This window comes from Prionailurus viverrinus, chromosome C1 (genome assembly GCF_022837055.1).
Source record: "Prionailurus viverrinus isolate Anna chromosome C1, UM_Priviv_1.0, whole genome shotgun sequence".
In the NCBI taxonomy this organism is placed as follows: Eukaryota; Metazoa; Chordata; class Mammalia; order Carnivora; family Felidae; genus Prionailurus; species Prionailurus viverrinus.
In genome coordinates, this window is record NC_062568.1 from 196,650,155 (window position 1) to 196,779,856 (window position 129,702).

The 129,702-nt window shown below is 50.9% G+C and overlaps 2 protein-coding genes, 1 non-coding gene and 1 pseudogene across 7 annotated transcripts; all 4 read left to right on the forward strand.

Moving 5' to 3' along the window:
• The first annotated feature begins 8,707 nt into the window (after positions 1 to 8,707).
• Positions 8,708 to 45,030, forward strand: IL22RA1 (interleukin 22 receptor subunit alpha 1). 4 transcript variants are annotated; one of them, XR_007155153.1, is made up of 8 exons: positions 8,708 to 8,983; positions 12,317 to 12,449; positions 13,367 to 13,545; positions 15,206 to 15,381; positions 19,685 to 19,823; positions 23,894 to 24,015; positions 25,021 to 28,539; positions 45,021 to 45,030. XR_007155153.1 is itself a non-coding variant. In XM_047873366.1 (7 exons), the coding sequence occupies exons 1-7, from the start codon at positions 8,941 to 8,943 to the stop codon at positions 25,972 to 25,974; spliced, it is 1,746 nt and encodes a 581-aa protein (XP_047729322.1). In that variant the 5' UTR covers positions 8,708 to 8,940; the 3' UTR covers positions 25,975 to 29,006. The 4 variants fall into 4 exon arrangements, 2 of the variants coding, with proteins under 2 accessions (XP_047729322.1, XP_047729323.1); XR_007155154.1 differs by lacking the exon at positions 45,021 to 45,030 and having other exon boundaries at positions 25,021 to 26,084; positions 26,779 to 29,006; XM_047873366.1 differs by lacking the exon at positions 45,021 to 45,030 and having other exon boundaries at positions 25,021 to 29,006.
• MYOM3 (myomesin 3) lies at positions 31,618 to 80,192 on the forward strand. Of its 2 annotated transcripts, XM_047873365.1 has the most exons (37): positions 31,618 to 31,782; positions 35,383 to 35,564; positions 36,376 to 36,456; positions 37,038 to 37,197; positions 37,944 to 38,101; positions 42,240 to 42,335; positions 43,952 to 44,040; positions 46,026 to 46,070; positions 46,531 to 46,671; positions 47,836 to 47,997; positions 48,651 to 48,792; positions 49,351 to 49,550; positions 50,471 to 50,524; positions 50,909 to 51,036; positions 53,680 to 53,863; positions 55,268 to 55,442; positions 58,785 to 58,906; positions 59,313 to 59,500; positions 59,761 to 59,887; positions 60,905 to 61,083; positions 64,031 to 64,145; positions 65,136 to 65,292; positions 65,959 to 66,068; positions 67,300 to 67,344; positions 68,275 to 68,411; positions 70,515 to 70,659; positions 70,773 to 70,832; positions 71,244 to 71,311; positions 72,104 to 72,214; positions 73,966 to 74,053; positions 74,588 to 74,626; positions 74,884 to 74,992; positions 76,154 to 76,317; positions 76,551 to 76,587; positions 76,777 to 76,799; positions 77,529 to 77,584; positions 78,773 to 80,192. In XM_047873365.1, exons 2-37 carry the CDS (start codon positions 35,401 to 35,403, stop codon positions 79,064 to 79,066), a joined length of 4,353 nt encoding a protein of 1,450 aa, XP_047729321.1. In that variant the 5' UTR covers positions 31,618 to 31,782; positions 35,383 to 35,400; the 3' UTR covers positions 79,067 to 80,192. The 2 variants fall into 2 exon arrangements, with proteins under 2 accessions (XP_047729321.1, XP_047729320.1); XM_047873364.1 differs by lacking the exons at positions 31,618 to 31,782; positions 35,383 to 35,564; positions 36,376 to 36,456; ... (1 more) ...; positions 37,944 to 38,101; positions 42,240 to 42,335 and adding an exon at positions 42,714 to 42,744.
• Positions 62,488 to 62,594, forward strand: LOC125174240 (U6 spliceosomal RNA). Its single transcript, XR_007155356.1, has one exon. It is a non-coding gene; the product is annotated as a U6 spliceosomal RNA (small nuclear RNA).
• A 42,610-nt stretch (positions 80,193 to 122,802) lies between the features above and the next one.
• Positions 122,803 to 123,918, forward strand: LOC125171785 (RNA transcription, translation and transport factor protein-like; annotated as a pseudogene).
• Positions 123,919 to 129,702: the final 5,784 nt, after the last annotated feature.

Below are 129,702 nucleotides of genomic sequence, written 5' to 3' on the forward strand. Positions count from 1 at the left end.
GCATCTTTGTAGCCATTTCACCCACACAAGCTTGTTGTTCTGAAGGCAACAAGAAGGCACGACATTAAATGAAAGATCCGGAAAAGGGAATCTGGTCTAGGGGTTCTCCAACCACGCTCCCAAACAGTCTTGGGTTTCATGGGCGGAGGCTGCCAGGGACTACTGGACCCCCACGACAGCCAGAGCAGTCTCCCAGTGTCCCGCTCCACCCCATGGCCTTCCGTGTGAGGCTGCGCTCGGTGGGGAGGGGGCTCCCCTGCTAAAGAAAAAGTTAGCACACTGCTTGTTTGATTGAATACCTGTCTTTTGTTTCAAACGAAGAAATGTGCTCTTACTATAGATGAGCTCTTTGGTCTCTGGCCAGCTGGGCCAACCCCTGGGCCCTTGGCCGCGTCAGTCTCAGCAAGGATTTCCGAGGGGCACTAAACTGGCAAGAGGCCTTCACCACTGCTGGGGCTCCCACATACGTGCACATGCACGCACCCACACGTATGCATTTCTGCAGGAGTTAGGGCTTGTCCACATCCCTGAGCACAGAGGAGGGAAAACACACTGAAAGCCACAGAGCTAGGGAAGGCTGTGGCTCAGGGCCAAGTCTTTAGGAAAATGCCCAGACGGTTGCTAACTGACATTCTTTCTGAGGCCCAGCTGCTTCATGGAGGTAACTTCAAAAAACCAAAAGCCATCATCAGTATTGTCTTGGGCTTCTGAGAAGGAACCATCCGATCCCTTTCCTTAAACCTTGCTGTTGTGTGTGCGCGCGCGTGTGTGTTTTTAAGCCTTGTTATTTTTTCAAGCATTGTTTTCCAAGTTTCGTTTCTGAGATAGGCCGAGCTTTTTTAGTAATTCTCAGTGCCAGCTCTTTTAGAGTCATTAAGTCATCAACAAAAAGCCATAGGAAGCGTTAGGAGAGAGCATGATGTTCAGTATAATAATTTGTTGGGCATGCTCAGCACTCAACTGTTTACAGAGCCCTCATGTACAGGGCGGCCAGGAAGTACATAGCGTAAGCCCCAGGGCCGCGGCCTCGGTTGAAGGTTACGGGGGAGATGCCTTATGCTAAAGCCACATTGTAATTCTTTATTTTTTTAAGTGAATAAAAATTTGTTAAATAATTGTTTAAAATTTTATTTGGAAGAGAGAGAGAGAGAGAGTGCAAGCAGGGGAGAGGGGTGGAGGGAGAGGGAGAATCTTAAGCAGGCTCCCTGCTTCACACAGAGTCTGACGCAGGGCTCCATGCCAAGACCCTGGGATCGTGACCTGAGCCAAAATCAAGGATTGCATGCTTAACTGAGCCGCCCAGGTGCCCCAACATTGTAATTCTTTAGCGCACTGAGATTATGTATTGTACCTAGGTGTTTGTATCTATTTCTAATGTTCTAGGTTTATATCACATTTAAATAATCCCCTAATGGTCTTTGGTATCTGTTTTTAGAGAAAATGGCAGGGTTGAATGGAGATGTACTGCTATTATTTCTCAAAGGGTCCTCACCACTCATCCCACAAGGATCTTGGGTTGGGGTCCCCAGCAGCTGCCCCAGACACTGGAATTTGGGAATAAGAGGCAGTTCTGGGATTCCAGAAAGCACCAAGAGGGGAGTGGGAAGCCAGGCAGGGAAGGAAAGCAGCCTGTTCAGGTACATAACCAGATAGGTCACTGTTCTGGGCAGTTGGGACTCAGTCCCCCTGGAGGGCTTTGGGAGTTCAGTATGGAACTCTGCAGATTTGTTCTGCAGGAACAGGACCTGGGAATGTATTCACCATGCCCATCAACCCTATACAGAGGGCCACTCTCTCCCACAAGTCATAGACATGTGCAGTTGGAAGCCATCAAGCTGAGTGCATGAGAAAGGTGAGTGCCGTGGGGCGGGGGCAGGACACTCACACCGCTAGCTACAGTCAGGCCCAAGCTGTGGGCACCACCCTGACATCACACCCTATTGCAACAGTGGTCCGTGGAAGGATACAGAACATCGTCTGTGGCTGGCCTTGCAAACCCGAACTCATTCCAGTAGATCTCTGCCGAGGAGAAGCTCCCAGCTTCCAGTGACTGTCCCAAGGCCACCTGGTAACTGGCCAGCACGGTACCTGCAGATGGTCACGATTTACCGGTGCCAGGGCAGGTGCTAGACCCACGCTGAGCTGATCCAACAAGTCCCTTTCTGGGGAATTCAGAAGTCTTGGCTGCCTGGGTGTAGAACATGTAAATTCCAACCTGCGATGGCCCTGTTTCCCTCTCCAAGGAGCAGGAAAGCACCGTGTGCAGAAGAAACAAGAATGAGGCATCCAGGTGAGCTGCCGAGATGAGAAGTTATAAACCCTGGCTCCCGTCCATCCCCGGAGCCCAGCTGCAGCCCTGTCCCTAGCTTTCTGGCATCGGAGTTTTAAACCATCTCCCCGGGCTGCCTGTTTCCTGTAACCAGATATCCTCACCAATTCGCAAAGAGACTGTGCATATTACAGCTTGTGGTCCGGTTGCAGCAGCTATCCCCTTGAATGGATGTACAGTAGATCCTTTCCAGACAACAGGGCAGAACTTTCTCTCTGAGTGATCCTGATCACCTCCCACTCTGCCTTCTGACACCAGGCCTTTGGAGGGTCTCTTGACCTGTTTGCTGCCCATCATGTGGACAGAGGTGGGTTCGCAGGGCTGCTGAATTGCACGGGTTCTTGGAGCTGGGAGAGGGAGTGGTTAGGGTACCGCGTGTCGCATCCCAAGAAGTCCTTTAGGGAAGGGAGTTTTCCTCCTGGCACCAGCACCTGGCATGGGGTGCAAGTTTGGTTTTGAATCAATTAATGAAGGAATGAACGAGGGCACTGATCTATGAATTGGAGTCGGTAAAGGGCTGGCCTTGACTGGCTTACATATAAGACAGCCAGAGATCGTGCATTAGGTGACACCATCCCAGATCCCAAATTCCTGTCCCACGTGAATAACCGTCCTTCCTCAACCCAGCATCTGCTCCGAGGGGCGATCGGTGCTGCTCGGTGAGTGAATGGCGAGGAAAGGAACAGAAGTGGGAGACCAGACAGTACCTTTGTCCCCTAACTGTAACTTCTCATTTCCCGTCATTGAGGACTTGATCGATGGCTGTTAGCTTCCAGCTTCCTTGAGTGTATTCACTGTGTGCGCAAAGTGGGGCTAACGTGATGAGAGTTGGGGGGTTAAAAAAAAAAGACCAGAAATTGTATCTAAATGAGCGAGTCGGTTCCATGAGTCAATTACTCAAGACATACTGGTTGGCCCCAGGACCCATTCCAGCCCAGGCAGCCCCACCCCTTGGCACTTGATGACACAGAATGAGAGGTTTGGGAAAATCATCAGCAGGAGGTGGGAGGCCTCTCTCCAGGCGTCAGTGCCTCCCTCCACGGTGAGTCCCATCCATTCGCGCCAATCATACTCCCCGCTGTAAGCCCCGGCTTCTCAGGGCGCTACGTGGACATCTCAGCAGCCAGATTCCAAGGGGGGCTCAGGCACCCCCATGCCTATCTCTGAGCTCCAGGCTCTGTCACGGAATACCATCCCACCCACCCCCAGCCCCGCAAATAACTGCAGTCCAGCTGCAATGCCTAATTTGTAGAATGCAATGCCCTTGCTCCCCCTGTCCCTGAATTTTGGCTTCAGGAGCTATGGGCAACTCAGACCCTGAGGGAATGTGTATCACTCCAGCCATCCCCATGCCCACACGCCCAGGGGTCCAGGTTTTTGTAAAGGTTTTTAAAGGACTTCCCTTGGTCTTTGCTTCCTCTTTCTGCAACAGAGGAGACACGTGAGAGCCCCTCCTCAGAAACGGTCTACAGACCTACCTGCACACCTCAGGTTCAGAGCTGCGATTCGAACTGGGGTCTGTCTGCCCAAAGCCCACATTCTGTTCACTTCCTGGCTCCCATGGCATGTGTGAAACTGGTCCCCCAGTTCTAGCTTGAGACACAGGTCTTGGTTTTTGGGTTTTTTTTTTTGAATTTTTTTCCGTCAGCTTTATTACATTATAATCTACATTAGTAAAATTCACTTGTTAAAGTGTACAATACTACGAGGTTTTTTTTCAATATATGAAATTTATTGTCAAATTGGTTTCCATACAACACCCAGTGCTCATCCCAAAAGGGGCCCTCCTCAATACCCATCACCCACCCTCCCCTCCCTCCCACCCCCCATCAACCCTCAGTTTGTTCTCCGTTTTTAAGAGTCTCTTATGCTTTGGCTCTCTCCCACTCTAACCTCTTTTTTTTTTTTTCCTTCCCCTCCCCCATGGGTTCCTGTTAAGTTTCTCAGGATCCACATAAGAGTGAAAACATATGGTATCTGTCTTTCTCTGTATGGCTTATTTCACTTAGCATCACACTCTCCAGTTCCATCCACGTTGCTACAAAGGGCCATATTTCATTCTTTCTCATTGCCACGTAGTACTCCATTGTGTATATAAACCACAATTTCTTTATCCATTCATCAACTGATGGACATTTAGGCTCTTTCCATCATTTGGCTATTGTTGAGAGTGCTGCTATAAACATTGGGGTACAAGTGGCCCTATGCATCGGTACTCCCGTATCCCTTGGGTAAATTCCTAGCAGTGTTATTGCTGGGTCATAGGGTAGGTCTATTTTTAATTTTCTGAGGAACCTCCACACTGTTTTCCAGAGTGGCTGCACCAATTTGCATTCCCACCAACAGCGCAAGAGGGTTCCCGTTTCTCCGCATCCTCGCCAGCATCTATAGTCTCCTGATTTGTTCATTTTGGCCACTCTGACTGGCGTGAGCTGATATCTGAGTGTGGTTTTGATTTGTATTTCCCTGACAAGGAGCGACATTGAGCATCTTTTCATGTGCCTGTTGGCCATCCGGATGTCTTCTTTAGAGAAGTGTCTATTCATGTTTTCTGCCCATTTCTTCACTGGGTTATTTGTTTTTCAGGTGTGGAGTTTGGTGAGCCCTTTATAGATTTTGGATACTAGCCCTTTGTCCGATATGTCATTTGCAAATATCTTTTCCCATTCCGTTGGTTGCCTTTTAGTTTTGTTGGTTGTTTCCTTTGCTGTGCAGAAGCTTTTTATCTTCATAAGGTCCCAGTAATTCACTTTTGCTTTTAATTCCCTTGCCTTTGGGGATGTGTCGAGTAAGAGATTGCTACGGCTGAGGTCAGAGAGGTCTTTTACACAGATCTTGTTTTTATGCAGAAGCATGGTCTTCTAAGCAGGTAATGAGCTTCAAGAATGCCTCACCCCGAGAGACAGCTGAAATTATAAGCAGAGTCAATAAACACTGGGCTGAATGTGTGCGTGTGTCACTGACAGTAGCCATGAACGGAATTCTGGGGTTTCCAACCCCTTAATGACATAGAAACGGGGGCCATTCAAATTCCAAGAGCTCTTAGAGGCCTTCTGGGCCAAGCCTCCTCACTGACAGAGAAACTGAGGCCCGGAGAGGGGACAAGGCCCACTAAGGTCACCTAGAGTCAGGCGCAAGGTTGGGACCAGACCCAGGCTCCCGACCTGGGACACTAAGTCAATGTCCCCAGTCGACACAGCTGAGACTTGGAGCCACGGACTGCAAAGTGAATCTGATTCTCAGGCTTTTCTCTAAGAAGAGGCTTGGGGGTAGGTCACCAGGGCTTTGCACCTGCCTCGTTCTTCCCCGCCATGAAAGATCAGGGACCCCCTTCAAGCTCTCTGACTGCTGAGTCATCAACCAAGGGAACAGCACTCCCCCCTCCCCCAGCCCTCTGCCCTCTGGTGCTCTTGCTTCTGCAGAACTGGTTCCGGCATCCCTGGGTGTTGAAAGAAGGGACGGAAGCACGGAAGCAGGCACGTCACATTCCTGAGTATTTGTCATTTTAAGATGTGCTTTTTTTTTTTTCATTGAGAAAATATTACCGGCTATTTCCTCTCGGCTGATCCACTGAGAGATCAAGGGGAGCAAATTACACCTTTTGTCCCCACAGTTGGCAACAGCAGGAAACTAATCCTACAGTGTGATATACATGAGGACGGGTGAGATTCAGGAGGCCAGGGGAGCACAACTGGGGCTCCTAACCCAACCTGGTGAGAGGCTCACACAGGGAAGGCTTCCTGGAGGAAAAGAATTTGAGAAGAGGTCTGAAGAATGAGCCAGAATTAGGAAAAAAGGGGGGTGGGAAGTGTATTCCAGGCAGCAGCACAGCTTGGATAAAGGCTCAGAGGCAAGACGATGCAAGGTGCATTGGAGAAATTTATTAGAAAGCAAACGAATGCGTTTTTCTGGCAAGCTGAACCAGAGAGAACCAGCAGGGTGAATCTGCTGCTATAAAGGTCAATTTAGGGGCGCCTGGGTGGCTCAGTTGGTTAAGTGTCCGATGTCGGCTCAGGTCAGGGTCTCATGGGTTCGTGGGTTCAAGCCCCGCGTCGGGCTCTGTGCTGATAACTCAGTGCCTGGAGTCTGCTTTACATTCTGTGTCTCCCTCTTTCTCTGACCCTCCCTGGCACTCTCTGTCTCTCTCTCTCAAAAATAAATAAACATTAATTTTTTTTAAAGGCCAATTTAATGTTGGATAGTTGCTCTATACTCAGCCACGTGGAAGATCTCTTTGCATTCAGAATGTTTTCTCCCTCACTGGGAAGACAAGAGCCATTGAATTTTAAAGACCAAAGAATGGAATTATAATGAAATATCTACCAGTGGTCACAGCCATTCACTGAATACCGCCAGCAACCAAGAGCAGCCCATCCTAAAATCAGCCACACCGCCGTACTAAAAGCTATTTCCTTAAATCAAAAGAATTTGTCTCCTTAATATGTGTTCCCACTTCCCCTCCCCACCCCCGTTTTCCTGTTACATAAAAGGAGACTCTTATTCACACAACAGGTTAGGGTTAGGGTTACAGTTAGGGTTTTTCAAAGATGGTGCTAATGTCTCACCTTGCCCTGACCTGAGTTGTCCTTTCCAGTCTTTTTTTTTTTTTTTAATGTTTATTCTTTTTTGAGAGAGAGAGCATGAGCAGGGGAGGGGCAGAGAGAGAGGGAGACACAGAATCCAAAGCAGGCTCCAGGCTCTGAGCTGTCAGCACAGAGCCCGACATGGGACTCAAGCCCATGAACCATGAGATCGTGACCAAAGTCTGACGTTTGACCAACTGAGCCACCCAGGTGCCCCTTGTCCTTTCCAGTCTTAAACAGGAGCACACCTGAAGAATAACACTGGACAATGCCAATGCTCAGAATCAGAGCCCTAAAGGGACCGTTAAAGTGAGCCTGTGGTTGGGGTGCCTGGGTGGCTCAGTCGGTTAAGCATCTGACTCATGACTTCGGTTCTGGTCATAATATCACAGTTTATGGGTTCGAGCCCCATGTCGGGCTCTGCGCTTGGGATTCTCTCTCTCTCTCTCTCTCTCTCTCTGCTCCTCCCTCTCTCTCTCTTCAAATAAATAAATAATTTTTTTTTTTTTAAAGTGAACCTGCTGGGGGCTAAACTTGTCAAGAGCATCTTGCAGGAGAGGAAACCATCCCAGCTGGCTTTGAAGAAGAGGGAGTCTGGCTAAGAGAGAGGAAAGGGAATTGCAGGAGGTGGGTACAGCCTAGCTCAACGCATTTCTTTAATGTCTTTTTGTTTTGCTCAGTAGCCTTGCTTTTCCTTAATATAAAAAAATATATATATATATCTTGCCTATAAGCACTTTAGGAAGTGCAGATAAGCAAAGGAAAGAGAATAAGAATCACCTGTAATTCTATTCCCACCCAGAGATAATTCCATTAATATTTCCCTATTACAATCAGATCATTTAAGACTTTCTCCCCCTCTCTGTGTGCATTTGTTTTAACCAGGCTTGTGTCGTACATAGTATAGGCCATGCTCGCTCTCATTTGACAAAATATGGGGAATCTTCGGCCACCAAACATTTTCTCCAGCACCATTCACATGCGAGGTTGTGCTCAGCTTGCGTTTTCGGACGTATCATTATTCATTTAGAAAACCCTCTACTGTGGGGCATATGGAGGCTCTTCCTCTTTCTTTCTTTCTTTTTTACTATTTCCTATTAGAAATGAAGTCTAGATAGTCCCACATTCTTGTATTGCTGAGATTTGGCTATTTTGGCAAATAAACTTTACCAAAGACTCAAAGCTGATAGAAAGGAAACAATTCTAACAATTGTTTTCAAGAAAAACTTAAATACAGATTGCTGGGTATCACAGCCTACGACATCCAAAAGCCATAGGCTTCTGGATGCTTCCACTGGCTGCCTTAGGAGCCAGCTCTCCTGCTCTGGGCCTCGGCCTGCTGCTGTGTGGCCGGGGAGAGCCAAACTCTTCCCAGGAGCACAGATCTCTGATCAGGTCCACCCTGAACAGCGTCCAGGTCCCTCCAGCCTCCCTGAGGCCCAGCAACAAGGAGAAAATGGTTTCCTCTGTCTCCTCCTCCAAGGAGTCACGGCTTTTCCTTTGCCACCAGGAACATTCTGAAACATATTTCCTGTTCCCTTCCTTGTCTGCTCCAGTGATTGTCCTCAGGATAAATTCCTGAGAAGGAAATTTCTGGGACAAAAGTTACCCGCATGTTGCAGGTTTTTGAGACACAGTGCCAAATTGCTGTCCGATGGGGCTGCGTGTCATGGATTATTTTTGCCTTTTTTTTTTTTTTTTTTTTTTTGGTCTCTTAGCTTCCTGATAAAGCACTGAACAGCCTGGGTTGATTCAGCCACCAGACCAGATAAACAAGCTGGCCTGTCGCTATTACTGTTCTCTGCAACTAGGAAAGGAACTCCCTAGGATCCCGCCCAGGACCTGGAATTCTGAAGCTTACAGACCAGACACCTTTGCACCTCGCTCCCCCTGCTCTGGCCCCACCCTCCCATCTTTCCCCACCCCTGCACCTGGGTGGAGCCCGATGCCAAGGCGGCAAAGCCTCTCAGTCTTCCAACCGTGCTCTGCCCAGAGCGGAGGCCAAAAGAGGGCCCTGAGCCCGGCCCCATGAGGACGCTACTGACCATCCTGGCCGCGGGATCCCTGGCCGGTGAGTGCCCATCACCCTGTGGTCAGATCCCCCCCCCCCACCTCCCCCGACACCCGGGAGGGTTGATCGGGGTCTTTTCCCCCATCCCAGCCAGTTTCGGTTTCCTCTCCACTAGGGCTGAACTGGATGATAAGTTTCCCTGGAGAACTGGGGGAAACCTCAGGGTACTGGGGAGAGGATGCGAGGGCCCCTCAGACCCTGGGTTCTTCTGGAGACTCAACTAACCTCTAAACTCAGGGATGCAGCCGGCTGTCTGAACTGGGGGTGCCGGATCCCCTCACCTCAGTGGTTAGAGAATTGGCCCGAGGGAGGCAGACCTCCTTGGACCACTCGAATCATTCTGATAGCTGTATGGTCCCTTCCTCTGCTTCTGGCTTTCACTGGCCCAACAAGGGGAGGTGGGTGAACAACAGAGGGACAAAACTCGAGTGCGGCCATGTTTCCCTCCTCACCTCTGGGGCTGGGGGGCTCTTCCGGTCCCTCTCTCTAGATCCCAGAGAGCGCTTTGTCCCACAACGTCCAGGCCTGCCGCGTTAACGGGTCTTAAAACACCCTTTGACAACAGAACTAGCAGGCATGGTTTCCAAACCCAATAAAATCGGTTTCTTGATTTACCGTTATAGAGAAATTTCAAACAGATGCGTGAGATCCCAGATTGTGTCTCTGCTCCAGGAGAGGGGTAGTACAATTCAGGGAACTTTCCCAGGAAGTGAATGCATAGTGCTGACTGAAGAGCGGGAGGGAGGGTCCCTGCAGGGCCCTTTCTGGCTCAAGTGCAGGATAAAGCCCATAAAGAGCCGGGGGCTTCCCAGCCCCCTCTGCTGCTGTCGCCTGTCCCCTGCGTAAGCTGGTGGGATCCACAGTGCTTCCTGCTGCCGCCTGGGCCCCTCCAGTCTGTCCAACTCCGGCATCAAGATGGGTATTCCCAACACGCTGCGCCCTTGATGAGTGAGGAAGACTTGTTGCCTCCCCCGAAGACTCCATTCTGATTGGAAGTCTTACAAGCTCCGGACCCTTTCAGATGGGGACCGAAGGGAAACAGTCTTAGGAGTTGTTCAGAGCCAAGAAGGTTCTCCGGGACCCAGGTCTCCTCTGCCCTAGCATTCTGAGGCTGATTCCAGAATATTTTGAATTGTTTTTGTTTGTTCGTTTTTCCTTAGCTTCCGACTTGTTGACATAGAATTGTTTTTCCAAGCAAACGTGGGAACTTCCTTTTCTAGAGGCTACTGGTCTGTCAGTTTCTAGACAACACATGGGTGTCCAGGATTTCACAATGTAGACTTTCACCCAGGAAGTGCAGACACAACACAGGTTGGGGAACACATGATGGAGCTGAGGAGAAAAAGAAATGAGTGAGGTAGGAGGAGAGGAGAGATCCTGTTAGCCCTCAATCCCCCCTAAAAGAAGAATCCAGGCAAGGTCCATCCTCCTCATTTCTGGAAGCCAACTTCAGTTCCCTCCTGAAAAATGGTGCCAACCTCCTCCCAGCCTGGGCCCCTCACCTCCCAAGCAAGTCTCAGCCTCAGCCACCAGGCTCCCCCCCAACCCAACTAGCCCACCAGCATACTGACCCCAGCCAGCAACCTTTCCACTGTAGCCCCTAACGAGGGGTGGCTTAGACACCCCAGACAGACCCTGACCTTCTCTCAAATCCACCCTCGCTCTCTCCTTTACCAGCTTGCCCTACCTTTACCACCCCACCAGAAGCCACCATTCAGTTCTGACTTCAAATTGGACTCCCTCCCTCAACTTAAGACCCAGCCCTGAATCCAGGATCGCTCACTCCCTCCAGAACAGAGCCCAATTCTGCCCAGACTCAGATCCAAACAAGATGTCAGCCACACCTTGGGGCCCAATAGCATAGCCGCCACATTGGCTAGAAGCAGTAAGACACCCCCCTGCACCCCCAGACCCCTAGGCCTTGTTCTGAGAGCTCCAAGAAACCTGGAACACAAAGATCTCTATAGCTGCTGGGACTGACCAACCCAGGTTCAAAGAGGAATGCGTCCTTAGACCTTGCCAGTGGATGCACAGCAGGGTCAGGTTTGTCCTAACCCTCTTTCCCACCCTCTCAGGTGCCTCCTAAGCCCATGGACCCCTCTTGCAGAAATATCGTATGTAGACTCAGAGTGGGGACTAAATAACGACCCACTCCTTGGGCCTGTTGTGGTCATGGTCACGTCCAGGGTGGGTGGAGGCACACACACATCAAAGACACATATGTACACAAGGCCCCAAGGCCTTGGCGCAAGTGGGTCCGCACCTGTTTATTTCCCACCCCGGCCAACCAGGCCCTTCTGAGCACGCTCAGAGCCAGCTGTCAGTTCCGGCTCCCATTTTCCTGCGCCCCTCTTCCTTTCCACAGACCAAGCGTGGAGGGCTGAGGGAAGAGCTTTGGAAGTGAAGGCTCTCATTTATAGTAGACGTTGCTTCAGGGGCGGTGGTCCCTCCCTGGTCCTCTTCTCGGGGCTCTGGCCCTTTGCTGTCCCCTCCTTGCCCTCCTGTATCCCCCCATGACCAGTCTAGCACTCTGATGAGTTCTGCAGGCTCTGTCATATACTAACTGTGACCCTGAGCAAAGAAACGTCTCTGAGAGGCGCCTGGGTGGCTCAGGCAGTTAAGCGACTGACTCCTGATTTCGGCTCAGGTCACGATGTCACAGTTCGTGAGCTCGAGCCCCGCATCGGGCTCTGGGCTGACGGCCCGGAGCCTGGAGCCCGCTTCGGATTCTGTGTCTCCCTCTGTCTGCCCCTCTGGGGCTTGCACTCTGTCTCTCGCACTGTCTCGAAAATAAATAAACATTATGGGGCGCCTGGGTGGCGCAGTCGGTTAAGTGTCCGACTTCAGCTCAGGTCACGAACTCGCGGTCCGCGAGTTCGAGCCCCACGTCGGGCTCTGGGCTGATGGCTCGGAGCCTGGAGCCTGTTTCCGATTCTGTGTCTCCCTCTCTCTCTGCCCCTCCCCTGTTCATGCTCTGTCTCTCTCTGTCCCAAAAATAAATAAACGTTGAAAAAAAATTTAAAAAAAAAAAAAAAAGAAAAGAAATAAACATTAAAAAAATTTTTTAAATAAAATAAAAGGGCGAATTTTATGGGATGTGAAGAATGAAAATAGTAAATATAATAATATATCATGAATACTGAATATAATCATAAATAATAATAACAACAATAAAGGTAGCTCAGTAAAGAATAGAAAAAGAAGTCAAGGAGAGCGGGGATGGTCCGTTGCAGAGTCTCTGGTGAGTAGGACCCCTCATCGGACGGCTTGTTGGGAGGCTGGAGGCAGGGTCCTCCTGCCCATCTCCTCACACTGCTCCCCCGCTTCCTGCAGCTCACGTGGCTGAGGGCACCTCGGATCTTCTTCAACACGTAAAATTCCAGTCCAGCAACTTCGAAAACATCCTGACGTGGGACAGCAGGCCGGAGAGCGCCCCAGACACGGTCTACAGTGTTGAGTATAAAAAGTAGGCTTCCCTCTCCACATGACCTCTTTTGATTCTGCTCTGAAACCGACCCTTCCGAGAAAATCCCCCTGTGCGGTATGTCCCCACCCCCCCACCCGATGTTATACAGCCTGCACCACCGCCCGCCAGATAGAGCTTTGCTCCTTTGTGGTTTCTTTTGCAAAGGGAGAATATGGTGATGGTTAAAATTCCAGGCTCCGGGGTCAGACTGGCCGGCTCTCGCCTTTATAACCCTGGGCGATGGGCACCAAGCCTGTGTCCCATCCGTAAAGTGAGAGGACCTTCATCATCGGATTGTTAGGTAGATTAATTAAGATAGACCCATGAACACTCGTGCCTGGAAAATAATAAGCTACCAATAGTTGTTTTATTCTCATCAGTGAGACTAGCTCAACAGAAAGTCATGCCCACCCCCTCGAGCCCGTGCCCTCATTCCTGCCCGTCTCCCTTCCCATGCAGGGGAGGAGGTTGACGTGGGCTCAGGGGTCTGCAAACCCGGGTTCCGTTGCTGGTCCTGCCACTTTATCCCGCGGCAAGTCACTTCCCCTCTCTGTGCCTCAGATCCCTCATCTGTCAAACAGGGATAACAGTGCCTTCCTCAAAGGCTTTTGGTGACGACGAGCCCAGAATATGAACTCAGGCTGGCTGAGTTCAAATCCCGGCTCCCCAGGCGTAAGCTCCAAACACCTGCCCAGATATTGCCTCTTTAAGCCTCAGCTTCCTTATTCGAAAAGGCGGGAGGATGATATATGAACCTCACGGGATCACCGTGAGGACTCACAGATCATCCGCATAAGGGGCCTGGGACACAGATATGCGAAGTAAATACTAGATATCGTTATCATTATTAATAAACCACGGGCCCAGTGCCAGGCCCGCTCATTGAACGTGTGCCCCGGTCCCTCCCTCGCCTCCAGGTACGGAGAGAGAGAGTGGCTGGCAAAGGAGGGCTGCCAACGGATCACCCGGAAATCCTGCAACCTGACCTTGGAGACGGGCAACCCCATGGAGCACTACTATGCCCGCGTAACTGCTATCAGCGCTGGAGGCTCGTCGGCCACCAAGATGACCGACCGGTTCAGCTCCCTGTATCACAGTGAGTGGGCTCCCCTCACTGCAGGGAAGGGGAGGGGGACGGCCCAGGAGGGCTCTGGGGGCCGTTAGAGACGTGGCTTTTAAGGAAGGTAGCCGCAACTACAGAGCATCCCATGTGCACTGTTCATCTTCCTCCAGCTCCATCCCGACCTCCCGAGGTCAGTCGCCTTCACCTCGCCTCTTGACTACAACCAAGGCCTCCTAACACAGCGCCCTACTCTGGCCTGGACTCTTTTCCGGTCCTCAGTCTTGGTCTCTGCCTCAATATCACCTCCTAAGTGGGCGTCCCCGCTCACGGCCCCAGTGACCTCATTTCACTACATGGCCACCTGTTATTCTCTGCCACAGTCAACTGTTCATTGTCTCGACAGCTCATGTCACCATTTGCTTACGTGTATAGCATCTGCCTTCCCCAGTGAAACACGGACTCCATGTGGAGGCGTGGAATCCCCTGTATTCTCGGTCCTTCGCATAGGGCCTGGCACGTGGGAATTAATACATAACTGATGAATGAATGAATGAATGAATGGAGTAGGAGTTGCCAAACTCCCCACACAAGTTAAGCAGGTGGTGATGTTCACTTACTGACTTAACAGCCGTGTGGCTGTCCAAGAAAATTAAAAAGTAAAATTAAACAAGTTATTTTTTCTTGGCTTGTCCAATTAATACATATTTAACTGCAGAAAATCTGGAAAATATAGAAATCCACAAACAAAAATGAAAGTAGCCCAAAAGAATCTGAACACTTAAACATAACCATAGTTGCTAGGGACTCTCTCTACTCTTTCGTAACCTGGTTGGTAGGTGTTTTTCAAAGAATGCTATCAGGAACGTTTGCCCGTGTTGTTAAGCATTTTTCCACGACGTGGACATCTCATGGCTGCAAAATGATCTATTCGATGGAGGTAGTCTTCGTTTACTTCCCTCATTCCCTTTTTGAGGATTTTTAACTCAGTTTTTTATAAACAAAACTGAAGCTCACATTCTTCTAGTTCAGATGTTTTTGATCTTGGTGGGTCAATGGACCCTTGAGGGATTTTTATAAGTTAGCTTCAGGAGGAGTAGGGTTCATGAATCCCTAAAATCGAGCGGAAAATATTTGTATCTGTAGGTACATTTTGGGGAAGAGAAGTTCCATAGCGTTCATCAAATTCTTAAAGAGGTCTGTAAACCCCTAAGGGTTATTTGGTTATTGGGAAAATTTTGTCTTGAACGAGATTGAAGTCTTAGGTCTGGCCTTTGAGGCCGAATCAATAATTTCAGGCCCCCCAAACATTATTTAGGTTATGTAGTTGAGCCATCAGTCCCCAAAGCTGTCATAGCCAGTAGACTTAGGGAAGGGTGCTCTGGCCAGACTCGAGGTGGGGATTGAGAAGGCAGGGTAAGGTCATGGTTAATCTAGGGGGCCACTGCCCCTCTCCCTGGGTGCTTCCCACTCACCCCTGGGCACCCTTTTGCCAACCTCAACCCCAAACACCAGTTGCTTGCAGAACTTTTGTCTTCTCATGAGTTTGTGTAGCTGATGCTTTCAGAGCATAGCTGGGGGTGGGGGTGGGAGGAGAAGGGAAGCAGTCAGTCCCGTCCCAGGGTCCGGGGCAGTCTCAGACACTACTGGCTGGTTCTAGCCCTTTCTTTTTTGCGTTTCCTTCTCCCCTTTCTAGCTACCATCAAACCACCCAATGTGACCTGTATCCCCAAGGTGAGATCCATCCAGATGATTGTCCATCCCACCACCACGCCTATCCACACAGGGGATGGTCACCGGCTAACCCTGGAGGACATCTTCCCCGACCTGTCCTACCACTTAGAGCTCCAGGTCAACCACACCTACCAGATGGTAAGTGTATATGTCTCCCTGGTCCTTCCCTGCCTTGGAAACTCATTTCCCTCTCAATTAGATCTGCATCGCTTTAAGTAGAAAGGAGATGTGTTTTCTATATATATGTATTTTTTAGCATTCTCTGAAACACAGCCCTCCTTCTTGTAGATCACATACACAATAGCACTAAAGTCTCTGACAAGTCCTGCAAAGCCAAGTCTTCAGTTTTAATTCATTGAATACAACTTCTCTCAAATCTCTTGACCAGAGAAGCTCTTTTTACTTTGCATTATTTTTTTTTAACTTTATCTTTTGCCTAATGCCTTATAAAATCCTGGAGAGCAACCTCTATTAACATCTTCAGGTGTCCGCTTTGGAAAATGCTGGAATCTATTTCCACTGCTGCAGTTCTTTTTGCTGGTTCTCCTCTATTTTCAGTAACTGGATACAGGCAGTGTCTTAAGATCACTAACAAGGAAAGGTGGAAAGCAAGGGTACAAAGGGTCAAATCGCATACAAGGTATTTCTTTTATATCCAGGAAACACGTGTTATTTTCTCCCAGCAGGTGCCACGAGTCCATAATTCCATTGAATGACTATTGTTGCACCCAAGATGTTTATAACCTAGTAGATGAAGAAGGAGCAAAAACAAGAATTCAGATAGTTATAGAAAGAGGAAAATAAGGGTATCGTGTGTGGTGGAGCAGGGGTGGAGAGGGGAGGGGGGAAATGGCAGCTCAAAGAGTTCTGGAAAAACTCCCAGAACTTTCTGGTGCCAGTGCCAATTTCTGAGACGTGCCAAGTAATGCATGCTTCTGATGTCCCTTAGTCTTTACCATAACTTTAGGAGGTAGGTGCTATTATCTCCATTTTCTGAACGAGGAAACAGAGGCTCAGAGAGGTTCAGGCACTCGCTCAAGATTGTTCAGCAAATAATAGCAGAGTCAAGATTCCTATCCAGCTCTGTTCAGAGCCCACATTTTCCCTTCACTGGCCTAGGCTGCCCCACCATGACCGGAGACAGAAGCAAGAAAACTTAAAGCCCTACTGACAAGCACCAAATAGTCTGGTTTGGCTGGAGCGCGGGGGCTGTTTCTCAAAACGTGGCCCCCAATCGATGGCATCAGACTCTCCTGCAGTATTTATTTAAAACGCAGCCTCCTTCCAATCTACTCACTGAAATTCTGTACTTGCCTGTCTGGGATCTGAATTTTCAGTGAACGACCCAAGTGCTTCTTACCCACCCTGAAGCGGGACAACCACTGAGGTAGACGAGCCACGGGAGGTAAACCTGGGTGGTGGACAGAGAAGTTCTATTTATTTTCACAGTCAGGGGAGCAGTTAGAGATTACTGAGCAGGAAGAGTCCTTATCACGCTCCTTGTGGGGAGATATTTGGGTTTTTACTGAATATCTTACAACTTAATTCAGTTTGTGGCCAGAGAACATACTCTGTGTGTTTGCGGTCCCTTTAAATGTATGGAAACTTGTTTTCTGGCTCAGCATATGGCCCATCTGGGTGAGTGATCCATGTGTGCTTGAAAAGAATGTCTATCTTACCATTGCTTGATAGAGCGCTCTATAAATATATCAGATAAAGGCGGCTGATAGTGTTACATGCTGTATGTCTTTCCTGATTGGGGAAGGTCTACTGTTCTTTTAATTGCTGAGAGTATTCAAATCTCCACCCAGGGGTGCCTGGGTGGCTCAGTGAGTTAAGCGTCCAACTTTGGCTCAGGTCAGGCTTTCGTGGTTCATGAGTTCGAGCCCCGCGTCGGGCCCTGTGCTGACAGTTCAGAGCCTAGGGCCTGTTTTGGATTCTGTGTCTCCCTCCCTCTCTGTTCCTCCCCTGCTCATGCTCTGTCTGTCTGTCTCTCTCAAAAATAAATAAAGATTCTAAAAATATTTTTTTTAATAAACAAAAAAATAAAACCTCCACCCATTTGTCTATTTCCCCTTTAACTCTGTGCAATCTGGCCAGGCATTGTGTGCATGAAACTCCGTTATCAAACACATACACAGTTCTGATCGTTACGGCCTCATTGGGGCCTAAATTGACCCTTTTATCATGAAATGTCATTTTCTCCCCAGTATGATTCTTTGTATTGAAGTCTTCTTCACCTGTTACTCATATAGCCTCTCCAGCTTTCTTATACTTAATCTCCCTCGTATATCCTTTTACCTCCATTTATTGTCAATTTCACTGTCTCATATTTAAAGTACATCTCTTGAAGACAGCATTCTGACCATCTTGGCCCTTTTCCTTGAGATATAATTCACATACCATAAAATCATTCCTTTTAAAGTGTACAACTCAATGGCTTTTAATACATGCAAAAAGTTGTGTGACCATCACGCTAATTCTCCTTATCCTATTGATCTGTTTTTGAGTTCTCTGGCTCTTTTGTCACCTCCCATCTGCTATTAAGAACACTCAAGTGCGATTCTTATTTCAAATATTGTATTTTTCAGTTCTAAAGTTTCCAATTTTCATAGTTTCTATTCTGATGAGACTTCCTAGTCACTCAGTTTTAGCACATTTTCTTTCACTTCCTTGAGCGTATTTCTACCAGCTGCTTGAAAATCATTGTCTGTTAATGCCAGATTTGAGTCATCTTGGAGGAGGGCACCACTGATTGTCTTTTCTCCTGAGTATGGATCACATTTTCTCTTACTCTGCCTGCCTAACAATTTTAGAATGTATCCTGGATGTTGTGAATGGTATACTGGGGGGGGGGGGGGCTCTGGATTCTGTTCTTTTCTTCCAAAGAGTAATTGACTTGTTCTGTTTTATTTTAGCAGGCAGGTAATTTGGCTGGGCTTCAAACTCCAAAATGTCAGTCCCATTCTTTGACCTTTACCTGGACTGCTTGGAGTTTATCCTACTCACTTTAGGGGCCAGCCGGGGATTTGGGCCAGGTTTACACTCAGAACTTGGGCCTCCTGCCTCTCTATGGACCAGTCCTCTCTGCGGTCTCTCCCCTCACTTTTAGTTGTTCTGATTGCCCAGAACTCTCTCATATTATTATTCAAACCAGTAAGATTACAAGGTTTCTATTTAGGTTTAAACCACACCGCAAGCTAAAAGACATTTTTTTTTTTAATTTTTTTTTTCAACGTTTATTTATTTTTGGGACAGAGAGAGACAGAGCATGAATGGGGGAGGGGCAGAGAGAGAGGGAGACACAGAATCGGAAACAGGCCCCAGGCTCTGAGCCATCAGCCCAGAGCCTGACGCGGGGCTCGAACTCACAGACTGCGAGATCATGACCCGGGTGAAGTCGGATGCTTAACCGACTGCGCCACCCAGGCGCCCCAAAAAGACATTTTAAAAAATGACAAATCCACCTAATGCCTTTCCCTTTCTGCTTTCTCCAGTATCTGCCTGCTTTTGCTTATTCTCTAATGCCTACAGGTGGTTTTTATTTTGGCCAGAGTTTACAGTTGATGCTTTAGGGAGGGTTAGTCCAAAGAAGCTATAAATTACTGGGAGCAAAAAGAAGAGAGATCGAATATGAAAGTGAATGAGATGGGGCGCCTGGGTGGCTCAGTCGGTTAAGCGTCCGACTTCGGCTCAGGTCATGATCTCCCGGTCTGTGAGTACAGCCCGCGTCGGGCTCTGTGCCGATAGCGGCAGTAAAAAAAATCTGGGGAAGGAGGAATCTTGGGCCTTGGCAACCTGCTGGACTTGTATCACACGATATTTAACGTGTGCAATTTCAACCGTATGAGTTGCACAAAACAGTGAGTTGTAAAATCCGTTTGTATACTCCTTCACACACTTACACGCCCCTCCAAAAATAAACATAAAAATAACCCTAAACCCTGGCCTCCACATGCCTGCAAAGGGGAAGATGTAGCTGAAAGGCAAAGAACGAAGAAGAAAATTCTTAGCTTTTGAGGCCCAATTAAGGCAGAAGCAATGAGGAAGGCATAAGAGAGGGACGGATATTCAAGGGTTTTTGATACTTGACAAAGAAGGAGGAAGAGGAGGAGGAGAAAAACTCGGAGAAGGGGAGATAATGGTGATGTTGGTGGAGGCGGTGATGGTAACAGCAGCTAGCCTAAAGAGAGTGCTTCATGGGCAGACCCTGTTCTAGTGAAAGCACGTGTTGCTCGGTGACCGATTGGGTTTGCAGATAAAGCAGAGGGTAAGGGAATAGGAATGGAGCATTGCGGACCAACCACCAGCTTTTGGTGTGGGTAGCTGGTGGACCATACTGAGTGCAATAACCCAGGCAGAGGGGTGCACAGGCTTGCTTGGGCCCCATACGGAGACTAGTGTGTAAAAGGGGTCACTCTGCGTTCTCTATCAAATTCAGCACCTTGGAGGCAAGCAGAGGGAATACGAGTTCATTGGCCTGACCCCCGACACAGAGTTCCTTGGAGCCATCAGGATTTTTGTTCCAGCCTTGGTCAGAGAGAGCGACCCCTACATGTGCCGAGTGAAGACCTTGCCAGGTAAGTCCAACTGGAGCCAGAGGGAGGTGGGACTCCTGAATTCGAATCTTGACTCTGTGCTTTCTTCCCTCTAACCAAGGTGAGGTCTGGTGGCCCACCAAAAACTACAGAAGGATTATTAGCGTATTGCCAAAGTCAATGTTTGTTTATCCATCATTGAGTTAGCTGATGGGCTGTTATTAAACGTGTTTAATCCCTACCCTCCAACCTGCTGGATATCCTCTCTCTGATCAGCGTTGTATATACCCTGGCAAATCCACCGTAATATTAACCCAGGTGAGATATACTGGGAAATAATCTGCAGAAGGGAAAGCAGAGATGATAAAAAGTTCCCTCAGTATCTTCCAAAGTCCAAGAACAGTAACAGTGATAAGAACTAGCATTTCTTTTCTTTTCTTTTTTAATTTTTTTTTTTTTTTTTTTTTGAAAGACAGAGAGAGACAGAGCACAAGTGAGGAAGGGGCAGAGAGAAGGAGACACAGAATCCGAAGCAGGCTCCAGGCTCTGAGCTGTCAGCACAGAGCCCGATGCGGGGCTCGAACCCACAAACCATGAGATCATGACCTGAGCTGAAGTCGGACGCCTAACTGACAGAGCCACCCAGGCACCCCAAGAACTAGCTATTCTGCAGTGCTAGCCAGGGACCAGGAACCACTAACCACAATCCTCATGAGCTACCTATGAGACAGGTACGATTATCACCCTGTCTTACTGAAGACACTAAAGTTCAGAGTGGTTAAGTAACCTGCACAAGGGCACACAGGCGGTGAGGGATAGAACAAAGCTGAATTCAGGAGACCATGTTCTCATCACCACGCTACTATAGAAATCGTTTTGAGTCATTGGCTCAGGGAGATGGTGCAAGTTGAGAAGATGAAAGTGATAGGAGTGGGTCGGATGGATTTGGAAAAAGAGTCTCCTCCTTAGTCATCAGGTTCAGATTCACGATGTCAGTAGGTGATTTCTGTGCTAATGAGGAGGCGAGGCAGCTGCCAGAGGCTGGGCCGTGGGGCATGCCTGTAGCCGGGTAGAATCATCCTCGGGGAAGCTCTCCTCCCCGGTGTTGTTCAGAAACTCAACTCACCAGTCGCCCCAAGAATGCACAAGAGACTGATTGCCTCCACCCAAGTCCCAGTGCATTAGTTTTCGGGGGAAAAGATGCCTGGTCGAAAGGCCAGCGCTGGCCACTTGCGCGGGGCAAGCCTTTCCTGGGGAAGGGCCACGGGGACACCAGAATAGAACTTGGCAAGAGCAGAGCTGGAAAAGGAAACCGACTGTACAGGCACCAAGCTGGGAGCATGTATATGATTTGTGACTCTTTCCCCTGGATGGACTAGACACATGTCCCCCATTCCTGGTCTACCCCAGCCCCACCCCACTTTCTGCCAATGTGCAGCCCCCTCTATCCTTATTCTTCTATTGGCTTGTCCTTACACGGTCTAGCTCATGATGTGATACCTTTTATTTTTTTTCTAAGACCGTAGATACTTTTACGTAAGTCACATTTCTTATTGCCTATTTCTTCCTGACATCTAGAAGTCACCTTATCCTTCAAAATTAAGTATATCAACAACAATTCCCGCCATTTATTAAGTACCCACTCCATTGCCAAGCACTATGTGAAATGCTTTACATGCATTATCCCATTTAATCTTTATAACAATCTTGCGGGTTGGGTAGCCTCACCCCCATTTCACAGAGGCGGAACTCTGGCTCAGAGAGGCTAAGCAACTTACCAGCAACTGCACAGCTGGTCAGTTCATCTAATCTTGAAGCCTGGGCTCTAACCAGCACTTTGCAATTTTGTTTTTGGCTAGGCCTCTCTACTGCACATTTATGTCTCTTATTTCCATTTCAGAGTGATATGTCCTGCCCTTGACCCCGTATCACGCAGTCTGTCTTATCGCAGAGTCCAGAATTTCCACTTTACTTCTCAGGATGTCTGGGAGGGTCACAGAGCAACATCTGAGCATCTTGATGCTGGAAAGGACTCTAGGGGTCATTTCACCCCATATCCAATTTTTACAGATGGGGAAACTAAGGCATCCTTGTGTAGTGCCTATGAGGAGAGCTTTGTAGTTGAACATGACAATCCTGGTTCTCCACCGAGCAGCTGTGTGCCCTTGGCCAAGTCACTTAGCCTTTCTGAGACTCAGCTTCATTATCCCTAAGAAAGGAGCATCTCTGGCCCTCAATGTTTGGTAGGATGTCATAGGCAGAGCACCCACACCTTGCATATAGTAAGAGTTCAGTAATTGCTGGCTCTTATTCTTAATAAATAGACCAGAGGGGCTCCTGGGTGGCTCAGTCAGTTAAGCGTCCGACTTCAGCTCAGGTCATGATCTCACAGTCCGTCAGTTCGAGCCCCGCGTTGGGCTCTGTGCTGACAGCTCAGAGCCTGGAGCCGGCTCTGGATTCTGTGTCTCCCTCTCTCTCTGCCCCTCCCCTACTCATGCTCTGTCTCTCAAAAATGAGTAAGTGTGAAAAAAAATTTTTTTAATAAAAATAAAAATAAATAGTAGACCAGAGAGGGTCATGCAGCAGAGAGAAGGATTCTCAGCATGTCAGTGGCTGAGCCAGACCTCTAACACCCCGCATTCCAGAGCACCAAGAGGAATACCGTGTGACAGGGGACAGGGTTATCACTGAGGTGGGAAGCTGACCCAGAGAGGTCAACAGTCAGAGCTGGGGAAGGGCGAGAAGTGGGCTAGAAGTGGAGGCTCCAGAGATTCCCAGGGTTCACAGCAATTGTCAAGGTCACTGACAGCTGGCAATCAGCATCCCACCACATGGGGGGAATGGAAGGAGGGTGGCCTGGAGGGTCAAAACCCCTGGAGAACACAAATCACCAGTTTTCGCAAAACCCCAACTATTGCTTTCTTACCACGCCCCCTACCGGTCCCACCTGGGCTGGTGACAGGAAGTGTGTCAGGCCAAGAACTGGCAGCATCAGTCTCAAAGATGCGGGACCACTGGGAGAAGGCTCTACATTAAAGCCCTTAGTCGTCCTTCTCTTTCCCTTTTAGAAAGGGCGGTGCCCTCCCGGGCTCCCTCCTGAGCAAGAGCTTCCCAAACACCCAGCCCATTACCTTTGTAGGGAGGCACAGAGGACAGGCCCCTCCCATTGCCACTTCCCCCCACACAACCCCCTCTGCCTCTGCCCCCAGGCCCCTGCTAGGGAGGTAGGGCTGTCCTCAGACCCAGGCAACAGAGGTCACTTTAGAAGGCTCTGCTCCGGCCATACTCTGGCCATGACCCTCCCCACAAGGTGAAGAGTCCTTAGGTCCAAATGCACAGATTCTCCCCCGGAGCCTGTGACCTCCTAGACCACACTCTGAGTACCTGGGACCCCAAAATTCCCTGTACAAATGCCCTGAGCGAGCCTGTGTCCAGTCTAGCGGATCTGTTCCTTGCGTCCTTCCTCCCAAGAGGAGACGCTGTTGATGTGCAGACCCTTAGCCCAAAGGATGGCCGTTTGTTTGTGGCTATTTGTTTGGGGGGGGGGGGGGCACATGGATGAGCTTGGCTGTGTGGGCTGGGGAGTCCACATCCATGTGCACAAGGCCCCTGCCAGAGAGGGATAGAGCCAGGGTGGGTCAGGGGCAGGCTCTCCCTGCACCCCCACATTTCAGCGGGGACTCCCAAGGAATCTAAGAATCCAAAATTCAAACCTAGCCTTCCAGGTTGTTATGTATTTTTTTAATTTTTTTTTTATTTGAGAGAGAGAGGGAGAGAGAGAGAGAGAGAGAGAGAGAGAGAATCCCAAGCAGGCTCTGCGCTGAGCCAGGTTGTTATGAAAAATATATTCGTCGGGGTGGGAGCATACAACATATTTTACTGTCAGAATGATTTATAAATTCTGGATACTTAGGCATCTAGTATGTGGCCCCCTTCTTGTGCTCTTGACCCTGCCCTGCACACGTTGGGAGTAGGAGAGACCTTCCCAAGCCTGGCCCAAGAGGGCAGGGCAGGGAAAGCACCCAGCCTGCAGTGTCCACATGGGATCCGGCCCAGACCAGATCCCAGCCTCAGTCTTCCTGCTCTGGCCCCTTTGCCACCACCCCCCCCAGATCGGACGTGGACATACTCCTTCTCGGGCGCCTTCCTGTTCTCCATGGGCTTCCTCGTCGCAGGGCTCTGCTACCTGAGCTACAGATATGTCACCAAGCCACCTCCGCCTCCCAACTCCCTGGTGAGCAGTTGCGCCTGGGGCCGGAAGGAGGGGTCCGGGGGGACCCCAAAGCAGCAGGGGCATGGGCCCAGGGACCCCTGGCTCTCCCTGAAGGGGAGGGAGAAGCACATAGTGCAGAAAATTAGACTTCCTTTCTCTTCTCCAACCCAAAGCCGACAAAGACATGGCCCAGCAGGGTGTATTGGAGAAGGGTTGGCGACGGGGGACAGTGGGCTTGGTAAAGAAAACCCACGTGACTTGAAAGCATCCACGTCCAGGCAGGTAACCTAGGAGAGCAGGCAGCTACAAGGGGCTGACAGCAGGTGGGCACTCGGGGGAGCCCTGGAGCTCACGTCCTGTCAAAATGGGCCTCCCTGGAATCCGGGCCAGTGTAGCCAGGGCTTCTAGGCCCTATGTAAGCCCCCCAAGTCACGCCCCAATATGGCGGCCAGCACCGGCTGTCTGTTAAAGCCACAGGGCCTGCTGCAGAGGCCCGACCTGACGGGTCTGGGGCTCTAGGAGCCGGCTCTCGTTTATGCAAGGGACAGAGGAGTTGAGGGCATTTCACAATGTCAAAGCCCAGATGAGCCATTTCCTGTAGAATTCCCCTGCCTCCCCTTCTCCCCCAACCTTTTGCACCCGGCCCCCTATATCAGGCCCTTGGGGACTCGTGAGTGACGAACAGTGTGGGCCACCACCTCGAGAGCATACCCCCAAGGTAACCCCCAATGTGAGCTACCTACTTCCTCGAGAAAGCACAGCCCCTCTCTCTTTCCTTCAGATAGCCTAGACTTTAGAAGTGGCCCTCCACTAAAGCCTGAACTGGGAGCCCTGTTCCTTCACAGAGGCCCAGCATTCAGAGAATTCTCTGGAAAGCCAAGGGGGTGTGCGGCACGTGCATTTTGAAAAGTGCCCCAGGTGGTCTACCCCATCCCCTCTGCCTCTCCTTGGAGGACCCCAACCATCCACGGCACCCTCAGGGAGCTGAGAACGTGCCCTAACGGGTAGACTGTTGTCCCTGCACAGAACGTCCAGCGAGTCCTGACCTTCCAGCCTCTGCGGTTCATCCAGGAGCACGTGCTGATCCCTGTCTTCGACCTGAGCAGCCCCGGCAGTCTGGCCCAGCCCGTACAGTACTCTCAAGTCAAGGTCTCCGGGCCCAGGGAGCCCCCGGGAGCCCCACCACTGCACAGCCTGTCTGAGATCACCTACCTCGGGCAGCCAGACATTTCCGTCCTCCGGCCCTCTGGAGTGCCGCCTCACCAGGCACTCTCCCCACTGTCCTGTGCGCCCCAGGCTTCCCCGGAAGTTAGGCCCCCACCCTATGCACCTCAAGTAACCCCCGAAGCTAAACCTCCATCATACACGGCGCAGGCCATCTCTGAGGTCCAGCCTCCCTCCTACACTCCTCAGACCACTCCAGACAGCTGGCCTTCTTCCTATGGGATGTGTGTAGAAGGTTCTGGCAAAGACTCCCCACCTGTGACACTCTGTAGTCCCAAACACCTCAGGCCTAAAGGTCAGCTCCAGAAAGAGGCACCAGCTGGAAGGTATATCCCCGATGGCCTTTCTCTGCAAGGGATGACCTCCTTGGATATGGGGGACCCCCAGGAAGCAAATTCCTTCCACCAGCATCTGGGAGTTCACACGGACAGAGTACCTGACCCCAGTGTGCTACACAGAGGGGAACTAGGGACACCGTCGTACCTGAAGGGCCAGCTCCCCCTCCTCTCCTCTGTCCAGATCGAGGGCCACCCTGTGTCCCTCCCTTTGAACACTCCTTCCCTCCCCTGTTCCCCCACAGACCAGGAACCAAGTCCCTGGGGCCTGCTGGAGTCCCTCGTGTGTCCCAAGGACGAGGAGCCTGTATCTGAGACTGAGGCCCAGAGCCCGGCCCCTCAGGCATCAGACCTGAAGCAGCCCACAGAACTGGACTCTCTCTTCAGAGACCTGGCCCTGACCGTGCAGTGGGAGGCCTGAGCGGAGAACAGGGCGGGCCTGGGGCTTCCTCCCTGTCCCCGCCCTACCTCCCATCACTGGCTGTCACTCCCACACCCGACCATGCTGCACACTATGCAGCCCGGCCGCAGGTGAGTGCCCTTGAAAGAACCGAAGGAAAGAAGGACACGGGGCCCCTGCCATGGGTGAGCTATGGTTGGAGCAAAACCATGATAAGGACTGCAGCGGGGGAGTTCTGGGTATGCATCGTATGCAAATGAGCATGTGCAAGCAGAGCCCTGAGGGGAGAAGCAGTGTGGGGAGTTAACGCAGGAGGCTTCACGGAGATCCGGCGCCCCCCTCTCCTAAGATGCTGGACACCAAGTTCCCCATCCCGTTCCTGGCCAGATTCGTAAACGAGTTGGACAGAGAGTGAGGTCTCTACTTCCTCTGTGGTTCCCCTATCCTGAGAAACTGAGTCTGGGAAGGACGCCTCATAGCAGGCTGGGCAGAACCAGAACAACCTGCACTCTGCCAAGGTCGAGGTGGCGCGAGGGAGGGGCGCGGCCCGGGGCTCATTCCAACCCGGCTACTGCCTGAAATCACACCATCTCAATTTCATCCCCCTGCCGGGGGGCTTCCCCCCTCCCCTGGAATGCAGGTCCCAGGGCGGGAGGACACACACAAGCCTTTCCTGCCGGCGGCGGACGATGAGGGTTCAGACCCTGTCTTGAGAGCAGGGTTTGTAAGGAACACGGGGTCATGTGGCCCCTGAAGTAGACACAACAACAAAGTGCACTTACTTGACAGCTTTGGAAACTTAGCTCATCTGGGTTCAAATTCCAGCCTTACCACTTACCGGCTGTCTGACTTCAAGCAAATGAATCACTACTCGAAACCTCAGTTTCTTCATCTGTAAGGTGGAGATAATAACACCTACTTCACGGCGGTGTGGCGAGGATGAAATTAATTAACGAAATGTCTATAAAGTACTTAATTGTGCCTGGCACATGCACAGTGCCCAGGAAATGTCCTGTTGTGATGTTTTACAGTAAGTGACCCTCCCCCCCTCCCCCTCCCCCCCCCCCCCCCCCCCCCCCGCCCCCAGGATGTGGCTTCACGCTGGGCATTTTCTCGTGGGCTCACATCACCCTGATCTTCTCAGGATTGCTCTGGGCCAGGCCAGAGGGGCTGGGCTATCTGGGGGAGGTGGAAGGAAACAGGGTCTGAAGACAAAGGTTCCCTTCTGGCTGAGGTTGTAGGAGGAAGTTGTTTAAGGGTGGGAGTGCCGTTCCCAGAGGACAGCTCACCAGAGGCGGTGAACATCTCTCTTCCTGCTCCTAAGTAAGGAAAGGGCTCCTTGCTCATGCCTCAGGGGGCTGGCACGTCCTTTGTCCCATTTCCCTCTCAGATGAGCCCTGTGATAAGATAACCGAGGCCCAGAGAGAAGGGACTCGGGGAGGGGCACCATGACTTAGCTGGAGCTCAAACCTAGTGCTTTTCATCCTCATCACGAGAAGGAACTTTCCACGCTGGTTTGGATGCTCAGAGATGAGACTCACGGGGATTAAAGAAGGGGGCCCCAATGGGGTCCTTAAGGGGTCAGGACCTGTCATCACCCTCCTGTCCCGAAGCCCGTTCTGAATATTTCTGAAAAACAGGGCCAAAGTCGGGTTGCCTGAGCATGACCTTCCCGAATATAGTGTCCTCTCTGCTCTGTACCCAGATATGTCTCCCCTCCTCTTCCTCACCCCCCCCCCCCACAACACAGCACCAGGTGCTGGTGCTATTATCTGTTTGTAATTAATACTTAACATCTTCGGGGTCACTGGTCTAGACCTAATATCTCCATAACAGAAGGGTGGGCCACCCTCCTGATGACCCCAGCCCGCTCTCTCAGCAGCCGCTGAGGCGGCCCCAATGACTGTTCCCCTCCCCCCACACTGCAAACAAGTCTGCTTTCTGTCCCTTGAGGTGAACCTGGCCAAAGGTTGACTCTCTTCACCTTGTTCAGTAATGAGAAACAGTTTGACTGTTCTCACCAGGTAAGAGGGTTGAGGAGTCACAGAGATGATGTTTTTAGGCCCTAAACACCTCTTCTGACTCACCGGGCTGCGAAGGTCTCTAAGCAACTCAGGGTGACAGACAGATGTCCCAACTACTCCCTGACTCTCGGAGGGTGGTGTCTGAGTGCCTGAGGAGAGAGATGAATGGCTCTGAGCCCTGTGACCCTCCTCAGGACGCCCTGTCCCCACTGAGGGACAGGCACCAGGTCTCTGGTCTCCCAAGCAGGCAGCCCAGACCTGCAGATAGGGCTGGAAGCAGCTAGAAGGCAGAGTGTCTGAGGCCCCCTGGAGCTGGGATGAGGCACTGGCATCCCTGAGTGTCCTAGGCCCTGACCCCATTACCAGGACTCCCCATAGCCTGGCCCCATCTAGCCCAGTGTTCACAGCAGAGCCCGGCCCAGGAGTAAACACAGCTTCCCCGGCCCCACCCCAGCCCTGCTAAATCCACCGCTCCTGGGGCATCTGTATTTCTAATAAACACCTTCGGCGATTCCTCTCGGGCAGGTGGAGGGAACAATGCCCTCACACCACCAGTTTCCCTGTCCACAGCCTCAAATCACCTCCCTGGAGTCACCCATCCCCTGGGTGGGGGTGGGGGTCCAGGCTACTCGGGTAGCACATGCACCTGTGAAGTCCGCAGACCTCTGGCCTCTCAAGGCCCCCGGCCCCAGGAACATACAGGGGTTGCCTGAGTCTCCTACCCAGAGAATAGGGCCCCTGGGACTGGACCCCTCTGGGGTCCCCGAGGCTGGATCCCTCTGCGCCCCTCCCAGGTCCGAGTGTCAGCCTGAACAAGGATGTTATGACCACATGTCAGGGCCAAGGCTTGTCCCCTGTCGCTGTCCCCACCCCAGCTTCCAGAAAGTGGGACAGAGACAGGAATGGCCTCACCTGCTGTTGCTGGTGGGTCACAGCCCTGAGACCCTAGCCCCCTGCTCAGCCCCTGGGGCTGCTTGAGCCCGTTTTCCTTTCTCACTCCAAGGAGGAAGCGGCATAAGGAAGATACGCTTAGACCGAAAGTATGACAAGAACAGTACCTGGAATTAACCGGGGGGGGGGGGGGGGGGGGGGGGAGGAGAACAACAGAGGGAGGGATGGGAGACAAGCAGGCAGAAAGGAGGTGGTGAGAGAAAGCATGGGGCCAGACAGCACTCTGCTTGGCCACCAGGTGAAGCCATCCCCCCAAAAACCACAGTTTGGCTGTGGTCTGAAAAAGTGCTATGGAAGTTCAGGGTGGCTGCTGGGCGCATTTAAACAACTGTCCTTAATGTTCATACATCCGGAGAACGCAAAAAAAGGGGGAGGATGAGAAGGAAAGGAGAGAAGGGGGCACTGGCCGCCAGCCAGGTACTTTATCGGGCAATGTATGCATTTTAACCTCGTTTGACTCTTACAATCATTCTGCAGGATAACTATTGCCCAGAGAGGAGGCCAGGGTTCCTCCGTGACTGAGTGCAGGTGCCAGAGGTCGGGATTTAAACCAAGGTTTAGGGGCGCCTGGGGGGCTCAGTCGGTTAAGCGTCTGATTTCGGCTCAGGTCATGATCTCACAGCTTGTGAGTTCGAGCCCCGCGTCGGGCTCTGTGCTGACAGCTCGGAGCCTGGAGCCTGCTTCCGATTCTGTGTCTCCCTCTCTCTCTACCCCTCTCCTGCTCATGCTCTGTCTCTCTCTCTCTCTCAAAAATAAATAAACGTTTTTTAAAATAATAAACAAGCAAACAAACCCAGGTTTATGTAATTCCAAGCCTCACCTCTGCTCAGCCTTGTGACCTGCGGGGTTGGCTGTGTGCACTTCACGGCACATCCGGCTCTCCCTGAGGTGACATCCCCGCGAGGGGTGAGGGCATCACTGGGGTGAATGGGAATCCCACACACGGAAGGAGGGTGAGCTCCCACATTCCGACTGCTGTGGAGTTACCAGTGGAGTTCCTGTTTCACAGGCCTCTGTGGGTGCCAGTCACCGTGCTGCCGGCTCCACCTTCCCTACCGGAACCTTCTCAGTCACACTGCAAGGCCAGCATAGTTGACGCCACTGTATGGGTAACAGAACCAGAATGGTTAATTGACTTCCCTAAGGTCCTACAGCCACCTGGTCCACAGGCTGCCTTGGGGGGAAGGGGGTTCCAGGAGCAGTTTAAATGCCTGTCTCCTGCTGGCCTAGAAGCCCACACCGCCCCTGCTCTACGTCCAATTCACTCTCGCACCTCACGGAGAATGTATACATGTGGGTCTTGGGAAGGCCGTCTGAGGTTGACTGAGTACAAGATGGAAGAGAGCCACCAAATGTTCTCCCCGCAAAAGATGCTTTTAACACTGCAGCCAGGGAGGAAGGGGGGACACAGGCATACTTAGGAAGGGGTTTTCAATGTTTTTATTTTTGAAGGAGAGAGAGACAGAGCATGAGCAGGGGAGGAGCAGAGAGAGAGGGAGACATAGAATTTTGAAGCAGGCTCCAGGCTCCGAGCTGTCAGCACAGAGCCCGACGCGGGGCTCGAACTCACGGACCGCGAGATCGTGACCTGAGCCGAAGTCGGCTGCTTAACCGACTGAGCCACCCAGGCCCCCCTCAATGTTTTTATTTTTGAAGGAGAGAGAGACAGAGCATGAGCAGGGGAGGAACAGAGAGAGAGGGAGACATAGAATTTTGAAGCAGGCTCCAGGCTCCGAGCTGTCAGCACAGAGTCCGACGTGGGGCTCGAACTCATAGACTGCGAGATCATGACCTGAGCTGAAGTCGGATGCTTAACCAACTGAGCCACCCAGGTGCCCCCACCCTGCCCTGAGGTCCCAGGAGGAAGCCGGGGTGAGAAACTGTGCCCTCTGGACCGGAGCCGGCACCCGCTTCCTCAAACCTACTTAACCCCTGAGACCTGGCTCGGGTGTACCTTCCCGATTCACCCCCTGCTCTAACTGCCTGTCTCCCCGCCTAGATTAAATTTCCCTCCCATTCCTTCACATCATGGGTGTTGTTCCCTTCTGCCTGGCGAAGGGTGGGTGTGAATGAACGTGGGGGAAAGAACCGAGGTACGGGAGGGGTGTGCCAAAGGCTGGAAAGACGGGTCCTGTCGTGGCCACTCTGGAAGCCTGAGAGACGCGGACGGTGCAGGAAGAGGTAGCTTCCCCCTCCCCTCCCTCCCGGGCCTTGCCCCATCCCCGCTGACCGTGGCTGGGCAGGGCCGGGCCAGTAGCTGCTGGCATGAGAGGCCACATGCCTCCATTCCGGCCAGTGATAACGTACAAGCTCGAAACACCCGCTTCAGGTCACATTCCTTCCACTGTCTTCATGACTGGTGTCCAGTCTCACCGTGTCCACTTTCCCCAGGGGGATCAGATCGGAGAAGCTGGGGGTCTTCCCCCAGTCGGAGGCACCAGTCGGAGCCCCCAGCAGCCCCACCCCTTATCTGCTTTTCCCGTGACCAGGCCAGAGCTGTTAACTTCTTTCTACCGCACTTAGGGGGTGGGGGCTAGAACCGGGCAGAAGGGATCACGCAGAGGGCAGGAGCTGTGTGCGGAGGCTGGGGTGGGGGTGGGGACAGCTCCACCTGTTGCTGCCGCCTGAGCAGCGCTGGCCTGATGGGACGGCCCCTCCTCTCTGTGCCCCCCCCCCATAGTTCCCATCCATTGTCATCAACTGTCTCAGCACTGCTATATTTAAGGCCCATGCAGGCTCCAGGATCACATTCTTCTTCCAGTCCCCGCTGAGCCCAGGGCAAGAAGGAACCGAGGTCCCTCTCATCCTCTGGAATCTTCTCGCCAGAGACGCCTAAGTGGGCACAGCTGCTTCTGTGAGTTACCTCCAGGGATCAGAGGTGGGGAGGGACGCCTTCAGAAAGTAAGACCCTCAGCTTTCCATTAGCAAGTGGGGTGTGTGTGTGTGTGTGTGTGTGTGTGTTGGGAAAGGACCCTGGAGGATTTGGAAAGTACACACGTACTTAGGCAGCACCCCGAGTAAAAATGAGAGGGGATTCTGGAGACCCCTGCCCCCTCTCACTGTCCTGCGTGGCCCTCGGTCCTCTGGCCTGAGCCCTCTGTGACGTGAAAGCTGTAAAAGACACCGTCGCGGGGGCCTGACAAGTGGAAGGGGCCGGGCGCGCTGGCAGGTCCCGCGAAGCCGGAGCAGCACTGGCGGAGGCCTGCTTGGCCCACCGGGCGGGCAGGGAAAGGGAGTAAGCCCTCAAGGCCCGAATTTCAGGGCCAGGAGGGCACGCGTCCAGCCTGGGCTCACTGGCAGGAGCCCGAGGCCCAGACAGGGAAGGGGTGGCCCCAGCTACTCAGTGGCAGGGTCAGAATTCTGGACTCGGGAGCTGGTGGAGCACGGCCCACTCAGAGGACCCAGCTTTCTGCCATCAGGTTCCGTGAGTCCCTCAGCCTCTGTGTCCTTCTCTTTCCCTCCTGAGAAAGGGGCAGAGGCCGCATGGCCTGACAGACGGCCTGGAGGGAAAGCAGACGGGAGCTCGGGAGAAAAGGGGAGGCCGTGCTGTGCTGCGGGACCAAGAGCCCAGGCCTTGCGCCCCCGGGGGAGGGCGGGGTGGGGGTGGGGGGTTCCCTGCGGGCTCACACCCCGCCGACCCCTCCCCGCCAGGCACTCGTGGCGCTGCCCTCCCACTGCTTCTTAATCCCAAGCCTCAGTCAGTGCTTTAAAAAGAACTGATGCCTCATCCACTAAAGCCGGGGGTCTGGTTGCGGGAGGCCCAGGAGGTCAAGGATGAGTGCCAGTCACACACACACACACACACACACACACACACACACACACACCCCTGCACGGTGCTAATCAGGAACAGAGCATCCGAGGAAGGGAGCCAGCAGCTGACGCCAGGGAACGTTCCTCAGCTGCTAGGGCCAGGGCCACGGTGTCCCAGAAAAGCTGGTGGGGGCGGGGGGGGGGGGGGGCGGGGGGGAGGGTGTCCCTCCTCGGGTGGTACCCAGAGCTCTCCTCTGGGGCTGTGAGGAAGGAGGGGCAGAACGAGCAGGGCCAGCCATCCTCTGGGTGCCAGCAGACCCTTTTCCTCAGGAGGGGCCAGATGGGAAGCTGAAGGGGTGACGGTCCCGTGACGTCCTGCTGAGGCCACCTGCAGGAGGCCAAGGAAGTTTCGGTGCGGCCCTTGGTCCTGACTGACATTCTGCAGTAATCCAGACACTGAAAGGGAACGAGCTTTTCAGAACTAGAGGAGTAAAGGTCCACTAAGATCGCCTCTCAGCAGCCTGAGCCCCCCTGACTCCCCATAACCGGCCCCTCAGGCCACGGAGCTCCGATGAAGCCGGTGGCCCATCTCCCAGGTTATGGACCTAGAGAAGTGGTCTCCCAGGCGCCATGTTCCCACCCAGGTCAGAATCCGGCATACACACACATTCCACCACTGCCGGGAGGCCCCCGGGGAGGCTGGAGCCACGGGTGACTTCAGGCCTAAGCCCGGCAAGGACCCTCCCAGGTCAGTGACCTGCCCGCCAGAATTCCCACCTGGAGGAGGTATGGAAGGCACCAGGGATTCCGCCAAGCATCCTAGAGCTTCAGCATCAGAGGGGCCCTCAGAGACCCAGAGACCCGGTGGTGACACCGAGGCCCAGATTTGGGAGAGAACTTGGCGCGAGAATCCAAAACCAGCTCGCTCATGGGCCTCCTGCTCTCCCTGCCTGCCTCTCCATACCCATGGATTCGCTCCCTGATCCCACAGGTTCCTCCACACCGATATGATCCAACCCTACCGGCCACCACCTGTGGCCCAGACCTGAGCCTCGGGAATGCAAAAGGGGGATCCCTCGGTTGTGATCCCCTTACAAGAAGAAAGGCCGTGCGGCCCGCTGTGTCCCCTGCCATAGCCAAGGCCTGGCCTTGAGTAGACACGTGACATAGAGGTCAAGAGAGCTCAGAGTTGGGTGCCAGTCATGGCCCCACCACCAGCTGGGTGACCTTGAGCAAGCACTTTCCCTCCTCATCTGTAAAATGGGGTAATAATGCAGGGCGCCTGGGTGGCTCAGTCGGTTGAGCGTCAGACTTCGGCTCAGGTCATGATCTCGCGGTTGACAAATTCAAGCCCCACGTGCCGACAGCTCAGAGCCCGGAGCCTGCTTCGGATTCTGTGTCTCCTTTTCTCTCTCTGCCCCACCCCTGCTCACGCTCTGTCTCTCACTGTCTCAAAAATAAATATAAACGTTAAAAAAGTTATTTTAAAAAATGGGGTGACAATGGGACAGCACACAGTAAACACTGTGTCACTTTTTTTTGCTTAATGTTTATTTATTTTGAGAGCGAGAGCGAGAGAGAGAGAGAGAGAGAGAGAGGGAGTGCGCACGGGCAAGCAGAGGAAGGGCAGAGAGAGAGGGAGAAAAAGAATCCCAAGCAGGCTCTGCACTGTCAGCGCAGAACTTGACCCGGGCTTGATCTCACGAACCAAGAGATCGTGACCTGAGCCGAGATCAAGAGTTGGAGGCTTAACCCACTGAGCCACCCAGGCGCCTCTCACTGTTATTACTTTTAATTCACTTATAATCTTGTTGAAGAGTCAAGATGTATAAATAGGAAGTCATTAAATAGGAGGAGGAGGCATCTTTGAATCAGAGCTGAACTGGAGTGGAGATAGAAAAGCAAAACAAGGATTAGAGTAGGGAAAATTCTAGGTGGCCTATAGTTTTTCAGCAGGGATTCTTAGAAAACTAATGCTGATGTCTAACATTTACATGGGAATTACTCCGCTCCAAGCACTCATCCAACCTTGACAACCACCCCGGGAGGCCAGTCGACCCATTTTCCAGATGAGAAAACCACGTCACACAGTCGCACCCAAGGGGACACACTTGGAAACTGGCATGAGAAGCGGGACTGCGCCCCAGAGTTTCCGCGCGCGACCGATGTGCCGATGGAAGCATTTTCCACTTGGGCTGTGAAGCCTGAGTGGGGCTAGGAAGGCCAGGAGGAAGAGGTTTCTCCAAGAGAGGCCAGGCCGCCAGTGCAGGCAAAGTGGGGCCGAGCGGGCACAGGCAGGAAGCGTGAGGACATCTGCCCATCTTGAGTCATAGCACAGCCCTCGGACATCACAGTGTCCGATCGCTCATCACCTGAGAAGCTGAGGCCCAGAGAAGGGAGGGCTCGGCGCAGGTCACGGGAGAGACTAAGGCTGGGCTGCAGCTAGAAGCCAGGGGCTGCTCGCGACGCGGGGCTGCACTCGCTCAGCTCCACGCGGGACATTAGGCAGGCTCAGGGTGCGAAGCCTGCTGCTGTCCCGTTAGCCAGGTCCCTGCCCTGCCCCGGCCTCCATGCCCCGCTCTGCCCACTGGAGCATGAACGCCCACCCCACAAACCACCCCCCCCAGGGATGCTGGGACGACCACATGGGGAAGGGACGGGCGGATGCCTGGTGGTGTGACCGCGCACCTTGGCTCCACAGGTTGTTGCTCTCGCAGCCATGACTCTGCCCCACAGCCCCGGAAATGTGGGGGAGCCCCGGCCCCCCCAGGCCGTGGAGGTCGTCCACCGGCTGGAGCACCGCCAGGAGGAGGCGCACAAGGAGGAGCGGCAGCATCACCTACACATGGGTTCCTCAGTGCGGAGGAGAACCTTCCGCACCAGGTGGGATCATTGGGGACCCCACCCCAGCCGTTGCCCTACCCGCTAGGGGTCCCCAGTCTGAGGGGGGAGGCACAGCCTGCTTTATGGAGATGCCAGTCTGAGGGGGGAGGCACAGCCCTGCTTTATGGAGATGCCAGTCTGAGGGGGGAGGCACAGCCTGCTTTATGGAGATGCCAGTCTGAGAGGGGAGGCACGGCCCTGCTTTATGGAGATCCCAGTCTGAGGGGGGAGGTACAGCCCTGCTTTATGCAGATCCCAGTCTGAGGGGGGAGGTACAGCCCCTGCTTTATGGAGATCCCAGTCTGAGGGGAGAGGCACAGCCCTGCTTTATGGAGATGCCAGTCTGAGGGGGGAGGTACAGCCCTGCCTTTTGGAGGTCCCAGTCTGAGGAGGGAGGCACAGCCCTGCCTTTTGGAGATCCCAGTCTGAGGGGGGAGGCACAGCCCTGCTTTGTGGAAATGCCAGTCTGAGGGGGGAGGTACAGCCCTACTTCATGGAGATCCCAGTCTGAGGGGGGAGGTACAGTCCTGCCTTTTGGAGATCCCAGTCTGAGGGGGGAGGCACAGCCCTGCTTTATGGAGATGCCAGTCTGAGGGGGGAGGTACAGCCCTGCCTTTTGGAGGTCCCAGTCTGAGGGGGGAGGCACAGCCCTGCTTTGTAGAGATCAGCCAGTGGGGAGGCACAGCCATGCCTGCTAGTGTTCTGAGACAGGGGTAGGTAGATGCAGCTCTAATCTCAGGGATGTCCCAGCCAGATCCCCCCCCCCCCAGGCAATCCCGCAGGCGCCATTAACTCCCCTTTCCCACCACAGCGAGGAAGAGTTTCAGTTCACCGCCGCAGACTACGCCCTCGCAGCAGCCCTGGCTCTGACAGCCTCCTCAGAGACATCTTGGTAAGTCAGGTGACCTTTGCGGCGAACACTGGGCTGAGAATGGGCCATCCTGGCCAGTCCCCTGCCTCCACTACACTGCCACACTGGACTTAAAGAATCTGCCCAAAGTTCCACGTCTAGCGCAAGAGCTCAGACCACACTCCGGATGGGTCCACAGGCAGTAGTGAGGGACCATCCCCAGTGGAGAGGGTGGGGGTCCCCACTTCACCACGAGGCTTCACCTGAGAGCAGCGGGAGGCTGTCCTGGGCCAGAAGGCCTGGGTCCTGGTACTGGCCGAGTCACCAAGTCTCAGGTCCCTGCTCTGTAAAATAGGGGGACTATTCCTGCCCACTTGGTCGTCGTGAAGACAAAAGGAACAAAAATTTGTGAAAGAGCCTTGTAAACGGTATCCGTAGTACTTATTATGCACCTACTGAAAGCAGGGCCCATTTCGGGTATTTTGGGGGCAAGAGAGGATTAAAAGCCTCAAGAAGCTTAAAGAGCAGCTGGTGATGCCGGGTGTGGGGGAGGACGGGTGGCCCTGGCTGGGGCGCCCCCACGAACCCCGGGCCCTCGGCCCCTGATGGCCTCTGCCACACAGGGAGGCCCAGCTGAGGCGCCAGACCTCTGCGGTGGAGCTGGAGGAGCGAGGGCAGAAGCGGGTGGGCTTCGGCAATGACTGGGAGAGGACGGAGATCGCCTTCCTTCGGACCCAGTGGCTGCTGCGCCAGAGACGCGACCGAAAGGCACTGAGACGACGGGTGAGGAGTCCTGGGACCTGCACCCCATCACGGGCCGCCCACCTCATCTACCCCCTTCTCCAGAGGCAGCTGAACATTCAGGAAAGAGTCCAGGCCCTGGTCTTGGACCCAGTTTGAATCCCGGCGTCCCAGCCCTCCAGCTGTGTGACCCTGGGCAAGCAACTTCCCCTCGCTGAGCCTCGGTTTTCTCATCCGTGAAACGGATGTATGTGGTGTATCAACTCTCGGGGTGGGGGTGGCCATTGAACAAGACTAAGCTTGTCCAGTGACCTTGCCAGTGCCGAGAACACAGAGGAGCCTCAGGACACACTATTCCTGACAAACATCAGGGAGCTGAAGCCACTCTCCGTGCCCCCTCCCCAGGGCAAGAGAGCCACAGCTGATACATACATGGGCTTTCTCCGCGCCCATGTTTTTTCACGTATTAGCTCATTTCATCCTCACTACAACCCCACAGAAAGGTGGGGGGATATTGTTATCATCCCCATTTTAGAGATGAGTAAACTGAGGACTTGCCTATGGTCTCACAGGTAGGAAGTGGCAGAATCTGGCCTTGACCCCAGGCCAGCTGTTCCAAGGGCCCTGCCCTCTGTGCCACCTTGCCTCTCAGCTGCCTGTGCCTGGGGGGCTCCAGTCCACGTGGGTGTGACTCCAGAGCCTGAGTGTCAGGGGGAAAGGTGACAGCAAAGATGGGGGAGATGTGATCCCCCGGCTCATGGCAGTCACAGATCCCTTCCCGCCTCCAGACGGAGGAGAAGGTCCGGGAGGCCAAGGAGCTGAGAGAGCTGTGTTCCGGCCGGGGGCCCTGGTTCTGGATCCCTCTGCGCTCCCATGCCGTCTGGGAGCACACCACAGTTCTGCTGACCTGCACTGTCCAGGCCTCGCCTCCACCCCAGGTCACCTGGTAAGCCACCGGGGCAGGAGAGAAGGGGTCCTCACCCTGCCCCCGCGCTCTGAGCCTCCAGGGCTAAACGAGCGAGCGTGAGTTCTTTCCAGCCCAGCACCTCTCTCCCAGGAGCGAACTTCCTCCCCCAGAACTTCTTGCTGCCTGAGAAGAACCCAGCCCCGCAGACCCTGAGCTCTGCCCACCCCCCAGAGAGCAGCAGCTGCTGGGAGGCTCAGGCCGAGTTATTCTTAGCCTCCTCCCAGCCAGCCTGGGGCAGGAAGACTGGGCCACCGGGGAGCCAGCACTTGTAAAAATATGATTCTGGTGGCATGAGAAGGCAGCTGCTCTGAGCTGGGCGTCTCGGGGGATGACAGCAGGAGGCAGGGCAGGGGGCAGAGGGGCAGGAGGGGAGGCGGGGAGGGCAGCCCCCCCACCCCCACCCCAGGAGCTCAGACCTGGAGTGAGAGCCCTGTGTCCAGACCCAGCTCTCTCTACTAACTCAGTGGGTGGTCTCGGTCACACCACAACCTCTCTGGGCCTGCTTCAGTTTCCTGTTCTGTAAAATGGGTTGAAGGCCTCCTGCCCAGCCTGCATGTGGTGAGGATCTAATGCCACAGCTACGTGGAAGCCCTCAGAACTTGGAAGGTGCTGGGAAAGCAGAAGATGCCCTTCCCGGGACTGTAACCATAGCAGAGCTACAGTCTAGGCCTTGCCGGCAGAGGGAGGGGCGGGGAGGTGGGAGGTGTCCTCGGACTGGGCGTGGCGGAGGTGGGCGTGGCGGAGGCGGGGGTGGGCGTGGCAGCTTGGGGGCCCTCAGTCCTAACCGGAGGGATCATTCACGCAGCTGAGCCACTGTTGACTGAGCTCCCCCTGGGTCTTTCGGCAGGGAGTCAGACATTCTGGGGGAGAAGGAAAGGATTTCAACAAATAGTTACCAGGAGCATAATCTGCCCCAGGTCCGAACCACACACAGTCTTCCCTCAAAGAACTTTCAGCCCAGAAGAGAAATGTCAACTCAGAGAGAAGTGCATTCATGGGTGTAATTTGAAATAAGAGTAAAGATAAAGGTGATGAAGTGGCTGCCTCCCCCATCCCCCCTCCTCCTGAGGATCCGGGAAGTCTTCTCAGAGGAGGCAACACATAAGCCAGATCTTGAGGGTGAATACACCGTGGTCTAGTAGGAGAGAGGGGATAAGCACACAAATGACAGGGATCACAAAGGAAACAGCAACATCTTATACTTGAACCCATTTTTACTGACCCAGCACTTTCTTCTCGTTTGAGCCCTGTGGCCACCCATGGCTCAGAGAGGTAATGTGACTTGTCTACTCCTAAGGTCACACAGCCAGTTTAAGTCAGAATTCAAACTCAGATCTCCTCCCAGCCTCCTCCCAGTCGGCTTAGAGAGTAGGAAAGTCATCCTTGCGATTGGTATTTTCCCTTGAAGCACAAATAATTCCTCGGAAGTCAGAGAAATGGAAAGCCCTTGGGCCAGGACCAATCAAGAAAGGCGTTAAGGGAGTTGGCATCGGGGCTGGTCATGGCCAGATGACATGCATTCAAAAAAGTGTGCCAGGGGCTAGAATTCGTGTTGAGTGCTGGATTTCTGTGGGGACTGAGGCAGTCCCTGCCTGTAAGTGGCTGGTCAGGTAGGAGGACGGCTCTCGCCAGCTGGCCTGGGCTAAGGAGGTGGCGGTTGGGGGGGGGGGGGTTCAGTACCTCAGCTGTCCTGCCTGGCAGCCAAGCCCTGCCCTGCCCTGGCACTTAGGCCCATATCTAAGGCATTCCGTGGGAGCTTCTCAGGAAAGGGACTCATTTCCACCCCTGCCAGCAATGTTGCCACAACAGGGAGCTGAGCGTGGTAAGTGCTGGAAGCAAGGCCAGGCCCACCTCCAGCAGGAGGGACTCGGGTGGCCCCTGGTGCTCCTGGTTTGGGGGGTCTGGTTTTTCATCATCGATCACTTTGGGCAGGGCCACTCACTGTCCTGGGACTGGACTCCCGGGCTCTGTCCAGGCCCCGGCAGACACCCAGCCCCCAGCTCAAGAGGAAGATCCTGGCACACCGGGTTGGTCAGGCAAGTACATTCATTCAGCAATCATTGAGCACTTCCTGAATGCAGGGGCACCAGCAGGACAAGTTAGGCAAAGCCCAGTCTAGTCATGTTAACTCTGCAGACATGGGCCCTGGCCATGATTCTATCTGATACCAGACTCCATCTCCCAGGCCAGGCAAGCAGCCTTAAAAAGTAAAATCCAATACCAAAATATGTGAAGAAAGAACATTTAGAGAAAGAATAAAAATCTCGCTCTTTTATGAGGGCCTCTCTGAGCCAGGCTCCGGGCTGGGCGCCTGGCCTCTGTTGTCTCACTTAATGCTGTTTTATGACTGGCTGCCATTTACAGTGAGATCTGCACAGCCCATGCCTTCGAGGGCCTGTCGTTCAGGCAGGAGCCAAGAGCCCAGAGAGGGCAAGATGAGTGCTGAGGTCTCTGGCTGTCCAGGCCTTGCCCAGAGCTGCAGCTGCTGCTTTTTTTTTTTTTTCTGGGAAAGATGGAAGCTGGCCGGGCTGAGGTGTCTGGAAAGTTCCTGATAGGTGGGGGTGGGCAAACCTGACTTTGGCCCCCAGGCTTAGGAGAGGTGGAAAAAGATTGGGTACCGAGATTAGGCACTGCTCTCCCCAAAGGAAACTTAGTTGGGCTCCTTTCAGAAGAGGGTGCAGCCCAGGGGCTGTGTGATGGGGTGTGGGTGTGGCACTGTTTGGTTGCCATGGGCACAAACAGGGTGGGGGGGGGGTAGCCAGGTCCCAGGAAGGCGTCGGACCGTGGCCGGGGCGCCCTCTCTCGGCTTCAGCCTGCTCTTCAAGCTCAACCACCACGGGGGCTGACTGTCCATGCAGCAGCCTCTTGACCCAGAGACCCAGAGAGGGAGACTGACTTGCCCAAGGTCACACAGCCAGCTGTGTCAAGAACCCAGGCCTCCCAGCCTTCACAGACTTTCACGTGCCAGCCCTGACCCCTTAGGCCTCCAAACCCCTGCAACGGGCTGTGGACAGAGGCGAGGCCACCTCACAGTCCAGTGCCCACAGCAGGGAGAACAAGACACCAGAGTCCACAGAAAACATAGGGCCATGTCCAGGGTGCAGTGGGCTGGGGCAATCCGCTGGGCCACCCTTGGCAGTCACGTGGGGAGTTGAAAGAATACTTCTGGCCTGGGCCCCACCCCAGAAATTCTGACTCCAGAGTGATCTGAGATGCAGCCTGGGCATGAAGATTTTTTTTTAACGGCTGACATAAGATAAGAAGTTTATTTTTCTTTCACCCGCGAGCCTGATGTAGACAGGGTGGGGCGGCCATGGCGACTTTGCTCACAGATCCCTCAGGGACTCCGGCAGCCCCAGTCTTTCCCGATGCGAGATGCCGGCCACCTGGGCCACGTTCTTGGCATAGGACGGAGGGGAAAATGACAGAAAAGGGGACAAAGCGTCATCGATAGCAGCCTTGTGACACTTGTACTTCCTTTACAGGACTTAGTCACATGGCCACACCTAGTAGAAAGAGAGGGTAGGAAATATGTCACACACTGGGTGGCCCAGTGATGAATCCTGTTCCTTTAGAATAAGGGGGAACGGCTATTGGAGACCAGTGAGCAGCTCCTGATACGAATTCCCAAAGCCTCGTGTTCAGAAACTGGGCATGGAGATTTTCAAAGCTCTCTCCCGTGGTTATAATGACCGCCAAGTACAGAACTGCCATCCTGAGAGGTTGATGAGGGAGGCAGAAATGGGGGCACTTTCCTTGGCAACACCCTCAGAGAGGAGGAAAAAGCTGGGCCCAGGTCCCCGGGGGTACCTCTGGTAGGGGAAGGGGCAGCTACCCCTAATTACAGGTTCCCTCTTCTCTGCTTCCCAGGAGCATCTACAGTACCCAGGGCCCAGGAGAAAAGCTTTACATATCTTCTCCCGTTTGAGGGTCAGTGCTCTCATTACTCCCATCTCACAGATGAGGACAACTGAGGTTCCGTGCAGTGAAAGTGCTGCCTCGGGTCACATAAGCAAGTAAAGAGCACAAAGCTGAGGTTGGAATCCAGGTCTGAGAGGCTCCAGATCCTTCCCGCTCAGAGCCACCCAGCCTGCCACAGACCACCGTGTCTCCACAGGTACAAAAACGACATGCCAATCGATCCCCGCCTCTTCCCCGCCGGAAAGTACCGAATCACCAACAACTATGGGCTGCTGACGCTGGAGATCAGGAGGTGAGACTGTGAGCTCTAGAGAGACCCATGACCTCCCAGACCCCACCAGCACCGAAGCCAGAGCAGGATTTCTGAGTCGGCCTCACCTTCAGAAGAACCTGGGGTGCTGACGAAAACACTGATTCGCGGGAGGGACCCTCCTCTTGCCTCCCAGGAGGCAGATTAAGGACGACTTAATCTGGAGTGGGGCCTGGGGATTGGTATTTGGCAGGCAGTCCCGCGTGATTCTGATGCCTGGAATACACGAGAAGTAACGTGGAGTCAGGGGCCAGCCGGAAGGACTGAGGGATGAGCTAGGAATGCTGGGGGCGCTCCTCGCTGGGGGAAATCACACGTCCCCGCACGCACGCACGTGCACGCGCACGCACGAGTACAAGAGGAAGCAGTTAGGTGGGCCGATCAGGAGATGGTGAGCCGTAAGCATGGTTTTAAAGGGAGACGCAGCGTGCATGGAGGGAGGCCGTCGGGGGATTTGAGCAGAGTCCTCCCCAGAGCAGGCGCCACAGTGCTCACACGAGCTGCCCCGTGGTGGCCTCCGGTGCTGAGCCCTGTGCTAGGTTTGTGCGCATACGATTGATAATGCCCACCGCTGTTCTTGCAGGGAGGCATTATGTCCATGTTAGGGGACAGGAAACCCAGGCTCCAAGGGTCAGGGGTCTTGCACGGCTCGTGCAGGGCAGGGCCCGGGTTGGAGGCCGTTCTCTCCACCTGGGTCTTTCCAGTACGCCAGTCCCTCCGTCTCAGCCAACTTGGACTTCAGAGACACGACTGTGGACAGGACATCGATCCTACCCTGCAGAAGCAAAGTGGGGATGCGTGGACGTAAATGTCTGACCACTCAGTGCCACAATGGGACGTGCCCCGGGGGCTGTACAGTCAGGGAAGGCATGCAGGGCTGGGGTTGCCTGGAGGGGCAGGTGGGACTGGTTCCAGACGCAAGAGGGATTCCTGCCTCGTACAGCCAGGGTAAGAGCGGGGACACCCAGGAGCCCTCGGCTTGCTTATGGGACCAGATGTGCCACGTTCTACCGATGACTCTGTCACCACGTGGCTCTGGAATGGAGCCAGCCCAAGCTCCGCTGGGAACCAGACAGGGTTGGCCTGACTGGTGATGAGACCCAGGCCTGAGATTGAGAACACCTGGGCATCTGGCCCAGTTCTGGCACCGACTGGCAGTATGCCCTGGGCAAGTCCGTGCCCTGCTGCTGCTCCAGGATTCTGATTTGGAGGTGTTGACAGGGCAGGAGACTATGCCTTGTAAGAGAGCTTGTCACCTTGAAGCTGGGTTGAATTCTGGGTGCTGTGTGACTCTGGGCAAGTCACTTAACCTCTCTGATCTTACACAGTCAGTAATAACAATCATATGTTCACCTGAGGTGGACTAGGCTGGTGTTATGTCCCTAGTTTTTCAGAGAAGGACATTGAGACATGCCAAAGGGCAGTGGCTAGCCCAAAGGCACATAGCTTTTCAGAGGTGGGGCCTGAACTAAAGCCTAAAGTCTCCCCCTGCGAGGGCTTCGTGTTAATCCCCGCCTTTCCTACCCATACATGGGGACTTGAGTTTCCGATGGAGCCCAGCAATCTTGGGGCGGGGGGGTGTCTTCTCTCCTTTTCAGATGCACCATTGAGGACGCAGCCACCTACACAGTGAAGGTGAAGAATGCATACGGCCAGGCCTCCTCCTTCGCCAAGGTCCTCGTCCGAAGTAAGTATTCCCATTCCAGCCGGCCAGGCTGGCGCACAGCAAACCCGGGATGAGCAGACGAGGACATGTGTCTGTGGTCAGATTGAGGAAGGGCCCTTGACACGGGGGTCACCTGGGATCAGGTGACCTGGGCAGCCACAGAGATTCACTTCCCTGGGGCCTTCGGAGCAAGTGAGAGTCGCCTCCCTCAGACTGCACAGTGTCCAAAGAGCGTGCTCATCTTGTTAGGTGGGACTCGGGTCCAGATCTAACTCAGGACCCCTGGAAGAGTGTCCTGGCCCTGCCAGCTCTCCTGAGATGTCCTCAGGGGGAAAGGCTGAGCACTACCAACTCTCCTCTTGACCTCACTGCCCCATCTGGGTGCTGGTGCATATTTCCCAGTTGTGCAGTTCCCAACTGGCGTGATTCCCAATCCTGGAGGTTCCCCCGGGGGCGTCTGAAATGACAGCGTAAAGCAAGGGAGACACTCAGGAGTCAGCCAGACCCGCGTCCGTATGCTGGCTCTGCCACTGACTGGCTGAGTGAGCCTGGGCCACCTCACTCCACTTCTCTGAGCCGCCGGGCCCGTAAGGGGGACGCCTTCTACCTGGCTCAGGTGCTTAGGCTGATTAAATGCGACGGTATAGGTAAAGCTTGGCGTGTAGGAGGCTTTGGGAAGGGATAACTCTGTGTCCCCCACCCCATGACCAGGGCAGCATGTACCCAGGAAGCCACAGCTCTGGGCCCAGGAGAATGCTGCCTTGCCTTCAGGGCCCTGAGAGAGAGGCTGCATGTGTGAGCATGTGCGTGCACACACATACGCACACACACACACACTCCCTGGTCAGTAGACAGGCTGGAGTCCAGTCCCCCTCCCTGCCTCTCACCAGACCTTGTTAAACTGTCCTTCACAGCCCTCTCCACCCCTCTGCCCTGTTCCCCAAATAGATCTTGGGTGGCAATTGTCCCCTCTGCCAGTCTGGCTGGCTGCGGAATCTGAGCTGTCCTTATAGGCTGTGCCTAGAGTCAAGCCAAGGTCAGGCATCAGGGCCCTGCCTCCCTCTGTCCACCCATCCTTCCCATCGCTTCTTCCAGACCCCCAACCCTCCCTCCCTCAAGGCCAGCAACCCTAGGATCCACTCAGCTTCTTGGCCCCCAGACTCCAGCCAGACACCTACTAGGAGCACCTGTTCACGGTCATTCCCACCCCCTTCCCGGCTGTCGTCTCCAGAGCAACTGATAGAAGAGACCCTGGGTTGGGGGGTAGGAGCTCTGGGTTCTAATCCTGAGTCTGTTGCTGACTTTGTGTGACTTTGGGCAGCCTCCTGACCCTCTCCAGGACTCACTCAGGAAGGGCCTTACCAGGGACCAGTCGCCTCATGGTGTCAGGCTTCCGGGGTACTTGCGGGGTGATTACACCTCAGTTTCACCTGAGTACACCTCAGGGGACGATAACGGCATCAACAGACAGGGTGTCGTGAGGATGTAATGAGTTAATATGTGGCACGTGAGACACCCCACGTGAACAAGAGCTGTTACTCTCCTCTGGTGGTCTGTGTCACATCACCTTGGACTTCACCCTTGAGCCCCCACATGGCTCTCTGAGCACTGTCCTTCCCCTGCGGACTGTCCCCAACTGCACCAGAAATCCCAGTCCGACCAGACTTGGCTTCGATGAATACTGTGTGATCCTGGCAGTGGGTTTGGGCAGAGGATGAAAAAGCCACCATTTATTGGGCACCAGCTATGTGTCAGGCTCTGGCTGAGGGCTTGGTTCATGTGAACTCACTTATTCAGAACCCCAGGACCACCAGCTAGGAACCACTGTCTGCCTTTTACCAAGAAAGGAATAGAGGCCCATATAGAGGCCCAGGGGTGAAGGAACTTCCAGCAGCCAAAGATGGACCCACCAGGAGGACTCAAACCCACACCCAAACCCACACCTCTAATCTAGTAGGAATGTGAGGTCTGAACCTTCTCAAACTCCATTTGCCTTGGACTTTCAGCCTACGTGGGGAAGGATGCTGGCTTCGATTCGGAGATCTTTAAAAGTAAGGAGGCTCAGGGTGGGACGGCCTTCAGGGAGGGGGGGGGGTCTGGGCTCCTCGTCAGACCTTCCAAAGCCCCCTTTAGACAATTAGGCACCCATTGCCCACAAAGGCATGTCATTGCGTATGAGCTGTTCATACTTGCACACTGACTGGTTGGGGTGGGGGGGGGTTGTCCCCAGGTGCTGCCCCCAGCTGCCGAGCTGTCCAGGGGCCAAAGCTGAGTGAGAAAGGCAAAGCCAAACAGACAAATGGACATGACTCTGGCTAGTTACTATTTTGCTTCATCTGATCCCACCTAGAGAAATCTCTGCCCCACCTCCACCACCCTCCAGGACCGGGCCTCTCTTTCCCCGTTAAGACCACCTCGGAGACTGTGAATCCTGACCCAGAGGAGGGGGATGTCCCGGGCTAGGCGGGTGGCCTCAGAAGGCTGCTGACCTCACTTCTGTTCCCACCCCAGGACTGATGTTTGGCCCCAGCGTGGAATTCACATCGGTGCTGAAGCCGGTCTTTGCCCGAGAGAAGGAACCCTTCTCCCTGTCCTGCTTATTTTCGGATGATGTGTTAGATGCTGAGCAGAACATCCAGTGGTACCGAGATGGTGAGGACGCCGTCCTGGTCTCCAGCCTTCAGAGGCAGCCGTGGAAGCCAGAGAGGGGCTAGAGCCATGGCTCCACCCCAACGCTGGTCCCTGGGTCAGGGGAGAGAGGAATTGAGCTACGCCCCTGCCCAAGTACACGCTGAGTAATGAGTGCTGAAGAGGGAGAAGAAAGCAGGGGCAGAGGGCAGGTGGATTCAGATCCGGCCACCCTACAGAGGGTCAGCAAGCACCTGTGGGTGCCAGGCCCCGTGCTGGGTGCCAGGGCAGGAATGGGCCGATGTGCCTGAATTCAAGGGACTCTTCGTGTAGGAGGAGGGAGGAAGCCGAAACACAGTCATAGCCACTCCCGTTGACATCCAGGGAGGAGAAGGATGGCAGGACCTCCTTCCCCACCTGTGACCAGGCCTGCAGCCACAGGTCAAGGAGAACAGCCCCCAGCAAGCCCCCCTAGGGAGACTGCACCTGCTGACGGCAGGGGGTCGGAAGGGTAGGGAAGCCACAGGAAGCCCTGAGAAACAGTTGCAATAAGGCTGAGATGTCTTCCCAAACCTGTATATCTTCTAGAACAGAGGTCCTGACAGGAGGGAGGCATGGAGAGCAGGATGGCCCTACAGTGTGGCCTCGGGGCCAGACGCCCTCCCTGAGCCCCAGAGTGCCTTCGCTGAAGCCCCATCCCTCTCATTACGGTCACACAACTGAGTCCCCGCTCCCTTCACTGACCCTACCCCCCTCAGCGAGTCCTCTGCCCTCCTCACGGACACCCCAGCTCCCTCAGTGAGCCTCCAGCTCCCACCCACTGAGCCCCCAACACACACAATGAGCCCCCAGCTGCCCCGCAGAGACACCGGCCTCACAAAGGGCCCCGTCTCTCCTGTTCCTGTTTCCTCACAGCACCTCCAACGCCTCACTGAGCCGCCGACCGCTTCCCTAAACTCCCATTCCTACTGGCCCCTTCCCTGGACCCTGCCCTGCTCCCAAGACAGAGGAGAGTTCAGGGCTAGCTTGGCAGAGCCCTGGAGGCCACCACCCCCTCCCCAAGTCCCCAGCCAAGCCACAGGCTACAGCCACTCCGGCCACGTCAGCCATGCCTCTGCCTAAACCCCCAGACCACCTAACGGTTCCCAGATGAGGCCAGAGCTCACACTGGACCCCTCCCCTCCTCAGGGAGACTACTGAGACCCTCGGGTCGCCGACAGATCCTCTACGCAGACCGCCAGGCATTCCTGAAGGTGTCCTGTGCCTATAAGGAGGATGAGGGGCTCTATACTGTCCAGGTGCCTTCGCCCTTCGGGCCCCAGGATCAGAGCGCCTATGTGTTTGTGAGAGGTGAGAGGGGCTTGGCGGGTAGGAAGCGTAGCTGGAGCCCAGAGACCAAATTGGCTGTGGGACCTTAGGTGAGTTTTCCACCCTCTTGGGGTCTCAGTTTCCCTGTTATAAGTAGGGGTGTTGAGTGAGAGTCTCTAAGAATCCCTGTTACATCCTGTGACCCTAGGACACAGCTGAGTCTCAGACTCAGTGGGAGCTGTGGAGGGAGGGCTGAGCATGGGCTAGAATGACTCTAGCGCCTGGTGAGTTCTGCCTCTTGGTCTTCGATCTGGTTTCAGATCCTGGCTTTGCCGCTTCACTAGCTGGGTAGCCTCGGGCAAATCACTTTATCTCTCTGAGGCTCAGTTTCCCCGTCCACAAAATGGGGGGATGCCCCAGGGCTCAGGGATTAATTACACTGATCCTTCAGGGGCCTGGAGTAGAATGGGCCCCTAGTAACTGGCACTCCCACAGCCCCCCAGATGCTGTTGTTCAAAAGGAGGAGACCATCATTATGCAGGTCCTGGTCCTCAAAACCAAAACCGAGCCCTGGAGGGTTCAAGCGGATGAGGTTGTTGGACGGGAGGGGGAGGGGTCAGTTGCCGAGTAGACGCAGACTAGAAGAACCTTCCTCGTCTTCTCCTCGCCCCCCAACCCTCCTCTCTGGGTTTCAGATGCGGCAGCCGAGAAGCCGGGGGCCCCAGGCTCCCCTCTGAACGTCCGCTGCCTGAACGTGAACAGAGACTGCCTCATCCTGACCTGGACCCCGCCCAGCGACACCCGGGGCAGCCCCATCACCGGCTACTCCATCGAGCGGTGAGTCAGCCTCCTGAGTGGCAGAGCCCCCAGGGACACCTCTGCCTGGTTGTGACAACAAGAGTGGGGGCCACAGGAAAGAGGGAGCCCCATGCTTGGCCTCGGAGCAGGGCAGGAGGTAGACCAGGTTGCATAATTTAGGGGCTAGGGAGGGGTGTCCATGCCTCCAAATCTGGGGACAGCCCTTGGGTGAAATCCTAACTGCCACTCCCTAGCCACATGACTCACGGCTTGTCCCACTGTCTGAGCCCAGAGTGGATCCCCCGTCTGTAGAGCGAAGGGAATCCCACCTGACACCGAGGGCTGTGAGGGTGCAGTGCACCTCCAGGCACACGGGAAATCTGCACGGAGGCACTGGCTGTCGAGGGTGTCGAGGGTGGTGGCGAGTCCTCCTGGGGGCCCGAGGTTGGAGCCAGGTTTTTGAACGGACAGCGGGACTGGAACCGGCAGCAGTGAGCTGGGCCGGCAGTCTGGGGTGGAGAAGTGGCCTCCGGAGGGGCTCACACCGGGAGGGTTGAGTCATGGGCTGGGGCTGGAGCTGAGGCCTCTCCCCCACAGGTGCCAGGGCGAGTCTGGGCAGTGGGTGCCCTGCCACGAGGCCCCCAGTGGGACCTGCCGGTGCCCTATCCAAGGCCTCATCGAAGGCCAGAGCTATAGGTTCCGGGTGAGAGCCGTCAGCAGAGCGGGCGCCAGCCTCCCCTCCAAGGCTTCAGAACTGGTTGTCATGGGCGACCATGACGAAGCCCGGAGAAAGAAAGGTGGGTACAGAGGCCCTGAAGGGACATTCTAGAGCATCACTCAGGGCACAGTGAGGACTGCCTCATGCAGGACTCAGGGGGCACAGCCCCCATTCCAAGCCCTGTTCCAAGGTGGGTAGGGGGAGACATGACACAGCCCTCAGGAACTGCTAGTCTGATGGGGGAGACACAGTCTCAGGAACTGCTAGTCTGATGGAGGAGACACAGTCTCAGGAACCGCTAGTCTGATGGAGGAGACACAGTCTCAGGAACTGCTAGTCTGATGGAGGAGACATAGTCTCAGGAACCCCTAGGCTGTTGGAGGAGACACAGTCTCAGGAACCCCTAGGCTGTTGGAGGAAGTGCAGTGCTGTCCTGAGGAAGCCCTAGCCCAAAGGGGAAGGTATAGCTAGTCTGATGGAAGGAACATGAATCTGCCCACAGGAGATGCTAAACTGAGGAAGGACCACAATACCTTCTTCAGATGCCCTTAATCTGAAGGAGGAAAACAGCCCTGCTTCAGGAGCTGTCAGCCTGGGGGCATGTGGTGGGGGCCCCCCCACTGCCCTTCCAGCCTTGAGGGGTCAGTCTGACTTGGGTTTGCCTCCAGCTCCACCGTGCCCTGGGCATCCGACCCCAGACACATTACTTCCCTTCTGTCCCCATTTGCCCCAAGAAGACAGAGCACCTCTCAGGGTCTAGAACAGCAGTGTTCTGCTTTAGACCCCTGAGAGTCTGGGGGTCAGACAGCACCTGCTTGAGGTCAAACAGGGAGGAGCTCAGAAGCCAGGACTGGGAACAGGGCGAGGAATCAGCTCCCAGAGTTGGCAGGTCCTGCCCTGACCTCTCCTGCCCTAGCCCCCCGCCACACACAACCTCTGCACCCCCTACTTCTCCCCCAACATGCTCCATTCCCCAACGTGCTCCATTCTCCACCCTAGAGATACCCTTTGACCTGGGAAACAAGATCACGGTCAGCACAGATGATTTTGAAGGTACGTGTGAACCTCCTAACCCTTTGCCTCACGATTCCAGCTTCCTTTTGGTTCTGGAAACTCTGGGACACAAACTGGCAGAGAGACAGAAGTTGTCCACGTGTGGGGTGTGGGGAGGGGAGGGCGGTGAGGTCCAGTCGGAGGAGGCCAATGTTCTCAGGTGACGGTGGCCCATCTTGCTGTGCCCCTTGCAGAGGAGGTAGCACGTTGGGGAAAGTCCTGGGGAGGATATTGGGAGACCTGGCTTCTCGCCCTGGCTGTGCCTGGCCTTGCTGGGTGACCTGGAGCAAGTTTCTACCCCTCTCTGGGCCCGTTTCCTCCTCTGTGAAACGAGGGGTCTCTGACGGCCCACCCATCTCCGCCCCTTGATGACTCTGATTCCAGACTTTGTGACCATCCCCTTACCTCCGACCAATGTCCACGCCAGTGAGATCCGTGATGCCTACGTGGTTCTGGGCTGGGATGAGCCAAGGCCTCGGGGCAAAGCCCCACTGACATACTCTCTGGAGAAGGTATGGAGACTCCAAGGGCCCCAGCCCCAGGCTAGGCTGAAGAGTAGGCATGCTGTCACCCGGGAGGTGTGGGGGAGCTGGGGGAAGCACCGAGAGACCACAGGCAGTGTCCCCTAGAAGGGAATCCCTGCCTGGAAGGGCTGAGATTGGCCCTACACCGGGGCAGACCTTTTGAGGCGACCTCAGCCCTCCCAGGCCAGTTACTGGCGGCAGCTCCATGGAAATACACAGAATTAAGGGACACAGACCACAATAACAGAAGTACAATCCACCATTTCCGGGGTAGCTCCCCGCCCCCAAGTCTGGCTGGCATGGAGTCACACATCCAGTCAAGCCCCTCTTCCTGGCCAGGGCCACACAGGGAGGGTACCCTGGAGCCAGGGTCACGGCCAGCCGCACTCACTCAGCAGGGGGGGCGGGGGCGGGTAGCGCTGGAGGCAGTTCTCAGCCAGACAAAGTGGGGGCAGGTGTCTGGGGATGCAGGCAGCTCATCGGGAGTGGATTTCACAGTGGAGGGGAGGCAGCTGGCAGAGTGGAAAACAGCATGGTGTTAAGATCAACTCAAATCCTGACTTCTGCTGTGTGAGCCAGTTTCCTGAGCTCCCTGAGCCTCAGTTTCCTCCGGCATCGAACAGAGGGTGAAATAAGACGCGGCACACAGCTGGGCCCGCAGCTCTGGGCCTGTAGACACGTCCCGGGGACACGTTCTTGACTCCGACTCCCCCGAAGGAAGAGACCAGAGTCACCTTCTCATTACTTGCTGCACACGGCCCGGCACGTAGTAGGGGGACAGCACAGGGTTAGCGAAAGTTCGGGTTGTTCAAATGGGCCTCTCTTTGCACGCGCACGGGTGATCCTGTCTTTCCCACATAGGAAAGCCATGCATCGTTGAGGACTTGCTTTGTGAGGCTCTAGCCATGTGGTGGTTCAAATGTTGGGGTCAGATTGCCTGGGTTCAAATCTGGTCTCTGTTACTTACTAGCTGTGTGACCTTGGGCAAGTTAGTTAGTCTCTCTGTGCCTCAGTTTCTTCTTCCGTAAAAGAGAGCTAATAACCGTACGCACCTTAGAGAGCCAATATGAGGATCAAATTAATTAAAGTACATGAGGACTAGAATAGAACCTGGCCCACAGTAGGTGCTCAGCAACATTGCCTGGTTTTTATTGTGATTTTTTTTTTCCCCTAGCTGGGTTCTGGACTACTGACAGGCAGGTGGGCCTTGGGAGGGGAAAGCACAGAGAGGGCAGGGTCAGTGAGCTCCCCCAGTGCTTCCGGGTTTTAACTGCCATACCCAGCGGTAGTGGCCTCTGGGCGTCTTACTCACCTGCCGCCCCCCTCAGCCCTTCACCCTCTATGTGCCCAGAGACGCAGCATCTATGGCTGCCTTTTGGGTCCCTTATGCTGTGAAGAGGAAGCAGGTTGGAGGCACCCACACCTGAGCTTAAATACCAGACACACCAGTTATTAGATGCGTGACTTTCAGTCAAGTGAGCGAAACTCCCTGAACCCAAGTTTTCTCATTGGTGGGGAAATTAACACGTACCTTGCAGGGTTATTGTGAGAATGTATTCATTGCCTCACTTGTTGGTCCCACAAACATAGATTGAGCACCTCCCATGTACCAGTGCTGTTCTGGGCCCTGGGGGTTTGGCAGTGGATAAAACAGACAAACCCCTGGCTCGTGGAGCTGAGATTTGAGTAGGGGGTGCGGGATGGACGGTAAAGAAGATAAGTCAGGAAAATACTTAGCACATTAACTAGTGGTAGGTGCTAGGGAGAAAGACAAAAAGCAGGGAGAGGGGTTGAAGTATTTGGGGGAGGGTTGGCTGACTTTTTGGATGGGGAGCTGGGGAGTCCTCTCTGAGAAGGTGAGTTTTGAATAAAAGCCTAAAAGAAATGAGGAGACTAGCAGAGATTTCTGGAGGGAAGAACATCCCAGGCAAAGACACCAGCAAGTGCAAAGGCCCAGAGGCAAGAGCTGGGCCTGTTGCCATCCAGAAGATCAGGGAGGCTCAGGGGGAAGGGAGAAGTGGATGTGGCCAGATGGGTAGCAGGGGTCAGGCCATGAAGAAGCTTCCACCCTGAGGGAGATGTCAGATGGACAGATGGGGATGTGATCTGACTTGTGTTCTGAAAGGATCCTTCTGATTGTCATTTAGAGAAAAGAGTGACGTAGCTCAGGTGAGAGATGATGGTGGTGGTGATGATGATGATGATGATGTTGATGGCTTGGATCAAGGCTGTAGCAGGGGTCAATAAGGTGATACACCATGTTGGTTTCTGGATAGATTCTGAAGGGGGAGCCAACTAAGTTTGTTGATAGAGCCTATTTGGGACGTGAGGGTCAGAGGGAAGGAACCTAGGATGGCTTCGGGGATTTTGGCCTGAGCAATTAGAAGGATGGGCCCCACCAACCAAACATGGGCGGGTTTGGGGGCAAGATCCAGAGTCAAGTTCTAGACATGTTGAAGGTGAGATGCTCAGTAGGCATCCAGGCAGAGATGTTGAGGGGATAGGGGATCCAGAACTCAGTGTTCAGGGGCAGCCTGGGCCGGGGGTTAGAAGTTAATGAGAGCTGTGTGGGCACAGAGCCCGGTCCCCAGCAACTGCTTAACTAATGCGGGTTTCTTTCCTTTGTCACAGTCAGTCATAGGTAGTGGCACCTGGGAGGCCATCAGCTCAGAAACTCCTGTGAAATCCCCAAGATTCGCCCTTTTGGATCTGGAGAAAGGGAAGTCCTATGTCTTCAGAGTGCGATCAATAAACCAGTATGGCATGAGTGATCCATCGGAGCCCAGCGAGCCCATCGCCTTGAAGGGGAAGCCAGGTACCCATGTGATGCAGGAGAGGGGGGCAGACCAAGCCAGGCCAGGCCGTCAGCATCCAGAGCGGGGACTCCACTGCTGCAGAGACAAAGCCATACTCCAGGGTCCCTGTCCCTGACCCCTTCTGCCTATCACGAAGCTGACAAGCAGCATGATCTCAGCCCTGATCTCAGAACATCAGGAATCAACGTTTCTCTGGGTGGGGAGCTCGTGAGAGTATGGAGACTTTTTCCAGATCAGCAATTCACAGGTTGCAGAATCCAGCTGGTCCAGCACAGGAGCTGAGTGCGAACAAGTGGTCCCTCAGTTCTAACGCTGTCCCACTCCAAGCTCTGGCTCCCCAGGCAGGGCGCCTCTCAACAGCAACACAGCACAGGCCTGGGCAAGTCATTTCCTAGCCGCAAGCCTTGGCGTCCTCACCTGCCAAACCTGGTGTTCTGAAAGCCTGGGTACCGCTCCCGCCTCCGGCCCCTTTCGGAGTCTCCCAGCTGCGTCTCCATCCTGGTCCCAACCTCGCAGGGCCCCTCCCTCTTCTGAGGCCCCCGGATTCTGGGGTTCTTTGGTTTTGATAAGATCAGAAGGTTCCCTGCAGCTGTCGCGACTGACTAGCCCTTTAAGGAACCCAGCTGCAGCACGCCCTATCCAAGAAAAGCCTGAAGTGCTGCAGGGCCCCTTTGGGGAAGATAGCAAAGTCCTAGATTTGATCTGTTTCACTAATTTAGGAAGTATATATATATACGTATATATATATATATATATACATATATATATATATATATATATATGTATATATATATATACACACACACACGCACACACACTCATAGCAAGTATGGATGGATTGGTGGACAAGTGGTGTTTTTCTTTAATCGTGGCCCAGTTAACATGTAGACATGATTCAGAGTCTGGCCAGTGAGCGGTTTGTGATCAGATGTGGGCAGTCTCTGGACCAGAAGGCAGTGTCAGGGCAAAGTTCCTGTATAGTTCAGAAAAGGCGAGGAGAGAAAAAGAGGGGAGAGGGGGAGGGAAGGGAGGAAGAAAAAAAAAGCATTTGTATTGTAAAAGTTAAATTATTATACCAAATGAGAAGACACACACACACACACACACACACACACACACACACACGCCAAAGAGAGAGACAGTGGTGAGGGAGGGAGGGGATGGAGACAGGATTAGTGAATGGAGGCTTTCATGAGGAAGCAGAGATGTTCTGAGGTAAGAGGGAGGGAACTTGAGAATAATAGTCTGGGGCTGCCCCTGGGCCCAGGAGGGAATACCCAAAGCCCCAGGGCATGACTGCCACCCCCCTGCCACTCTTGATTGTGGTGGGGGCTCCTCCCAGCCTTTCCCCACATCCCTCCCCTCCCCTGCAGCATCACATCACCCACGTTTCTGTTTTTTAGCTACTCTGCCTCCTCCAGCTCAAGTTCAAGCGTTCCGAGACACGCAGACCTCTGTGTCCCTGACCTGGGACCCGGTGAAAGGCCACCCAGAGCTCCTGGGCTATTACATCTACTCCCGGGAGGCAGGATCATCTGAGTGGCAAACGGTTAACAACAAACCCATCCAGGGCAACAAGTGAGTTTGCCCCAGCCTTCCTGCAAGGAGGGGCCATAAGGACTGTGGCACCTGCCGTTTCACAATATGGCACTGGGCGCTGGGCACTATTCCAAGCTCTTTTCCTATATTAGGTCAGTTCATTCTAACTGCAATGCTCTGAGTTTAGGACTGTTGTTTTTCTCATCACTATGCAGATGAAGAAACTGAGGCATAGAGCTCTTAAGTAACTTGCCAAAGTCCCTCAGCTAGTAGTGGAAAACTGGAACTTGACCGGATGGGCTCTTACTCAGCAAACGCTGGCTGAGGGCTTGCTACCTGCAGAGGTGACAGACTGGGTCTCGTCTGTCCGGGAGCTTAGAGACAGAGAGAGGCAGAGAGTGCAGCCCGGGAGGCCTGGGTTCGGATTCTGCACGCACCCCTCACTTGCCTGGTGCTCGGGCATGGGTACTCGTTCTTCTGAGGCTGGGTTCCTCATCCGTCATCTGGGCAGGTAGGACCAGACTCTCCTCTCCGCGGAGGCTCCCTCCTCACTCGGTGGCCCTGGTCCTGGCAGTCGCAGTGAACCTCGAAGCTTCTGGGCTCCTGACTTCTGTCGGTTTTGAGGTTCTGTGGGGTCAGGGGCTCCCCTCCTTTTCCATCAGATGACTGCCTGGGGGCTCTGAGCACACCTGGCTGGGCTCCCCTTGGCCACCAGCCGCTTGATTATCTTACCCAGAAAAAGGGACAGGACCTGGGACCCCCACAAGTCTTTGGTATCTCGTGGTCCGCTGTGAGGGGTCCCTCATAATTCGTTATGGCTAAAACTTCCCAAGTTGGAGAATCATCAGATTTTTGACAAATTTTGACAAATGTGACCAGGTTGTCCCTAGAATAATATCTCTCCTTCAACTTGCATTTGATGTGCTTCCCTGAGGGGAGGCAGGGGTGGTGAGAGAGTTACTCAAGGTATTGGCACATCTGGGACACACGTCACACCTGAGGGGTGGCACACTCTTCTGGAACATCCAGAGAACTCATCACACGTGTGCATGCTGACGGTTACATATGTCATGGCTGGAAAGAGGCTAACCACCACTGCCCAGGAGTGCTGCCTTGTGTGATGGCATAAAGGGAGCCCCGCTGGGCTGTGGGGGTCCGGTCTGCCATACCGCCGGGCCCCACAGAACCCGGCTCATTGTATGCTCCGTGTCTGAACATCCTAACGGATGACTAACGAATGGGCAGGCTCTGCTCTGGGACTCAGGAGGCCTGGGCTATGGTCCAGGTGGTGTTTCTAATTGGCCGGGTGCCCTTGGCTCTCCTCTTCCCTTCTGGGGGAGGCCCTCCCCACCGGGAAAGTGCGGAAACTGGACCCTTTGATCCGTAAGGGCCCCTCCGCATTCCGACATTCAACTTCATCCGTACCTCCAAAACAGGGGCAACAAGAGTACCTTCCTCTGAGGGTGCTGTGACAAGAGCCTGCGATTACGTAGATTATAGGCAAAGCCAGGGCTAGACCTGCGTGCGTGGCTGCCGTCATTGCTGTCATGGTCACCATCGGTTGTCAGCAGGGGCTGGTCCTGGGAGCCACCCCCAGCCTCCCCTGACCAGGTGCTCCCTGAGCAACATCCCCCCCTCCATGCTCCATCCCTCTCATTGAGGTGTGCTCCCCATGAGACATGCATGTCCCTGAGCAGGGAACTTACTGCTGTGTCAGCTGTCAACACTTGACTGAGGTCCTCAGGTCTCATCGGGGACAGCTGGCTGAGAGAAGCTCCCTGTAGAGCAAGATTTGCTACAGGAAACTGTCGATAAGTGGAAAGAGAGAAAAAGGGGGTCTGCCATTTGGGTTTTTTTTTTTTTTAATTTTTTTTTTCAACGTTTATTTATTTCTGGGACAGAGAGAGACAGAGCATGAACCAGGGAGGGGCAGAGAGAGAGGGAGACACAGAATCGGAAACAGGCTCCAGGCTCTGAGCCATCAGCCCAGAGCCTGACGCGGGGCTCGAACTCACGGACCGCGAGATCGTGACCTGGCTGAAGTCGGATGCCCAACCGACTGCGCCATCCAGGCGCCCCATGCCATTTGGGTTTTATCAGGAAGGGGCATTTTTGTCTAAACCAGAGTGTCTCTGGATGTATGTCTCTGGATGACAATTCTCCTTCTGGGTCTTTGAAAGGATTCTGTGTTTTAGAATCACAGAATCCATGCAGATAATATGAACCACTGCTGTATTTCAAGGACGAGGCCCAAAGTCCTGGACATACACCAGATAGCACAGTTCAGGGGTTGGCTGCCTGGGCCTTCGGGGGGTAGCTTTCCCAGCATATCTGCATTTTAATGGTGGACTCCGGAAGAGCCACACCCTTTAACGTCTTTTTTTTCCCCCAGTTTTATCGAGAGATAACAGACATACGTGACTGTCTGTGTAAGTTCAAGGTAGACAGCATGGTGGTTTGATTTACATATGTTATGACATGATTGCCACCATAGGCTTAGTTAATATCCATCATCTTCTATAGATACAATAAAAAGAAAAATCATTTTTCTCGTTGTGATGAGAACTCTTAGGACCTACTCTCTTAACAGCTTTCCTGTATATCACACAGTGGTAATAACTGTGGTCCCCACATTGTGTATTACATCCCGAGTACTGATTTACTTTATAACTGGAAGTTTGTACCTTTTGACCACCTTCCCCCAACCTTTAAAAATGTTAATAACTCACCATCCAGGGTGCGGGCATCACTCTGGAGGCAGAGGCAATAATCTTTAGGCATGAACTGGCCCTAGGGGGGCCAGGGTGGCTCAGTAAGTTAAGCGTCCAGCTCTTGATTTCAGCTCAGGTTGTGATCTCACGAGCCATGGGTTCGAGCCCTGCATTGGGCTCTGTGCTAACAGTGCGGAGCCTATTTGGGATCCTTTCTCTCCCTCTCTCTCTACCCCCTCCCACTCGCTCTCTCTGCCTCTCTCTCAAAATCAATAAAAAATATGCTTAAGGGGCACCTGGATGACTCAGTCAGTTAAGCGTCCGACTTTGGCTCAGGTCATGATCTCACAGTTCGTGAGTTCAAGCCCCGCCTTAGGCTCTGTGCTGACAGCTCAGAGCCTGGAGCCTGTTTCAGATTCTGTGTCTCCCTCTCTCTCTGCCTTTCCCCCATTCACACTCTGTCTCTCTCTCTCAAAAATAAACATTGAAAAAAATTTTTTAATAAAATAAAATAAACTTTAAAAAATTAATAAAAAACAAACAAAGAACTGGCCCAAAACCTCAAATCCTACCTCTGGTGGCCACTTAGCCCACAAGATTGTTCTAGAAAGTTCAGGGACATCTGCAAGCTGTTTGACCCTCCCTGAAAGCTTACACATTTCTCTTCCAGGTTTACGGTCCCTGGGCTGAGGACGGGGAAAGAGTACGAGTTTTGTGTCCGATCAGTCAGCGAGGCTGGGGTAGGTGAGAGCTCAGCGACCACCGAACCCATCAGGGTCAAGCAGGCTCTGGGTAAGTCCAAAGGGCAGGTCCAGTCTGCATGTCTCCTGGGGGCAGCCCTGAGTGGGGCAGAGAGTGGGGGCTTATCGACCACATCTTGGAGGGTCCAGTCCCAGAGACCAAGGGGGCATAAGTCCTCTGAGGGGAACTAAAGCTGACCCCAAGCACCTCCCTGCCTTTCCTTTGGGGAGGAAATGACAATGGCCGGAGGCCATGGGGCAAAGTTCTCACCAGCTCTGAGGCCCAGCTGCCCTCTAGGGAGTGGAGTCAGGATTACCGGCAAATGCTGTTGGCTAAATTAGTACCCCAAAGCAAGGTGGGCATCCACTGGAGGACGCATGTTGGCTCCCTCGGGCCCCACTGCCCAATGTGGCCGCCCCTAAGGAAGCAGCTGTCCTCACCTCCCTCCTCCCCGTAGCCACGCCATCTGCCCCATATGATTTCGCGCTCCTGAGCTGTGGGAAAAATGACATGGTCATTGGGTGGAAGCCCCCCAAACGTCGTGGAGGCGGCAAGATCCTGGGCTACTTCCTGGACCAGCACGACTCAGAGGAGCTAGACTGGCACCCGGTCAACCAGCAGCCCATCCCCACCCGGGTCTGCAAGGTAAGCCTGGAATGTGGCCACCGCCTCGTGTCCTGGCCTGTGCCGGTGGAGACCAGAGGTCACTGTTAGAGGTCCTGAAGCCAAGAAGGCCTCGGGTTCCCTGGACTCAATAATCTGGCTAATTTTCAAATGCAGACTCACTTGGCCAACCTTGTTTAAGGCCCCAGGGACTTCCTGCTCTGACCTCCGGGCTGCCCCTGCCACACCCCTTTCCCTTTTGCCTCAGCCTTGGTTTTCACTGTCTGTTTCTGCTCTTCAAGATCAGTAACCTTCGTGAAGGCCACTTCTACGAGTTCCGTGCCCGGGCGGCAAACTGGGCAGGTGTTGGCGAGCTGTCGGCGCCCAGCAGCCTGTTTGAGTGCAGAGAGTGGACGATGCCCCAACCAGGTGAGGGGTCCAAAGATGCCGAAGCCCAGCACCTGCCCTCACCCCGTCCCCCAAATCCAACCAGTAGATGGGATGGGTGTCACCAAGCTTTCTGTGCATCCAAGCTTGCTCTGTTGGCCCCAGACCTCAGACCCCTGGTCCCTGCCACCAACAAGCCCTATAATCTCTGACACAGACAGTCTTAACCTTACCTTAGAGGACCCCTGACCTTGGCCATCAACTGGCTCTGCACCCTCCGCATAAACTATCCCCTAGCTCAGCACACCATCTGAGCTCTGATTTTGGCCGCAGGCCAATGTCAGACCCCAGGAGCACGCTGTTAGGGTGACTGACACCCTGCACGCCGTTCCCCACAACCCCGTTAACTTTCTCTCAGATGAGCCCCCACCTCCTCCCCAGGAAGGAAGGATCGTAACCTTCCATCATGCTGTTCAGCTCAGTGCTGGTTTTTATTTTTAACTAAATGGTAGATAATTAGTATGCATGATGCTTTAGACAGTAATTATGAACAACTGATATTTATTGGGTCCTTACCATATGTGGACAGATCCCACAAGTCATGCCATTCATGCTCACAGCAACACTAGATTATAATAATTACCATTATCTGTATTTTATAGATGAGGAGACAGGAACATAGGGGTTGAGGGACTTGAGCAGAGGCCCCAAAGCCTGAAGCTGGGGCCCGAACCCCGGGGATCTGACTCTGGGGGTCATGCCGTAGCCCCTACACTAATCACTGAAATAGCAAAGACATTAGAAGGGTTACTGCTGCCTGGGATAGGGAGGGAGAAGATCGTGGATGCTTCCGGAAGAAGTGATGCTGAGCACATTTTGAAAAGTTAACGCTCTCTCAGGCCCAGACCAAGACCAAGTTCTGTCACGAAGCCAAGTCCTACCAGGTCCCCACTATGCCCAGAGCAGGCGCTTCCAGATTGACAAGGTTGATGACAGACCGCCCGGCTCGCTGCCTAGCTGGCTGGCTGGCCGACTCCTCCTCTACCCCACCTCCCACAGGCCCCCCGTATGACATGCAGGCGTTCGAGGTGCGGGCCACCTCCCTGATGCTGAAGTGGGAGCCCCCCCTTTACACCGGGGCTGGGCCGGTCACAGGCTACCTCGTCAGTGTCCAGGAAGAAGGCTCTGAACAGTGGCAGCCAGTCACCCCAGACCGCATCTCTGGCACCCACCTAAGGGTGAGTCCCCTGCCCCTTCACCCCCTGACCCATCCCGAGCCTTCCCTGCCACTGAACATAGCAGGACTACAGAACACTGGCGCTGGGATGACCCTCAGAGATCACTGCCCTCACTTAATGTCAGCACAGGACCAGAGACGGGGAGTGGCATACCCAGGGTCACACAGCAAGTGGGCAGTCTGACCCGCTGGCCGGTTGCCTTAAACTGCTCCAAGCTGGGCAGACTCCTCCCTAAACCCTCACTCACAGTCATCCAGGTATGTCAGCATTGGATAGGCCTTTTCCCCTGAGCCAGGAATTCTGCTCTGGGATTGGATTGCAGAGAAATAATTAAGCAAGTGCACAAAGACCTCTACAGGGAAAAGTTGGAAACAAATGTCCATCGGTAGGGGGTTTGCTTAAATCAATCAGTGTATCCTTAGCGTGTAATCCTGTGTCAGGTAGTAGAAAGGCGATGATAGTTTAAGGAGTGACAATAGTACAAAAAATGAGGTGTACCTACATGTATGTACTGACATGAAAATAGATCCATCATCTGTGGCTAAGAAAAGCAGAATACAAAGTAGAATATTTATATGTTCGATAACATACTATGTATATATATAATATTATACATTAACAAACATATACATAGATATATATTTCTCTTTTTTTTAATGTTTATTTTTCGTAGACAGAGTGCACATGGGGGAGGGGCAGAGAGAGGGAGACACAGCATCTAAAGCAGCCTCCAGGCTTCTGAGCTGTCAGCACAGAGCCCGAGGCAGGCCTCGAACCCACAGACCGCAAGATCATGACCTAAGCCAAAGTGGGATGCCTAGCCGACTGAGCCACCCAGGCGCCCCAGTATTTCCTAATTTAAATGAGAAACAAACTCTAAACTTTTTGGATAAATAAGAAATCTAGCAGAATCGTTGGTTTTATTCACCTGTGATGGTCATTGGAACTCCCACCAACTGGCCAATATTGGACAGGCCAGAAAACAAAGTGTCAAGGAAGCGTTCTCAGTGGGCACAAATCATTGCCTTAGACAATCGGTCAGAATCCCAGACTTCCCAGTGCCTGAGGCTGTTTCCACACACCCAGCGCCCATCTCTGCAGCCACCAAGTCCCCCCGGGGCCGCCTGTGTTTGAGGAACATTTGTGAGGATAGTCCTGTGACGTGGACTAGATTCTGTTTTCTGGAGCTCTAGGGAAAGGAGGAATGTGTCTTCCCCAACTCACTTTTCAAGACCACACATTAGCGTTCCATCAGTTAGCACCAAGAGAGAGGAAGGCACGTTCACGACGCCCCAAACAATGTGGAAAGACTGCGAAACTAACAAACGTGGCGCCTGTCGTGTTTCTACATGGTTTATGTGCATTTCAAAGCCCAAACGGAGTGTTACAGAGTTGTTATTTCTGGTGCTCGCTTCGGCAGCACCTATACTAAAATTGGGACCATCAGAGAAGATGAGCAATGGTCCCAGCACGAGGACAGCATGCAGATTCGCGAAGCCTTCCACGGGGATTCTCTGGCAAAGCGAGGCAGTGTAAAGGGACTTCTCTGGTCATCGTCCAAGAAACCTTGTGCAGTGTTAGATCTAGGATCGGCTTCCGCTGGAAAGTAAAGCCAGATTTGTTTGGGGGAAAAAAAAATTGTTATTTCTGGTCGTCTGTGGGGGTGGGACTGCCAGGAGAGCTTAACCCTTCATTTTACATTCTTCTCTATTGCTTTAATATTTTCCCAGCAAGTGTGTCTTTCTTTTATAATCAAAACAGTTAAAACCTTTCATTTTGAAACAATAACCGTAAGGCCACTGGAAACGAGCGGGGAGGACAGGCCTTGGCCAGTGGAATGCTCTGCGATTCTGCAGTTTCTGCCCCACGGGGTCAGGCCCCCTGCAGTAGAGTCGGCCAGCGCTGAACAGCTGGTCCCAGAGAGCCACACGAGAGGGACGGTCCTTCTGCCTCCCCACGTAACTTGGCCCAGGCCAGGCTGGGCAGGCCCTGGTGACTTGGCACCATTTTTGCATTGTGGGTGGTTGGCCATTTACTGAACACCCCTTGGCGCCTTCTTAGTGCCAGGTCTGGAACCGGATCCTAGACGTAAAGAGCGAAATAAGCCGCGGTCTTTGGGCAGCAAGCAGTTACCTTACCGTGTATTGTATGATTGAGGGGGAGGCCCAAAGGGATTCTGGGAGTTCCAAGGAGGAAGGTAAGAGACCCTTCCTGGAGTCCTCGAATCTGCCCGAGCTGAGCTGAGTGGTCAAGGATGAACTGGCGTTGGCTAGACCAAGAACGAGGGGAGGGCTTTGCAGGCACAGGGCTCAGCAAGGACAAAGGCAGGAAGACGTGAAACGGGAAACCGATCAGGTGAATCTGGGCACCCGGAGGGAGTCATGGAGTGAAGGGGCCACACGGAACGGCAGGAACACAGAAGACACAGAAGGCTAGGGCCAGATTAGGAAGATGTTGCGCTAAGCATGCTAAGCATGATCAGACCGGCATCTTGGAAGGACTGGCAGAGGGGAAGTCTGGGAAGAAGGATCTAGAGTCAGGGACACCATTCGGGGAACTGTTGGACTAATCCAGGTGAGGAGAAATAAAGCCTCAATCAGGGCCACGGCGGGACGTGGAGAAGAGTAGCCACGTTCAAGAAATGTTGGGGAAGTGTGAACTCAGTGATGAGAAGTGTAGGGCTCAAGAGAAAGATGTCAAAGATGATCCCCAGGCTTCTCTCTGGGGTGATGGATGGAGAAGAGATGGGGTGCTTTCTTGCTGAGGCGGGTGATGAGTTAAGTGGGCAGAATTCCACGTGCCACGGGCATGGGAAGTAATCCCAGTGCAGGAACCCACTGCAGACTGGGACTCGGGAGAGTGGGGTGCTCCTGGCCTGCCCCCCACCCCGGGGCGAGCCTTTGCTGTCCTCAGTGCTCACCCTGGCCCACCCCTCCACCTCCCCCAGGTCTCTGACTTGCAGGCGGGAAAGAGGTACAGGTTCCAGGTTCAGGCCGTGAATTCAGCGGGTCCGGGACAGCCATCCATGCCCACCGACCCCATACTCCTGGAAGACAAGCCAGGTAAGGGCAGGGGGAGGCGCGGGCACCACGAGGCCGGGCTGTGCCATCAGGGACAGGCAGAGGTGAGCGGAGAGTCAGGAGGAGTGGAGAGTCAGGAGGAGCATGCAGATGTGCGGCAGGAAGGGCCCCCCTCCCACCGCCACCCTGCACATCATCCGGCTCCGCCTTTCCTTCTTGCCTGTTTCTCGCCCACTCCCCACTCCTGCTCATTTCTGCGGGACCCCAAGATACGAACATACGTTTGCTTCCTATTCGATGGGGTTTTCCATTCTTTCACGTGCCATATGCATAAACTCCCACAACTCCTCGTGGATATTTAACACCCAGCTCCATCCCAGATACCACACGAGGCTTTGTCGCTCTTGCAACCACAGCTCCCGAGGTCCCCTCCTGCCACACACGCCAGGTGCTACACTAGGTCCTCACACGGCCCGGCCCTCCCAACAGGCCCCTGGGCGAGGGATCATTGCCCCCACTCACAACTGACTCTGCCGTGGCTCAGAAGTTAAGCGGTCCGGTCACGCAGCTAGCACATGACGGAGTCACTTATCTCTGCGGCCACATTCTTTTTCCAGTCTTTCAATTCTCCGTTCATTCCACAAATATTTGGTGATGCCCACACTGCACTGGGGACACAGGGCCCCTGCCCTAGCATGGGGGAGGGGCCGGACCGTAAACAAGGAAAGGATTATGCGAAGGTGATGATTTAAGGGGGTGGTAAGTGCTGTAAAGGAAATGAACAGGGGGGTGGGGTGGGGTGGGGCTTACTTTAGCCAGGGTGGTCAGGGAGGGCCTCTCTGAGGAGGCGTGACATTAGAGCTGAGAGGGAGCTGATCACACAAGGCCTTGGAGACCCGGGCAAGGAGACTGGGGTTTATCATTTTATTCGAGCGCAAATGGGCAGCCGTGGAAAGGGTTAAGCAGGAAGGCGAGTGACTTGGGTTTATTGCTTCTCAACGTCTGGTGCCCTGCCTTGGGTCCTGCCCTCAGATGCCCGAGAGATCGAGGTTGGTGTGGATGAAGAGGGCTTTATCTACTTGGCTTTCGAAGCCCCCGAGGCCCCTGACTCGTCAGAGTTTCAGTGGTCCAAGGACTACAAGGGCCCGCCAGACCCCCAGAGGGTCAAGGTCGAGGAGAAAGCTAACAAGTAAGTGAGGGCAGAGGGGCGGTGTAACTAGTCCACAGGTCCCAAAGGCTGTCAGGTGAGTGGGGAGAAGTTCAGGGGCAAGGCCACCAGGGGGCGGGGCGGGGGGGAACTCATGATAGTGGGCCTGGCTGGGGCTGCTTGGTCTTTCACCGAGGACGCCGGCTGCCACCTTAGGTAGAAATGAGGGGACGATGCATTTAAGGGCAAACATGGCAACATTCACTAAAGATTCTTCTTCTGCAAGGAATTGTGCTGCCAAGGAGACGCAAAGCACGTGGTTTCTAGCCTGGGTGCCCACGGCTTGCTCTCGAAAGTTCTCTGGGCTCAGCGTCCTCGCGTGTAAAAAGAGGGGTTGGGACCAGAGGTCAAACGCCCCCATGTCTCACTCACCCACCCCCAGCAGCTCTGGCTTCGGCCCTGTCCGATGATGGCTTGAGCCCTGGGGGGCAAGAGAGAGGGCAGTGTGGCCAGTAGGAAGACCCTGTGCCAGAGAGCCTGGCTAACGGGGCCATTGAAGGTGCCAGGCCAGAGCTACCCTGGGCAGGGCACCCCGGGGGGATGTAAGGAGGCGTGGCCAGGGGTGGGGCTGGGGTGCCAGGCCTGCAGTTCTCAGGCCTCCAGGGCACAAGGCTCCTCACCAAGTCTCTGCTCTCCTCTCTCCACCAGGTCCAAGGTCATCCTGAAAGAGCCTGGCCTTGAGGATTTGGGCACCTACTCAGTAGTGGTCACCGATGCTGACGAAGACATCTCGGCCAGCCACACGCTGACTGAGGAAGGTAATGCCCCTGCCCCACTGCCACCTCCCCCAGAGAGACAGGCCCACATCAAGAGTCCCAAACACAAATGTCCCCAGAGGCTGGCAAGGAGCAACAAAAACTGATAAAGCAGCGATTTCCGGAGAAGTAGGCCGTCACCCACCCATTCAGTCAGCCAGTCCATTGACGAGTATCTGTGGAGCACCTGCCATACTCCAGACACTGTCCTGGGCACTGCGAACTCAACAGTCAAAAATCCCTGCTCAGTGGAGTTCACGTTCTTGTCTCTCTTTCCCTTTTCTACTTTTGATAAAAAACAAAGGTACCAGAATTATTTCACCTCCTTCTGTCGCCCCAGAAATACCACAGTGCAGGGTGAGGGCAAATTGCAAATGGCCGCTGGTCTGAGGAACCAGGACAATAGGGAGCAGCGGGGACTGTGGCAAACCAGAGAGGGGATGCTGTGTCTCAAGGGTCAGCCACGTTTGATGGCTTAGACAGAACTGGAGCCAGTGCTGTTGACGGACAAGACTCCGGCTCCGCTGTCCCCAGAGTACAAGGGGCGACGGGCCGCCGTCTTCCCGGCTGAGTGCTTGCTCGTGAGGCCCTCTGATTTTGTTAAGATGCAGAAGCCACACAGGCTCAGGTTCCGAGTCCACTTCCATAATCTGCCGGCTGCTTGATGTGGAGCAAGCCACGTCGCCTCTCTGGACCTCGGTTGGCTCATCTGCAAAGGGAGATTATAATCCCCGGGGCTGTCCCAGCAGAAACAATGTTATGCGGATACAGTCAGGTGATTGACTGTCTGCCAACTAAAGCCACGTTTCTGGTTTTCGTTTTATTTTGTTTTCACTTTGCCATGAGTCGAGACTCAGCATACTCAGGGCTCTGGGGCTTACAAGGGAAAATGAAGTGTGGGCCCCACCCCGGCCACCAGTGGGCCTGGAGCGGTCAGAGGGGACAGTAGTGCTCACCCCACAGCGCTGTGTGAGGACGGGTGAGGGCACGCGGAGCCCGGCACAGGGTAAAACTTCCCCAAGGAGGCAGCACGCCTCAGGTGGCCTACAACACTGTCCCTCACCCTCACCTCCTGTGTAGCCAGTGACTCCAGGCTGGGGGGGGTGGGGGAGGGGGGTCTCTTGGGACTTTCACCCAGCACGGACGCTAGGATGGCTCCCATGAACCCAACTGGCCCCGGGGCACTTCACTCTCCTTGTTTTGTTTTGTTTCTCCTTGCGCCTCCCGGTCCCAGAGTTGAACAAGCTGAAGAAGTTGAGCCATGAGATCAGAAACCCAGGTAGGCTGGGCCCTTGGGGGTGTCTGGAGCAGAGCTGACTGGGGCCCAGCAGAGGGGACAGAGGACGGGAGCATCACGGGGCTGCAGGGTCAGAGGCCCGGGGAGTCTGCAGTCCGCAAAGGAGAAAAGGGCGGCCAGCAGGGCGGGAAGGGAATGCAAAGGAGGGCAGAGTAGATGGCTTCGTCCTCTTGTAATTGTTATAATTGGCTCTTCCATCCTGTGGACTTTGGATCATTTCAACCTCCGCCCCCTTCCGTTGCTTAGCAGTAGCGTGTGGTCCCCGGAGCAGGGGTCACACACCTGGGTGCACCTGGGAGTCACCCTGATAACTTTTAAAGGCCCAGTGTCCAGGCCGTGCCCTAGACAAATCAGAACCTCTGGGGCTGGAGCCAGACATTCGCCTTTTTAAAAATCCTCAGGGTGGGGCACCTGGGTGGCTCGCTCGGTTAAGCATCCGACTTCAGCTCAGGTCACAATCTCGCGGTCCGTGAGTTCGAGCCCAGCGTCGGGCTCTGGGCTGATGGCTCAGAGCCTGGAGCCTGCTTCGGATTCTGTGTCTCCCTCTCTCTCTGCCCCTCCCCCATTCATGCTCTGTCTCTCTCTGTCTCAAAAATAAATAAACGTTAAAAAAAAATTAAAAGAAAAAAATTTAAAAATCCTCAGGGATCCAGTGCCCAGCCAGGGTGAGAACCATGGCCTCAGATCCCTAGGGAGATGGGACGCTTCTCTGAGATGAATTGCATTAGAGGGACTGAATGTGGAAACCGTCCCCAGACCCCCATCCCAGCGGCGTGGCCCTCAGACTCTTGAAGCGCTTTGCCTGTTAAATGGCCAGGGTGTGCTCACGGTGGGGCTGGTCAGGAGTGGAGAGGGGAGACGGGTGCCCCACCGGGTGCCCCACCCACCCCCTTCGTGTCCTCCGCCTTCCAGTGATCAAGCTGATCTCTGGCTGGAACGTTGACATCCTCGAGCAAGGAGAGGTGCGCCTGTGGCTGGAAGTGGAAAAGTTATCTCCCGCCGCTGAGCTGCATCTAATCTTCAACGAGAAGGAGATCTTCAGCTCACCGGTAACCGGGGGCTCAGACTTCTTAGGGGAGGTGCCCCCCAACTCCCGTCCGGGATGCGGCGTCTGGCGGGGCCAACAGCACCCCCTAGTGGACATTTCAGGAACGGCCACATGCTTTGTCACAGCGATGAGATGGGGGTGGGGACACCTGGTGGCTAGGGCCCGCCAGTGCGAGAAACACTCCCACGGATAAAGACTCTCCATCCCCCCCCCCAACACACACAACTTTTGACTGTCCTACTAGACATTCTTAAGATTAAAAACCTACATTCACGCTTACAGTTCTCTGAACCTAGACCCTCACCTTGTGATACAAAGTATTTGTGCAGTTTTAATACACACCGAATAGACAAGTTACTCCGTTAGCCACCTGACCCTACACTCTTTCGTTCATTTTCCTGTTCTTTTTTGTACAAAATGGCTTTTGACCTTTTTGCTTTACCGAACTTCTCTTAAATTCAAACCAGTTCATCATAAATCAGTGCAACAAGACAGATTATCGCTGAGCATCTACTATTGAAATGCATATGATTTTTATTTCTTCTTCACGTTACAGTTGTGGTATAAAAAAAATCATGCCTGTGGATAGATTGTATTAGATTGAAGCATGAGTTGCCCACATTCAACTGTTTGTTTTTTTTTTAACGTTTATTTATTTTTGAGACAGAGAGAGACAGAGCATGAACGGGGGAGGGTCAGAGAGGGAGGGAGACACAGAATCCGAAACAGGCTCCAGGCTCTGAGCCGTCAGCCCAGAGCCCGACGCGGGGCTCGAGCTCACGGACCGCGAGATCGTGACCCGAGCCGAAGTCGGCCGCTTAACTGACTGAGCCACCCAGGCGCCCCCACATTCAACTGTTTTTACAAACATGGCGATTTCAGTCTCAGGAGAGATTCGATCATGCTGCCATCTTGTTTGCAAATTGCATTTTCAGATGGCAAAGTGGGCATCAGACAATATGTTACAGAGAGGAGCACTGGTTCTGACAGAGGAGAATCTGCTCAGGGCTGGATGTCAGGACTCCTACCTGTGGGCTGTGTGCCCTTGGGCAGGCGTCTGCACCGCTCTGTGCCTCCGTTTCTGTATCTGTACAACGGGGCTGGTTGTCCCGGGATCAGAAGAAGCAAACGAGAAAATAGACATGAAAGTTGTACACAAAGATTAACAGCGACCTTGGCACATGGTAGAGGAAGTGTGAAAAAGTCTGCCCTCTTGAGTGCATGGCATTGGGAGTATTGGTTGTCCCTACAGAAAAATAAAACTATTTGTGGGATCGAGCACCGCATGGGACTCTACACTTACAGTGCACAGGGCCTGCTTCTGCTTCTCTCTCTGTCTGCCCCTCCCCTGCTTGCACTTGCTGTCTCTCAAAATAAACTTAGAAGAAAGGGCGGGGGAAGCACCTGGGCGGCTCAGTGGTTAAGCGTCCGACTTCCGCTCAGGCCATGATCTCACACTCCGTGAGTTTGAGCCCCGCATCCGGCTCTGTGCGGACAGCTCAGAGCCTGGAGCTTGCTTCAGATTCTGTGTCTCCCTCTCTCTCTGCCTCTCCCCTACTCACCCTGTCTCTTTCTCTCTCAAAAACATAAATAGACATTAAAAAAATTATAAAAAAAATAAAACTAGATGGCTCCCTCAAATCATACATACAAATAAGTCCAGAGAGAAGACAGTCCTAAATGTGGAAAATAAAACTTTTAAAAACTGTTAGAACGTGACAAAATGTAAATGAGTGTTAATTCTGGGGAGCAAGCACACAGGCATTTTTTATATTATCCTTTAAACTTGTATGGGGATTTGTAGAAAACGTGGCACAGTGGGGGTTTGGGGCTTATTATTAATTGCCGTTAACTCAAGTACCCAAGACTCTCCTGTGCCCGCTGGGCCCCAGGGTGTTCCCGGGGCCGGTGTGACACAGCCCGGGTCTATAGGAGAAGCAGAGTTACCCAGGGCCTCCTCCCCAGTCTCTGAAGGCATCTAACTCTGCACATATCGCACCCCCCACCCGTTCAAGTCCAGGTACGCCCTGATTTGTGTCCCACAGTACCTATTCCCTGGGATAGGAAAAGGGCAAAAAAGATTCTCCGGCTTTATTCTCCCCAGAACCGCAAAATCAATTTTGACCGAGCGAAGGGCCTGGTGGAAGTGATCATCCAGAACTTGTCGGAGGATGACAAAGGATCCTATACTGCTCAGCTCCAGGATGGAAAAGCCAAAAACCAGATCACCCTGGCACTGGTGGATGACGGTCAGCCGCGCCCTGCCCGCCCCACACGCCCGACCTGGCCTCTCAGCTCCGGGGCCTGTGTCCATCCCCACACTCCTCCCAGCTCACAACTCTTCCTCCCGATGTGTTCACAGATTTTGACAAACTTCTGCGGAAAGCGGACGCTAAGAGGAGAGACTGGAAGAGAAAACAGGGTAAGAACTGCTGGCGTGAAGCTCAGAGGCCGTGGCCACCAAGCCAGCGGTCAGTGCTGGGGACCTGCTAGGGACCTGCGGGACGGGTGGGCTAACCGGTCCCTCAGCCCCACTGGGTCCCCGAGGGAGGGCCACTGCAATTCAATGCAGCTCTGTCCCGGTGCAAGAACAAGACACAGAGCAACACCCCTGAGGGTCAAGCCCAACCCTGAGAGTGACACCTCCTTAAATTTGGCGCCCCAGGCACCTCTCCTGCCTCACCTCCGTCCCTGCCTTGGTGGCGGCAGAATCTGAGGGACCTGTGGCCTCTAGCTGCCCCTCCCCCGCGGGCTGCCCCCCATCTCACCACCAGGTGGCGCCCTGGCGGAGCCTGGAGCTCTGACGGCGGGCGCGTTTGTTTTGTGCTCGCAGGTCCCTATTTCGAGGAGCCCTTGCAGTGGAAGGTCACGGAGGACTGCCAAGTGCTGCTGACATGCAAGGCAAATCCCCGCCCCTGCCTCCAGCCCTGCCCCCCCCCCAGTGCGGGGAGCATGTGGCTCGTCCCCCCCAGCCCGATGGCTGTCCTTGTCCGCTTTCCCAAATTCCTGTGCTTGGCTGATCCCAAGGAGAAGTAGCCCCAGGAGGACCAGTTTAACTAGAAAACAAAGCTACTCCCTGGAAGAGCCCCAGGAGCCAAATTAGTGGGGGTCCCATCAGCCTTCAGCTAGATCTCCCAGCTGTTCCAGGAAGGGGTTCTGTGGGGCCAGGGTGGGGGGGCCAGGAGCAAGTGAGGGGTCTATATATGGAGGGGGATTCCCTAATGTTTGTTAGTAGCCTTGCCAGACCCTGTGCTCAGCACCCATCTGCCTCACGATCATCTGTGAGACAGGCGTGGGTCGGAGAACAAGTAGAGAAACAGCTCAAGACCACGGGGTAGGAGGTGAAGTCTGGAGCGTGGTTTTAACGCAGCCTGACGCCAAGGGTGGTGCTCCTTCTCAGCACCCTGCAGCCTCTTTAGATGCCTGGAGAAGGGTAGGATCTGTAAGACGCACAGACGCTTACAAGGAAACAGAAGAGAGAAGAGATCAAATCCAGAGTGTGGAACCAGCAGAGGACATGCGGTGTGAAGGAAGGACTAGTTGAGATCTAAGAAGGAATTAGCTACGAGCGAGTGTGGGGGTGAGGGAGAGGCAAGTTTGTAGGAAAAAAAAAGAGAGAGAGATCTGATGAGTTGAGTTCCTACTTAAAAAGAGAAGGCCTGAGAGAGTCTCTTCATTCCCTGCCTCCCTCAGGCAACCAACACCAAGAAGGAAACCTGCTTCCAGTGGTTCTTCCAGAAGAAAGAGACACCGGACGGTCAGTACGACCCACAGACTGGAGTGGGCATCCTGTGCATCGAGGAAGTAAGTGCAACCCCAGGTCTCACACCCTCCAGGCAGCACCAGGAGCACTGGGCACCGGAGTCAGGAGCACTGGGCACGCAGTCAAGAGCACTGGGCACGCAGTCAGGAGCGGGGCTGGGACCAGGATGAGGCCAGTGAGACACTCACTTCGAGCACAGAATTTAAGGGGGCACTAAAAACTCAGTAATCAAGATAAATAACATTTCAGGCAGTATATTTTGAACCAAAATTAGTGCAAGGAAAAAAAAAAGCCCATGGAGGGGAAAATAGAAACATTTTAAGTAAAGGCAGGAACAGCGATACTGATATTTCCTTTTGTTTGGATTGCATTTCTGGCCCCGCCACTAACGGTGTGACCTTGGGCTAGTCATTGTCCTCTGAGCTCAGCGATCGTCTGTAACATGAATGGGTCAGAAGGAACGCTCAGTCAAAGATTTGTTCCTGCCCCGACCAAGAGTGTAGGATTCAGGGCCGGAAGGCGATCGCTATGTGAGGCGGGTCTGGGCAGAGCAGAGCAGGCCTGAGGCTTCGTTCTCCAGCCCACTTGGCCTTCAGAGGGTGGGTGGCCTGGTTAAGATGGAAACACAAGGCCTGTGCTCAAACCTTCGATGCTTCTCTGCCCTGCGGCTGGTTTCTGCGGCCTCACGGGGTGCCACGGAGGACTGGAGCAAATGTGAGTTTGCTGACCAGGAAGGGAACAATGACTTCAGGGTCTTCCCCCAAATCCCGGCCGGGATGATGCCACAACCGGCCTTTGTCGCCACAGCGCAAGCTCCTGGCACAGGGCTCGGTGGCAAGTAGGCGCTTCGTAGCTCGAGAGGCTTGTTGTAATAATCGGTTGGATTATCTTTGGCTTTCTGGCTTCCAAAGAGTTACCGCCCTTTGTAGCGACAGCCCATGGCCAGGGCGAGGATTATGCCACCATCTCACAGGCGAGTAAATGGAGGCTCCGAGGGGTTAAGTGCAAAGACACAATCACCCTCCCCCGCCCCCGGTTTGACTGGGACTTTGGAGCCTCCACTGGGGGAGGAGGGGGCCAAGCAGGAGAGGTCTGTTGGGGTTCAGCTCTCCAATCCCCAGGCTAAGTGTTGTCTCTGCCTTGGATTCTGCCTCAAAACACACTATGGAGAGATGGTCGGAGTGGGAGAGACCCTTTGAGGGGGGACAGGGAAGCAGATAGTTCTCCCAGGGCCCGAAGGAGATGCTGTGCAAGAAGAGGTCACTTGTGACAGCTGGACCTTGCTTCAGGAGCGCAACCCAGGCTCTTGCTTTGCTGAGTGTCAGTTCGGGCTTCATTTGGGGTTGACGAGCACGCGCCAGAAAGGAGTCCCTTGTCCTGGCCAAAAGATAGCACGCTTCCTTCTGGAGAAGTGCAGAGGGGTCCCTCCAGCCGGGGCCTCCAGGGAGCAGGGCAGCTCAGGGAACCCTGCAAAGAGAGGTCCTCATGTCCTTCTCGGTGCAGCTGCCTGTGAATCTAAAGGTGGGGTGTCTGCTTCTGCCCTCAGTTCCCCCCCACCTCCCTCTACCTGCCCCCCGGCCCAGACCAGCCCTGAACTTGGAATCAAAGAGCTCCAGAGGTAGAAGCAGCCTTAGAAATCGCCCATTCCAGATGGGTGAACTGAGGCCCAGAGAGAAGAAGAGTTTTTGCCTGCGATCACACAGAGAGTTAGGGGCAGGCCTGGAGCCCAGGCTGATTGGCACTCCCTCCAGAACCTATGCCAATACCCTCATGCTCTCATCCTTCTTTCCAGCTGTCCAAAGAGGACAAGGGAATTTATAGAGCGACGGTTTCTGACAATCGAGGGGAGGATGACACCATACTGGACCTCACAGGTGAAGGTAGGAGCTGGCGATGTGAGAGATGGGCCAGGAGGACCCAGGGATCGCACAGAACCACAAGATGTGATAGACCTGTAGGGTAAAATTTATGAGATCACCATATCACTTGGGGCAATAGAGAAGCTAAGGGACCTGCCCAAGGCTGCACAGCGGGCGCGTGGCAGGGACCTGGTCTGCGATACCGAAATCCGGGTTCTCTGCAGCATACCGCCGTGAGCCTAGGCTTCGAGACCCGAAGCCGGAGTTCACCCCTCCACCCCCTACCGAGCCCCAGGCTCAGTCAGCCATCAGGCTGGTTGACTCAGCCTCCAAGAAAATTGTCAGGCTGCCCTATTTGTCCTCCATCCGTGGTGCCCCCCTGTCCCATCAATCAGTGAGTGCCCCAGACCCAAGCCAGTGAGGGGACCTCCTGTGGAGCTCCCTGTACCCTGAGCTGTTCATGAGGTCCACCAGGCTTTCCCAGGGACATGCCTACCCCTGGCACATCCCTCGAAGGACCCTATGTCAGCTGACCATCTCTCTGTCTCCCTCCAGCCCTGGATGCCATCTACACTGAGCTGGGCAGGATTGGTGGTAAGCAAGCCCCCCCCCACCCTTTTTTCAGCCCTGTCCTGATGCCACATAGCCTCCAACGCACCTCCAGCCAGCCTTGGCTGCCAGGCATGGGTTTAGTTTCCAACCTCAAAGATCGACGGAGAAGTTCGTACCTCCTCACAATGCTGCATTTCCCCCGCCGCACGTGTAGAGCGGCGGGGGAAGGGGGGGGGGGAGCTGGCTGGCACCCAGATGTGCTACCCGGAGGGCCTTGACCTTCTCCTTTGCCTCCCCAGCCCTCTCTGCAACCCCGCTGAAAATCCAGGGGACCGAAGAGGGGATCCGGATCTTCAGCAAGGTCAAGTACTACAATATCCAGTACATGAAAACCACCTGGTTCCACAAGTAAGTTGGCCTTTCCCTGGAGCCCTAGCCCAGCTCTGGGGGTGGGGGAGTAGAGGGTGGGGGAGGACAGACAGCATCTGTCCCAGAGCCCAATCCCACGGGGGTGGCAGAGACAGGGTCTCTCACTAGACACGCTGTCCACAGAGAATCAGGGATAGGGAAGAGCAATGAAAGGTACAGAAGGGAGGTTCCCCAGGGAAGGTAGGAACCCTGGTGGTAAACCCATTTTTCTAGCACATCCATGGCCACGGAAGCATCATTGTCTTAGAGAAGCATCTTGGAAGGGTGCAGAATGAGGGAGGACCAGACGGCCGGGTGGGTCACGGCGCCTTTGTGGGTCTCTGCAGCCTTAGCAAACTCAGGCAGCCAGGCTGAGGGGATAGGTGCAGGCAGAGGGATGTGTGGGGCTGACAACGGACTGCGTGCCAGGGCCGGAAGGCAGGATGGGTAAGTTACCCACAGAAACTCAGCCGGGAGCTAAGGGACTGCAGACAGTTTGAGAGCATTTTTTTCCTGGTGCTGCTTACCATTTGCATGCCTCACCCTTGTGGAGCAGACATTGCTGCACTCATCCTATGGAGAAGGCTAGACTGACTTGGTCAAGTTTGTCAAATGAGTGAGAGTCAAAGCCGAGGGCTCCTTTCCTAGCCAGAATTTCTGAGCCCTGTGACCAGGTCCACAGGTGTCACTTCTGCAACACAACATTGAGGACATGGACCGGGCATCTCCAGGAATGAAATACAAGTAAAGAAGGGAAGGAGTCGATATGGTTTTTAAGGACTAGGGAAGGATGATGGTGGGAAGACACGCTGGGAGGGTTTAAGCTGAGGAAAATGAAGAGGTGAGGAAGTGATCCCCGGGGGTGGAGGACGTGGGGATCACTGACCCCAGAGCCCCGTTTCTTTAAGGTCCCAGGCTGAAGGACACATCACAAATACAGACTCAGCACTGGAACATGGTTGATGTGCCACGAATTTGCTGAATGAGTGAATGAATGAATGAATGATGGATGGTCAGCCCACAGATCTGGAAACAAAACCCCAGGAGAGGAGTTTGCAGGGGGCGGGGGGTGCCTGTAGACCCCTAGCCAGCCAGCACTGACGAGCAGGGCAGCACTGACGGGCTGAGCCGTGTTCAACATTTCTTTGCCCTCATATCCAGAGAAAAACGCCTGGAGAGTGGTGATCGGGTGAGGGCCGGCACCACCCTGGATGAGATCTGGCTCCACATCCTGGACCCCAAGGACTCAGACAAGGGCAAATACACCCTGGAGATAGCCGCCGGGAAGGATACCCGGCAGCTCTCAACTGATCTCTCGGGACAAGGTGAGCTGTCCATCCGTCTGTCTGCAGAGAAACCTGTTTAGAAAATCCTGTGGTCTTTTGGGGGCAGGGGACTCCCATCTCGCCACCCAATCCTGGCACTGCCCCGAGAGAACACAGGGATGGGAAGACGGTGGAGGAACAGGCAGCGCTAAGCCCTGTAACCTGCAGGTCACAGGGGCTGAGGCTCTGACGCTCCCCCCCCATCCCCACCTCCCTCTCTTTCCTTCTGGCAGCTTTTGACGACGCCTTGGCTGAGCACCAGAGGCTGAAGTAAGTGCCCCCTGCATTTCTTGTGTGAACCATCGGCCCCTTGGGGTCTGGCACGAGCTGGGTACAGGACCCCTTCCTGGGCGCCTCAGCCAGCTCTGCCTTTCCCTCATCGCCCCCTCACCCCCACCCCGGGCAGGCCTGTCCTTTAACAAATAGAACTCAAGCCTTTTTCCCATTTCTGTTTTTCAGAGCCTTGGCCATCATTGAGAAGAGTAAGTCCAGTCGTATTTCTGTTATTTTCATGTCTGAGTTTGGGGCAGCTTCCCGGGAGTTCGTGCCTCCTGGCAGGGCTCTGAGGTCCCAGCTCCCCATGGGGTCTGTGTGGCTGTGGGCGGCAGGGACACGACGACAGATGGATGGATAAGGGGTCCACGGACGCCTGATGTGTGGGTGTGGACTGAGCAGGTGCAGCAGCCGGGGCCTGAAAGGCAGGGATAGACAGGAGGGAGGCTGGGCGGGCTTTCCGGGCGAGGGGTGAGGGCTGGGGAGGGGACGGCCTTAAAGCCGAAGCTGGTTCTGCCTGTTGGGGCACTGGGGCCTCCTGCAGCCCAGGACACAGCCCCAACCCCAGAGGGACGTGAATTGGCCTCTGAGCAGCAAGGATGCCACCACCAAGTCCACACACGTTACCTTCGTCAGGTGACCCCGGCCCGTTCCTCCTCCCCAGTTCTGGAGGGGGAGGGGCACCTCACTGTCACCTTCAGGCACCACCGGTCATAAGGGTGACTTCAAGTCAATAACAGAAGCACAGCGTGTCCCTACCTTCTGTTTGTGAAGGCAAAGAAACACGTAATACAGACTTAAAGATTTCTACCCGAAATGATGAAAATAGAGAAAAGAAACATTGCTTAAAAATAAAACCCCCACTCTGTGGAACCTGATCCCGGGAAGCAGCTGGCAGGAAAGCATTCATCACCGGGGGCCTCTCTTTTCCCTTCCAGATCGTGCCAAGGTGGTGAGGGGCCTGCCAGATGTAGCCACCATCATGGAAGATAAGGTACTGACCAACCCCCGCCCGTGGCCCGCAGTCCCACGCTATGCCCCCTCTCATATCCGTTACAGATCTTGATACAAGGTAGCGCCGTGGATTCAAGAGCCGAAGGAGCCGGATCCACCCGAGTCTGGCCGAGTGACCACAGTCACTGGGCACGTGTAGTATAAAGGAGAGACACTGAGCCTAGTGTCGGACCCGTGGGGGTGCTCATCCCACCTCTCTGGGTGGCCCTGGGCGTCACAGCCTTCTGTCAGTGAACTTCCGTTTCCGTAGGAGTTCTACTTGGTGATCCCTAAAAACCCCTCTAGACCCGAAAATACCCAAGTCTAGTGTTCTAGAAAATGATCGTTAATGTTTGCATGGTGCTTACTTTGTGCCACGCACTATTCCGTTACGTGCACGTACTTCAGTCTGTTTAACCGTCAAGGCACCACATGAAACGGGATTATTCCTAGTCCCTCTTTGTAGCTGAGGAAACTGAAGCCCAGAGAGGTTAAGGGACTCCCCTAAGGTTGCACGGCTGGAAGGGGCAGGGCTGAGATTCAGAGTCTGCATGTGCCCAGCTCCCCACTGAGTGTTTGACTGTTAAACTGTAGCGCTCTGTGTTAGAGCTTGTTCAAGGAATTTCAGGGGCGCCTGGCTGAGTGAGTGTCCAATTCCCGATTCTGCCTCAGGTCATGGTCTCAAAGTTGAGACATCAAGCCCCACGCTGATTCATTCTCTCCCTCTCTCTCTCTCTCTCTTCCCCCCCCTCCCCCCCCAAAACAAATAAATCAACATTTAAAAACAAAAAGAAGTTTCAAAGCCAACTCATAAATCTTTGTATTAAAGCAGTATAGTCTTCTTTACATGGTAAAATCCTAACGGCAGATATGCAACAAAAAACAATAAAGCGAAATTCAGGCCAACCTGGGGCAGATTTGCTAGGGTAACAATGGTCTGAAATTCCAATAAGTAAATGTGCCTGTAGAAAACTTGAGGGATGAAGGATGCGGAATTAAAATACATTGCCTCTCCCGTTTTACTGTTGTCCTTTTAGGGGTCACAAGAGAACACACGTAATACATTTATCACCAAGAGAAACGTACTGGGAGCTCTCTGGTGGGGGGGGGGGGGGGATAGTGAAGATGAACGCCAAGTGTTAGTATGGGGAGGCCAGACTGAGTGTTCCCTTCCTGTGCTTTCCACCAGACCCTGTGCCTGACCTGTGTCATCTCGGGAGACCCCACCCCCGAAATCTCTTGGCTGAAGAACGACCAGCCTGTCACCTTCCTTGACCGCTACCACATGGAGGTGAAGGGGTCGGAGGTCACCATCACCATCGAAAGAGTCAACAGCGAGGACAGTGGGCGTTACGGCGTCTTCGTCAAGAACAAGTATGGCTCCGAGACGGGCCAGGTCACCATCAGCGTGTTTAAACATGGGGAGGAGGCCAAGGTGCTAGAGACAATGAGAGAGCGTGTTCAGACGCAGCCTGAGGCCTAGTGTGCATGGCCCGGGAGGGTCAACCCGTGGGTCACAGCCTGGCACAGGCCCCTGGGCCGGGCAGGGGGGAAGGGGACAGGGTGGAACCCAGGACGGGGGGTGAGAGTGCAGTGGGTACACGAAAGCGCAGAGGCCAAGACCTTGCTGGGGTCCCGAGGGGTCTCGGGGTAGCGAGATGGGCACTGGACTTGGAGTGGAGAATTACACACAAGACCCCACTCCAAGTCCAAACTCGCCGTGCACCTTGCCTATCTCATCTGCTAAATGGGAACTCCTACTCCGAGGGATTGTTTATGAAAACGCTTTATGGTTGTCACAACCGGGGGCGTCTGTTGGCATCTAGTAGGTAGAGGCCAAGGACGCTGCTAAACCACAGCCGCCCCCCCCCCCCACACACATAGAATTATCAGACCCCAAAGGACAGTGGTGCCGAGGTTCATGAGTCCTGCCATAAACCCATAGATCTCCACGTCCCCCCTTAGGGGTCTATAGTTTCAATTCACTGAAGTTCAACAAACACTCTTCTGAGGTCCCTATGTGCCGGGCTGAGAATATCCCTGGAAACACAAAGATGGTTGAGATGCAGGCCCTGCCCTCGAGGCTTTAGCCCAGCAGGAGAGACAGACGTGGATATAAAAGACTCCAGGGCAAGGCAGAGAAGGATGACAAAACAGATCCAAAGAAAGTGCCCCCAGAGGTCAGAGGAGGGAGATAGGTGTTCGTCCCAGTGGGGGAAGGTGGGCTTTAAAACACCTTCACAGGACTAGCGGAATTGGAGTTGGACACTGGAAAGTGAGTCCAATTTGGCCACGGTATTGAGAGGAGGACATTTCAGGATGACGCTGCCTCGGTGGCCTTGGCCTCCAGGCTGGAGAGGCGGAGAACCTCGGGACCTCCTCCAGCTTGGGGCCTCTGCCTGGCGCGGCCCAGACTGGTTGGCCTTGTCGGCTGGACCTCAGCACAGAGCCGGTCGTGTCGCCGCGCTCCAATCTCCTTTTTTAAAAATGAGATGTGGAGGGAGTGGGGTTTATAAAATGATAGATGCTTGTTGTCATATTTTGGAAAAACCCTGAAAATGATAGAGGAGACAATAAAAATCATCAACACTCCCAACAGCAGGAGGTAACTCCCGCCTCCGATTTCTGAAATGGCTTCTGAAGTTCAGGATGAAACGAATCACCCCTCCATCCACTACCTACACATGCACGCAGGTGGCTTAACTTATACCCCCCCCCCCCCCCCCAGGCGACTGTCCCTGGCTGGGAAAGAGTACTGGGATTGTGCGGATCTTGGAGGCAAACACGCCCAGGCTTGAAACCACAGGCTCGCCATGTGCCCTTGGGTGATTCTTTCCCTTTCTCGGGGCCTCTCTCTGCGTCCCATCTGTAACACGAGAAAGCTGAAAGATCACTTTTGAAGGGCTTCTGGCTGACACGAAGAGTTGTATTACCTCCCAGAACTTAACTCCCTTTGGCTTTGCTTTCCCCGTGACTGGTGGAAAAGAAGGCTGTACGCTAGTCCCTGCTCCCGCTCTTGTACTTGGAGAGGGGACTTGGGTTCTTTCACGTGTCACTGCAAAATGCCACCTGCTTCAAAGAAATCAGAAAGCACAGTGTCCGTGCACTTTCTGCTTAGAGCTGTGACAGCCTCACATTTGCTTATGTATGTACTGGGTCATGACACAAAGCACTTCTCCTTCACGAGATCATCCCAACACAGGGAGGAGGTAGGCGGAGATCATGATGGTCACACGCACACCACGCTTCAGGGGCGCCTGGGTGGTTCAGTCGGTTAAGCGCCCGACTTCGGCTCCAATCATGATCTCGTGGTTCGTGAGTTTGAGCCCCACGTCGGGCTCTGTGCGGACCGCTCAGAGCCTGGAGCCTACTTCAGATTCTATGTCTCCCCCTCTCTCTACCCCTCCCCTGCGTGCTCTTCTCTCTCTCTCTCTCTCTCTCTCTCAAAAAATAAACATTTAAAAATTTAAAAAATAACCCCTTTAAGGATTATGAAGCATTCTCATACCTCATTGCTAATCAGATCAAATGGGACAGCATCCTAGGCTCCATTTTCCCACACAGGGCAAATGAGAGCCCAAACGGTAAATGGCAGAGTCAGGACAAGAACAAGAGTCCCTGGGTCCTGGTGCAGAGGACGTTCTGCTCTGCCACACTGCCTTTGAGCAATGTCCAAACCGCTGGCTTTCACCGTCTTCTACCCTTCCCAGTGGCCTCTGCTCCTGCCCCAGCCTAGGCTGCTCTCAGCACCTGCTTCCTGCATCCCTCTGGCTCCTCCTTAGTTACGATTCCCTCTTGCTCCTTATTCTTTTAATGGCTCTTCCTGGGAAACATCTGTTGGTCTAGCCTGATCCCTGGTACCCTATGTGGGACTCAGAGAGGCAGAACTTCATCCGTCTTATCTGACGGAGCCCATCAGCAAACACGTGATCCCAGCATCCCCCAGGAGCCCTTGGTGGGTCTCCCAACGTGCCAGACTTCCAGGGAGCAGTGGGGTCCCCCTTTATCCCCCCACCAGCCACCATCCCCTACACCTATTCTGTCATCTTTCACATACCGGCCTTGGGTGCAATCCTTGGGCTAAAGCATTAAGAGCTGTAAAGAGGGAGGGGCACCCGGGTGGCTTGGTTGAGCGTCCGACTTCGGTTCAGGTCATGATCTTGTGGTTTGTGAGTTTGAGCCCCGCGTCAGGCTCTGTGCTAACAGCTCAGAGCCTGGAGCCTGGAACTCTGTCTCCCTTTCTCTCTGCCCCTCCCCTGCTCATTCCCTCTCTCTCTCTCTCTCTCTCAAAAATAAACATTAAAAAAACTTTTATTTTTAAGAGCTGTAAACAGGGAGAGCATAGGCAGCAAGGGCCCTAAAGAGAAATGACTGCCCATTATTACAATTAACCTCTCCCCACTCGGCCTCAGCCACCACGCCAGTCAGATGCTTTCAATACCTTAAAATTTCCAAATCACTTCCAGCAATTTGGGTGACATTTTCATGCCAAAAATACTTTCAGAAGCCACACTCCCCAGATGTCTCTAGCTAGAGGAAGCCAGATATTTTCAGCATTTGAGAAAAGTATAAATCTTGAGGCCAGAGGAGTTTCAGCAAAGGAGTGGCCTGGGTTGGAGGGAAAGCAAATTGGACAGCCTGGAAGGAATGTGTCCCTCCTGGGCCCCTTCAATGTCATTGGGCTGGCTGAAGTTCATGTCACTGCTTCCCATGTGAGCAGATCTAAAGAGAGAAACACGAGGTCACCCAGAAGCCTTTGTATTCCAATTAAAGACCTGTTCATGATAAAATGAACCTTTGGGTTTGCTTTAAAATACTCCGGTTTTGGGGAATGCAAGCTGGTGCAGCCACTCTGGAAAACAGTCTGGAGGTTCCTCGAAAAACTAAAAATAGAACTACCTTACGACCCAGCAATTGCACTACTAGGCATTGATCCACGGGATATGGGTGTGCTGTTTCAAAGGGACACATGCACCCCCGTGTTTGTAGCAGCTCTATCCACAATAGCCAAAGTATGGAAAGAGCCCAAACGTCCATCGATGGATGAATGGATAAAGAAGATGTGGGATATATAGACAATGGAGTATTACTCGGCAGTCAAAAAGAATGAAATCTTGCCATTTGCAGCTACGTGGATGGAACTGGAGGGTATTATGCTAAGTGAAATTAGTCAGAGAAAGATAAAAATCATATGACTTCACTCATATGAGGACTTTAAGAGGCAAAACAGATGAACATAAGGGAAGGGAAACAAAAACAATATAAAAACAGGAAGGGGGACAAAACAGAAGAAACTCATAAATATGGAGAACAAACTGAGGGTTCCTGGAGGGGCTGTGGGAGGGGGGATGGGCTCAACGGGGAAGGGGCACTAAGGAATCTACTCCTGAAATCATTGTTGCACTATAGGCTAACTAATTTGGATGTAAGTTTTAAAAAAGTAAAAACGAAAACGAAAACGAAAAAATAAAATAAAATCCTCCAGTTTTCTTTTGTCTTGTTGTAAGTGGAAGGAGGAAGATAAATGAAAAAGTTAGCAAAATGATTCTTGAAGTTGGGTGCTAGGCACAGGCAGTTCAATTCCCATTCTCTCTACTTTTGTTTATGTTTTTTTTTTTTTAATTTAAAAAAAAAAATTTTTTTTTCAACGTTTATTTATTTTTGGGACAGAGAGAGACAGAGCATGAATGGGGGAGGGGCAGAGAGAGAGGGAGACACAGGATCAGAAACAGGCTCCAGGCTCTGAGCCATCAGCCCAGAGCCTGACGCGGGGCTCGAACTCACGGACCGCGAGATCGTGACCTGGCTGAAGTCGGACGCTTAACCGACTGCGCCACCCAGGCGCCCCTACTTTTGTTTATGTTTGAAACGTGTCATGATAAAGATCTTTAAAGGCTCCACGAGAAATAAATCCTCAGCTGACTTTTCACCTGGAGTCATACCAAGTTATTTATCCAGCTATTCAGGCAAGGGTATTCAATACAGGGTAATGAGCAGAGCCCCTCTCTTGCAGGCAGTTTGTAACAGCCCGTTATTTTTCGATCACGCTAGAGCTAGTGATAACATAGATGCACTACAAGAAATAATTATCAAGTAATAGCTGTCGTTGAAAAAAAATTGCACATCCAGGGGCGCCTGGGTGGCTCAGCTGGTTAAGCCTCCGACTTCCGCTCAGGTCACGATCTCACGGTCTGTGGGTTTGAGCCCCGCGTCAGGCTCTGTGCTGACAGCTCAGAGCCCGGAGCCTGCTCCGGATTCTATGTCTCCCTCTCTCTCTCTGCCCCTCCCCTGCTCGTGCTCTCTCTCTCTCTCTCTCTCTCAAAAATAAACATTAAACATCTTTTTAAAAAATTGCACATGCCCATGATTCATCTGCTCTGCATTCATTCAACACAATCTTTACTGAGCTTGCGGCGTGGCAGGAACATACAAAATTAAAGCTCGGTGCCATCTTCTGAGACCCAGCTTTGCTTTAGTCTGTGTGACTTATTTAACCTTCCTGCATCTCCTCTGGAAAAGGTGGCTGCTGTGAGCATGAGGTGAAGGGATGCTTGCCGAGTAACTAGCACAGTGTCTAATTTGGAGGAGGGAAAGGGGGGTGGCGGGTCACAGTCTGCCGGGGGGACAATAGATGGGTCAGTCCAGCTCCCACAGAATTCAACAGTTGCTTCTGCACGTTTGTGACTGATGACAATACAGATGCTTTCTGTACTCACAAGGGATTTCTAAAGTAGCGTCTGTTGTATTTTTTGTCAATGATAAAAATTATAAAGGCTGGTCATTGAAAAGTTGGACAAGACCGAAAAGAACCACAAAAAGAAGGAAAAAGGTCCATAAGCCCACCAACCAGAAATAAGCGGCGTAAAAGACACTGTTTATTAACATAACAGATATCCTTACTCCTTCCCCATTGCAGCCTCCACTCTGGAGACGTGGAAGCTAAATATTCCCCGTCCCGGGCTTCCTTGTAGATGGGGGACAGCCACAGGACCCAATTCTGGTCAAAGAGACCTAAGCAAAAATCTGCTGGGGCACCTCAATGGGCTCTAGATGTACCTGATAAAAGGGACAGAGACTGCAGGCACCAGGCTACTCCCCTTCCTCCTTCCTGCCTCAAATGTAGACGTGATGCCTGGAGCTGTGGCAGCCATCTTGTGACCATAAAGAAAAAAAAAAAAATCACAGGATGCCATACCTAACATCACCACACTGCTAACTCCACTTCCTCAAACCTCTAGACCACTTATAAGAGAAAAATAAACCCCTCTGTGTTTAAGGCACCATACCTCAGGATTTGAGTTCCTTAGAGCTGAAAGCCTTCCCAATTCACATACCATTTGTTAATATTTTTTTGGTATCTTTCCTGCTAGTCTTAACAGAGTTGGGAAATCTTATGATTTTACATCCTGGGCTTTTCATGTGCCATTACGTTGTGAGTATCAAAAAGCACTCTAAAACCCCATATTTGTGTTTATGCATCATGTAGTTATGTGTCATTCCCATATTTCCATTTCATGGAAACGATTTCAATTTTCCCTCTTATAAATAAAATTCGGATGGACATCCTTATGTATAAATCTTTGCCTACATCTCTAAAAGATTTAGGACAGATTCTAGAAGAGGAATTGCTTGTTCAAAGAGCATAAGTTATTGGATCAAAAACAGACTAGCCACACGGCAAGAATGCAAGCCAGCAAACAGTGAGGGTACCCAGGGCCTTCCCCTCAGGGGCACAGGTTAGAAGTTAGTTGATCAGCCAACACATGTTTTTATTGAGCAGCTATTTCACTCCAGGCGATGTGCTAGGTGCTATCAATACGGTGATGAACAAACCAGACAAGGAGCCTGCCCGCGTGGGAAATGCCGTGTCTATTTATTTTTGAGAGAGACAGAGTGCAGCAAAGGAGGGGCAGAGAGGGAAGGACATACTGAATCCTAAGCAGGCGCCAGGCTCCGACCTGTCAGCACAGAGCTCGATGTGGGGCTCAAACCCACAAACCACGAGACTATGACTTGAGCTGAAGTCAACTGACTTCAGCCACCCAGGCACCTGAGCCACTTTCCAGGGGCTGTGGATGCCCTCAACTCTGTCCTCTGGGTTTTCAGGCCAGAAACGCTGTAGGGTTTCTACTGGGATGTTAGCCATCCTTGAAGCGTGCTGACTGCAGTATGCTGAAAGCCATAAAATAATTAGAAACTCATCCTGTGTCACTCGTTTCTTCCAAGTGTTAACTTCTTTCCTGGATCTGTCTGTTTTTGCTTATTCTCCAGGGCTTCAGGTAAATGGGGGGCTGGGGGGTGGGGACGAGGTACACAAAGCAGAAGTTAATAGCTGCCGTCTGCAAGAGCATCAGTCTAGTTAGAACTTCCTTGGGCATACCGTAAGAGCAGCTCCTCATTGTGACTTGCTGGCCTTTCTTCGATCTTCAGTAGCCCTTTCTAGGTGATGAGCCCACATGGCCAAGAGGACATGCCTCTCAGGGCAGCCCTTCCTTCTGGGAAATGCCCCAGGGATTTCTGACATCTGCCTTTCGATCTGCAACACAGAGTTGGGATCGGGCTGGGCACCCTTTGCCTTGGCGCTGGAGAGATTGTCTAGCAGGTCTGACCTCAAATGGCCACCCACACCTGGACAGTCAGAACTTAGGGTACATTCTCTTGAATCATTTCAGTGATAGTGAATCACTGAGCTTTGAGGATAGATTTATTTTCCGAAGCTGTTAAAAACCTCTTGGGGAAAAAAGTATTGGCCTTAGACCCAGGCAAGAGGGTCTCCTTTGTGGGCCCCATGCTTTTTTAGTGGCTACTCTGACCCTCTGCTGGCTACGCCCTTCTCTATGGGTCAAGGAGTCCTTTGAGCCAAGGGAACATGGCCACACAGAGCCTGTGACATCCCTCTTTTGTAAACTATGCACCCAGTATCCAGAAACCAGAATTCCCTGACCGAAAGTCTCCAAACTCACTTCCAGGACCTACATGGACCTCTTCCGCAGGTATGGGAAATAGAGCAATGGACTCCCAAAGATGTCTATGTGAAATAAGCTGTAATACTTGGACAAGAAAGACATGGTCTAAATGCAAGGAAACAGATCTACATTAAGACAAGGAAGCAAGACACAGAAGGAGTAGGGGGCGAGGATGGAGTAGGGAGGTGGTGACAGTGGCATGTGTCCCTTGAGAAGAGTGTATCGGTTAGGCATATAAAGCCAGGCCGTCTGCATTAAATCCCAGCTCATCTCTTAACGTCTTTGTGGTTCAATTTCCTCATCTGTAAAATGGGGACGTTCTTGCACCTGAAACGCCCAGAGTCTAAGAGACGCCCAAAAACGAACCACCAGAGTCCAGAGTCAAAGCTAAGCAGCAAGGGTCATTTATTGCAGGTTCGAACCTGGACCTCTGCGCCCCCGGTTGCCGGTGACGCCAAGAGGCCCCGAGAGAGGTTTTTACACCCCTTTTATAGACAGGTACAAACAAGTCATGGGGAAATCAGGAATTTTCCACAGTTACAGAGCTGCGATTGGTTGGTGTTTAAAGTTGGACACTTAACAGTATTCGATTGGTTCCTGCCTTTAGGTCAGACCACAACCGGGGGTACGGGTATCACAATGATTGATCAGGAGTACACGGATGTGCCAAGCAACAATGATTGATCAGGAGTACACGGATGTGCCAAGTAACAATGGTTGATCAAGAATATACGGATGTGCCAGGCAATAATGATTGATCAGGAATACACGGGCGCGCCAAGCAATTGTACACAAGCGGAACAAGCTGGTTAAGCTTGGTTAGGTTTCAGTTTCCCGTAACTTAAGCTTTTAAGTTTCAATTTTCTCAGGCCTCTCACACCTTCCCCTTTAGGTACCTGCAAGGATTAAATTATTACGTGTAGAGCACTCAGTAATGTGTGTAGCATGTCATTGCTCAAAAAAGATTAGTAATCTTTACTAGCTGCTCCCAACAAGAAAACAGAGGCTCAGAAATGCCAGGGGGAAGAAATGGTATGGGAAAGACATAATCCGAAAGTAAAACATGTCATGATTTTAAATAATTGGCGATGTGTATGAAAGAGGAATCCTTTTGAAATTGACTCCGGGGGCATTAAGTTAATAGAGGAGGAAATGCCATGTCAGAACATTACTGGGCTCTACTTACACGACGATGATATGTAAACTCTGTTTACTGGAAGCCAAAGGTAACCGCGGAAAGCTGGAGGAAAAGGAAAGAGGATGGGGCGCCTGGGTGGCGCAGTCGGTTAAACGTCCGACTTCAGCCAGGTCACCATCTCGCGGTCCGGGAGTTCGAGCCCCGCGTCGGGCTCTGGGCTGATGGCTCAGAGCCTGGAGCCTGCTTCCGATTCTGTGTCTCCCTCTCTCTCTGCCCCTCCCCCGTTCATGCTCTGTCTCTCTCTGTCCCAAAAATAAATAAATTTAAAAAAAAAAAAAGGAAAGAGGTTTATGAAGCTTAAATGCATGTAATGCATCAACACAAGAACGAGAAGGAAGGAAAGGAAGTTGTATAACCCACAAGGGGAAGTCAATAGGAATGTCTAAAATTAATACATTGAGAAATAACCACACAAACCTATCTTTAGAGGTATATGGGTAGCCGCTAACGAACTAACAACAGACCCATTTATAGTGGTGCCTCCACACGTACCCCAATGTGTATCGCAGCGTTTTCGACAATAGCCAAATTATGGAAAGAGCCCAAATGTCCGTCGACTGATGAATGGATAAAGAAGATGTTGTTTACATATACGACGGAATACTACTCGGCGATGAGAAAGAACGAAATCCTGCCATTTGCAACAACGTGGATGGAACCGGAGGGTATTATGCTAAGTGAAACAAGTCAGTCAGAGAAAGGGAGACACCATATGTTTTCACTCATATGTGGAATTCGAGAAACTTAACAGAAGACCATGGGGGAAGGGAAGGGGAAAAAAATAGTTTCAAAGAGAGAGGGAGGCAAGCCATAAGAGACTCTTAAATACAGAGAACAAACTAAGAGTGGACGGGGGTGCGGGGGAGAGGGGGAAATGGGTGATGGGCATGGAGGAGGGCACCTGTTGGGATGAGCATGGGGTGTTATATGGAAGCATTGAGTCCTGGGAACCTACTCCCGAAGCCAAAAGCACTCTGTATACACTGTATGTTAGCTACCTTGGCGATAAGTTATGTTTAGGGCAAAAAAAAGAATTCATTAATTAAGTAAAAGTCAAAAAAGAGAAAATAAAACTAAAGCGGTGCCTCCAGATTGCTTTCTGAAGAAGGGAAAGCCACTCGCCACATTCAGTTTATCTTGTATTTCTCTAATGCCCATCTCTGGTCCCCAACGCAGCCTCCGGGGCAGGCTACCTGGGTTCAAATCTCAGCTTGTTGGTTTTGGCCTAATCACCGCGGAAGTCAGTATTTTCTGAATTTCCAGAACTCAGTATTTTCATGGGCCAAGTGGTGATGAAAACACGCTTACCTACCTGGATAACCGGGGTGCTCTCCGGTATCGGAGAATGGCTTGGGACTGCGCTCTCGGGCAGTTCAGCTTCTAGCAGAACTTTCCCCGTCTAATTCCGCATCCTAAATTCAAGTGACTATGTTAACATAGCAGATTACAAAAGCATTCGGTTCGCCGGCCCAAGAGCTCGGATCTCCCTGACCGTGGTGACTCCACAGGCCGTCATCTGGGGTTGGGCCCAGGAGGCAAACAGACCGGGGCCTCAGGGAGATGGCCACCTCCTGACTTTGACCGGATGAGCTGGCTTTCCCAGCTCAACATCCTGTGACATCTTTAGTTGCTTCCCGCTTGCTTCTGGGCTGATTTCACAGGATACTAAAGAGGCTTGATCAAATTGTTTCACCACATGACAGCATTCCAAAATCGTTTGTATTCTAGGGGAATAAAAATAATACTCTGAGTACCAGATGCCATACTAGCGAATAATTTTCATGTATATGTCGTATATGCTGCTCAACAGATCTTTACAATTGCCCTTTGACGCGTAGAAACCAATTAGGGAAAGGGAGATCAAGGAGGTTCAGTGATTTGCCAAGAGTCTACACCGCTCCTCAGAGGTTAAATCGAGATCCAGACCCCAGGCTGCCAACTTTAAGACTCTTTCGTCTATACACCTTGATGTCTACATAACGCCTTCCACATTCTTCAATGTTTCCCCCTGAAAACGTCACACATCAATCAGCAAATTCAAATAGCTAGCTAACCCTGGCCAACACAACAGCCACTCACCACATGTGGCTATAAGACACTTGGCATGTGGCTCGTCCAAATAAAGATGCACTAAAACGTAAAGCATACATCAATCTCTCAGACTTAGTACAATGAGATTATAAAATATCTCTTTAATAATTGTATATTGTTTGTACATGAAATGATAATATTTCAAGTACATTGGGTTAAACAAAATATTACGAAAATTACCTGTCTCTTTGTAATTTTTTTTAATGTGGCCACATTAAAATTTTAGAATTCTATATATGGCTCACGTTACAGAACTTGGACACGGCCGAGCTTGACTGTTCCACTGAGTCATCGGTGGCGCAACAGAAAAAAACACCGTGGTGGAGAAGTTGGGGGACCTGACTTTCAAGTCTTCCCTTTGACATCATCTAGCTGTGTGGCCTTAAGCAAATCACTTACCCTCTCTGAGTCTCGGTTTCTCCCCTCTAAAATGAGGGACAAGCTCGTTATTTCAATGAGCCCTTCCCTCTTGACAGTCTAAGTTTGTACCCGTAACCCCCTTATCTCTCAGCACTTACGACTCTGTCTGGTGGGGGTTTCTCAGCCAGGAGTCCTACCTGCCCCTTCTGACCATGACCTCTGTGAGGACAAAGTGACAGTAAATTAACTCCCCTCTGCCCCCACCCCTGTTCTCACTGCACCGTAAGAAGCACATAGTCGGCACTTAATAAGAACCCTCTGGTGGTTTGATATTTGTTTCAAGTCCATTACTAACAGCTCCCGCGTCCTTTTCCTTCCTCTCTCCACTTGCCCCCGAAGATTCACATATTACAATTCCAAGAAGCATGAAATGAGAGTATAGGCTGGCGAACGTTTAAGCAGCTTCCTGCCCCCCGACACGCAACAGGTGAAGAGAAAACCTGAAGGGCGGGTGCCCGCTTCTAGCCCAGAACTTCAGGTCCTGCTGGGATCATCATACACGGCAGAAGCGTATAAACACGGGGGCGACTTTTCGTTCTCGGTTTCTTTTCACCCATTTTGGATAGGACTCCCAGGTCACGTTGTCAATTATGAAACTAATTGGATTCGACTTGAAACACAAGCCGCTTCGCTCCACGAACCGTTTCCTCCGGTGCCCGCTTTTAAGGCTATATTCTGAGTTTAATTAGATTATAAGCTGCTTGAGGACAGGGGCGAGATCTCGATCCTTGTGATGTTTAGTGCCTTCATGGCATTGGGCAGCTGGAGAATGTAAAAAAAAAAACAAAAACAAACAAACCACTTTGCTGGCCACGGGAAGATAAATCGGAGCCAAAATAGCAGTTATGAAGGTCAGGAACTTGAGCGGTGAAGTGTTCATTTACAGCCACCATACCCCGAACTGTGACAAGGTGCTGGGGCCCCGTGCTAGGACGTGAGTGTCTGCATTTCATCCTCTTAACAGCCCTATGAAGTAGGTGATGATTATGATTCCCTGTTCAGTTTACCTGAGAAATATGTCCCTTTTGAAAATATGTATTAAACTCCTCCTGTGGGTCAGGCACTGTTCCGGGACCACTCCTGAGTTGATACCCAAGACAATAGAAAACAAGGACTCAAACAGACACCTGTACGCCTCATGGCAGCAGTATTCATGACAACTGGAAGGTAGAGAGAACCCGAGTGCCCGTCAACAGGTGAATGGATAAACAGGATGTGGTCTATCCATACAATGGAATATTCTTCAAGCTTTGAACGGAAGGAAATTCTGACACCTGTTACAACATAGATGAGTCTTGTAAGCCAGGACAAGTATTGGATGACTCCACTTACAGGAGGAACCTAGAATAGGCAATCGTAAAATCAAAAAGTGGGCTAGAGGTGGCCAGAGACTTGGGAAGAGGAGGGAATGGGAAGTTATTGTTTACGGGGTGCAGAGTTTCCGCTGGGGAGGATGAAAACAGTTCTGGAAAATAGTGGCGTTGGGTTACATAACACTGTGAATGTTACATATGACGCCCATGAACTGTGACTTAAAAGTGATGAAAATGGTAAATTTGATGTTATGTAGAGTTTACCACAATAAAAAAAAAAATCTGTCCAAAAGCCACAACCATTTCAGATAGCAGCCTGTGAAAGCGGCGTGGCGATGAGAGACTGGGGCCGAGAAGGGAGCTATTTTAGGTTGCCTATCAAGGCAAGTCTCGAGAGGGTGACATTGGAACTGAGACTTGAAACATGAGAGATGCCAGCCACACAGAGAATGTCCCAGGGGAAGGATCCTGCGGGCAGAGGCAACGCCAGGCCTCGACTAGGGAGGGAGGGAGGCCAGGCTAGCGGGGCCACTGGCACACACGGGGTAAGCACCAGGAGTTGAGCCCAAGAAGTCACCAGGAGCCTGTTTGCATGGTGAGGATTTTGTATTTATTCTGAAGGTGTTGGCAAACTACTGCCAAGTTTCAAAGGGTGACGTCAGGCAGTGGAGAATGAGTTGGGGAGAGGTCAAGAGCCCTGAGGCCAGGAGACCAGGTTAGAGGCTATCCCGGTGGTCTAAGATCTTCTCTCTCCTATCCATGCCCTCAGCCCAGATTATTCTCCCGAGCTCCGTGGCCTTAAAGTGCATTTATTTGCTGATGTTATCCAACTTCCGTCTGCCGATTTATAAATCAGATTCACATGCACCACAGAGCCTACTCAGGACCAAACACTACTATTTCAAAGTCTACAGCAGTTGAAAGACATTGGCAAAACATCCCTTCCTTGGAGAAGTCTGAGACCATCTCCATAGCTCCCCATAAATTCTTCCTCTCCCACAAGGCACACGTTGTGATTTGGATCTCGCATGTAAGGCTTAAGCAATTAAGCAACTGCACGTGCCATCACTTACGTGAGGGAGCATATTGGTTATGCAGCGCCTTCTTTTTATGACCCATTAATTACACAGCACGGGTAACATTTTCCACCAAGCTATGCCCTCGTAAACCCATAAATCCCGGGTTTATTCACAATAAACCATCTAGGCAGATCGAAATGCATTTTACGGATAAAGACTATTATCTTTCCACTAGTAAATACCATTTGTTTGCTTAGCAGAAGCTCTGGTTACTAGAATGTTTGCAAAGGGGATCTGAGTGGAGATCTTTTATCGTCCCACCAAGGCTCTTGGCTAAAAGAGATAGGTTATAGGCCCGCTGCTGTAACTGTAAATGTGAAAAACTATGTTCTCGCTGTAAAAAATGCAAACAGAACAAAGATGCCTAAAATTCAAAGCAGAGGTCTCCCCTTCCATCCCCTGTCCAGGGTCACACACGCGAGACTTCCCTTGCCAGAGGTAAACGCTGTTAACAGTTTGGAGTGTATCTGTCCAGTCTTTTTGTACATTCATATAAATATATAATATATCCATATATATAATATACCCATGTTATATATATGTGTGTATATATATATATAAACATGCCCATGTGTACCTTTCTTTTCATATAAATAGAATCATGCTATGCATCTTCTACTTGCTTTTTGAACATAAGTGTCAAAGATTTTTAATGACCGTTCCTCATCCTTTTTAACCGAGGTAGAGTATTTTATACCATGAACTCAACAATGTACAGCCATTCTTTTATCAGTGACACTTAGGCAGCCTCTTATTTTTTTCATCTTTACAAACCACGATGATAGACACGGTGTGTGACCCTCATTCACACACCATTGGGCTCACGCGCAATATTTCTAAGGAATAGAGTATTTCTGCAGGATAAAGTATTTCTGGAACGGTTGTGTTGAATGTTAGGCATATTTACGTCTCTGACGGATACTGCCGCATGTCCTTTAAGAAAGACTTAACGAATTTATACCCTTACTGCAGCACAGGATATACGTACATCCCAACACCAATAACCAATCCTTGCTATTCTCAAACTCTGTAATAGTTTAGTAGTCTAACGGGCTAAAAATGACATCTCAATCGTTAACGGATTTGTTCTACAAATACTTTTCATACCTACTATGTGCTGGTCTCTGGGGAGCTGTGTCCAGCGGGACAGAGAAGAGAACACTGGCAGGTGATTAAAAGGCATCCCTCGAGGAATAAGAGAAAGCTCCGGCACAGAGATGGGCACACGCACAGCATGGGTAGGGATCAGTGGTTGGACAGGAGAATGGGGTGCGGGAGTGTTGAAAGCGACGTTAGGTGGCCAATCACAAATGGCATCCAACCCCAGGGAGCAGAGTTTGGACTCGGTGGATGGGAAGGAGCCAATGCAGTTTCATGAGTGGCAGAAGGAAAGGACCAAACAACGTTTGTCTTAGTTTGAGTTCCCTCAAAGGCAGCCCCTGAGACAAGAATTTGGGTATAAGTGGTTTAGTTGAGAGGTGATGGCAGGAAGCACCAGTAGGGGAGTGGGCAAGTGGGAGAGGGAAGGGAGGAAGCCAAGAAAGGGTGCGTTAAGGAGCAGGTTGCTGCTGTGGCCAGGTGGGGACCGACCCGGGGACCCTCTGGGAGATCCTCTGAGAGACTACGTAGCACACAGAGTTGTCCACCCAAAGGGCAAGGCTGGGGTATTCATCCCAACTCCATCCCTTATTAACCAGGGCATCCCTCATCTTGGGCACTAACTCTCCACCATTTCTAGTATTCCTGTGCACAAGCCAAGCAAGTTCCTGAGGCCTGAGGGCATCTTCAGGCGTGGGGGAAATAGGAAGCCATTTATCCTGCAGTAATGGTTTACAGATCATCTCCAGGTCAGGCCCAGAACATGAGTTGGGCATCCACAGTATCTACGGCCAAGTTCTAGGCCAACTGACTGGCCCTAGTACCATGAGCACAGAGGAGCCTTGAGTGACAGCGCGGCTTGTGGTAAAGGAAATATGCCGAGATAAATATAACTGGTGACTTTACATCCAAAATCTAACTTAATCATAAACTGCAGGGGTTGAGGCACAAATGGAAAAGTAACCCAGATGATCTTTCCATAAAACACAACGAACTACAAGTAATTTAGCCATTTCTAAAAAGTCATTTACCAATTGTTCCTTAATTAATAATTTTCCACGTGCCTCATGAGGTCCCACACTCTATGTAAATAACTTCAGATTCTCTTTGAAGACATAAAGCTTCTTGGGGTCACCAACTGTCATCGATCTTGTAGTCACCAAGTAGATTGCAGTGAAATACAGCAAGCATATGAGCCGGAAAGCCTTGCCAATCATCCATGGTAAGCTTAGTATCATGACTCCTGAGGCTAGACTGGTTTTTGAGCACAGTATTAAGACCATGTTAGAAAGTCACCTTTCTAACAATTTTCCCCAGCTGGGAGGTTGATATGAGAGGCCTCGGGAAAATCGTGGTGACAGGGGTAGGGGTTGAAAAACTATATTGGGACTAAAAATCCAAAATCCTAGATCTTAAGGCTCCGTTACTTACTTGTCGCAAGTCCCCTAATTTATTCAGCCAGTATTTCATTACTTCACTCAAATATCATTTTTCTCAATATCCACTCTGTGCCAGACCCTCTACTAGGCACTATAAGTACAAAAAGTAGCAAGTTTGTGTGTGTGTGTTGGGTGGGGGGGTTCATACGATCATCTCAATAGGTGCAGAAAATACATTTGGTAAAAGTCAACATCTTTTCACGGTAAAAATTCTTAGCAGACTATGATAAAAGGCAATTTGTTTAATCTGATTGTGGCTATCTATTTTAAAACACAACCCACAGCATAAATCATATGCAACGGTGAAAAGTTTGAGATCAGGAAGAAGGCCAAGAGGCCCAGGATGACCATTTCCTTTCAGTGATGTACTGAAGGTCTTAGCTAACGCAGTAAGCCAATTAGGCAGAACAGGGAAATAGGAGTTATAAGGACTGGAAATTGTCAATCCTGTCATATATCAAGGGTCCATAAAAGCTCAGGTCTGTTTCTGGGATCTCTAAACCATTCCATTGGTCTATTTGTCTACATTGTAAATACATAGAAAATTCAAAATGACCTCCAATAAACTACTCAAGTCAATCAGAAAGTTTAGCAAAGTCTCTGGATAGAAAATACATATACAAAAATCCATTTGGGGGCGCCTGGCTGGCTCAGTTGGTAGAACATGTGGCTCTCGATCTCAGGGTTGTGAGTTTGAGCCCTGCATTGGGTATAAACCATACTTTAAGAAAAAGATAAGAAAATGAAAATTTACAAATTGATGCTACATGAATAGACAAACATACCAATGGAACAGATTATAGAGCCTGGAAACATACTTGAACTTCCATATAGCCTTAATAGATGACAAAGTGACAACCCACATCAGTGGGAAGACAGTCTTTCAATAAATGGTGCTAGACAATTGACTGTCCGTACGGCATTCATAAAAAGTCTAAGTATGAAAAATAAACAGTATAAGGATTTTAGTTCCTGGCTAGCTGGCTAGCTCAGTTGGTAGAGCATATGACTCTCAATCTCGGGGTTGTGAATTCGAGCCCTATGTTGGCGGTAAAGACAACTTAAAAATAAAACCTTTAAAAAAAGAAAAAGACTTTAGAAAGAATATCTTCATGACCTCAGGGTCGTGAAGGATTCCTTTGAAAAACACGCAAGGAGCAATAGCCATAAAGAAAAAAATGGATAAATCTGATAACACTAAAATGTAAAGCTTCTGTTTGTCAAATCGTATAATACAGGGAGTGAAAAGACAAGCCACAGAGTGAAAAAGGTGTTTGAAATACAAAAAAAAAACCACCAAAGACTAGGACACAGAATAAATGAATACATCCCACAAATCAATACGAAAATGACAGACAACCCCAGGAGAAAAATAGGTAAGAGGTTTTCATACAATGTCACACACACACAAAAAGGCAATACAAATGGCCAATAAACAGATTAAAAGGGTCTCAGTCTCATTAGCAATCAGAGAAATGCCAGTTAAAACCATGAGATACTATTTACATACTTTCCAAAATAGCCAAAAATATAATAATAATAAAATAATAATAACAACAAGAACAACATTTAATCTGGTAATAACAAGTATTGGTGTGGTTGTAGAGGAAGAGACATGTCGCCTACTTTTTTGGTGGAAATGTAAATTGGTGCAACCAGTTTGGAAAAGAGGAATTCTCTTATGCAGTTGAAGATATTCTATTCCTTTGACCCAGCAATTCCACTTCTAAGTATCTACTGTAGAAAAGCTTTCCCAGCCATACCTGGAGACCTGTTCAAAAATATTCCTAGTTGCATAGTTCCTAACAGCCAAAAACTGTGGACCAGGCTGCGGTCCACCACCAGTAAAACGGACACACTCTATGTTATCTATTCACACGATGAAATACTCTACAGCAACATAAAAAAACTAGTTAGAGCTATACACAATGAGGCCAATGAATTCACAAACAGAAGTTATAGAAGAACACATCGAGTAAGACAGTGTTCATAGAGGATTAAAAATAGACGTGATTACATCGTTTGAGGATGCAAACATGTACTAAAGCGACAGAGAAAAGCAAGGATATTATCATTATAAAAGTCAGGCCAGGGGCGCCTGGGTGGCTCAGTCAGTTCGGTGTCTGACTCTTGATTTTGGCTCAGGCCATGATCTCACAGTTCGTGAGACTGAGCCCTATGTCAGGTTCTGCTCCAAGCATGGAGCCTGCTTAGGATTCTCTCTCTCTCTCTCTCTCTCTCTCTCTCTCTCTGCCCCTCCCCCACCCTCACACGCAGGTCACATACACAGTCGTGCGCATACTCTCTCAAAACAAATAAATAAATAAACCTTTAAATAAATAAATAAATAAATACAGGTAGTAGTTGTCTGGAGCGGGACGGAGGGAGAGCAAGACGGAATTGTGAATGGGAGGGGGCATGCTGAGGAATTTTGGGGTGCTTACAATGTTGTACTTCTTGACTTAGGGTAGGAAGATACACAAGAGTTGTCTCTACAGTTAAGAATTAAATTATAAACACTACTGGGGCGCCTGGGTGGCGCAGTCGGTTAAGTGTCCGACTTCAGCCAGGTCACCATCTTGCGGTCCGTGAGTTCGAGCCCCGCGTCGGGCTCTGGGCTGATGGCTCAGAGCCTGGAGCCTGTTTCCGATTCTGTGTCTCCCTCTCTCTCTGCCCCTCCCCCGTTCATGCTCTGTCTCTCTCTGTCCCAAAAATAAATAAACGTTGAAAAAATAAAAATAAAAAAAAATAAATTATAAACACTAACAACTCAGGCAATAACAGATGTTGGCAAGGATGCGGAGAAAGAGGATCTCTTTTGCGTTGTTGGTGGGAATGCAAGCTCGTGCAGCCACTCTGGAAGACAGTATGGAGGTTCCTCAAAAAACTAAAAATAGAACTACCCTACGACCCAGCAATTGCACTACTAGGCATTGATCCACAGGATACAGGTGTGCTGTTTCGAAGGGACACATGCACCCCCGTGTTTATAGCCGCACTATCAACAATAGCCAAAGTATGGAAAGAGCCCAAATGTCCATCGACGGATGAATGGATAAAGAAGATGTGGGATATATATACAATGGAGTATTACTCGGCAATCAAAAAGAATGAAATCTTGCCATTTGCAACTACGTGGATGGAAGTGGAGGGTATTATGCTAAGCAAAATTAGTTGGAGAAAGACAAAAATCATACGACTTCACTCATCTGAGGACTTTAAGAGACAAAACAGATGAACATAAGGGAAGGGAAACAAAAAGAATATAAAAACAGGGAGGGGGACCAAACAGAAGAGACTCATAAATATGGAGAACAAACTTAGGGTTCCTGGAGGGGTTGTGGGAGGGGGGATGGGCTAAATGGGGAAGGGGCACTAAGGAATCTACTCCTGAAATCATTGTTGCACTACATGCTAACTAATTTGGATGTAAATTTTTAAAAATAAAAAATAAATTAAAAAAAATTAAATTATACGTATGTGTACTTTTTATATAAATGAGAGTGTGGGGAAAGATACATGACAAATATATAACATAGCATTAAGATTCAGAATATACAAAAAATGACCAAAGATCAGGAGGAAACAGACAAATGTATTAGTCAGGGTCTGGTCAGGAGACAGAAGCCACACAGTAATTTGAACAGGGAAAGCTCAGTAAGTAATAACAGGGGGTTAGTTACTAAGTGGTAAAGAGAACTCGAAAGAATGAAACAAGAGCTGACCTAGGAGACCGGCATTACTATAGGTAACGATCGAATCTGAAAGAGATTCAGACCCCATTGGAGAAGATGTGGCTTGCCCCACTAGATGGCAGAGAAGTTCGTTGACGTGACACAGGCCGGGGCTGGCAAGTGGAAATCTGCCCTCTTGAGCATCAACAAAACCCCGGGGGGAAACTACTTGTCGAGAAGAACCATTGGGAAGCTGCCTGCTAGGTGCCGATAGAACTCACTTAAGATGCCCCTGAAACTCACTGGGAAGCCCACGGGGGTGACTCTAAAACTCACTAGGCATAAGCAGCCCTGGTTGTCCCACACGCCAGTGGCCACTAAACACTGCTGCCCATTATGCATCACAGGAGCAAGAGAAGAAGAACACAGGAATCAGGACGAGAAGTCCCCTTCCCCCGGCAGTGTCCCTCCAGTATGCTCTACAGACAAGGCTTCACATGATGGCCCCCAGCAAAGGAGAAATAGTTGCAGGGTTCCGGCTTCAGTAACACAAAGCAGGGCGTTAAAGGGTGGGTTTCGTGCTAAGACACAATAAATCGTTAACTGGCATCACAAACGGTAACACAGGCTGTCCTTAGAAGGACAGAAAAGAAGCTGACAAAGTATTGATCTCCAAGGAGAGAAATTGAACGTACAGCAGGGTAAAGGGGCATGCTTTCCATGGGCGGACCCCAAGGGGACTGCCAGGGGTGAGGTGCCCAAAAGGAAATCTGACCGACAGAGTTTCCTGCCAGAAGCCAGGTGTCATTGGCAGAAAGAGGCTGGATATTGGACTATCAAACATGGAAGCCAAGCTGGGGTGGCCAGCCAGAGGGGGCGTTCTCCTCTCCATGGAACTGTAGATGGAGAACCTCAAAAAATGTCCACAAAATCGCCTCGCAAGACAGTTCTCCTTGGACTTCCGCCCAAAGGCACCAACTCCGGATGAAAGACCTTCCCCCCTCCCTGCTCCAACCATACAGAGACCCAAACCAGCAGCCAGCGAACAGGAAGGAAGTGGGAGAAGAAAGAGAGAAGATGGCTACCAGACATGCTTGCCCATTCTGCAAGATTGCAAGCCTGGGGAAAGAGAAACTTTAAATTGGACAAGAGTCTGCGGTTTTTGTATCGGACTGGACTAGACTTTTTATTACCCATCTGCCAAACCCACGATGAGGCTAAGCCCATGGAGATAATGCCTCTTGGTCCCTTCCTGCACCTCCAAATGACATTTATTCAATTTCCTAAGGCTGATTCCTATCAATCTCTTTCATAATTAAATGAGGTGGGGTTTTTTTCCCCCAGAAGAATTAAAGCCCTCCTATGTACAAATATTGTCTCTGCCTTTGTTATTAAGATTTTTTTTAATATTAACGCCTACAGGAGACCAACCCTCTCCATTTCAAGTAATAGAGGTACTCACTGCACTTGGAAGATTGTTTTAAAATTTTTTTTAATGTTTTATTTATTTTTGAGAGAGAGAGAGAGAGAGAGAACAAACAGGGGAGGAGCAGAGAGAGAGGGAGACACAGAATCCAAAGCAGGCTCCAGGCTCTGAGCTGTCAGCACAGAGCCCGATGTGGGGCCCAAACCCATGAACCGTGAGATCATGACCTGAGCGGAAGTCTAACCGACTGAGCCACCCAGGCGTCCCAGAAGATTGTTTCCAAAAATCTCAAAATTCTTTCTGATTCAACATAGGTTATATTGTCCCTATGATCCTCAGAGTTCAGAAGAAATTTAATTTTTTTTTCCTTAAAGACAAGTTTAGCCAAAATACTTGCCATGACGAATATCAAATGGCCTAAATTGCTTCCCGTTGGCTAATAAATATTGCAGAAACTCCAACAGGTAAATTAATCTGAGCTCATGCCCTCTTGTCAGAAGAAGACCCATAAAAAATAACCCTGGCTTACCCTTATCATTAAAAAAGAAAGCAAAAACACAAACAAACAAACAAACAAAAAGACCTTCAAAAGCACTCATAGAGTTGTAAGTTCCTGCCGAGTTTTTATGGGTTTTGTGAAATATTATTCACAGCACTACAGCACAATGCCATATATCCTTCCCTGTCTCTGCCATCAATTTATACCCTGGTTGATAGATCCATTTGCAGGACTGCTAAAGGAAAACTTTTTTTAGATTCATCCTGGAAGAGACCTTACCTCATTCTCCTGAGCCCAGAAACTGCCGGAAGCACCAGGACTTTACAGCGTGGCTATTCAAGTCACTCCATAAGAAGATAGCTATCCCATACAAAGACCCAGTGGACCAGACTCTTTTTAAAGCATTGAATAGACATAATAACCCTAATAATAAAAGACAGTGCACCGAACATATATCTATGCAATCTCACTCTAGGTTAAATTTTACCATCCCCCTCCCCCCCCCCAAAAAAAAACTGACCCAAATTCACTCAGTGATCACATTTTTTCTCCGGGAGGCGGAAACTTAAAGCAATAACTCTGTGATCTGTGCTGCTGGTGAGTGGTGTAGTTTCAGACTAAACTGTCCCTGTGGCCTGTGACAGTGTTTATAAAACTTGTGAAAAAATAATTTCAATGAACAGTGACTTTCTGAGTGTCCCTTCAAGACACCTTTGGATCCTAACGACCCACATGTTCTCTGATCCCATGGAAAACCAATGCATTAAGTCTGTTGACTGGACTAAATGCCACCATGACTTCTTGAGGTCTTGGTGGTTCTAGACGAAGAGATTGTTCTCTATTCCGGAGGCCCGTCACAGCCATCTTGCCCTGACTGTGTGAGCAGTGAGGGAGATGATTCATTTTCAGAAATGCCAAGTGAAAGCTGTGCTGTCTAGTTAACAGTAGATTTACAACCTATTGGAGACATGGATGGACCCCCCACCTCCCACCCCCACGATGGAGTCCCAAAGCCTTAGACACTTTACTTCTTGGTTCTTCTTCCCCTCGCCGGTTCAGAGGGCTTACTTGTGCTAATGAGCACACGCCAAAGAACAAAGGGAGGAGGGACTGACAGGCTACTTTTTGTCTTACCTGGGCATAGTCGATGTCCAGGTAAAGCCGGAACCTCTGTAGCACTCAGCCAATGAGGAACCGGAGAAGGGACTTGCATGCTAGGAAATAAATTGTCTGCTGTAAGTGCCCTGAGTGTATCTGTCAGACACCTGCTCTTGCAAGAACCTTGATGAAAGCCTGGTTTCGCTGGGCTCTGAGTCTCCACATCACAGACTGTAAAACACTAGTTTCCGATGTTTGCCTCAAGCATATTTTGTTAAATATATTGATGTCCTGAGCTGACTGCTGACCACAGTAGTATTCTGTTGTCCCTGTCGTTAGTGGTCTTATCCTCCTTCTGTACCTGCCAATCCAGGGGGCTCCCCAAACTTCACTAGATGAACCTGAGGTCGAAATATCCAAGTTCTGGGGACGGTTTCTACCTCCAAAAAGAACATAGCACTATAACTTATTTAAATCTCATTTTTCAGTTAATCTTGGCTCAGACCTAACAAAAATCTAAATAGAATACTCTGTCAAACAAATAATTCAAATAAAATCATAAACTAACAACCATCCACCTATCCAGCCACCCACCCATTCATGCAGTCCTTTAATATTTATTGAGCACTTACAAAGTGTCAGGCACTTTATTAGGTGCTTGGAACAGTGAACAAAAAGACAATATTCCCTGCTCTTATGAAGCTTCCATTATAGTGGGGAGCAGGGGTGGGGTGATAATGGGGGGGGGGGTGGCAGGGGACAGACAATAAACAATATGCTGAATTGTTTCAAGAGACTGAAACTACACCAGAGATTGGAAGAGAGAACTTATGTAAGGAATTGCTAACTAGGTATAAAGTCATTGTCAAGGTCAGTAAGGGGTTAAAGTGCTAAGAGGATTTCAAGATATCCTGGAGGTTGCAACTTTGGGAAGCAGCTCCCACCCCCAGGGCAGGGGGCCACAGGGAGGAGGTTGGGACGTCACTCTGGAGAGGTTTATAGGAGGCCCTACAGAACAGAAACTCAGACCTCTAAGGATGGGGAGCTACCTGGCTGGTGCTGGGGTCTGGGAGGGGGTGAGTGAAGCTGCTTTTGGAAGAGTTACAAACACCCCAAAGCCTGCCCCACGAAGGACCTGCTGCGCTCGGGTGATGATCTGTTGCTGGGAAGAAGCTCATGGTGTTACGGAACCAGGCTGGAACGCTGGCAGAAAAACCAAGCGGCCCTCAGAGATCTTGGTGGATCGGAGATTTATTTAACACCAGTGGGCTCAGAGGAGACCATTTCTCCAAATATCTGAGCCCCGAATGTAGGTGGGAAGAGTAATTTATAGCATCATCTTCTGCATTCGTGGCAGCTTTCGCGGCAAACAGGGCAGGAAGAACCCAGAAGAGGAGTCTCTAAGCTGGGAACTAGAGCTTGTTGTAGTCCCGTCAGCCATCTTATGGTACAAAACTTCACTTATTTTCCCAACAACGGGAGCAGGAAAGAAACCAGCAGCAGCAAATCCCTTCTTCCTCCCCTGCCGCCTCCCTCCAGCTTCCACAGAGAGTTAACAGCTGGCAAAGCAGAAATTTCCTGATTCAGAATCCCAGAGCAGAAAGAATATGGGAAGGTGGGGTGGCACAATAATAAGTAAGTAAATTATGTTACAAAAAGGTGAGAGCTGTGGGGGGGAAATATAGGAAGGGAAAAAGGATCGGGAATGTGGGGGGCGGGGGGACGAGGTTACATTTTTAAACAGGGCAATCAGGGTGGGCCTCATTGAGAAGGTGATGCTTGCAGTGTAATTTAGAGTAATGAGATTTACCACTACTCTAACAACAATGCCCTCAAGGTAACCGTCCGGTACTCTCCAGGAACACCCAGCAGGACTCCACACGCCAAGAACATTCTAGAGAAAGCTTGTTCTCAGAAACAGAGACTTGCCAGGCGTAAATACACACACACACACACACACACACACACACACGCACACGTGTGTATGCATGCATTTTCAGGCTGTGAGAATGCTGATGTCAAGACTGGGAATAATCAAATTGGTAAATTAGTCTAGTCATCTCAACATCATTTTAAACAATGGGCATATTCCACTACACAAAATGTGAAGGCTTTTCAGACAAAAAGTAAAAGCCTGAGTAGAATGAGCCACAGAATCAAGTAGCCTCTTGAGAAACAAATTAAAACCACGAGGATGTATCATAACACACCCATCAGAACGGCTAAATCAAAAAGAGTGACAATGACAACTGTTAGCAAGGACCTAGAACAACTGGTGTGCTCATATCTTGCTGGCGGGAATATAAAATGCTACAACCTCTTTGGGAACCTGTTTGCAGATTTTTCTAGAGCTAACTACATGCCTACCTTCGCATTCCACAATGCCAATCCTAAGTATACACCCAGGAGAAGTAACTGCACAGAAAGACACGTAAAAGAATGTTCCGAAGAGCTTGAATGCTGATAGCCAATGACCGGAAACAATTCAAACGCATCAACAGATGAATGGATAAGAAACTTGTATATGGGGCGCCTGGGTGGCTCCGTCGGTTAAGCATCCGACTTCGGCTCAGGTCGTGAGCTCACGGTCGTGAGTTCGAGCCCCACGTCGGGCTCTGTGCTGACAGCTCAGAGCCTGGAGCCTGTTTCCGATTCTGTGTCTCCCTCTCTCTCTGACCCTCCCCTGTTCATACTCTGTCTCTCTCTGTCTCAAAAATAAATAAACATTAAAAAAAATTAAAAAAAAAAAGAAACTGGTATAGTCACACAAGGGAATACTATTCAACGGCAACCAACAGCCATGGGTACACTCCACAACATGGATGAATCTCAAAACCAGAATATTGAGCAAAAGGAGCCACACACGAAAGTCCACACTGTATACACAAGAACAGGTAAAACAGGATAGAAGTCAGAATTGTAGATAGCCCCAGGAGTGGGGTGGCGTAGACTGGGAAAAAACACAGGAAGCTCACTGTGTTGCTGGGAACATTCTCCATTTTCATTTGGGTGATGGCGACAAGGATGTGTCCATATGTAAAAATCCACTAAGCACCTAGGGTCAGTACAGGCTATGAACTTTGTAAGGCGTATGCTATTCCTCTATAGAAAACAGAAAAAAGAGGGGTGCCTGAGTGACTTAGTCAGTTGGGCGTCCGACTTCGGCTTGGGTCATGATCTCAGGGTTTGGGAGTTCGAGTCCCATATCAGGGTCTCTGCTGTCAGGGAGGATCCCACTTCAGATCCTCTATCAACCTCTCTCTTTGCCCCTCCCCCACTCTTATTTTCTCTCTCTCTCTCTCTGTCTCACACACACAAAAATAAATAAACTTAAAAAAAAGACAAAGAAAAAGAGAGGAAGGGAGGGAGGCCAGCATCCTTCCTAGGAAGCATGGTAAGAAATCAAATAGTCTAATCATCTGCTGACTACTCAAAGAGAAGTACAGGCTTAAATCTATCAAATCTATCAAATATGATGTGGCTTCATAAATCAAGATAGACACATCAAAGCCAATGATAAAGAACAATTTCAAGCTGCTGTAAAACCTCTAAAGATTATTCTAGGCAGCTGCACAAACTGGACAGTTGCCACTGACAGACGCTAAGAAGAAAAATCCCCAAAGTACTAAAAAGTATCCTGTTAGTTTTATGTCTGTTTCCTCTTTTCTTTCCTTTTTTTTTTTTTTTAAGTAGGCTCCACACCCAGTAAGGAGCCCAAGGAGAGGCTTGAACTCATGACCCTGAGACATAGACCTGAGCTGAGATGGAGAGTCTGATGCTTAACCGACTGAGCCACCTTTCTTTTTTATGGCAAATAGAAATGCCCTAAATCTTCCTATGGACAAATAAAACTGGTCCCAATCAAAAAGTCAGTAAAAAAAAAAAAAAAAAAAAAAAAGGAAAAAAGAAAGAGAAAAGAAAAGAAAAGAAAAGAAAAGGCAATTAACCAAATATATACATAAATCCAAACAGGGAGGGGGGCAGAAATGGTTCTGACATAATGCTTATCAAACTATAATTTGATAATTGTCCTCTGGAATAATGGAGGAGAGTGTGGAGGTCTGCTTGGCACTCGGTATTGGACAAACATTTCAAAAATTATACTTCTCAGGGAGCCTGGGTGGCTCTGTCAGCTAAGCGTCCGATTTCAGCTCAGGTCATGATATCACGGTCCATGAGTTCAAGCCCTGCCTCGGGCTCTGTACTGACAGCTCAGAGCCTGGAGCCTGCTTCGGATTCTGTGTTTCCCTCTCTCTCTGCCCAGCCCCTGCTCACACTCTGTCTCTCTCGCTCTCAAAAATATATAAAGATTAAGAAAAAAATTTTTAAATTATGCTCCTCTGACTCCACAATAAGATATAAATATCTGAAGCCCCCTAACCAAGTTGATGACAAAAGCCAGTTCAACTGCAAACATCTTTCAGACAGCTGGTCAGCTACACAAGTTTCCCCACATTCAGAGAGAGAGAGAGAATCCCAAGGAGGATCTGCACTGTCAAAGCAGAGCCCGACCCAGGGCTTGATCCCACAAACCATGAGATCATCACCTGAGCTGAAATCAAGAGTCTAATGCTTAACCAACTGAGCCACCCAGGGGCCCCAAAGCATTTGATTTTTAAAGAAGCAATACAATGTCCCACATTGTATTGAGGAGGAGGGAAAGGAGAAAGAAGGAGAGGGAGGAGAGGAAGAGGAAGAGGAGGAGGAGGAGGAGGAGGAAGAAGAAGAAGAAGCAGCAGCCAGAATGAACCAGGTCAGGACCAGTGACCTCCTCTTTGAGCTCAAAAAACAAAAACCAAACAAACAAAAAAAAGAAATCAACCCTCTTTTACTTAGTGACTTCTTTTATCTGATTTTGAATTAAGTAGCTCTTCTCCCCTTCAGCCAGACCCTTTTCTGCTTGCCCTTAAAAAATCCGTGACTCTTCCCTTTAGAGAAGCGGGTTTGAGGCTTGTGTCCTCCACACTCCCCCACCCCCTCCACCCCATTCATTTGGCAGCCTTTCGAATGAACTTTTTCCTTGGGGCACATTCAACGTCTCCGCGATCAGCTTTGCTGCACATCGGGCTCATGCACTTGGGTTCGGTTACAATGGCAACCCAAACTGTTTGCCATTTAAAATTTGGGAGCTCACTGTGTCTTTTAAGATTTTTTTTTTTTTAACGTTTATTTATTTTTGAGACAGAGAGAGACAGAGCATGAACGGGGAAGGGGCAGAGAGAGAGGGAGACACAGAATCGGAAGCAGGCTCCAGGCTCTGAGCCATCAGCCCAGAGCCCCACGCGGGGCTCGAACTCACGGACCCCGAGATCGTGACCTGAGCTGAAGTCGGACGCTTAACCGACTGAGCCACCCAGGCGCCCCTTTTAAGATTTTTTAAAAATTATTGTTGAAGTATAATTTGCACGCAGAAAAATGCACAGGTCTTAAGTGTACAGTTTGATGAGTTTTGACAAATATATAAAACAATAATACCAATACCTAAAACAAGTAGAAAGGGTTAGGAGTCCCCAGAAAAAGAAAGATGAGACATAGCTCTCTTGACATAAGAGAAGTCATTTTAGGCCCTGGGACATCTTACTGAGGTCTATGCCTGACCGGCACTACTTTCCCAAAGCACAGAATTTCCTGGGATATGTTGACATTGCAAAAGAATAGATCCCAGGAGTCAGTGATTTTAACGGAACAAAAGAATATAAGAACAGCCACTGTCAGGCCAAGAGATGACCTAATCACATCAGGGACAGTAAGTCAGTGGTAAAACTCCCAGTGCTGATTCAAAAGTAAAGGTTGACCTGATACACATTCCTAAGTTACCTTTGCAGGATTTAAACCCCCTTCAGTACTCAGGTACAGGACCAACTGAAGCCAGAAAATTGATGGTGTTGACCCTTACTGCCCTTGTGACTTCGACCTGGACTCTGTCATCTTAAGATGACTTTTGCCCCGGGGCGCCTGGGTGGCGCAGTCGGTTAAGCGTCCGACTTCAGCCAGGTCACGATCTCACGGTTCGTGAGTTCGAGCCCCACGTCGGGCTCTGGGCTGATGGCTCAGAGCCTGGAGCCTGTTTCCGATTCTGTGTCTCCCTCTCTCTCTGCCCCTCGCCCGTTCATGCTCTGTATCTCTCTGTCCCAAAAATAAATAAACGTTGAAAAAAAAAATTAAAAAAAAAAAAAAGATGACTTTTGCCCCAATGCCATGCTGAATTCCCCATCGTGCAGCCCCTGCATGAATACATGTGCACCTTCCCGAGTTTTGTTGTTGGAGGAGACACCGCTTTGGGAAATTTCCTTGGTGGTCTTTGTTGCAAGGAAAACCTCTTTTTCCTATTCTTTGGCTTGCTTGTGTCTTTGGCTCGACACCCACCAAGAGGTGAACCCAGGTGTGGGTAACAGTAGGACCTTTTTATCAACCCAGTTTTTTTCATGAGACTTCATGAAACTTTGCTGGTCAAGCCCCTTCAGAGGTTACACTGTTCAGACTCTTACAACCATATAGTAGTTTCTACCTGCTCTTGAACTTCATATCAAGTGCAAAATTGAGCTTATCTTGCTTCTTTCCCTCAACCCTAAATATATTTTTAAATCTAAAAAACAGAGCTAACTTTTGAATATAGGTTGGCTGAACTCCTCTAGCAGAAGCCCTTGTGTCAGCGAAGCACCATTTACTTTGGGTACCTACTCACTTAGCATGAGCCCAGCTCCACTTATCTGGGAAAAAATATTTGGAACAACAGTTCATCCTAGCACAAAAATATAGAAGGAAACCTAGTTGTGTAATATCACAAACATTAAGTCCTCATATAACACGTGAAGATCACTGAAATCCAGGCTTGAAATTATCACTCTTCATCCCCAAAGGGCAGGCAAGGACCTCTCCTGCCTGTCTGTAGAGCAAGGCAAAAAGGTATTAGCAAAATGCATACAGGCTCTTTAAGGAACCCACCTCGAAATAGCCATAGGCCCTAACTGACCAGTTACAGACAGGCACAGGTCCTAAGATTACCAAAAAAGAGAAAATTCCATACGTCCCCATACTCCCTCACTCTGCCCTATAACTATAGCCCCTCACCACCACCACATGGTGAACAGTCTCCTTTGCTGTCCTGCCCTCTGCTCCCTTGCAGTGTATTCAAAAACTTCTATTGCTTTTGTTCTGCCTCCGGCGAATTCTTTCACTGCCATGCTGCAGGCCTCCCCCTGATTGGAGGACCCCACATTTATTTGGTGGCCCCTCCAACCCATACAAGTCCCCACACCGTCCTGAGCTCTCGGCTTCATACTGTTTCCAGCTATCTTCCCCCCTGGCGGGCCTTCCTTAATTTCCCAAAAGTCTGACCTCACCCTGGGAGCCCTCTTATATTTTCCAAGAGCAGAGGAAGCCTTCCAAATCATTTCCCACTTACTAGAATTTTCTTTTCACCATTTTTTTTTCCTCCTCCAAAGGAAATTTTCTCTCCTGCTGGAAAAAAAGAAAAAAAAAGTCTTTCAGTCAAAAGGTCAGTGACTCTGACCTCCAGAAAAGATACCCAACAAAGAGATTCATGGGTGAACAGGAATCTCCCAGAATTGCCACAGTGACACATGGGGGTTTGCTTCTGTAGTTTGTGTGCACATATGAAGGCCTATCAACAGATAGAAAGGTTGCTGTTTCACCAGCTAACACGTGTGATAGGGCAAGACGCCAGCTCCTCCTCTCTGGGGCTCCTGGCCCCCTACTGGATCTCTCCAGGGAGTGTCTCTCATATCCTCAGCCCACATCGAGCCTCTCTGACTGAACATCTTGCCGCCCCTCTTCGACCAAAGCCCCTGTGCACCATTGTAGTGACCCCTAATGTGGTCGCCAACACTGCCCAAACCACTCTTGCCCTAAGGCACCAGTCCCATTGGTCACCTCCCCACAGGCATCACATTGACTTGAACACCCAGCTCAGCTCTGATTGTCCCTTATCTGGCTTTGAGTTCTCCACAGCCATTGCCACCTCCTTAGCAACTGTCAAACAAAGCTGGACATGAGCTAAAGCAGCAAAAACAGAGTCTATTCAGTAACCACTGACAGCTGGGAAAATTTCTGAGCTCTATTCCAATTTGTGCAGAGGTGACTGGGTGTTTTAAAGGAAAGAGGAGGAAGTAGGGAGGGAAGACACTGGGACACTATCCTTCCTGACAATTACTTTCCAAAGGAATGGCTCTTGGGACCTTGGGAAAGCCACTCCTGACTTGTAGGAAATACTTACACATCTCCAAAGGACAGAAGAAGGACTTCTAAGCCCTTTTTAGTAAATGCTCTAAGAAAGAGGTCAGAGTCTATGCCAAGTTCTGGCTAGAACACAGTAACTTCTTTTGACAGCCCTGAGTTTTTCCAGACTGGACCTCAAAAGGGGACTGGGTCAACCCAGAGACTCCTCCTTAGGCTTCTAGAAGCCCTGCTAGGGTTGGTCAGGTCTCAAAGTGCAGAGGTTTGGACAGAGCTATTGTGTGCCAAAATTTCTTGCAACTCTCACTAGCCATCACCCAGATCCTCACCCTCAGGCTACGGACCTTGCTGTTGCTACTTGCCTGCCTGCCTCCAACCTCTCTCTGTTCCTGCCCACAAGGTGCCAAATGCACCACTACCAGTCGCCACTTATATATCTGTCTCTGCTGTTGCCAGTCTGCTGCTGGCAGGGGAAGAACTCCATTTTCTCTGTTGCTTGGCTGGCCTCCCGTTGCTACGACCCTCTCAGCTTTTCTGCCCAGAGCACTCTCCTTGTCCTGTGTAACCAGGAGCCACCACCAAGGGATTCCAGATACAGCCTCAGCCTGGGCAGAGAGCCACTGCTCACATCCCACCCAAGGCCCCAAATCTGAGCTCAGAGGGGCCAGATTCCTTCTTCCCCACTGTCACCTCTCTCCCTGGAACATAGTCCACCTACAGTGAATTCATCCACTCCCTGCCAATCCACTCCACCCACCCACCCACCCACCCCCACCAAATAAGCCCAAACAAATTCTATCCCAAGTGAGAGCAAAGTTCAAATTATTTCCCTTGGTGCTCCTAGGCCTAACAGCTCTAACCATGTAGCGGGTACTTTTTTTTTTTTTTCCTCCTACTTTACAGTGTAATCTGATGTGGATTTTATCTTTGAATCCTTCCCCTCAGCAAGAAGCAGCCAGGGCATTTGAAGCTCTCCCTCTGGGAAGTGATGGAGGATATAGCAGAACAAAGACTCCATTCTTAGCTTTCGAGTTTCAAAATAGACCTTGAAATTCATGGCCAAGGCCATATTTGAAGGAGGAAAAAAAAAAAAAAAAAAAAGCAGGCAGAGGGAGGTGAGGGAAAGAGGATGTTGAATTTTCAAATCTTGGTCATGAAAGGGGCGCCTGGTGGCTCAGTCGGTTGAGCGTCCAACTTCTGCTCAGGTCATGATCTCGCTGTTGACGAGTTCGAGCCCCACACTGGGCTCTGTGCTGATGGCTCGGAGCCTGGAGCCTGCCTCGGTATCTGTGTCTCCCTCTGCCTCTGCCCCTCCCCCGCTCATGCTCTGTCTCTCTCTGTCTCAAAAAGAAACATTTAAAAAAAAATAAATCTTAGTCATGAAAGATTCAGAGCATAACATTTATATCTCAAGAAATTCAGAAGCATGTGAAATAAAGTAAGAGAAGTTTTTCCAGGCCCAGGGTTGCGAGGACAGCAGGGAAACGTATGGGGGCCCTTCCCCCTGCCACCCTCAGTTTCTGGTCCCTTCCCAAGAATGGGAATGACAGTGGAATCCCATAAAGGTTCACTGAGGGCCCAAGAGCAGAGAAGGCCATAAGTGGATGTACCAGGGGATCATGAAGCTCAAGTTTTTGGGCCCCTGACTTCCAAGGTCCTGTGCCTGATTTTATAGTAGTAATTTTTTTTTTTTTTAATTTTCATGAGAAGGCCCCAGAACTGCATAAGTTCCAGGATCTTCCCCTGAAGGTCCCTGAACTTCACTCCTGAGGAGAGCCTGGGAAAGCAGCAGACTTCCAAGGACCCCAGCCTGCCATGCCAAGAAGCCCAGGCAGCCTATTTGAGGATAAAACCACAAGGAGCAGTGACTCATCCTCACTGAGGGCCCAAGCAACCCACCCGCTGACTGCAGCTGTAGAGTGATCCCAGGCAAGACCTGCAGAAGAACTGCCCTACCCGGCCACATAGCTGACCCACAGAAGCCAGAGCAAACAAAACAATGGTTGTTATAAGCCACAGAGCTTGAGAGTGGTTGATTACACAGAAACAGATAACTGTATAGTGAATTTGGACAAAACATTGGTGGGAAAAAGAAATAAATTATATAATCACTTCTAGAGCATGAGCCTTCTATTTTTAAAGGTGTGCATTCTGGGTATCTGCAGAGAAAATATCTGGAAGATCATGTAAGAGACTGACCAGGGGTTAGAGATGGGAGCTGTGGGGGAAGTAAGCACACTCTCAGTAGGTTTAGGTGTTTACAAATGTGCATTACATTTAAATAAAAGGAAATTCACTGAGTACTTGGCTATGTACCAGGCACTATGCTAGGCGTTAGGGTCCAAAAATGAGCTAGACACCATTCCTCCCTTCAGGAAGCTCCAAGCCTGAGTGTGATGACATGCAAACAGACCAGTGGAGTCATGCAGACACTGTGATAGTGATTGGGGGGGGGGGGGGGGGCGGGGCGGCAGGAGGGGCAAAAGAAGCACATGACTGATGCTATGGGACAGAGCAGGAAATGAAAACACTGAATACAGGACAGATTGAAATAGTCCACAGGGGAGCCTTAAAAATAACTAGGTCCTGATTGAGCAAACTGGGAGAGGGCCTGAGAGTTGGGGCGGTGGTCTGGGGGAGGCACTTCCCTATCTGGGCTTTGGATCTTCATTCCAAAATGAGGGAATCAAGCTAAATTATCTTAGGGCCACTTCTAGTTCTGAAGCTCTACACCTTCACCTTCTCTCTCTCTCTCTGCTCAGGTGGCATACTTCTCACACAGCACAAATTCCAAAACTAACCCCATATTTAGGGGGTGCTCAATATGTGGACAGAGCTAAAAATATGAGTTTCTTAATCAGACATCTGCAGGCAAATACTATTTTGTGTTTCTGTGATTCAGATGCCATATGTGTGAATTTCCGATGTCAGGTGTAGGCTAGGAAACGTTTTTTTCCTCTACCCATTTTAAGTTCTAAGTCCATAACAAAAGACAGATTAACAAGAGAAAAACAAGGAGAACTTTATTAACATGTGTATGTGGGAGAAACTCAGGGCTGAGTAACTCAAAGAGTGGCTTAGAACTCAGGCTTATGTAGCATCTTCAACAAAGAGAAATGGCAGGACACAGGAAAGTGGCTTCAGGCTTCCAAGGGTGGCAAACTGTATGAAGATAAATAAATGAAGAGTAACTAACAGAGTAAGGATTCCTCAGGTGCCGTCTCTGGGCTGACAAGAGTCTAAAGTAAAAGAAAACTTATATCCTGTCTTAAGGCAAAAAAGGGGAAGGTATAGAGAACTTTTCCTGATTTTGTGGTTTCTTAATTGCCTTTAGCACAAAATAATTCTTACATGAAAGAGGCATCTTTTAGGGTGACATATTCTTTTATAGATAGATAGATAGATAGATAGATAGATAAAATTTACTGTCAAATTGATTTCCACACAACACCCAGTGTTCATCCCAACAAGTGCCCTCTTCAGTGCCCATCACCCACTTTCCCCTGTCCCCCACCCCCCATCAACCCTCAGTTTGTTCTAGGGCGACATATTCTGGTCTCCTTCACAGGTTATATGGACCAGCCACATTGCACCTGCAGTTGGAATCTTGGAAACATTTGGAAATTATGAAACAGAAGATGGTGTCTTGCCCTGGCATCCAAGGCAAGTTCTTAGTAGGACTGAGTAGTGAAATAGGAAAAAAAATACTGAACTCAGAAAATTGAGTTCAAATCTGGATCCGGGGTACCTGGCTGGCTCAGTTGGTAGAACATGTGAGTCTTGATTTCGGGGTCATGGGTTTGAGCCCCACATTGGGGCTCAAAATTTTAATAAAGTCTTTTTTAAAAAATCTGGATCCAGATGTGGGATCTTGGGCAAATTATTCTCTCTCAAATCAATTATTCTTGGTTTCTCCATTGACATGTCACTCAAATGTAACTAAGCGTCCTTGGACCTACCCAAGACTTAAAGTCAATCTCACATGTAATCACATTAAGGGGTGCCTGGGTGGCTCAGTTGGTTAAGCATCAACTTTGGCTCAGGTCATGATTTTATGGTTCATGAGTTCGAGCCCTACATTGGGCTCTGTGCTGACAGCTCAGAGCCTGGAGCCTACTTTGGATTCTATGTCTCTGTCTCTCTCTGCTCCTCCCCCACTTGCTCTCTCTCTCTCTTTTTCTCTCTCTCAAAAATAAATAAACATTTTTAAAAATTTATATGTTCACACACACACACACACACACACACACACAACTGCAAAGGCAAAGATGAATAATGTGGTCTTGTTTTTCCTTCAAGTGCCCAAGATCCCACATCTGGATCCAGATTTTTTTAAAAAGATTGTATTTAAAAATTTTTTGTAAAAAAAAAAAAAAATTTTGTAAGTAAATTCTACACCCAATGTGGGACCCAAACTCAGGACCCCGAAATCAAGACTCACATGTTCTACCGACTGAACCAGTCAGGTACCCCTGGATCCAGATTTGAACTCAATTTTCTGAATTCAGTGTTTTTTCCTATTTCACTACTCCGTCCTATTTCACTACTTGGAGGAGGGAATCACTGTACATATCACAGAGAAAACTTCCCCAAAATCTTGATTCTGTAAGGGAGGAAAAACAATTTTCCCTTTACACTTCTGAATTCTTGGCTGAGATCCCTGTAATGAAAGACTAACAAGAAAGATTAACGAGACAAAAAAGCCACCAAAGAGTTAGCTTTAGACTTCAGGATTAAACACCATCTTAATAGGGAGAGGGGAGAGGGGACGTAGGAGAGGAGAGAGGGTGATTTTCAAGAAAGCTGAACGGGCCCTTAGAGGAACACACGGGAGACGCGTTAGCTTTCCTAGTGCGATGTCACTTCTAGTCTCTCCTGTGATAAGAGTCCACTCGATCTTTTCTGACTGATGAAGCTCCCAGGAAGCGGATTTATGACAATTGAGTTCCTTTTGGAAGACTTAGTTTTAGGCAGATGAGCAGAGTTCAGAGAAAGCCTCTCCCTGCTTGTGTTGTCTTTCAAGTGCCTATGGCTCAAAATAATCAATATGCCAAAGCAACGTATTTGAGGGTGGAAGGTCCTGAGGTCCCACAGTCATATATTGGGGTAGCATGTTGTGCTGGCCTTCAGTGCTTTCCTCAAATTTCTCTCCCTTTGGCAGTGGCCACAGTTGTTCCCTCCCTGTGTGTGTGTGTCTCTCTCTCTCTGCCTCTGCCTCTCAGTCCTCTCTCTCTCTCTCTCTCTCTCTCTCTCATCTTCCAGTCTCTCTTTATTCTCTCAGCTACTGATTACCCTGGTGCCTTAGCCCCCAGGTCCGGCTGCCCCTTTTCTATGAATAACAATGACTCCACCTAGCACTCTCCTTGGAGAATTCTCTATAACCACTGCTGGTCTCAAAAACCAGAAGAATGCAGACCCCACCAAGTCACTGAGAAGATTAAATAGGTGTGTCAAGCACCCAGCACCGAGTGGCAAATGTGTGTTCCGGCTTTTTGCCTTCCTTTCTCCTGGACAAGAGCAGATAGACCAAAGAGAAAAATGGGACAGAAAAGCAAGCTGGCCTGAAAAGAGCTGTTGATCACTGAAAACCAGACGTTGTGCTGAGATTTTGGTGTATGTGATCTTGAATCCCGCTCCCCCCACCACATCTTTCTAAATTCCCCACTATCCCCCCTTCACCCAGTCGCCGGCCATTGTCTTCAGACATTACTTCTTGTGGCCACTTCCCTACCTGGCCCTGTTCACAGCTACCTACTGATTTGAGAAACAAAGGCAGAAGAAAATGGCAGATAAAATCAAATTTCCTTATAACCAGCAGCCCATTGAGAACTACTTGAGGCAGGCAAAGAGGAATGCGTCTCCAGGAACTCCCTGCTGTCTTAACGCTAATGCTTTGCTAGAGGAAAAAACAACCTTAGCTTGACAACAGCTAGGCCTCCGGTATCCAGAGTCTTCTTTAGCATATGAAAACCTCACTGGAAACTTCCCCTGGACTTTACCTCCCCCAACCCCATAGTATATAACTAGTCTCTCTTCATGGTCCCAGGCGGGTAGCTCTTCCTGCCCACAGGTCCGGTCCCGTTCTTTAATAAAATCACCTTTTTTGCACCAAAGACGTCATCAAGAATTCTTTCCTGGCCGTTGGCTCTGGACCCCACAAAACCCCACTATCACCCCAAAAACCTCATCACCGACCAAGAGGTGTTCATGGACCTCCCCAAGTAAACAGGCAAGTTACCATTAAAGGACCCCAGTCTCCCTTCTTGCTGCCTTGGAATCCCCCTGCATCATACTCAGGAGCCATTGATTGTTCCAGTCCCTGGGAGCAACCCCTAACTGCCCCCAGGTCTTCCTCCACGCATGCTGTCTGGCAGCTTCTTAAAAAGGTAAGTATGCATTTGCCACCACGTGGACGCAGCCATTCCTTGGGGTATTACCCAGGGCCATGAGAGGAGAGGATATGTTCACACAAAGAAAGACTGGTACACAAATGTACCTGGCAACCGGATTTGCGGTAACCAAGGCCTGAAAACAATCCAAATGCCCATCAACAAGAGAACAGACAAATGGCGGCCACTCCGCAGAACGGAACCAGCAATGAAAAGGCGTGGAGCGCGGAGTGTGGCCACTCAGATGAATCTCAAACACACGCTAAGAAAAGAAGCCCGCCACCCAAGTGTATGCGCTGCGCTAGATGAGTCCATTTGTAAGAGCTTCTAGAATCTGTGGTGACAGACCACAGATCAGCCGTGGCTGGGGCGGGGGGGGGGGGGGGGTAGGGGGCAAGGGGGAGTGGGGGGGGAGGGGTATAACTGCAAAGCGTCAGAAGAAACGTTGGGGGTCGACGGAAAAGTTTTATACCTTCATTGTAGTGGTCATTACCCCAGTATATGCATTGTCAAAACTCATCAAACTGTACGCTCGAAATGGGTGCATTTTATCATGTGCGACCCATACCTCCACGAGGCCGATCTCTTAAAACAGCTTCTGTTTCAGCAGGGCTCTCAGAAACGGGCTCTGAATCTAACACCTGGAATGTAACAACTGGAAGAAGGAGCTGTCCCGGCGGCCTAAGGAAAGCCATCCCCAACTCTAAACCTGCGGGGCCCCACAGCACACTCCCCAGAAATCTTTCTCACCCAGGGTCCCGGTTTCCTAACTCAGTTCGCCATGCCAAAGTTCATCCTGCTGTGGGCTGGGAGCAGGGCTGGGAGCAGGCCTGGACTATTTCAGGCCCAAGGGCAACATCCCTGAGAAGTTCTATCTGGAAAGAGTGGGAGATCGCCATGGCAACCTGTCCCAGGCCCAGCCCTGGCAGAGCTCCAAAGCACACAAATAAAGCCATAGGAATGTGGTGCAGGGCTGGGCGGGGCAACTAGGAAGTTGCCAAGTTTCCATGAAAATCAACTGCGGGAGGCCTCAGCCTCTGGAAGGGGTCAGTAGGGAATCTTTCCAATTTTAGTATATGTGCTGCCGAAGTGAGCACCGGAATCTTGAGTCCCAACAGCAGGATCAGCCCAGGGAAATGTAACACATTCTCAAACACACACACACACACACACACACACACACACACACACGCGCACCCTCCTTGGAGCACAGCCGTACTGCGTCTTGAAAAAGAGAACTGGTTCAATAGGAGCACTGGCTTCTGAGCCTGACAAACCGAGTCTGGTGCCCTAGGTCACTTCCTGGCAATCTCAGCAAGTTTCTGAACCAGTTATCCACATGGTCCCCTCCCTCCCCTCTCCTCCTTGTCTCCCCTTCTCCAGGAGACCTTCCCTGATCACCTTAGATCAAACTGCAGCCTCCCCTCCACCCTCAACTCCTGCCCTGCTTGATTTTTCTCCATGGCTGCTAAGCACCACCCGACACACCATGATTTACTTGTTTATCCTGTTTGTTGCCTTGTTGGTATCAGCTCCGTGAGGGCAGGGAGTTTTGTCTGTTTCGTCTATGCTCCATCCAGTGCCTAGAATGGTGCCTGGCACTTGGTAGGTGCACAAGGAATATTATAGAATGCACGGACTGCTCTGAAGCAAAATGGGGATAATTCTACCCCCATGGAGTTCGCGTGAAGGTTAAAGCAGTGGGCTTAAGGCTGTGGGTTAAGTCCCCAGCCCTTAGTGGGGACACTAGTGTTATTCACAGTTATAGCTCTCCTTTGGTGAGACGTAATCACGAACACATTTTTCATTACCGCCCCTTAGCACTTTGGTCCATATCTAAGAACACCTTTCACTGGATCTTACCTTGCCTCCCCGACCCCAGAGCCCAAGAGCTTACCCCTGTCCTGGTTCTGCAAAACCACTAGATAATAAAGACAATGGAACCAGAGATGGAGTCCACAGAGAAACTCTCTCGCTCCAAGTATTTGTTAGGAGACTGAATACATGAACTAATTCATTCATAGGAAAGCAAGCTCTTCAAAAATGTAATGACGATTTGAACAGGCAGGAAATGCTTCACCTGTGAAAGAAGAGAACAGGTATTTCTTGTACCCTTAACACGTGCCAGGTGGTGTGTTAGGTACCTGACATGTCTTATGTTGTTTCACTTTTGTATCGACCTTACCAGGAAGGTATCTAAGAATGAGGAAATTGAGGCCAGGAGGTTATGACACCGGCTTGAGACCTCAGAGCGCTAAGCAGTGGGGCAGGAGTTGAACCCGAAGTTGCTCAAGCCCCAGAGCCTGTGTTCTTCCTGCCACCCTACCCCACCTCCTTTGAAACTACTTGGGAAAAGGTCCCTCTGCCAAGCGAGGGAGTTTGGATATATTCTGTAGGCAATTCTAAAAATAAAAAGGCAACTGAGTATAGATATATCGAAACTCCTAGGAAGGAGGAATTATTTTTGCCTGCGAGAAATCAGAAAATCTACCAAGAGGAGCTGCAGGGGACTTGTATTTCTGGTTCATTAACTCATCTTTGTGGAGGTTATCACTGGCTTTTGGTTCTAACGCATGACAATGAACAACACTCTGCATTCATACACGTTTTCCATCTTGTCATATTTTCAGCAGGTCATCCCTTTGGGATCCTTTATTGTTATTTATAGCCGCGTGCATCATTTCATCGCCAGAATTTAGCGCGTTCTGGCAACAGCTACGCTCTCAGAGGCTGGAGCCTCCAGCACCACAAGCCTGAGAGAGAGCAGAGAGCATGGAAATTTGGAGCCTGCTCGGACCAGCTCTCGTGTTCAACGAGTTCGTATAGGTGGCTTGAAATTAGCCAAGGTGAAAGTCTTGACACCCCAGAAAATGACAAATGCTACAAATCGAGGCTTTTCGTTCCCCCTCTGGGGAGCCAGTTGTTAAGCATTGCACCAAACACACACCTGGCTTAGCCAGTGGAAAGAGCGGATAAGAATTCTGGAGAGGAGTCAGAGAGCTTGAGTTTTAACTTCGTGTCATTATTAACTCACCGTAAACCTTACAAAGTCATTCCTCTTCCCTCGACCTCACTTTCCTGATCAATTAAATTTGGGGAGATTGAGTATATTCGAAAACCAGGGGTGCCTGGCTGGCTCGGTTAGTGGGGCGTCTGACTCTTGATCTCAGGGTCGTGAGTTCAAGCCCCATGTCGGGCGCGAGGTCTACCTAAAAAAAACAAAACCCAAACACGAAACAAAAACAAAAGCAAACCCAAAAAACAGGACTGCTAGGTGCTGAGTTATTCCCCCAGAAGCAAACAGCTTGGCAAATCTTCAAGCAATTTTCGATAATAAAAGAAAAAGAACCCCACTCATTAAATCCCCTGAGAAGTCCAAATAGGTTAACTTAATAACTAAATCGTGTTTAGTGGTGCAAAGCTTTCAAAATCTGAAACCTGGGCGAAGGACAATAAAAGGCAGTCAGCCCTCTGTTGCCTTCAGTCCAACATACTGAGCACCTGAAATGGGGCAGTCACTGCTGGCCATTGATGCTGTCACACTGTAGAAGACCCAGACCCTGCCCCCGGGAGCTGATGAGGGAGGTAGACAGACCTTAGGCATGTATCATAATTAGTGGAATCTGGGCTCTGATGGGGGAGGAACCAGGTTTTAAGACAGCATGCAGCGGGGGCACTCTCAGTGTTTGGGGAGCCAAGGATGGCTTGGGAGAAGGGACTGCTAATCAGAATTAAGTCCCGAGGTCAGACACCACAGGAACTTTGGGGAATTGCAATCTTCAAGAGGAGCTGGGGAGCATGATGCAAATCAATGCTAGAAAGCCACGTAGAGCCTTCGGGATCAGGTAAAGGAGTCCGGAATTGATCTTTAAGGGCAGGAATTTGAGCTTTAGAAATCTTGTTCAGGCTCTTATATGGAGAATGAATGGAAAGAAAGAAACACTGGAAACTGGGAGGCCAGTTCAGTGGCTTTTGCAGCCAATGAGGGATCCAGTAAACCGAGGCAGAGAGTGAATGAATTAGGGCCTGAGGCAGAGAGTGAATGAATTAGGGCCTCGTGATACTGTGATTTATCATAAGAAATACAGATTTGGTCTTTGTTACCAGTCCCTGACACAGGGCTCTCAAAACTCTTGTAAATGCCTAAGTGAGAAGAGCACTGGGAGCTTCTTTTGTTTTACTGAAGGGACCCTGAGTGGGCTCCTGATGGCTCTGGATGGGGGCTGCTCCCCAGGAAGACCAAGCCATCATTAGAAACTTAGAATTTCCAGCCACTCACCACCACCACTTCTCTAGACAGGCGAGAGGGGCTGGAAATAGAATTAATAATCAATCATGCCTAGGGGCGCCTGGGTGGCCCCGTCAATTAATCGTTTGGCTCAGCCCATGATCTCACAGTTTGTGAGTTCAAGCCCCATGTCAGGCTCTGTGCTGGCTACCTCGCAGCCTGGAGCCTGCTTCAGATTCTGTGTCTCACTCTCTCTCTCTGTCCCCCCCACCCCCCAGCCGCCCTTTCTTAAAAATGAATAAACATATTAAAAAAAAAATAACTGATCATGCCTATATGAGGAATCTTCCATAAGACCCCAGTAGCACAGGGTTTGGAGAACTTCCAGGTGGGTGAACCTGTCCACATACGGGGAGGGTGACAGTCCCCACCTCCACCAAGACAGCAGCTCCTGTGCTCGGGCCCTCCCAGACCTCACCCTACGTATCTCTTCATCTGGCCGTGCATCTGTACCCTTGATCCTATCCTTTTATAAGCTGGCAATTGTTTCCCTAAGTTTTGCCAGATTATTCTAGCAAATAATCAAATCCAAGGGGGAAGAAGTCATGGAAACAGAAGTTGTGGGTAACTTAGGGACCTACACTTGCAGTGGGCATTTGAAGTGGGGGGAGGGAGGCGAGGGGGAGGGAAACAGTCTCCTGAGACCAAACTCTTAACCGGTGGGATCTGACACTATCTCTTGGTACACAGTGTCAAAAGTGAGTTAAGTTGTAGGGTACCCAGCTGGTGTCACAGAATCGCTTGGCATTTGGAAAAACCTCCCACAAACTCTTGACCAGAAGTGTCAGAAGCATTCTCTGTGAAAGTAAAGAAGACACAGGTTTTTCCGAGACAGGCATGTATGAGTCTCCTGGGGCTGCCATCACAAAGTGCCACAAATTATCTCACGGTTCTGGAGGCTAGACGTCCGAAAGCAAGGCGTCAGCCAGGCCACGCCCCCTCCAAGAGCTGGGTAGGATCTTCCTTCCCTCTCCCTAGTTTCTGGAGGTGGCCATCAATCATTGGTGTCCCTTGGCTCGTAGCTGCCTACTCTCGTTTCTGCTTCTGTAGTCCCGTGGCGTCTCCCCGGGTGGCTGTCTCTTCATATCCTCTTCTTACAAGGACACCGGGTGTATCGGATCAAGGACCCACCCTGTTCCAACATGACCTCCTCTTAACTAATCATACCCACGATGACCCTCTTTCCAAACAAGGTCACATTCTGAGCTTCTGGGAGTTAGGACTTCAACATATCTTTTGCCAGGGGCGGCGATGGATTAGAGATTGATTACGTCTTTAGGGGAAGGGCAAACAAAGGACAGACGTCGAGCGTTCACACACTGATTTCTGTGAGCGGATGGTAGTCAGGTGAACTGGGTAGGGAACGCAGGAAGGGAAGTGCATTTCAGGGGGAAGGTGGTGAGTTTTATTTTGGACGTGCGTCAGTTGCCTTCCGGGCAGCACAGGCTGCGTGGGACAGCCATGGGGCTCCTTTGACAATCCACACCTGGAGATCTAGCCGCCTTTCTCTGTTTGCTTCACTTCCATGAATAACCCTAATCAAAAGATCTTGTCCAGGCAGAGCTGAAGAGTGGCAGAATACGCCACCCCAGTATACGCCACTTTGGCATAGGATTGTTTTAAGCCAAAGACACTTGAAAAACAGAAGGTACAAAGGACAGTCTGCTCCGGCCCCCCGCCCCCCCACCGCCCTTTTCTTTCTGAAAGCAGGAGATTAAATTCCCATGTGAAAGATGTCCTCCTATGCCAGGAGGAAAGAAAAATTCTGATCACCAAGGATGGGGAGTAATTCTGTCCAAACAGACCTTGTCAAAATAATTCTTACCTTCCCTTGGCCCCCCCCCCCCCCCCCATATATTTCAGTTACTTTTCCACAACTGTCTCCCTTTGCTCAACCTGGTATGTAAGCCCTTGGGCCTTTCTGCTTTTTGGAGCTTCATTTTCCTCTGGGGGCTCCCATGGCCACGTAAACATCCACGTGCCTTTCTCCTGCTAATCTGTCTTGGTCAACTTAATTCTCAGGTCTGGCCGGAAACCCAGATGGAATGGAGGTGAAGCTTTGTCTCCCCTACGGAGCCTTTAAGGCTCAAGACCTGAATTTAAGAGTTAAGAAATGAGAGAGTCCTAGGTGAGGCAAGGCGCAGGGTGCAGCCACTTAGGGGAAGCAGAGGTAAAAGTCACTGGTATTGAGGGTCACAGGACTAGCAGGTTGCCCTTGCTGTGTCACTGGCGGCCTGTGCTGCCCACTCCTCTTCACCTCTCCCGTCACCGGCAGAAGTCCAAGGTAAAAGGGCAAGGAGCTAGGACCATGCCGCAAGCATGGCAGCTTCAACTGCAAAGACGATACACGATTCAGAAACTTTATTATTTAGCCCAAAGACCAGGAAATCAGACCCTACAGGATCGAAGACAGAAGTAATTTAAGAAGCATCCGCAGCGGAGACTGGCCCAGTGTCTCTGAAAAGTGTTTCAGGGATGTTAACTGTCCTTTCAAGATTCAAGATCGCCAAGAAGCAACAGACTGCCTTCTTGGGTTAGCTGTCCGATTTGAACACGGAGATAATGCTGAAAAACACAAGAACTTGGTACCAGATAATGCAAAACGTATTGGCGGTGCAACGAAAAATGCAGAACCATCCATCAGGCTGGATGTAAATAACTCTGGTTTTCGGGCTGGTGCCATGGCTTCGGTTAACCTTCTTGGGGAAGTCAGGGTGACGACCTGGTCGTGCTTAAGGCGATTTACGGCTCCTGACGGCAGGATGCGGTTGCCAAAGCAAATCAAACAAAAGAGGGCTTGCCTGGCGCCTTAGATAAGACTATCTCAGAACAGGAAGTGCAGTTCTTAGGAAAGCTGCTCAAATTCTGCTATCTCTGCACCTGGAAGAGCTCCGAGGGCTGCAGACAAAAATTCATGAAATCATAGCAGCTGTTCAGGTGATTCTTGTGGATCCAGAGACCAAAGTGGGGGCAGTAAGGTGGGGGGTGGGGGGGGGGCCGGTGGCAGCGGGAAGACAAACCAAGACCGGGGAAAGTTGGAGGATGAACATTTTAGGATTTCAGCTTTTCACCTACTTCGTGCAACTGGGAATCACGTACGCTCTGGCATGCGTTTGGAAACCCAATGCCACCTTTTCCAGGGAGGGACCCCGGAAAATTGAGGATGTTCTAGAGATTGACCGTCATTGCTTTTTGTTTAATAAAGTTCAAGAAAGTGGGGCGCCTGGGTGGCTCAGTCGGTTGAGCGTCCGACTTCAGCTCAGGTCACGATCTCACGCTCCGTGAGTTCAAGCCCCGCGTCGGGCTCTGGGCTGATGGCTCAGAGCCTGGAGTCCGCTTCGGATTCTGTGTCTCCCCCTCTCTCTGCCCCTCCCCTGCTCATGCTCTGTCTCTTTCTGTCTCAAAAATAAATAAAAACATTAAAAAAAAATTTTTTTTTTTTTTTTAAATAATAAAGTTCAAGAAAGTGGGGAAAAGAGAAAGGAGCTACCAGGGTGGATGTGGAATGGGCCATCTGCATAGACATTGAAGACGCAGAAGGAGGCTCGGAGCCAGGTGCCCAATACAGCAACACCAACAGAAGTCATCATCACTAACGTTTATCGAGTGCCTACCGTGGGCCAGCACTGTGCTGAGTGTTCGCACGTATCTTCATCCCATTTAATCTTTCTTTTCTTTCTTCAGGTTTCGGCTTAAATGGCACCCCCCTCTCCAGACCCCCTCCCCCGATGTAAGCCCTCTGTATTCTCTACCTCAAGCCCTTCACAGAATATACACCGATTGATGATTATTTGCTTACTTTCTAGCTGAATGAGCATGGAATGCCAAGGTATTATTTCTATCCCATTTTACATCTAAGGCAAGGGAAGTTCAGATATTAAGTAATTTGCCCAAGATCACATAGCTACAAAGCGGCATGCCTGAAACCAGAGCCCGGGAATACCTGACTCCTCAAGCCTACATTCTGCATGATACCACCTCCAAAAAATCTGCAATGGATGAGAGGAAATAACCTAGGAAGAGGACAGGGCAGAGGTGGGTGAACTGGATGATAGGATAGCGGTAGGAACGAGGCCTTCATGCCAGAAATGGTTCAGAAGCGGCACTGGGAAGGAAGGAGGGCTCCTAACCCAAGTCCTGCCCCAGGGATTGGAGAAGTGGGCAACGAGGAGCATCTTTTTGAGAAAGCTACAGACAGAAAACTTTCAGAGGAGTAGTCAAACCCCGCAGCCTAGGTTTAAGGACCTGCTAAGCTAGACCAAACTCCCTTTCATAATTTCTCCATACTCCGTTTATTTTCTTTTAATTTTTAAATGTTTATTTATTTTTGAGAGAGAGACAGAAACAGAGACAGAGCCTGGTGGGGGAGGGGCAGAGAGAGGGAGACAGAATTCAAGGCAGGCTCCAGGCTCTCAGATGTCAGCCCCGGAGCCCGACGCGGGGCTCGAACCCCCGAACCGTGAGATCATGACCCGAGCTGAAGTCAGACGCTTAACCGACGGAGCCACCCAGGCGCCCCTGATTTTGAATTATGATTTGAAGCAATTTGTCAACTCTGCACAGCAGACTTTAAAGGAGTTCACTTGGCCTCCAGAGACACAGTTCTTGAGTTAATACCAAGCTAACAACCTAGTCGAGGGTGTTAGTAAACTACACAGCTTGCCAACTAATATCAAGTCAAAAACAGAAGCAAACAAAGTGCTTGCAAGGGGTGTTGCTCAATAGGGATTTTTCGGCCTGAGGAAACTTCCAAGACACTGAAGTGCAAGGGCCCAGAACTAAATAAATTTCTGCTGAGCCCTCCTGAGTCTATTCTGAACAAAGTTTAGAAGACGCAAAACAGCCACAGATCTTCTTTCTCTGTGGAAGTTTTAAAATATGGTGCAGAATACTAACTCCTACCAACAAAGAAAATTATTCACAAACACAAAGGGCAGTTACCAAAGAACCTAGAGACATGATTCTTGTCCCAGTTCTGCCCTGGATGATGCCTGTCCCTTTCCCTCTCTGGATCTCAGTTTTCACATCTGAAAAATGAGGAAGTGGAACCATATAATCTCCAAGGGACCTTCCAACCATAAAATTCTTTAACTGCTTTCTGCTCTCCTTGTTACAAAACATCCCATTATTAAATGAAGACCATTAATCATATGTTATCCTCGGGGCCACCACCATGACTGTTCAGGTTGCACACTGAGCAAATCCAGAGGTCACCATTCACATTACACTCTGTGTAAACTATACCCCTGTGTTGGGTGGTATATAACCTAAACATCCATACATGGCAACCTTGATGATGCTCTTCAATCTTATCAATATTTAGTGTTTCACTTTTTATTTTCTTAATACCCATTGTCCCCACCAGCAGAGATAAAACTACATTAATAACGATACTGAACAAAGTACTCTCAAGGATTAACTCTTACTCATGGTCAGCATACATATATTTAAACCCGATGAAATCCTGTGATTATCATCTTTATCCTTCAAATAAGGGATATTGAGGAAACTGCCCAGGATTCCGCTAGAAAGTGGCTGGGACAAGAATTCAGACCCACCTCTGACTCCAAAGTTCATTCTCTTTTAACTCCACTGTCCATCTCGCCTGCTGTATGCTTTGGAATCCCCCCACAATCCTGACACTCTTGGGACATCAGTGAACAAGTGTAAGTAATTACAACATTCAGTTAGCTGGAAACGGCAGTGATGCAGCATAAACACACTGGAAGGAAAGTCGGCACCCGCCAATTTCCATCCCGATCTTGTCACTAACTACAGATGTTTTTGCCTCTCCGTGGGCCTCAGTGTTCTCATCTGTCAAATAGGGGTGATGGCTTGGGTCCTTTTCAGGATATGCAAGTAGCAGCAATTCCTATAGCGACAACTATTTAGCCGTTTGCATTCTCTGACTTTTAAAGTGTATTAGTCTTTTGGGCTCCAACTAAACTCCTGTGCCTCTCTTATGATGACTATAGCCACCAAGGAGAATTCCTTGTGGCCCCTGCTTCTTTGGGCCTCCCTAAGGGCACTGCTGTGCTTTCCTCCTCACCCTCAAGACCCCAGATCCGAGAGTTTATTCCATACAATTGGTAGCCTTTGAGACACTCGCTTCTTATCATCAACCCTTGTTTCCTTCCCTCTCACGTCTCCAGCTTGCTGGGGATTTTTCCCAATGGATCACGCATTGCATTCCCAAAGAGGGTCGATGTGAGAGTCACGGTCCAGCAGAGGTGAAGCGTTTGCTCTTTCACAGACGCTGTCTTTTGATTTGACATCGCTCAATAGAACTAGAAGACATCTGAATGAGCAAATGCCCAAGTTTCAGACCCAGACCCAGTTTTCCCTCTCACTACGAATGGTCAAGTCACTGTGGGCGTGATGATGAGGGTGGACACAAGCTGAGATCTAAGTAAAATTAAGAACATGTGTGCATTATTTCCCAAGTACAGCTAATATTTTATGCTCCCTAGTACTTGGATGCAAGATACAAACCTTTTCCTTATTTTTCTACACCAAAGTATAGCTGGCTCTGAACTCTTACTTATCAGGATGGGAAAATGTAATCCCAGTTGCATAGAGGCCCGCATCCTTCTCAGAATTGTACTTGGGTATCAGAGCACTTAGGCAATCCTGCAATTTGGGGGAAGATTCTCTGTCTTCGTTCTATCCAAGTTGACAGTAAGATGCTCATTACCCAAAATGATATGGCCCATTAAAAGATGACAGGGGTGCCTGGGTGGCTCAGTCGGTTAAGCGTTCGACTTCGGCTCAGGTCATGATCTCGCGGTCTGTGAGTTCGAGCCCCGCGTCGGGCTCTGGGCTGACAGCTCAGAGCCTGGAGCCTGCTTCGGATTCTGTGTCTCCCTCTCTCTCTCTGCCCCTCCCCAGCTCATGCCATGTATCTCTCTGTCTCTCAAAAATAAATAAACATTAAAAAAAAAAGTTGACAGCCCATAGCATCCCCTTCCTCCATGCCCAGCCCAGCCATAGAGACCCCACTCATCCCAAAACCCCCATGATGCTTAGAGTTTGAACCCCAGGGCTCCAACACCACACTTAAATCAGAGGAGCTGCCCGTCCTGGAGTGCTGAATGATGACTGGCCAGGCACTGGTTCCTGCCACTCTTGTGACCACCACAGCCACCAAGGAGAGTTCTCTGCGGTCCCTGCTTCTTTGTGACTCCAGCCCAGGCTATCCAAATCCTGAAAAGAGGTATGTGATGGATTAAGCCTAGATCGCAGGTTCACACCTTAGCTGCAAGGGAGGCTGGGGAAAAAAGCGTCCGCTTCTATAGCATCTAAACTGTGAGGCAGGTTTTCCTTCTCAGTGAGACACATAAAGTCGGGAATCCCCCAAACAGGAAATAAGAACAGCAAATGTCAACCCAGTTTCAGCCTGTGGATCTTGGGGAAACCCCTTGTCTTCTCTTAGCCTCAGCTTCTTCAATCAAAAATAAGGATAATAATACGTACTTCACAGGGTGAAAGTCCAGGAGACAAAGACAAACCTGAGGGATTTGCCCCCCCCCCCCCTCGTGGATATGGCAAGATTGGGAAAAAGAAGACTGGATACCAGGAGAGAGTTGAACCCATAAGGAGCACAGCTAGAGGTGATTATGTTTTGATCATCAGGGCAAGGAACTAAGCTGAAATGCCCATTAAAAATGGGTATGGTGGGGCGCCTGGGTGGCTTAGTCGGTTGAGTGTCTGACTTTCGCTCAGGTCAGGATCTCGCGGTTCGTGTGTTCGAGCCCTGCATGAGGCTCTGTGCTGACAGCTCAGAGCCTGGAACCGGCTTCGGATTCTGGGTCTCCCTCTCTTTCTGCCCCTCCCTCCCTCTCAAAAATAAATACACATTTCAAAAAAATTCTTTAATAAAGAAATAATTAAATAAAAATGGGTATGGTCCAGGGGCACCTGGCCAGTTCAGTTGGCAGAACATGTGATGCTTTACCTAGGGGTTGGGAGTTCAAGCCCCAGGTTGGGTGTAGAACCCACTAAAAAAATTTTTTTTAAGAAACAAATAAAAGCGGGAATGGTCCAGAAGTTATTCCATTCCAACAGTTATCAGTGAGCAAAGAGGATTCTAGAAAGCTTCAGACTTAAAGAAAGGAAAAAGAGAAAGAAACAGATGCTCTAAAGTGGGACACACTGTGCATAGGAGCCAGGAGAGAGGAAAGTCAAAAGATGGGCAGAGGTCATCTTGCCCTAAATCAGAACCCAGTAACACCTGGAACTTTTCACGGAGAGCTCCAAGTCACCTGATCCTCCCACATGCCAGCAGGCTGGCCGGTCACCAAGTCACATAGTCGTGAGTACAGTAAGAGTAAATAATTAAATCTCTGTGTCTTTGCGTTTTGTGCCTAAGTTCTCTCCATGTGAAAAATAAACCTAATGCGATTTTTCCCCATAATCGTGGGCCTCTTCTCATGTTCCAGATACAGAAATAAATAACAAGTGGTTATGAAATATGGTTCCAAGAAGAACATTAATAAGCTTGTTTACTGGTATTTTTTTAATCTCTGCAATAATTTGAGCCCCAAAATAACAAGAAAACTATAATTACACACAATGAGTGTATATATGTACGTGCGTGTGTGTTTAAAAAAAACTCCCTACACAATTCTTTGTTACCATATATTTATACGCCATAGTGATAATATACACAAACTCTATATTACATATGTACACATATATACATAAATAAATACATGTACATACATGCATATATATATATATATATATATACATACACATACAAACTACAAATTTTATTTTATTTTATTTTTCAAATTTTATTTAAGTAATCTCTACCCCCAATGCGGGGCTCAAATCCACGACCCCGAGATCAAAATTAGCACTCTCTTCCTACTGAGTCAGCCAGGTGCTCCTAAATTTTACTTTTTTTTTCCAGTGGGTGGAGGCTGTCTTTATTTTTTTAAGAT

Coding starts and splice junctions, on each gene's coding strand:
- IL22RA1 (XM_047873366.1), top strand. CDS start 8,941: ATGAGGACGCTACTGACCATCCTGGCCGCGGGATCCCTGGCCG. Junction 8,984..12,316: donor GGCCGCGGGATCCCTGGCCG/GTGAGTGCCCAT, acceptor CGCTTCCTGCAG/CTCACGTGGCTGAGGGCACC. Junction 15,382..19,684: donor TCAACCACACCTACCAGATG/GTAAGTGTATAT, acceptor TATCAAATTCAG/CACCTTGGAGGCAAGCAGAG.
- MYOM3 (XM_047873365.1), top strand. CDS start 35,401: ATGACTCTGCCCCACAGCCCCGGAAATGTGGGGGAGCCCCGGCCCCCC. Junction 47,998..48,650: donor CGCCTATGTGTTTGTGAGAG/GTGAGAGGGGCT, acceptor TCTGGGTTTCAG/ATGCGGCAGCCGAGAAGCCG. Junction 72,215..73,965: donor GCATCCTGTGCATCGAGGAA/GTAAGTGCAACC, acceptor CCTTCTTTCCAG/CTGTCCAAAGAGGACAAGGG.